Source organism: Delphinapterus leucas, chromosome 16 (assembly GCF_059928025.1).
Source record: "Delphinapterus leucas isolate spDelLeu-1000000601 "Yukka" chromosome 16, BTC_Dleu_Yukka2, whole genome shotgun sequence".
Classification (NCBI taxonomy): domain Eukaryota; kingdom Metazoa; phylum Chordata; class Mammalia; order Artiodactyla; family Monodontidae; genus Delphinapterus; species Delphinapterus leucas.
In genome coordinates this window covers 58,450,911-58,595,089 of record NC_143144.1, presented here as the reverse complement: position 1 = coordinate 58,595,089, position 144,179 = coordinate 58,450,911, and the positions used below count along the sequence as shown (strand labels likewise).

Genomic DNA, 144,179 nt, shown 5'->3' with positions numbered 1-144,179 from the left:
TTGTTGAGTTTCTGCTTCCCTATTATAGGACACTTGTGATTACATTTAGGACCCACCTGGATAATCCAGAGTAATCTCCCCTTTTCAGGACCCTGCAAAGTCTCTTTTCCCATACATGGTAACATTCATATGCTTCAGAGATTAGGACCTGGATATTTTTGAGAGCTGTAATCCTATAGTTATAAAAATCTATCGTGCCCTTTAATAATCACAGGAATGTATCAAGCATTTACTGTGTGCTAAGTACTGTGCTAGATGACTTGATGAAGGTACCTTTCTAATTCTTCCACCCTGTGAAGTAGGGACTGCCCCCTACTTGCCGATGATAATAGCTAACACTCACTGAATTCATAGTATGTGCCAAGCTCTCTTCTTGGACCTTAGAGGTATTAACTCTTTTCACTCTTACAGCAACCTATGAGGTAGGTACTATTATTATCTCTGTCTAGAGATGGAGAAACTGAGGCATAGACAGGTTAAGCAATTCGTCTCAGATCTTCTAGTAAGAAGCAAAACTGGAATGTGAACCTAAGCAAATAGCTACTAAACTTTCTGCCAATTCAGCTTTGTTCTTCATAGCAGGAGGTTTACCTAGCTTTGTATTATCTTTATTCCACCGAAATAAAGTGGAATAAAGTACTGTGGTCTGAGGGTCACCTTGGTCAAACTAATTGGCCAAATAGTTTTTTTCATCACCTGGGTATATTCCTTTGCATTCAGTATTGTGTTTATATCCACTTTGAAACTAAACATTCTTAGAGGAACAACATATTATCATTAATACTTTTGTGTAAATAGGTTTACTAGGTAGTTTTTATAATAGAAAGAAAAGCATGAGCTTGGAGGTTAAGAAAGAGAAAGCTGGGATTCTACAGTCAAAAATCATGAAGGGGATGGAGGAATAATGGGGAATAAAAGGACCCAGCTTCTGTCCTGAGAGGATAATGTCATGGTGAGGAGAGAGGGAGGGAGAGAGACAGAGATGACAAATGAACTGGAGCATTTTGAGCCCACTGAAGTCAAGGTTGCTCCAAGGTGACCAAGCTGAAAGTGTGGGAATGAGTGAACAGCCAGGCACTGGAGCAGGCACTTTACTGGGAAGCAAGGTAGAGAGAAGAGACGATAAAAGGGATTCACTCCATCAGATTTTTCAGCCCAATAAAATCCCAGTCCATCACTACAATCTACTGATTCAAAAGTATTCATTAAGCTCCTACTGTGTGCTCAGGGCTTTTCTAAGAGCAGCCACTGGAGAGGCTCCAGCCATCATGAATACAAATATAAAGTAATGCCTGGATTGCAAACTGACAACCCCGGGGCCTAATTTTGGAAGTAGTATTTTTGCCAGCAAACCATTTAAAAAATTGAATTAGGATTTAAAACTTTTTTTTTAAAGTTTAACCATTCCCTGTACAGTTCACCACACTTCTCACATTCTGTATTGGCAAATTCTCAACCCTCTTCATTCACTGCTAATCCAGACACTGAAGGCAGCCTTTGGGAGAAGGCCTTTTGCCACGTGATAGAGGCTGCCAAACTTCCGGAATGAAAGCCGTTAAGCCAAGGAAAACCTTGCTCACAACCATCTAAGTAACTCTAGATGAGCACACGCCTGACCCTTTAGCCTCATTTGTCCACAAGTGTTACAGATTTTACTGCCACAACTTATAGGGTCAGATCATTTCCCATTTTGTCCTCCACCCTTAGCTCTCCTGGAAGGCTGGAGGCTGTTCTGCCTTTTGAGTAAATGGAAATATTTGTCTCAATGGCTTTTAGTGGGTGGGTAAGATTAACCTTTAGCCTCCACATGGACACAGGTTGTGTGGCAAAGAAGGCAGTTTGGGCCAAGACTCACCGGGGGCTGGCAGGGGCTGAGGAACGAACATTATATTAGATGATTCTGCCAAAAAGTGATAGGATGTCAAGGCTAGAAGAAAGCTTAGATCATTCACTCATTCATTCAACAAATATTTATTGAGTGCTAGCATTTTGGGGGGTCACAGCAGTAAAAGACAAAGTCCCTGCCCTCAAGAAACTTATGTCTAGTGATGCAGCTACTTGGAAACCATGTCTATAGTCCAATGCCTTTATTATATAGACAATGAAACCAGGATCAGAGCACGAAAATAAATTGCCTAAGGTCAGATGGCTTGTTAGTGACAAAGCCATGACTGAAAACAAGGTTTGACAGTCATTCCCAGGCTTTTTCTACTTCCTATTTCCCTGTCCTTCTTAAAGGTTTTTATCTGCCTTCATCTTCCACAATGATCCATCCTAAACCATCCTCTCCTGCAGTCAACCTTACTGAGGTCGCTTGAGCTTGACTATCAATTGAGTGTCCTATCTTAAAGGATTGAGCAATTTGTCTCATATTTATAGAGCAACTTCCCTCCTTTATTTCCACTTTACATTCCTTCTTCCCTATAAGTTACGTTCAAAGGCAATCGTTCTGTTCTATAAATGGGTTAAACTCTTGTTTAAATGGGTCATTTTCACAGAAGAGTACATACTGTATGATTTCATTTATATGAAATTCTAAAAAAGAAATTCTATTTATATTAAATTCTAGAAGACTGCAGAAAAGAGAAGCATACCAATAGCTACCTAGTGTCAGTTGTGGGAATTTACTGCAAAGAGGCACAACAGAACTTTTGGGGTGATGGAAATGTTCTATCAACTCTTTAATGTAGTCATGGTCACACAGGTGTATACATTTGTCAAACTTATCAAACTATAAGTTTAAGATAGATTGTTTTATTGTTTGTAGATTATACATCAATTTTTGGAAAAGGGGACTTTCTGAAGCAGGCTTGTCTCTCTGCAAAGAGGCAGATAGGATCTGCCAGAGTAGAGACTCAGGACTTAAAATGCAGTGACTTAACTAGTATGAGTGATTCTACCCACAGAAAAAGTGAGACTGGAAGGTGACTCTGCTCTTTGCTCATTTGGTCTCATTTGCTATGTGCCTGTCATAGCGTAAGCGTTTTGCTGCAGTGGGTGTTTCAAGATACTTTAACTTGCTAGGCTGACTTACGGAGATATAAAGACTTGAGGCATGTTAAGTATGGGCATATCTACTCTATTTTATGACTGATTTCCAGGGCTTTCCAAAGCCAAATTTTTATTATACATACAAGATTTTCACCACGTGCGCTGAGTTGAAAACTTAAATTTTTTTTTTGGCCAGAAGTGCCATCTTCTAGTAATTTGCCAAATGACCAACACAAAGGGAAAGGGAAGAAGCACCCATTATACACTCTCAGGGCCATTTAGAAAACATGGAGCTACTCCTTTGGCTACATACATGCAGATCTACAAGAGAGGTGGTATGGTTGACATCAAGGGAATGGGCACTGTTCAAAAAGGAATGCCCCATAAGTGTCCCCATGGCAAATCTGGAATAGTTTACAGTGTTAGCCAGAATGCTGTTGGCATTGCTGTAAACAAACAAGTTAAGGACAAGATTCTTTCCAAGAGAATTAATGTACATATTGAACATATTAAGCACTTTAAGAGGCAAGGCAGCTTCCTGAAACGTGTGAAAGAAAATGATCAAAAAAGAAGGGAGCCAAAGAGAGAGGTACCTGGGTTCAACTAAAGCTCCACCCAGAGAAGCACACTTGTGAGGGGTCTGAGCTGCTGGAACCTGTTCTCTATGAATTCATTGCTTAATAGGACTTAAAAAAAAAACAGACAAAAAACCCCACAAATCTATTCCATGAAAAAAAATCAACTCCACTATTTGTTCTCAGCTTGCTTGGGGGTAGAGGACAGAAACTGAATTCTAGGTTCATCATGGTTTAATCCCCCTCCCCTTGGGGTATTTGACAGGAGATTTTCCTGGGATCTTGAACCAGTTTGTTAACCTGCAAATAAGCCTGGCCCTTTCCGTGTCTCCAAATATGACGTCTGTGTGCACATGCAAGCATACGCTTACGGTTGGCGGCCTTGTCTCTCCTATGAACTTGGAATCACTTCCAAGCTCCTGGAAGTGAGAATTTACGTTCATTTTTACAATAACATGAATATGTACAATGGTCTCTGTGCTTACCTGATAAATACTTGTGGACCATTTGATTTCCTCTGCTCAAATTGTAAATGCAATTTAATGTTTAAGGGGCTCAGTGGAAAACACTTGATGTGCAAATCTCCCCACAGAAGCACCACAGAGCCAGTGAAAGCATCCCAGGGGGTCTGTGCAATATTTAGTTCACTGAAGTTACCCAGTCCTTCTCCAGCCTCACACCAGCCTCTGAGTGATAAACATACTATTTAGGGGACTGATACATATAGGGCTCAATCCTAACTAACAGTACCTTAGATTTGCTGACACTTGACTCAACTCATTGTACTTTCACATGCATTATCCTCATAACCAGACTGGGAGGTGTATTGGATGGATATTATTATCCCCATTTCATTGATGAAAAGCCAAGTCTCAGAGAGGATATGAGATTTGCTGAACGTCATATGGCGAATCAGCAGAAGAGGTGGAACAAGGACCAAGAGCCATGGACAATCAACGAGATGAGGGACAGAATAGAAAACTTGTAGCACTGTTATAAGAAGATGCATCAGACAAATGTATGAGGAAGGCAGCTACAATTTATGAGTACTTACTATGTGCCAGACAGTGTGAGAGGTGCTTTATATATATCACCACATGCAAGGTCATAGAAAACATGTGGGGTTGTGATTATGTGGGGGGATGACTCTTTATTGTCTCATTTTACAGAAAAGGAAATTAGGGGTCTAAAAAGATGAGGAATTTGCTCGAAGTACTGGAAGGAAATCCATTCTCCACCCGTTTACAAGAATATCCCAGAATGTATAGATGACCAAGCCCTAGTCATTCCTGAACCTCAGCTTCAGTCTCTACTTCTCCTCAGCCTCCGCCCTCACTACCAATCTTCATTTTCACTTCATCTTCATTCTCAATTTCAACCTCATCCTTAACTTCATCTTCCCCTCCGCATGATCAGGGAGAATCAGTCTCAACAAATGGTCGTTGAGGATAAGGAATTTCATGTTGCCTGAGTAACCCCACCTAGTCTCCAACTTGCCAGCACAATTGCTGACACACCATCTTTCTCATGCCAGTCTGTAGATAATTGTTTTCAAATATTTATGTGGAATACGTTTGTGTATTGTTTCCTCCATTAATTTGTAAGCTCCCTCTGGATAGGAGTTATGGCTATATTTTGCTCTCTAGACTAAGAAGCTGGTATAGTTATTTTTGCATTGTGGGAAGTTAATATATATTTGTCCTCAGTAATGACGATTTCTCTCACATTGCGTACACAGGTTTTCTTCACTGATCATTCTCATTTGCTTTTTGTGTGGGACCCAGAGGTTTATCATTTTTTCTTATTTTCATGATACATTTTTCACTATTACCATTAGATCGCACTCACTGTATTCATTTATTCATTCAACAAACACTTATTGTGCTAAGTAACAGGAATACAAAAAGAACAAGATAAAATAATAGACTTCGAGTCTTGGGGCATCAACTAAGTTTTTCTCACTTTGAAATCATTTTATTTATTTTGGCTCTGTAGTTTGCAAGTAGTAATTTGAATACAAAGACTAGCCATAATTTTGTAAAAAAAAAAAATTGTTGGATTATTCTTGCAAGGACAGGAGAGACAGCATTTTTTGTTTGTTTGTTTGTTTGTTTTTTAAAGAATATGTTGGGGGTAGGAGTTTATTAATTTATTTTTGCTGTGTTGGGTCTTCGTTTCTGTGCAAGGGCTTTCTCTAGTTGTGGCAAGCGGGGGCCACTCGTCATCGCGATGCGTGGGCCTCTCACTATCGCGGCCTCTCGTTACGGAGCACAGGCTCCAGACGTGCAGGCTCAGTAATTGTGGCTCACGGGCCTAGTTACTCCGCGGCATATGGGATCCTCCCAGACCAGGACTCGAACCCGTGTCCCCTGCATTAGCAGGCAGACTCTCAACCACTGTGCCACCAGGGAAGCCTCAAGACAGCAGCTTTTGAGGTCTTAACATGATTCTTTTGAAATGGTCTTTAGCCACAATATGTCTGAATTTCCTCTTACATTTGTCATACCTTGCATTTCTCTAGCATTCAACCAGATTCTTCAGGTTATTTCCTTTTTATGAGAAAGAAGCTTAGGTTAAATAAAAGGGGCCCCCCAAGAGTAATAAGATGCCAAAGAAACATTAGGAACCACTTTACAAAAAAATGAGATCCTTTCATGATTCATGGTCTTTACCCTGTAAGGAGATTTATTTACTGTCTTGGAATAACCCATCCAAAAATAGTTGCAAGATGTCCACGGTCAGAGAATATCACAGACTGGAGCTGTGGAGATGCTAGCCGGATGGAATCTTGGTGAAGGGCTGTGTAGGGACACATGCTGCCCTTTCTTCTTAGTGTGCTGATTTAGTCCTGGGGTAGATCAGTGTGTGAAAGAAAAGAAAGGTACAGGGTTCCCTTTCCTAGAAACTTCTGAGTAGGAAGACACTTTGTTACATTTTTTAGAAGACATCCAACTGGATAAACATCACTTTGTTTCTGAGATTATAAAGAATAAATTTCAGAACCTCGTCCCTACACATTGCATCCATCAATCTGTTTGATTATGTCGTTACTGTCATAATTTCGACTCTCCAACGTGGTTCACTATGGTGGTTTTGCAGTATAGACGAGAGCAATAAATATTTCAGAAGAATGGGATATACTCTGTGGTACAGTGCAGGTAAGAAGTTGGTGAGCATCCTTCATCCAGTACCTTTCCCCTTTCCTACATCTTTATTTTTCTAGGTACTTCACAATCTGAGGAACTTTTATCTCCCTAAACTTATTTTTCATATGGTTTCTCAATCAAAACCATTCTCACAGGTTAGGTCAAGTTTCCTTACTTTCATCCCTCCCCCACAGGATATAATCCCTTCCTCAGTTCCTCTTGGGAGGAATGCCTTTTCTGCCTTTCCCAATCCTTTCCTTCCTCCAAGGTCCACTTTAGACCCATGTCCTCCATCAAGTCCTCCCTGACAGCTCCTGCCCAGTTCCCTCTTCCTTCTCTGACCTCCAGCTACACAATGGTATGTGATAATAATAGCCTTCACTGGCCCACTGGTTGACAAAGCACTGCACTCACTTGAGATTTTCACAAGTCCCTGAGGTTTGTAAGGAGACCTTTCTTGTCCCGTCAGAGAGAATGAAAAACTATCCCAAGGCCGTATTGCAAATGGCAAAACTGAGATGTCAGCCCAGGTCCTTAAAGTCCAAAGCTTTCCCACTATAGTCTTTTGTCTCTCACACTTCCATATGCCAACAGTGCCTAGTTCAGAGTGGAGAAAAATTAGACTCTGTGAGGGGCATGGTCTCCCTGAGAGCTAGAGAAGGGGGGATATCACCAAAGCACTGCAGAATGAAGACATGAATTCACTTGTTTGTTATGAGATTTTTTTTTTGAACCAAAGAAAAGAGGTATTTAAAAAAAAAAAAACGCCAGCAGAGAAAATCTCTCTCCTTTGGCTGGGTGACATTTCATGCCTGTTCATATCGTTATGTCAGACTTTGAAAAACGAAGAGCTAACGCAGTCTCCTTCCTCACTAGACAGAAGGAAGAGCTGGGTGTTTCCCCAGTAGGAGACACGAATGTAATGATTGAAACATTAGGATTGAGGCTGAGTCACTGGCATTGGGAGGGTGGTGGGTCAGAGCCTTCCCCAGAGCTTTCAAAGCTGGCAAATGTACTTAGGGCTGTAGTTACACACACCTGTTGGCTGCAGCCAGTGCTGGCATTGTCAGCATCTGGAACATGGCTCTGGGAAAATCTCCAGCTGTCTTTAGTTCTTTCAAAATAGATCTTCTCCAGATCAAGGCACTAGTATTTTATGTTTTAATAACTTAAAAACTAATTTAGGATTCATAAGTAGTTGCAAAATGCTACAGAGATTTCCTATGTACACTTCACCCAGCTTCCCCCAATGATAATAACTTACCTAGACAGAGTTGTTTGTTTTTGATGTAGTATATAAGAACAAATACTCAATCATTATCTATGATGTTTCTAGGGGTTGATAAGCTCAGTTGGGTGGTTCTCACGTGGGGTCCTTCATTCAGTGACTATCAGATGACAGCTGAGTCTAGAGTCATCTGAAGGTTTCTTCACTCATGTAAAGCTGGGCTGGTAAAGTATCTCTCTCCATATGCCCTTTCCCAGCTCCAGCTTCCTAACAGCAGGGTGGTGTCAGGGTAATCAGATTTCTTGTATAGTGGCTGGTTTACTCCAGAGCAGTTGTTCCAGGAGGTCTGGGTGGAAGCTGCAAGGCTTCTTATAATGTAGTCTTGAAAGTCCCAGAACTTCCTTCACTTCCATCACACTCTATTGGTCAAGCAAGTCACTCAGGCCAGCCAGATTCAAGGAAAGAGGACTCAGACTCCACATAACAATGGGAGAAGCAGCAAAAAATTGACAGCTATCTTTAATCCATAGCTGCCCTGCAGTTTGGTTATTCCCGAGTGGACAAGCATGCTAAGGAACAGCTCATTAGAAGCGTTGTTTATGTCATTAGTAGGTTAATTCCTCAGGTCTGATTGGCCCTATGAGAATTCTCATCCAGTCACAGGGTCACAGCACCAGTAGGCAGCGTATGCTCAATAAACGTCGTCTGATAGAGCAATTGAAACACCTTCTCAACCCATACATAGTAAGTGGAAATTAATAGGGAAGTAGTGACTATCTCTGTGGACTTTAGGGTAAACCCTGGAATTGGCCTTGTACTGCTGCAGCTTCCATTCTCCAAATAGGCTGGAATCCATCACGTAATTTTTGCTCTATTTGTGTCTGTTACAGAGTAATCCGCCTGGACTAGATAAGGCACTGTGCTAGGTACTATGTGAGTTACCAAGATTACTTGCGCCTGGCTTTTGCTCTCAGGAATGTTGATAACAATTCCTCACTACCTTTCTGTTGGGGTCTTATTTTCCTGCCTCAGTGTTAGTAAGCATGGCTAGAAAAATGGTGGGGAGGGGAAACGGTCAGGGGAAGCAATCGCCACGATTGTCGTGATCGTTAAAACAGGTTACTCTGTGAGGAGATCAGCAGCTTGCTGTTTTCTTCGGCCGCGCTACACGGCTTGCGTGATCTTAGTTCCCCGAACCTGGGCCCTCAGCAGTGAAAGCGCGGAGTCCTAACCACTGGACCGCCAGGGAATTCTCAGCAGCTTGCTTCTTGACAGCAGCGTCTATGGGAGGGAAACATCCTTCCGGTTCTCTCTTAGGCGAAGAGCAGGGGGTAGGGATTGGCATGTTGGATCTCGATTCTTTTTTTTTTTTCCACCTTAAAAATGTACCCTCGGGCTTCCCTGGTGGCGCAGTGGTTGAGAGTCCGCCTGCCGATGCAGGGGACAAGGGTTCGTGCCCCGGTCCGGGAAGATCCCACATGCCGCAGAGCGGCGGGGCCCGTGAGCCATGGCCGCTGAGCCTGTGTGTCCGGAGCCTGTGCTCCGCAACGGGAGAGGCCACAACAATGAGAGGCCCGCGTACAGCAAAAAAACAAAACAAAACAAAAACGTACCCTCATCCGTGCCCAGATGCCAAATCATCCGGGGAACAATTCTTTGAGAACGCATTGTCTGTGTGAAAAGAAAAACTTCACCGAGGAGTGGGGACCATCCAACTTACGGTGGGTGGAGTTGGGGAAGTCTTGGGTAGGAGCACAATGTGCTGCAACGGAAGCTGAAGCGAGGAGAGAGCTAAGAATGAACCCTGCTGCTTGAACTAAGGGAGAGGCGCAAACTGAACAACTTAACTGGCTTGTGTATTGAATATGCTTCCTGTGATCCTCTTCCTCAGATTAAGGTTCCAGCCCTGGGATTTGCAGGGAGGAAATTCAGTGGAGAGGAAATTAGGTGGGAAAATGGGTGTGCCTGACAATAGCAGAACTGAGTGAAAGGGCGCCACCTGGAGACCTTTTCTAGTGGTGGGAGCAGAAAAGAGGAAACGGGGTGCATCTGGGAAGCGGTCTCAGTCTGAAGAGAGGAAGAAGGTTTTCGCCTGAAACTGCCGTATAAACAGTGTCAGAATAGTGGTGTTCTGGGTTTGTAGAATGAGCTGGAAGACAACTGTGCATGTCTGAACCCTGAAGAGTGTTATTAAGTGGAAGGGGAAAGGCGGCCTTAAGCATGAGGATGGAGGAAGGGGAGAAGCCATTAGACAAATCCCAAGAGTTGGGCTCTTGGGAAGCCCCCTTGGCTGTGGTGGTATTGCCAGTTCTCTGAATGTGCCATGCTTTGCCCATGCTGTCTTTTCTGCCAGGAGTACTCTCCTCTCTTCTTGGGCCTGGATGATATGAGATGCAGTGGAGGGGCTTCCCTGGTGGCGCAGTGGTTAAGAATATGCCTGCCAATGCAGGGGACACGGGTTCGAGCCCTGGTCCGGGAAGATCCCACATGCCGTGGAGCAACTAAGCCCGTGCACCACAACTACTGAGCCTGCGCTCTAGAGCCCATGAGCCACAACTACTGAAGCCTGCACGCCTAGAGCCCATGCTCCACAATGAGAAACCACAACAATGAGAAGCCCGCGCACTGCAACAAAGAGTAGCCCCCGCTCACCGCCACCTAGAGAAAGCTCATGCACAGCAACGAAGACCCAACACAGACAAAAAAAAAAAAAAAAGATTCAGTGGAAGCTTCAGAACCTTCGGGAGTCCTTTACTGATGATTCTCAGTTTGAATTAGGGCCCGCTCTTCTGTGTCCCTTGTAACTTGGGGCTCCCATTGGACATGAGCTCCATTAAGGTAGAGATTGTGTCTGTCTAGCTCACTGTAACACTCCTAGTGCCTAAAACTTGTAAATTGTTAATAAATATCTACCGAATGAGATATCTCTGTTGCAGCAGTTATCATAGGTATGAAAATTGTATAGACTTCTCTGTCTCTCCCACCAGACTTTAACTTCCTGAAGGCAGGGACCATGGCCTACTCATCTTGGTATCCCCAGCACAGTAGCTCAGAGCCTGGGAGGGAAAATAGAGGATGGTTTATCAATACTTGTTGAATGAATATAAAAGGGGGCAGTCTGGGGGTACATGTAAGCTAGTCAGCTAGTTAGTGATTCTAAGTTCTGGCTCACAGTAAGATCACCAGGGGAGCATTAAAAATACTGCTGCCTAGGCTCCACACCAGACCAATCCAAACAGAATCTCCTGGGTCCAGGCATCGGTATTTTTAAAAAGCTTCATAGGTGAATTAATATTGGGAACCTCTGGTCTAGGCTCTAAGGGAATGTCAGAATCTAAGGCAGCCAAGAGAACATTCCAGAAGAGAGCCCCTTTCTGCTGGAAAGGGAAGGGTTTTAGTTCTCTTCCAAAACTGGGTAGGTACTAGAGCAGAAAAGAATAAAGAAGCCTAGATTCTATACTAACACTCAGCGGGTTCTCTATAGGAGAAGAACTGAGGTAGCCAAATGAGCTCTGCTTTTAAGAAATTAGGGCATTTCCAAGGATAATCTTTACCAGAATTCCCAGGGCCAGCAGAATCAGTATTACCTGGGAGCTTATTAGAAATGCAGATTCTCTAGACCCCACCCTCCCAGACCTATGAATCAGAATTGGTATTTGCACAAGATCTCCAGGGGATTTATATGCACACTGAAGTTTAAGAAGCATTGTGCTGAAGTAGTTGTTCCCAAAGTGTGGTTGGGGTACCAGCATCATCTGGGGTAAGGGATGGGGTGGAGTCGGGGGGCTTGTAGTTATCATGCTTTAGTTTGCATCAGAATGACCTAAAGGGTTTGATAATCTCATATTGCTGGGACAATTTCCAGTCCAAATGGAAAATAGTAAACCCATAAACCCCCTCATTCAGTAGGTCTGGGGTGCGGTATGAGAATTTGCATTTCTAACAATCAACATCATCCCAGGTGATGTTGATAGTGCTGGTCTGGGGACCACACCTTTGGTTATTACAAATAAGCCTGCTATGACCACTCACGTACAAGTCTTTGTATGGACATATGCTTTCATTTATTTGGGGTAAATATCTAGGGGCAAAATTGCTGGATCATGCGAGAGTTATGTTTTAATTTTAAAGAAATTACCAAACTGTTTTCCAAAGTGGTTGGACCATTTTACATTCCCACCAACAGTGGACAAAAGTTCTAGTTCCTCCACATTTTCACCAACCCTTGGTATCATCTGTGCTTGAATTTTAACTATTCTAATAGATACATGGTAGTATTTCATTGTGGTTTTAATTTGTATTTCCTTAATGTCTAATGAAGTTGAGCATCTTTTCATGTGCTTATTTGTCATCTACATGTCCTTGTGGTGAAGTGTCCAGATCTTTTGCCATTTTCTTATTGGATGGGTTAATTGTTTATTATTGGGTTTTTTCTTATTACTAAGTTTTGAGAGTTCTTTATTTTGGATATAAGACTTTTATTATATACATGATTTGCAAATATTTCCTTTCAATTATCATTGTCTTTTCATTCTCTTAGCAGCGTCTTTCAAAGAGCAGAAGTTTTAAATTTTGATAAAGTCCAATTTACCAATTTGGTTTTTTATAGAATGTGCTTTTGGGGTTGTATCTAAGAAAACTTTACCTAACCCAGGGTCACAAAGGTTTTCTCCTATGTTTTCTTCTATAAATTTTATAGTTTTAGGTCTTACATTTAAAGCTATGGTCCATTTTTCGTATACAGATCTCCAATTTTTTCATCATCATTTGTTGAAAACACAATCTATGTCTTTAATATCTCTCAACATCGCTTTGTAGTTTGCAGAGTATAGTTTTTTCATACCTGTTGTCAGATTTATACCTAAGCATTTTATATCTTTTAATACTCTTGTAAATAGTATTATTTAAATTTTAATTTCTGATTGCTCATTGCCAGTATGTGGAAATACCATTAATTTTTGCGTATTGATCTGGTATCATGCAACCTTGCTAAACTCATTAGTCCTAGTAGTCCAGACCACATTGTCCTTTCCATATTTCTATAAATATTCTGGAGCTTTGTTCTAGGATTTGGTTAAATCACTTGGGAAGAGCTTAATGCTTTAGGGTCTTGTTTTTAAGATTTGTTATATAGGACTGGGGCAGTGTTCAGCCTAGGACTAATTAGTCTTTACTACAGAGCGGTATCCTTCTGTGTACTCTTATCCCCCCACCCATGAATCTTGAAGTTTTCAAGTCTGGCTGGTGAGAACAGACACTCTTCTTAGCCCTATGTGAGTGCCAGTCCATTACCTCTAACCTTTTTAGATGATTCTCTGGCCTCAGAGAGTTTATTTATATGTATGTGCTGATCAGTCCTCAGCTGAATACTCAAATGAGAACCTTCTGCAAACCTCTAGAACTTCCTGTTTCTGTGCAGTTCTCTCCTAAGAACTCCAGCAGTCTTAGTCTCCTCAGACTCTCAGCTTTGTTTTCTCAACTCATCGAGTTTGCCTGGCTCTGCCTGGGCACCCTCTCTGTGCTATGGCCTGGAAACTCTCTCAAGGCAGTAACCTGGGGCAATTATAGTGCTTTACTTCATTTGTTTCACATCTCTCAGGGATCACTATCCTTCTTTGCCTGATATTCAGTGCCTTTCAAACCACTGTTTCAGATATTCTGTCAATTTTGGGGGTTGTTTCATGTGGGAGAGTAAATCAGCCCTTAATCATGGCCAATAGTTTGCATTTAAAATGTAAAGCATGCTTTTATCCTGAAAAGTATTTATATATTTTATAGAATTAAAAATAATTGGCTTATGTATTTCTCAACTATAACTATAGTTTTCTTCACCTGAAAACTGTTCCTAAGTGAATTGCCCTTTGCTTTAAAAGCAACCTCATTGCTCACTCCAAGATGTTAGAACAGAGCTGCATCTGAATATAAACCAAGCTGTATTAAATCACCGTGTGTGTATTTCACAATGATTGGCAAAACACAACTGTAGTTCTAGGTACAGCCACTTGAACTAGAGCAGCAGCATTAAATCTTCGCCTCACTCAAGTATGGACATTCTGTGGTTTGCTTTACAGCTGACATGTCAAAGACATTATGAGGAAGAAGATGAAACTCAAAGGTAACATTTATAAACATACGCTCCCTGCTCTTAGATTAAGTGTCCCTGAAGACTTCAACCTAAAGTGAACCTCTGTAAGTCAAAATCCTGATCATGCACACGCTGATGTCTTCTATTTGGATAGCAGTGGGAATTGTTAAGTGACTATGTGACGATAGTTGAAGCACAAGCATTTACTTGAGAGTGCTGAATTGGGGGAGGTGCAAAATGTGAAGCAGTAACAAATGAAAACTGCCTGTAGACATAGAGGAATGACAGGAATATATTCAGTCATGTACTGAAGTATTAAAATGTAAGTACACTCTAGAAATAATACAGATTCTGAGGCCTGGATTCAAATCCTATTGGTGACAATTATAGCCATGTAACCTTGGGGAAGTCGCTTTACCCTTCCTTAGTTCCCACAGTACTACCTTACAGGGCTGTTGCAAGAATTAAATGAAATAATATGTGCAAAGCACTTATAATAGTGCCTGGACACAATGAGCTCAATCTAATTATTAGTCGTTGGTTCCACCAACATCATTTTTTTTTTTTTTCCATATTTTGGGCACCATGCAGCTTGTGGGATTTCAGTTCCCTGACCAGGGATTTAACCCGGGCCATGCCAGTGACAGCGCCTAATCCTAACCACTAGATCACCAGGGAACTCCCATCATTATTATTACTGTTGTTTTGGAAAATTGCATGCGCAAGGGCAGGAAGGAATGTAGAATGTGTAAAGCGCCAACAGGGAAGGTCTCCTTGAGAAGGTGGAATCTGAGCTGGGTTTTGAAATATAGAAAGAACTTATGATGGATATAGGCAGTGATTCTGGGTGTAGGAAACAGAATGAGCCAAAGTTCAAAGAAAGAAAAAAGTTGGAGGTGTGAGGAAGTCGAGCTGGCATGTATGGTGTTGTTGGGCAGTAGTGATAAGGCAGGAAGGGAAAAAAATTACAGGGTTTGGCAACTGTTTAGATGTGGCAAATTAGGAAGGAGGTATCATGTACAACCCAGATATAAGCTGGACATCACAAGGCTCAGTCTCAAAGCAATGCTGAACTGAAAAACAGTCTAGCAACCAGGACTATTTTAAAACAAATTCAAATTTTTCTTGCCATTTTCTAAGAACACTAAAAAGCATAAATTTTAGGAACAATTCTTAAACTTCACTTTCCTCACCTGATTCTTACATTTCATCAGCTCTGGAGCTCCTCACTGTCTTAACCCCTCACTTTCCATTTCTTCTGTTCTGTCTTTTGTTCATCTCCTCCTTTCCTTCTGCCTCTTCAGTCTTGTCTCTGTTTATCCATTCTCCTTATTTTGAATCACAAAGCCTAGGGACCATCCTGGAAAAGGCAGAACTCTACTTAGAGGGCAGGCTTAGCAAAGCTATCAAAGACAATATTCTCTTCATGGTGGGTGGTAGAGAAGTTTATGTTGTGGCAGAGAGGTTATGTACCAATACTCATGTTAATACATTTTTTAAATCAACAAAGATAACACTAACACTTCAAGTCTTGGTGATAGGCTAATGGGGGTATGTATCATTACACAAATAGGGAAACCAAAGAACAGAACTCAAGATGTTGAGTTTGGAACAGAGCATGTGTTGGAGACACAGCATCATTCCAGAAGTAGGTAGGCAAAAGAAAGCTGGATAAATAGATCAGGAATTACATGGATTTGGACATGATCCTCGAAGAAATGATAGTTCAAGATGTGGGAATGAACGAGAACAGAAATATAGAGAAAAAATAGAGAAAGATGAGAGTTAAGGACAGGACTTTAGAAAATACCTACATTTCAGGATAAGAGTTGACAAGAGGATTCAAGAAAGGAGAGAGTGGTCCTGGTGTCCAGGCCTTACCCAGATGAATTCCATCAGAATCTCTGGAGGTGGAATTCATGCATTAATATTGTCGACACCTTCTCCAGCAATTCCATGTGCAACCAAGGTTGAAAACCATTGTTCTAGTGGTTTATGTGATGATACTTAATGGTTTTTATGGTGGTGGGAGAAAGCAGTTGTTAAGGAATAAAGTCCTAGTTTATTGGATTTAAAAACCAGAAACTCTAACATGAGGAACCTGGGGCTCAAAGAGATTAATTGTGTGACCTTAAACGAGAAATTTAATGAATTTCCAACCTTGTACTTACCTCTCACGGTCTTAGACACAGACTCCTCCCCCTCGTCCTCTCTCACCCACTCCTCCCCACCCCAGCCCAAGTCCTCCACTACCCTTGCCCTGAGACTCCCAAGGCTGTTCAGTCCTTCCAAAGGCTCTCCATTCAGATTTTAGAACACATTTCTGAAAGGCTGAAGTCTCACCTGAGGTCTCTTCGGCAGCAGCAGACTAAACCACAGTCAGAGGAAAACCCCTTAAAGGCTGTCTCATAACTTTGTGAGCCTGGGGAGAAGGTTAACCTCTAGAAGAAAATGGGGTGGTGGGGAGCCTGTATTTTGAGGTGCTGGAGGCGGAGAAGCTCTGACTTCTTCTAGCGCAGCCCACTCTGTGCTGTTCATGCATTGGCGTCGAAGTCGGGGCTGTGGCGGCGAGCCTGCCAGAGCTGATGAGGACACAGCACTTGTGGGAATTCTGTGGCTCCAGAAGGCGAAAGGTCAGTTTCTTTTCATTGACAGTGTTCTTGCTGCCCGAGGGTTTATCTTTGGGAATCTTGACTGGTTTCCAGGGTTAGGCCTCACCTCTATTGTTATCTGGAAACACAGGAACAGCCCTGTTGTCGTGCCAGACTGGGTTAGACATTGGACCCCATTCCCCACGGCACTGTAATCACGCCCTCCCCCAACGAATGAAGTCCTACAGTCTTCCAGAACAGCTGGAAGAGGATTTTTAAAGATACACAAACCTGCTCATGTTCCTCTCATACATAAACATTCGGGCTTGATTTGTCCTACCCCTGTCTTTCATTTTTTCTCTGGGCTCCACAAGCCCATACCCATGAATATGATCCAACATTGGAATGCACTCTGAAGCTTGAGGACACGCCTGAAATCCCCTGCAAACACTTGTCTTTCACTCATCCTGATACATTGAAAAGATGTGCACATGTAACCCCTGAACTCACACATAACTCCACCAGCTCACAGTCACACTAAAAGTGGGTTCGAGTTACACATGTGCTTGCTTACACCTCGGCTCACACACTCCCACCTGAACGTTCGTGTACACAGGACCTGTTCATTCCTAGCAGAGCCAACATCTGTGTTCATGGCCACATTGAAAACACACCTTCAGGTTCCTAAGAAACAAATGGCAAGAGAGAAGGGAAACAGGGCAGCTGAAAGAACGGCCCTGCTCCTTCTGCTTCTGTCCTGAAGCAAAGCAACCAGCATCTTTTGGGCTAACTTGGTGCGTGGGGCCCCACTGTAGACTTTTACAACAGGCCCTGATATGACTCCAAGGATGAAAGTAGCAATCTCCTCCCCAGCCACGTCTGCTGGGTTCTTCCAGCTGTCTCCAGGGCAGTTCTCCCTAAATGCAAACTATTAGTATTTCCTGTTAAAACATTTCTAATAAATAAATGAATACATCATCTTCTCAACCCGAAGCAGGTCTGAAAGCAGCCTAGGAGCTACTCTGAGCTAAGGATGGACATGGACCACCCAGCACCAGCCCACTGGCCCAGGGCCAGTGCTGCTTTTGTTTGAATTCCTGTATGAGTAACTGCTCGAGTTGACGCCAGCCAAACTCAGTGAAATATTATTTTTAATATTAAATAAATAGATGGTGGGGTGTGTTGATCTTTTTTTTTCCCCCCAGTAAATTGCAGCATCACAACATTAGAAACTGGCTCTTGTATCCAGATTTCCTCAGATAGCAGAAGGAAGGTTGACATTCTCTTTGACCTTCCTCATGGAGTACTTACCCCCAGGAGACAGAAAAGTCCCAGTTGGTGATGACAGGACCCTATTTGGAGTAAGCTGGGAGTTCAAATGCTAACTTGTATGGGATCATCAACCACTCTTGCTAATTTTTCTAACTTATCTATTCTTTTCACTGTACAAAAGGCACATGCTCTTTATATAAAAGTCAGAAAGCAGAGATGAACAAGAAGCTGCTGAAATCCTACTACCCAGTAAGAGACAATTACTGCTAAATTTTGGTGACTGTTCTTGCTTTTACATATTTATATGTATGTATAACAGTCAATGAATGTTGATTTTATAAAAATGTACATTGTACATATGTATTTTTTTTACACAGAATTGATCTTGGGCATCTACTTTATGTCAGTAAAATACTCTCCTAAAACTCTACTTGTAAGGACTACATAATACCCCATCACATGAACATGCCACAGTATGCTCAACCAGCCTCCCACTGTTGGATATTAAGGTTGTTTCCAAGTTTTTTCTATTATAAACAACACTCCAGGGGGAAAAAAAATCCTTGTAGCTAAATCTTTGCATACATCCTTAATTATTTTCTTAGGATAAAGTCCCAAAAGTAGAATTCTAAGACTTTGGCTACATATTGTCAAATAGCCCTCTAGAATGATTATACCAATTTACATTGCCACCAGCAGGGAATCAAAATGTTCCCCTGCTTGAACCTCTGCCATGCTGCATATTATTCTTCAAAAACAATCTTTGACAATTTGTTAGGCAAATAAAAGAAAGAAAGAAAAGAAAAGAAAAAAGAACCACCAACCAACCTTAAACATTTAACATGAGAGGTGAGCAATATAGAAGTTTTGCATGTCTGAATCTTTCTAGCAGCATGTCTTTTGCCATGTTGGGCAGTGAAGGGAAGAGACAGAAGAGGAGCCCCTGGCTGTGGTGGCCTTCAGAAAGGCTCAGACAAGCGAGAAGATGCCTTGACATCAGGTACAACTGGAGGAAGTCAATGCTCTGAAGCTCCAAGGTGAGTCAAGAGGAGAGGATCTCCCACAGGGGTTCCCCAAATGTATTCTCAATGAGATTCATTTATTTGAAGGGAAAAGACACTGAGGTCAAGGAGGTTTGGGGAGCAGTGGGATAAGCCAGGTTAGACCAGTTTCTTCACAGCAGGATTTCTCAGAACGTATAAAATGCTAAGGGGGGTGCTGAAGCTCCAAGGGGGAGACATGGTATGCAATGTAACCACAGATCCAGCTTTACCTCCTACCCCCCACCTCATCTTTTTTTATATTCCACAAAGCATCTCATGGACCTGGAGCTTGGTGGAATACACTTTAGGAAATGAAGTCTGATGCCGCAGACTTCTTCACAGAAAGCAGAGGATGGCAGTTAGGACAAAAATGAAGGGATGGGCAAGAGAGAAAGAAGGAAACGAGAAAAAGCAGGAGAACAGAGGGAAATTAGAAAAACAGGGGGATAGTAAAGAAACGTAAAGGGGAAAGAAAAGGAGAAAGGGAGGCAAAGAGGGAGGAAACATTTAAGAGAATGAGGATAAGGAAGTGTGGAGCAGGAAAGTACTACCAGAAAGACCCCTTCTTACTAAAACCACCTCCCCATTGCTTTGAGGAGAGACACAGGAGGGGCTGTGTCATCTCTGTGCTCATCTCCCCTACAGACACCCAACGCCAGCATGTCACTCTCCACGCCTGGTTTTCTCTGAAGTGTGACCCATCCCACAGTCCCTTCCTCAATGGCTAATTACTTAAAATGCAAAAATTCATTTGCAAAGCAAGCTGAAAACAGTGGGCCCCAAAGTAACCCAGAAAAATAAAATAAGAAATTCCAAAAATATTTAATTACTGCATCTCTTATTATTGTGTGTAGCTTCTTGCAGTATAAGACATGACCAAAACTAACCAAACATTCTCTACTCAGCCAGGAAGTCTAGTTGCCTGAAGAGCAGATAAAGGCAAATTGACAGCTTTTAAAGCCCAACAGGGCCTTTTACCCAAAAGGGCCTGCTTTCAAGCAAACTGAAAGCACCAAAGTGGTAAAATAAATTCCTAAAAGCTTAAATGCTGTGCATGTACACAGTGCTAAACCCCTTAGAATTCTACAACAAAAAAGATACTTTACTTAATGGAAGCTGTTTGTTATTTTTTAAAAGTCTCAAGTAACACATGCTAAAGTAGAAACAGTATTTTGAAATAAACTCTTGGAGTGTTCATCCAAATCTGAAACCCCTAGAGTTCTCAGAAATATGGGGTAGGATTTGAAGCAGTTGCATTAAGATTGACACCAGATTTCATTAGAACAGTGATTCCCGACACCCTTAATCACCATGACTCTGTTTTTGTTTTTTGTTTTGGGGTATTTTTTAGTATTATTCCCTGCAGTCAGTCACTTATCTCGGTTTTCCGTCTGTATTTATGTCCACAATTACTCATGGGTTCAATGCTGGACTGTCAGGTTGACCAATAACATCCCCAAATTTTCTGTGATTTCAACAAATGTAGTGACTAGCATAATACACCCTGGGTTAGAGAATGGAGTTGATACTATTCTATCCAAAAGGAAACTTGCCATTTAGTTAACCTATTTAATCCTATCACAGATAAGGAGTTGGCCCTTCATATTATTAAAAATAAGACATAAGCCAATATTACTGACTTTGTAAATGTCCCAGAGGATGAAAATCCTCACATTTGAGATTTTTCTGAAAACCTGCCAGCTTTTAATATTTGCTGCATTTTTTAGAGCTGACTCATCTTAAGCCTCTAAACCAGGGGTGGCCAGTGATGGCACATGTGCTGCTGTTCTCATTTTCTGTGCCTGTGGCAGACATCTCTAATTGACCTCTGCAACCATTCCCACTGAGTGCTTTTCTTAACACAGTGTTCCAAGCAACCGATGGGTCAGAGCTGGTGCTGAAGATGAAACCAGCTTGTCTTTCCTGCTCTACCCTGAATCTTAGGTGATTTGTTCATAAGGCAAGGATAGGGGATACAGGTTCAGTATTCTTCTGAGTAAGAAAGCTTGAGATTCCATATTAAAGATGGAAGATGTAGAAATGAGGGGAACCAAGAGATGTAGAGTCACATGAAAATAAGATCCGACTTCTCCCCCATCCCCTTGACAGCTGATTATAAATAACCACTCCTCATCCTTTTTGCCTGTGTTCCTCTTCCTAGCACAAGTGCAAGGATCGGACAAAAAGGTATCGGAAAGGTTTGTCCATGAATGGATTAGTCTGGGCTGGGGAAAGTTCCAAAATGGTCTTGAAATAATACTGATACCACCCTACAGGGCGATAGGGTCAGAGTTTCCTGGTCTCCCAAGTCTCTCTCTCTCACATTATCTCCTTGGAGCTTGACAGCCCTGTGAGAAAGGCCGAAGAGATGTCGTCTTCCCTTTTACTCATGAGGAAAGAGAAGCTTAAAGAAGGTGAGTGATTTTGCAAGGTCATATGGCTGTGAAGGGATGGAATCGGAAAAGGAACTCAGATTTTAAAACTGAATCCAGCGCTTTTTTTGATGCACTTGTGCTACTCACATTGGGGTGTAAGCATGCCTGGATAGGTAGGGCAGGGCCAAGAGATCATTTCAAAGACTTGCTATAGGGGCTTCCCTGGTGGCGCAGTGGTTGAGAGTTCGCCTGCCGATGCAGGGGACAGAGGTTCGTGCCCCGGTCCGGGAAGATCCCACATGCCGCGGAGCGGCTGGGCCCGTGAGCCATGGCCGCTGAGCCTGCGTGTCTGGAGCCTGTGCTCCGCAACGGGAAAGGCCACAACAGTGAGAGGCCCACGTACCGCAAAAAAAAAAAAAAAAAAGACTTGCTATAGGGAATTCCCTGGCGGTCCAGTGGCTACTCCGTGCTTCCACTGCAGGGGGCAAGGGTTCGATCCCTAGTTGGGGAACTAAGATCCCGCAAGCCTCGCGTCATGGCCAAAAAAAAAAAAAAAATTGGTATAAAATGGCACTTTTAGGAAAACATTTTTATATAAAAGAGTAAAGGCACATTATGAAGTAGAATGCAGAATTTGCATGACTTTTTACAATAAAATATAAGTTTTCAAAGATATTGGCACACTTTTTCTGGCCATGCCCCCAGGCCTTCGGATGGTGTGCTCTCATTGTTCTCTGCTGTTCTGGTGGAGATGAGTGAGAAGTACTGCTCTTCACCATGTTGCCTCTCACCTTTTCTTTCCTTCCCCTTCTCCTCCTTGTTCTTCTTTGTAATCTTCATTTATTTAGGTGACGATGCCACCCTCAGAGCCCCCCAAAGGCAGCTTGCCTGTGAATCATTTCAGAGGCATGGAGCTGCCATGGTTAGGTTCTGGTGAGGCTCTCTTCCTGGCTACAAACAGCTGCCTTATCACATATGTCCTCACATGGTAGAGAGAGCAAGAGAGACTTTCTGCCATCTTTTCTTATAAGGGCACTAATCCCATCATGGTGCTCCATCCTCATGACCTCTCTGGATGGGTTGATCCAGAGCCTGAACCCTGTCATCAAGGACTCTGATGTCCATAGCACTGCCTTCATACTGAGACTGATATAGTATGTCTGAGACTTTGTGCTTCCTAGTTCACCTCCAGTGAACATGTCTCGTTAGTTGGAATTATGGCATGGACTCATTCCCAAACCAATCACGATGGCCAGTGTGATGGGCTTTACTGATTCACTCAAACCAAAGTTCATTCCAAGAGCTGAAGGGTCAACCCATCCAAATTCCACAGCTGCTTCATAATCTGGGAAAGAAAGGAGTAGAGATGATGGGATGTGACTATGTTGCCCACTACAATTTCCTCTTTAAAACTATCCACTTTAAACTATTGACTGTGTCTGCTACACGGAAAGTTGTAAGTAAAATGAACTGTCTAGCTGACCATCTGCCTGCTTATTATGAGCTATAGTGAACATCGTGGGAGAGGGTAATAATGGAATAGACCCTTCAGAAAACACAAAGGGAAATGCTGTGAATACTAAGGCCAACACCCCTCTGAACTCTTATGTTGCGGCAACACAAAAGCATTCAAAAAAGGGACAGATGGACTTCCTTGGTGGCACAGTGGTTAAGAATCCGCCTGCCAATGCAGGGGACACGGGTTCGAGCCCTGGTCCGAGAAGATTCCACATGCTGCGGAGCAACGAAGCCCGTGCACCACAACTACTGAGCCTGTGCTCTAGAGCCCATGAGCCACAACTACTGAGCCCGTGTGCCACAACTACTGAAGCCCGCATGCCTAGAGCCCGTGCTCTGAAACAAGAGAAGCCACTACAGTGAGAAGCCCGCGCACCACAACGAAGACCCAGCGCAGCCAAATAAATTAATTTATTAAAAAAAAAAAAGGAAGAAAGGAACAGAAGTCCCTAATCTGCAAAACTGCATTTGGGGTTCCACTGGGTCCACATTCTACCTGCATCATCCACTCCCTCCTCCAGGTCTGGGAAGAGCCATCTTCATTCTTCTTCCATATGGAAATTTACATCACTTTGCAAAAGACTTTGGAATATATATAGTTTAAAAGTTGAGAATCTGTTATGCTAAGTGAAATAAGTCAGTCACAAGAGGAAATATATGGTGTAATTACACTTACATGAGGTACCTAAAGTAGTCAAATTCATAGAGACAGAAAGTAGAACAGTGGTTGCCAGGGCTGGAGGTGGGGCAAATGGGGAGTACTGTTTAATGGGTACAGAGTTTCAGTTTTGCAAGATGAAGAGTTCTGGAGATGGATGGTGGTGATGGTTGCACAACAGTGTCAGTGTACTTAATAGGACTGAACTGTATACTTAAAAATGATTACAGTGGTTTATGTGTATTTTACTACAATTAAAAAAATGTTGAGAATCATTTGTGGGATTTCCTTTTCTTAACCTTACTTTCAGCATAATTTTTTTTTAATTTGTATTTTTATTATAAACATCTTACTTGAATAGTCAGCAAAATATTTTTTTTCCCACCTCAGGTACCTGGACTTTTTTTTTTTTTTTTACAGTTAAATTTAGACCTTCTATTGAGCTACTCTAGATTCACAATGTTTGTGTTTTTTTTCATCTAAAATGTTCCTGGGACTTTCCTGGTGGCACAGAGGTTAAGAATCCGCCTGCCAATGCAGGGTACATGGGTTCAAGCCCTGGTCTGGGAAGATCCCACATGCCGCGGAGCAACTAAGCCCATGCACCACAACTACTGAGCCTGCGCTCTAGAGCCCGTGAGCCACATCTACTGAGCCCGCGTGCCACAACTACTGAAGCCCACGCGCCTAGAGCCCATGCTCCACAACAAGAGAAGCCACTGCAATGAGAAGCCCCCACACCACAATGAAGAGTAGCCCCCGCTCGCTGCAGCTAAAGAAAGCCTGTGAGCAGCAATAAAGACCCAACGCAGCCAAAGATAAATAAATAAATCTATTAAAAAAAAACTTTCTTTAAAATGTTGCTTTTCATTTTTACCCTCCTGATAATGGAGCTCTTTTGCAGCTCCTTTTTCCTTTCCCAAATGGAGTAACTTTAGTTAACTTTAGTGGTCATTAGAGTTACCATAATCACACATTTTCTTGGGAGGATGACCATAGCCCAGTTGTGTTTTGGGTAGGATTCAGCAAAAGCCAAATTCTGTCACTAACTGGGGCTGCAGTCTGAGTGTCGCATCTTCCCCCAGGTGCTCAACAGTGACCTCCTCTGCCTGGTCCTTTATGAACAAGATTTCACTGGGTTGTCCCAGCTTCCCTGAGGTCTGTATATCACCACCATTATACACAGGGATACCCAGAGATGTTAAGTAACTTGTTCAAAGCTCATAGTTAGTGTCCTTGGCTCTAAGCTTTGTAATGTCATTCTTTCTATACTACACTGCTTCCCCCCCAGTCTTTTCCCTCTACTCCAGGCATTAGGATATTTCCACACCTGAAATGGGGATTGAAAAAGCCGGCTGGGAAGAACTGGTGGTGGAATCCCTGCAGTGAGAGATGAGTCATCACAGCTTTCTGACTTGCCTCCCACTGTCTCCCTTTCCATCTGTCCAGTTCCTCCCGGTTCCCCCACTTCTCCAGCAGCCATCACCACACCTAACCCAAAGGGCACATCGATCCTCTCCTTGAGCCAACCTGGGTAAAGGCAAATCTCCTGCTTCCCTTTTTTTTTTTTTTTTTTTTTTTTTGTGGTACACGGGCCTCTCACTGCTGTGGCCTCTCCCATTGCGGAGCACAGGCTCCGGACGTGCAGGCTCAGCGGCCATGGCTCATGGGCCCAGCCGCTCCGTGGCATGTGGGATCTTCCCAGGCCGGGGCACGAACCGGCGTCCCCTGCATCAGCAGGCTGACTCTCAACCACTGCGCCACCAGGGAAGCCCCCCTGCTTCCCTTTTTTGAGCAGAAACAAGGATAGCACTTTTCAAAAGTAAAGGAACATTTACTACGAATGTAAGATAAATTGTAATACATTAGCATATGATAAATGACATGCCCACAGGCTCCGTGACTGTTCTGAGGCTGACCATAAAAGGCCAAAAGGGGGCAGTGACCCAATTCCTGGAAATCCGCGACCCCTCTCCAAAATAGTTGGAATAATCTTCTCACTCATTAGCCTATGAAATTACCCAGTCCATAAAAACTAACCACCCCAAATTTTGGGGCCACTCTCAAGCCTTTTGAGACGGACCAAATTCTGTCTATGGAGCGTGTCGTGCATCTCTCTCAATAAATCTCCCTATCACTTTGCCTCTTGCTGAATTCCTTCTGTGCTGAGACATAAAGAACCTGAGCTTCAGTAAGTCCTGAGACCAGGTGTTCAATTTCGATTAAAAGACAGTGAGTGGGTTCGAGTCTCAGCTCACGGGTTAAAGTCCCAATCTGAATTTTGGCTGGGTTCGAATCCCATCTGTGTTGTGTGGTTTCAGAGTTAAGAATGTGTTCAAATTCCAGCAATGCGCATCACTAACTAGCTGGGAGACCTCAGGCTGGGCAAATCTTTCCACCCCACCAAGTCCAATTTCCCTCCTATGTAGGGTTTCAGGGAAGATTGAAGAGGTAAATGCACACAGCATTCAACAACCCCTTCCAAAGTGTTCTGTTATCAATGACACTATGAGCTGGGTGTGGATACTCCAATTTCACAGATAAGGCAGCCTTTGAACCCAGGTCTGCTGTGGTCAAGGCCCAGGTTCTTTCCATCTCCCCACTGCTGTGACCCTCATGTGAGCACTTGTTCTCATACTGTCTTGCACCGTTACCATACTGTGCATTTGTGGAGGCCAGAACAGCCCTAAGTAAACAACTGTTTGAACTGAATGCATGAATGCCCATGTTAGTAAAAGGAGAGGAAATGATTTGAATTTGAGAGACAGAAAAAGCACTTGTACCAGAGGCTAACAGATTAATTCATGTAGACAGTCAGCCCTATTCATATAGATTGTACCATTTTGGATGCCTGGAGGGAGTGGGGAAGGCAGGGTGGTGGGATTGGAGGAATGGGAAAGTTGATCTAAAAAAACTCTGAATTATAAATTTTAACATTATTATTTTCAGGTAATTGGAAACCTCAAACTGGGTTAAAAAGTATTATTAGAGACAGTGAAAACTGATAATACGATTTTTAATAACTATATTAGTAACCATTATGTGAAAACATTCCTGTCCTATTCTATTCCAAAATCCTGGTTGCATGCATACTTTGCATTATCTCTCAAAACTAGTCACTTTAAATTCCAAATTAGCACCGAGTCCAAGTGAAGGTTTTTATTGGACTGTTGCTATGGGCAGAAAGTACTTGAAAAGAAGACACTACACCTTGGATAGGAGGTGCAGAGAGCCTTCCAGAGAGCAGGACTTCATGTCTTGAAGGAGGTTTATGCTTCTTCACTCAGTCATTCACTTGATTTAGGAAGTAGACAATCAGCACGTGTAGGAACCCCAAAGGTCCCAGGTATGTGCAGTTAGTTGGGGGTAACACCACCATTGCTGGGAAGGCTTGATGTGGTTAGGGTTCTGGATGAATGGTGGAAAGCGGGGAAGAGAAGGAAGAACCCAGGGCCAAGGATTCCTCAGTGTGGGCATCTGCAGGTTCAGGTGGGTAGAAGAACAGACAGGTTAAAGCAGGTTGGATCACAGGTGACACAGTGAGGAAGGGCTCACGGGAGCGGCTCCCAAGCATGAATCCTCAAAATGAGTGTTGAAATGGGAATGAGATGAATCTGGGGACTTCACTCCTCCTGCAGTCAGTCTTGAGCCATTAAATGGACTCTGGCTGATGTAGAAAGGGGATGGGTGAAGGCAGTCTAATAAGGTGCCTCCAAGCATGTTTGAATCCCAGTCTGTCTCAGGCTGAGTGATCTTGGTAAATTATTTAAACTTTAGGCTTCCATGTCCTCATCTGTAAAGTGGGGATGACAACAACAGTTGACAACCTGCCTCCTGGGATGTTATGAGGATTAAATAACTTGATGCCTGTCACATGCTCAGCATTGTACCCAGTACCTAAGCATCTCAGTGCTCAGTATCAGGCAGTGATGATTATTATTGAACTGCAGGGGTCTAGGGCTACCACTTTTGGTTTATTAGCCCCTCAAGGGAGGGATCTATGGTTTTATCTTTAGTACTCATTAAACTATTTAGTTCACTATCACGACTGTTTATAAAATAACATTCAGCCATTTTGTAACATGGCTTCTGCTTCCAATGATGACTAATACCTGATAGCAAGCAACCTCTCTGTGGACCTAGAACCAACTCTTCCAGGTTTTTTTTTGCACCAGAAAAAGAGACAGCTGAGCCACAGCAACACAGTTGAGCTGTCATGTGAGTCATCCCTGCTCCCATTGCATATCCTTAGATTACTCCCCGAACCTCAGATCCCAATAAAAGAGCCATCATAGAAAGAAAGAAGAAAGGAATATGAAAGCAGAAGTAGAGAGCTGTCTGCCTGGAGGGTTGGAAGGCATTTCTGAAGGCTCTCCAGACCAAGCACCCCACAGTCAATTAAGTAACAGTGAAGTCAAGAAGGGGACAGAGAGAAGTGATGGGAGGAAGGAAGGGAGCCCTCCAAGGAAAGGTAGGTTACAGGTTCTAAGGGGGTTCAACAGAAGCTTTGCTTCTAATTCCAGTGTTAACAACTGATCTATGCTATGTTAGACAGGCTGAAATTCTTGGGGAGTTGACAGGTCTCTTCCCAGATCCTGAGGCCTCTGGCTGAGACTGTCTTTTGCAAAGAGGCACCTGTAGATATTCTCATCAGATAACTAGGTTAAATTATAATAGACTTTTTTTCAACCCTAATTACTCTTTTCTACCTAGCTTTTGTAGTACTCATGTACAATATGTTACCACTTTCTTTCTCTGCCATCCCTTTTCTTTTTAAATGTTGTTTCTCTACTTCTGTCTTTCATTCAAAGTATAAACTTTTTTTTTAGAAAAGTCCCTTCGTTTCCTTATTTTCCCTCCCTCTGCCTCTCCAACTCTCTATCTGCTGTCCTTTGCCCTTCTGTTTTCTGATTATTTATTTCGTTTTCTGTTTTACTTGCCATTTATCTTGCTCTAACACTGCATATGAGCCTCTACTCATATTCAGGTCTACATCTTCAGCCCAAGAGAATACCATCTCTTCACAGGGAGGAAAAACTAGAAAAAACCCAGAGCTCTGGTTCTGACCCTTCTCTTATTGTGTGGCTCTGTTATTCCTTACTTCTTTTAATTCTTACTCTCAGCACTGAAAAGAGAGAATGACCCAGGATACTACTCAGTAATGCACTCTACCAATCACCTTTCAACTAAAGGCTTAGAAGGCACAGCTTCACTATTTAAGGTGCAAGATGTTCCAGGCTGATATTATGGCACTGATATTATGCTCTTATTACAGGACTAAGTAATCTGGCTGAAGTCCAGCCTCTGCCACCCTCTACTGCCCACAGGCATTGAGACACTTTGTGATTCTGGGATTCACTTTGGAATTATAGAGATTTTGGCAGAAAGTTTCTTCAAAGTCAGTGCAGTCCATCTGGCCACCTGACATCTACGTCCCTGAATCCAGTGAAGGGAAACTCACTACTTCCCAAGTCAGCCTAATCCATTCCACGACCAAATAAGAAAGCTAGATTTTCAAAGAAAACATTCGTATATTTTGTCATGGTGGTTGTTTGCTTTGCAAATTCTCCTTCCATGAATTATAGTTATTCATAACTTTCAACAGCCATAGGTCATTGCACTCCTATCAAGGTTTTTGCAAGACATTTGAATTACAGATGTGGAGGTAGAAATGTGTTTGTAGTGCATGGATCCATCCTCATCAGCCTTATCATCTAGTATAATAATAATTGCTAATACTTCTATAGAATTACTGGGTGCCAGGCATTTTCTTAGCATTTTGCATATATTAAATTGAGTAAATGTAATTTCTCTAAACACCGTTTCCTATTTGCTTCCCTACAGGGGCCCAGGATTTGATGGCATATCCACAAAAGAAGGAATCTAGATGTCATCTAGTCCAATCCTCAACTTTCCCCACAAGTCCCAGAGAGGGTGTGTGCCTTACCTTAGGTCACACAGCTATTAGTGGTAGAGTGGGATCTCAAGCATCTGAATAACAACAAGCTCACTGTTCATAGCCAGGATCAAGAAAGGTATTGTAGGAACCTGAGACTCTCTTTCATAAGAATCTGCCTTGTTTTGTTCTACATATGGCTAATACTCTGCTGCAAGGTGCCAAAATCACCTTTCCTACCTTGTGATCTTTTAAAGTAAGTCCTTCTTTGAATTTACTTTAAGGCACTTGTATCATCTCTCCTTCCATTTCCCAGTGTTTTAAAAAACTTTTCTAATATAGCCAAGTGAATTTCTTTCCACGTCAGTGAGATTTCTGGATCAGGAACAAAATCATTTCAACCTGTCTGCCATTAACTTTCCCATCAGAACAACTGACAAACACAGTTCAGTTGACCTATTCAAGATCTGTAGGATCTTTCTCCTATGTGGCTTATGGTGAAGGGTGAGCAGGTGTCAGGAGAGAAGAACCCTGGGTAGAACATGGAGATGTGTGGCATCTTAGCTGGCTGCATGTTGAACAGAGCACCTCTCTGGCAGCAGAGAAGGGAGCTGGATCCCTGGCTGTTTGCTTCCATGGACATTCACCTGAATTCTGCTCTTGGGACAGAACTGAAAACTCCTGCCCAAATCTGGTTGTGTACATTTCTTTCCAAGAACCCTATCTACATTTGCAACCAGGTCTGGCAACATCAGTAGAGAGGAAGGACTTTTGTCCTCTCAGAACACAGGAATATTCTATGTCAGCAGCCACTTTTTTCAATGTTGGGTGCATCAGTGTCTGGGTTGCATAGAATATTTTAAAATCATATTTGCTTTCAAGCAATGACAGCTTTATAAACAGAATGGACATGAACAGATGAGTCTAATTCAGTTATAACTAAAGCTAAGGCAATTCCAAAACTACTTTATTGTACAAAATATTGTTCAGAATTTGTGTATTGGGTTTGAGCTTCTTTTATTTTTAATACAGATTTTATTATAGTTATATTCGTTGGGGAAAAAATACCAAAGAGAGACTGGTTGATTTTTAGTCAGGGTTCTGATAAAAGTGTGTTTTCCCTAATTGTCTGAACTTTTCTCCACTTCCATAACTAGAAAGATGGGATCTGTATGGATTTTAGGGCCACGGACATCTGCGGCTCAATCTTCATTCTACCACTTAAAATTGTGGGAGCTTGTGTATGTGACAACTCTCTGAGTCTCCACTTCCTTCTATGTGACTGATAGCACTTATCTCAGAAGCCATTATGGGTTTCAAACAAGGTATTTGAAAAGCACATGGAATAAGTTTGCATAATGTTAGGTATATAGACACTCAGTAAATGTTAGCTTCCAGTTTCCTTCTCTCACTCTTCACTCTGTGTGTGTGTGTGTGTTTGGTGACAAAAGGAGGAAGATTTGATGAGTATGAATTGGACGACTGGTCCAGAAATAAAGGATCAGTATACAATCAAACAAACACACAAAAAATCAAACACAAAACAGAAAGGAACAGAGGTGAGAAATGGAAAAAAGAAGTTTAGAAAAACGCTATCAACAATAAATATTTACTAAGAACTTCCTATTTATATGTTTAGGTCCTCCAATGTATGGGACTCAAGGATATTCTTGTCCTCAAAGAGCCTAGACACTTTTTTTTTGTTGCGGTACGCGGACCTCTCACTGCTGTGGCCTCTCCTGTTGCGGGGCACAGGCTTCCGGACGCGCAGGCTCAGCGGCCATGGCTCACGGGCCTAGACGCTCCGTGGCATGTGGGATCTTCCCAGATCGGGGCACGAACCCGTGTCCCCTGCATCGGCAGGCGGACTCTCAACCACTGCGCCACCAGGGAAGCCCAGAGCCTAGACACTTTTGAGGAGACAAGATTTATTCATTTGTAAAAGAGATAATTAAAATGCAAAGGAGTTGCTACTCTTGGAGTTGAGAGGAGAAAGCAACCTCTGTATTTATGGTATCTTTCAGTCGTGCTATGGGAGACAAGGGAAGACGAGAAAATCTTGAAATGCCCAGCCATTTGAGTCTGATGACAAAAGCTGGGAATATTCTTACAAAGGGAGACCATTGGTTTTGTGAAAACTGCAGTGGTGAAAATGATCGTGGTATTCTTTGTAACAACAGAAAATCCCCAAACAAACCTAAATGGGGCCTGGTAGTCTCACAGCCTTTATGCTAAGGGGCAGGGGGTGGGTGGACAGGCTGAAGACGTCCAGTGCATACTCCTGGTTTCCTTATTCAGCCTGAGAGACGCTGATACCCCTTGTTGAGTTACTTATCTAGATTCTCTTTAAGCTCCGTCTCTTTCTTTCCCCAGCAGATCCCTGGAGAGATGCCCTTTCAACCTCCATCTCTACTAAATGCCTTTTGGATCCCAGCAGTGGAGCCCATTGGGTGGCTGGATTGACTCAGAGCAAACTATTACTGAGGCCTGTTAGCGTTGGTGAAAAGAATTCTAGCCAAATCCTCCAGGTTAGAAGAGAAATGACAGCTCCTCCCAGGAGTATTCCCGTGACAAAACACAGCAACCACCCTACAAAGGGTTAATCCTCCCCCCTCCCCTGCCCCCCAACTTGCTGCCAGAGATCAGCTAATCTGATAATTATGGCAACAAACACAGTTTAGACAAACAAGACCTGACCCTGAGGGTTTGGAATGAAAACATTTACTCTCTCCCTCCCCAGAGAGACTGTGCCTGGAGCATACACACAGAGAGACACTGGGAAAATACCCTTGTGCGGGAGCTACAGGGTGAAAACATCTGTGTTCCTGAGCTGCTTAAGAAGATAAAGTTAATGGGGAGAAGGAAGGGGGTGGGGGAGGTGGGAGGAGTGGGGAATGGTACAGTCGGAGGGTGTGCATGTTTGGAGCAGATGGAAAATGTACCCAGAACTGGAGATGTAAGCCAATTGTAATTGATTTTACAACAGAGGCAGAGTGAGAGGAGAGGTACAGAGGAGTCTCAATGAGGCAGAATTCCAGTGAAGAACCTGGACTGTGGCTAGAGGAGGAGAAACATCTTAAACCCCCAAAGTAGGACTTATTCCTGAGAGCTGGAAGGGAAGATTATTCCAAGTAGTCCACGATTCTAAGTGAATTTTAATATCTGCCTGCCTGGCAATGAGGCTCACAATCTAACTTGGCTGGTCATCCTTCTCTCACCCCTAGTTTTGCTTCTAAACTGAGCAACACGGGACTTCCCTGGTGGCGCAGTGGTTAAGAATCTGCCTGCCAATGCAAGGGATACGGGTTTGAACCCTGGTCAGGGAAGATCCCACATACCGTTGAGCAACTAAGCCCGTGCACCACTACTGAGCCTGCGCTCTAGAGCCCGCGTGCCACAACTACTGAAGCTCACGAGCCTAGAGCCCGTGCTCCGCAACAAGAGAAGCCACCACAATGAGAAGCCCGCGCACCGCAACGAAGAGTAGCCCCCGCTCGCAGCAACTAGAGAAAGCCCGCATACAGCAACAAAGACCCAACGCAGCCAAAAATCAATCAATCAATCAATCAAATCAACTAACTAAAGCAACATGCCCTTTCCCCCTTGCTGTCTGCCTCAAAACTTGTCAAGCTACTTTTCCCCTTTCTGCATCTAAAATGCTGCTTCCTAGAAGAAAACTTTCTGGGTTGCTTAAACTGGAGATTCTGCCCTTGGCTTGCTTTAACTTGGAATTCCAACAGTTTCTCCTTTCCAACTACCTTCAAGTTTTGCCCCACGTAGCCATGAGCCTAATGTCATCCTAGAGCCAAATGTCATTTCTTTTTTGCACATGGCTGGTGGTATATCAGCTGGTAAACACTCCTTGCCCCTTAAAACTCTCCAAAGGGTCTCTAGGCATCCAAATCCTTGGGCATTTGCAGACCATATATATGGATTACCCCAAGCTAAGAGGAGCAACTACTATGATTGATGATAGGATCGAGGTTTAAAATGAATTCCATAAGGTGAAAGATGGTCTAAAATCAATAAGAGAGGATGTGCCAGGAATGTGAAGCACTGCATTTAGGTCCAATAATCAATTTACGAGCATAGGACGGAAAGACCTACAAAACAAGTTTACGTAAAAACAAAATAAAAAACCATTATTTTGGACAACAACTGGTTCAATATGAGATAAAAATGAACCTATCTGCTTAAAGAGTGAATACAATCATGGTAGGTGTTAATAAAAGTATTGTGATCACATCAACATTTTACTGTATTCTTAGCAAGGGAAGGGTAGAACTGAACAAATCTTTTTTTTTTTTTTTAAGTCTAACTGTCAGCTGACCAAGCAGAGTCCAGGAGGCTATGCAGATCAATTTTCCTTTGTTTGTGCTTTAATTTAATTTCAGATTCAAGTGCCCTATTGCAATCTACACAGGGTCCACCTTGGCAATCATCATACCTTGTTCAGCTGGTTCCACTTGCCCCTGTGTTTTGAATCCCATGCAGGCCCATTTACTTGTTCCTCTGCCAGTCTGTTGGAGAATCGGAGATTCCTCTACTCCTCAAGGAAAGACACTTCTTTCCAAATAGTCCAGACTTCTCACTGCTCTTCACACACCCCATGGTCGTTTGTTAATTTGTTCATTCATTCATAAATCCATTGACCATCCACTATGTGCCAGGCACTGTACCAGGAACTGGGATTCAACAGTGATAAGAAACGGTCCTTGCTTTCATCAAGCTTATGTTCTCAGGGGGGTAAGCAGATCCTAAACAAAAACTAAGAAAATTTCAGATAATAAAAAGGTATGAAAATTTACCCTGTACTTGAAACGCCTTCCAACTTCTGCCTAAAATTCTCCGAAAGTTACCTCCTGCTTTCTAACTCAGCTCAAGTTCCACCTTCCCCTTGGAGGGGCAGAGAACTCCTCCAGCTTTCTCCTCCCTGAACTTTTGGTGCCCAAGGGCTTGTAACACATAATTAATACTCAACTGCTCTCCAATTGTTTCCCTTACACTAATTTTGCCTCCCAGTAGACTGTAGGAGCCAGTGAACTCTTTGAAGTTATAGGCTATGCCTTCAGTTTAAACATATTCAGTCAATCTTTATCTATGATACTGTTAAAAAGGAAATGAGAAGCACAGTTTAAACATAACTTGAGGCTTTTAAGCTGATTCCCAGATAACAAGAGAACTTCTTCCAGCGTCTCCGAAATCCTCTAGAATAAGAATGTAAAGTCAGGATGGTAGTTTGTTTATTTGCTGAACACACCTCCTCCAAAGAGTCCTAGATTTTGTAAGGAGATCTTTAAAGCAACAAACATACCTTGAACTGAGTATTAGTGAGATTAGAGGGAACAGCAGGAGGGAAACAGCCAACAAGCTCAAAAAGGGAAGAAAGTTAAGGACAAACAATGGCAAATTCAGAAAAATGTTCGGTCCAAAATTGAGCCCAAACAACATTTTTTTGGGCCCCTCACACTCTGCAGAAGCAAAGCATCCTGAAAACAAAACAAAACAAACCTAGAAACAATACAAATGGCCATCAATAGAGGTTTGATTAAAGCAATAATGGCACCTTCATAATGTGGACTGGTATGTGGTAAGAATGAAGTAGTAAATCTACATACACTGATGTGAAGAGATGGCCACTTTGTAGTTTAAACAGCAAGTCTCAGAACAATACAGATAATATGATCCCTTTCATTAAAAAACTTACTTATATATGTGTAGAAAATGCATTTAAGGATATATACTAAATTGTTAACAATGGTATTTCTGGGAATGGGTTATAGGCAATGGGGTTGGGGAGACAGGGGTATTTAATAATTTATTTTTACTTTATAACTTCTGAACTGTTGTATATCCTGCACTTAATTACGGATACCCAGAGTGGTTCCTGGATTTGTACGTGCCCCTTGTGCCACATGGAAGGACTTCTGAAGAGAAATCCTAAGCGTCTGCCAATGAACTGTGCATGGCTATGTCCTAGGGGGCATTCTTAGGTAGAAGGAGAGTATGTCCCAGCCAAAGATTTGCCAGGGCACACAAGGAGAGCCATAAGGAGGCCGCTACAAGCATGTTTCATGAGTTTGCTTCCTTAATGCAACTCAAGGATGCACTGAACAAATTCCATGACAAGTTTGTTGTTATATAAATGAACCTCTGGAAAAACGTATAAATAAAACTTTTACATCACCAGGCAGTAAGGGAAAACAATATTTAAGACGTTGAGGTCAAGAATGTGGCTTTGGGATGATAGAGACATTTTGAATTCTAAGTTTGCCACTTACTAGCTTTGTGAACATGGGCAAATTATATTACCTCTCATTGTTTTCCTCCTCCTTCCTGTGAATCTTTTTTGGGGGAGTCTCCTCCTTCTCTTTCCAGCCCTGAAATGCTGGTGTTCCTAAAGCTGCTGTCCGAGGCCCTCTTCTCCTTTCCTTGGGTGATATTATCTTCCTGTGGCTTTAGTGGCCACTGCGTGCCTGTGACATACAAGTCAACAGATCAGGCCAAATCTCTCTTCTTAGCTCCATGCTCTGCCTGATACCTTCTAAGGGAATCCCATTTCCTGCATGCTAAAACCCTTTAACATGCTTTACATGGTCCTTCAAAATCTGGGGCTAGGTTACCTTTCTAATCTCATTGCTCACACATTCTCTCTTCCCTCTCTGCTCCAATCAGACCAAGCCATTTTTCATTTCTTCCACTAACCGTGTCCTGTGGTCCTTAAACTCTGGGCTTTTACAACTCTTTGGTCCTCCTGCTCTAGCCTACGTGTCTAGCACCCACCCCGGCAGTTTCCCAGTATTGCACTCCTCACACTGCATTGAATGACTTGTTTACACATTTGGATCATCCACCAGATCATAAGCCCCAGAAAGCCAGGGTATTTATCTTGTTTGTCACTGTATACTTAGAACATAACCCCCAGTACTGGCACTTGACAATCTAATTATAGACATTTGTTAAATAAAGCCATTATAACATTGTTAAATAAAGCCAATATATCATTATAACATGAGCGAGGTGATATAATCTTTAAGAATTGGGCTCTGGGTTCAAACTTTAGGTCTACTGCTTAACAGCTGTGCAACTTTTGGCAAGTAATTAACTTATCTGTTCCTCAGTTTCCTCATCTGTTACCCCATCTACTAGAATGCTTCGAGGAAATGAAGCACTAAATGAAATAACCGTTTTCATTACAAAGCAAGTGCTTAATAAATATCAGATAGTTTAACGTTTAGAAAGTGCTTAGAACGGTGCCTGGCACATAGTAAGAACATAATAAATATTAGTTATTATTATCACTATAATTTTTTGTAATGATAAAAATAATCTCTAATTAGTTTTAAAAGTTTAGATTTCTGTGTATAGATTTTCTTAAACCACAGCATATTTGTGCTTAGTAAGTCAGGTAGTCTAGTAGCTTTTCCCCTCTAGGAAAGTATTTAAATACTTGAGTGGAAAGTTATTAGGGACAGTAAGAGAGCAAGGAAGGAGAACCAACTGTGTTTAGTGTTAATAGTGTTCTAGACTTCAGTTGTTGCAAAACAGTGGTTGGACTTTAATGTTTCTATGATTGTTGCTTTTCTTCCAATGGCAGTTCTCAAACTTGGGTGTGCATCAGCATCATCTGATAGCTTGTTAAACTACTGATCAACTGCCTCTATTTCTAGGTGGTTCTGGGATGGGGCCTGGGTTCGTGGACTTTTACCAAGATCCCCTGGTGATTCTGATGCAAAATGAGGTTTAAGAACCTGTGAGCCAATAAAAAGCAATTGGTTAAAACCAACAACCACTGTGTCCAGGTGGCAGCATCGGGCTCAGCAGGACTTTGTTGGAGTTGCCTTCTGGAAAGGGCTCTGAGAGATTGGTGTCTGGGAGATGCCTCTGTTGTGAGGGACTATTGTTATGGCCAGGAGAATCCTAAAGACAAAAGGCTTCACCTCCAACAGGAACAGCTGCTGAGGACCCACTCTGGGCTTGCTGGGGGAGGCGAAGAGGAGCTCCGCCAAGAGGTGTGCTGGAAGCACCATTAGAAGCCCTTGCTGGAGGCGCTACCCTGTAGCAGCAGTGAGAATCATCTAGATAGTTTGTTAAAATGCAGATTCCTTGGTCCTACTCCAGACCTACTGAATTGGGATATGCATTTTAAACAAGCTTCACAGATTTGTCTGAGGCATGTTAAAGTCAGAGAACCATTGACAGAAGCTTGGGCTGATTCCAGTGCGTCGCAGCCTCTGCCAGCTGGTGTGGAGAGATGTTTTTGTTTTGTTTTGTCATACTCCCCTTCCCAGCAGTCTGCATGGAACCTAGACTGACTTCTCAGATCTTAGATGGTCACCAGCCCTCAAAGACCAGGGAGGGTGTAACCCGGAAAAGACTTTTGTAAATCAAAGCATAACTTTCTTTGAGTTATTAGATGTTATGCCCTTTTCTGAGGACAACTAGAGTGGGCATTTGGTTTTCAGGAGCTGTCTGGTTAAAATGATTTTCTTTAGAGAAAAATCTCAATTGTGGTAGGTGGGCGTTGTCTGGATTCCTCCTGTAGGGTCCTGCGAGGGAGAAAGGGCTGTCCTGGTACACTTGGCTCCAGTGAGTGAGGTGTTTTGAAGGTGACATCTATTCTCCTTATCTGTCAAAGATAGATGAGCAGGGACTTGGTTGCCGCGGGGGATGTTACCGCCTTGGTTTTCCCATCAAACTCTGTCAGGCTTTGTAACTTGAAGGAATGAAAGAGGGAGTGGGAGAGGGACAGTTTCTAACGAGCTGTCAGCAGGGTCCCACCAGCCTGCCTTAGCCCAGACTTTGTTCCAATGCTATTAGGGTAAAAATCCTTGAGTTTCTCTCAGACAAAAAGAAGTGGCCTGGGGCTGAGAGGCACAGATTCATAAGCAATTTCCCTCATTATACACTTCCAGTTCTTAATCACCATTTCAGAGAGGATGAGCTATCAGAGCAGACTCTGAGAATTTTGCCCTAGACAAGATGCACAGCCCTCATACTGTAGCTTAATCAGTGTGCTTTTCTCAGCTGCTAAAAATGGGGGAGACCTGGCTCTCAGCATGGCTGAGCTGTAGGAGACCTTTTGTCCCTAGTGATTTTTAGGCCTGGGACAAGGGAGAATTTACAAAGTGCTAATGTAGAGATCTTTCCAGAAGTGGGATCTGCTCGCACGAATGAGATACCCAAGGAACCAGAGAGGTTATTAGCGACAATGCCAAGTGTAACATCGGGGGTGTGGGGGGAATGTATCTGGAAAAGTCAGACTAACACAATTCCAGTAATCCCAGAATCGAAAAGCTACAGGTTTAATAACAAAAACCTTGGTGCCCTAGCAGTTTTTGTTTGGTGCAGGAATTATAGATTTATTTTTTGTTAGCCACTCTGCTATTTATTATAAAATTATGCATTTAAGACTATAATATTAAAATAATAATTAGCTTAAATAGTCTGTAATCCAGGATTACAGATGGTATGACAAACAATAGCCCTGGAATGCACTTGGAATAGTTACACGAGTAGTGCATGGATACATTCTTGTAAAATATTTAGAAGTTTACACAGCAAAAAGTCCCTTTCCCTCCCATTCCTCTTCCCAGAGGTAACCACTGTCAACAGTTCAGTAAGTATATTTCAGTCATCTTTCTGAACATTTACATACACATGTATGTATATATGCACACTCATCTTTTCGCATGAGATCATATATATTGCTATGTAACTTAAAAAAAACCTGAATAGTACATATATCTTGGAGATATTTTCATAGCAGTACATATGAGTCTTCCTCATTCATTTCCACATTAGCACAGTACTGCGTTATCGGGATGTGCCCTACTTAGGGAATCACTCACTAACTGGTAGACATTAAAATTGTTTCCAATATGTTTGCTATTACTAACTTTTAAAAATGATGTATACCCATGCTGCACTGCTGACCCACTGATTCAGAATCTTTGCGAGTAGGGCTTAGGCTTTGGATTTTTTCAGAAAGAAACTGGAAAATTCTAATGTGAGGCAAGGATTGAGAATCATGATCTACACATTAAACAAAATAAAACAGAACTCTAGAGCATTTTAAGATAGTACAATCAATTATTATGGAAGCAATCAGAGACAGTCAAATAGTCACTGATTAATTTTTAATCATTTACTCTGAAAACACCTTGAGTAAATCAAGTTATCCAAGTGAAAATAAATATGATATTTAATAGCTGCATGGCATTTTTATCTTTGGGAAGGCTTTCCTTTTTTAATCTCAGCATCTTCAATTCAAAGCTGTGAGCAAGGTGGGCCAGGAATGACCTTGTCTATTTTACAGTCCTGGAAGCTGATGGGGGTAAAATGATGCTTCTCAATTTTAATATGCTTAGGAAAAATCTGGGAATCTTCTTAAAATGCAGATTCCAACTTAGTAGGTCAGGGGTGGGCCTGAGATTTTGTATTTCTAACAAGCATGAAGGTGACTCTGATGCTGTTGATCTGAGGACCACACTCATTAGTAAGCACCTGGATTAAAGGTAGTGAGCTAAATACAATGGAGAACTCAATTCAATAGAAGAAACTGGGTGTCACTGAAATGATGGACACTTAGCATGACGAAGAAAGGAGTTAAAGGAGAAGGGAATATAGGGTGGAGAAGGATGGACGGCAAAGAAGCTCTTCCTCTACATCAGCTAAACAAGGATGCCTTTCATCTTGGAATCCCATGCCCTAAACAGGGGCACATCCTGAATATGGCACTAAAAGCATCCCAAGCCTATTGGCTGTCACACCATCTGTAATCCTGGAGCTTGCCCAATACTATTTCTTGTCTCTGTAACTTTCCCTTCTGGGGGATCCTGATGGTAGCCCATGGGTCCTGTAGTGCTCATCCCACCGCCTTTCACCTTGTTTACAACCCATTCCTTCCTGGGGGAACCAGAGGCTCCAATTCTGAACTTGACTTGTCTCTGCACACCATTTACTCTCTTGGTTCAGTGGTCTTCCAGAGGAGACTTTGCAGCCCAGCGCTGGCTGTTATCTCCGTCAGACATGGAGGAGACACCATAAGTCTCTTGGCGATATCCACTCACCAACTATGACAGTTCCATCTTCTTTGGGCAGTCCCTGTCATCAGTTTTCCTCTCACTCTTTAGAGATTCCTGTCCTGTGTAGGATAAGAATAATAAACATATAAGTACACGTTTCTGATTCTCCCTTCTCTTGATATCTGTTTTTATTTAATTAATAAAGATCTATGTGATTCAGAATAAATTTTTTACTAGTTTTACATTTCTCAACTGAGTCATAAAGATAAAGATACTTGTACCTTACTAATAGAAGCTAGATTTTTTTAAATGCTGTTTTTGCGTTTTTATCATTTGGAACAAAAGAGCTAGAAGCACTAATAAGATAATAAAGGTATTATTTTAATGGGCCATTTTCTCTTGAAAACATTGGCTTCCAAAACAGATTCCAGAAATTTAAGATTAATATGTGCAAGCTGTAGGGTCTAAGAGGTGCTGCTGGGGTGGGAATTAGAAGGGGAATGCTATCCACGCTGGAGGGAACATTCTGAGGGGAAAGAACTGGCCTCAACTAGATGAATTCCCCTTATTAATATGCTTTCACGTTCCTTTTCCATGAAAGGACAAACAGCACTCACCATGGCTGTAATTTTAGCAATTTTATTTGTGCACTGCTTTTATTGTCTGTCTCCCCCATTAGATTAGAGAATTCGTGAGGACAGGGACTTTGTCTTTTTGTTCACCATGTTATCTTTTTCTTTTTTGGCCACACCGTGCGGCTGTGGATCTTAGTTCCCTGACCAGGGATTGAACCCAGGCCATGTCAGTGAAAGTTCCGAGTCCTAACAACTGGACCACCAGGGAAGTCCCTCACCATGTTATCTTTAGCACCCAGTGCTATGCCTGACACATAGTAGATGGTCAATAAATATTGATAAAATGAATGAATGGAAAAAATCATGAAGAAAATTATGAAGAAAAAGAAACAGTGGTATTATGTTACGAGATGGAGTTTTAATGTAACTAAGGTTAAAACTATAATTAAAAGTAAAAAATAAAAGGCTCTCAAGACTACAAAGCTGATAAATGGAATATTGCCTGCCATATCAGTAAAGAAAAGATGTCACAGTCATCAGCAATTGCAGCCACAGCCAGTGGTGAGCTGGTGAGCCCTGAGGGAACTCAGGAAGGAAAAGTGTACCTGCCATCTAGCAGCCATCAGGCTGCAGCTGCTCCCTAGGGTGAGCCCTGAGGAAACTCAGGATGAGAAAACACAGGATACTGGCCCCAGTTAGCTGAAGTACATATCAAAGGAATGATTTCAGTGAGCCCAGACTCTTGCATCTTCCCATACATAGAAAAGCAATTAATTCCTTAACTTGAGATTTCTAGTTTTCTTTAATTAACAGTAATCATTTGTTCCTACTACCTGCCCTTTGTCGCAAAACTCCTATATATCCTAGCTCCCCCCTCACCTCCTCAGAGCAGTTCTCTCAGGGTTATTTGACATGCTGCCTCCTGGGCTTGAAGCCCTAAAAATTCCCACCAAATAAAACATTACTCTCAACTTTTAGGTTGTGAATATTTTTTCAGTCGACAAAGCTTAGCTACGGAAGAAGGATTCCTGATTGGAAAAGTTGGAGACCCATTGCTTTAGTCATGTGGAAGATTAAAACTCACACCTTATCCCTTTAAATAATTTTGACATTGTTAGGTCATTTTTCTTTGTAAGCCCTATGCCTCTTCCATTTCTAGAGCAGGATGTTTCTCTGTTCCGAACTTGGAACTTTTGTATGGAAATTAATATGATGTCAGAAAGCAAATACAGTGACTTCACCACAGAACAAGGACCTCCTTTGGTCTTTTTAAACTCAAGTAATGAACCAGTAATACATTTTAAATGTTTTTTAAAATATGCTCTACCTTAAGGAGAAGTTGTGGGATTAAATTTTGGTATGCATTAATATAAAATATTCTGAAGTCCTTGGAATAAAAGCACAATATAATATCTAAAACCAGAACATCTCATGCATTCTTTCACTCAATAAACTTTTATGACACCAGAGGCCATATGGCACAGTGGAGCAGGGACCCTGAAGATAGGCTGTCTAAATTCATATCCCAACCATTTTATGGTTGTGCCATTTTGGGCAAATTGTTCCAGTGCTTTTTGCCTCAATTGCCTCATCTGTTAAATGGAACAATAAGACAACCTACTTCCATTGTTATTGTAATTTGAGTTAGTTTTTATTGAGCACTTAGAACAGTACCTGCCATATAGTGAGCACTATGTACATGGTTTTAAATAAACAAACTCCTGTAATGTGCCAAGCAGGTACTAAGCACCAACAGGCTTCCAGGAAATTAGTGAGCTAGTATCTACTGAACACTTGCTATGTATCAAGCACTAATCTGTAGGCAGTTTTGTATCCATTTTTATGACAACTCTGCTGGAGATATCATCCTCCTTCATTCCTTCAGCCAATATTTACTGAGTGTTCACTAGATGTCAGGAGCTGTTTTTGGTCCTGAGACACAATGTCTTGGGATTTATGTTTTAAAAAATTACTATTTTACTAACAAGTGATTTTCAAGAGCTCCCTTGATTTCCAGATCAGCTCAAAACTGTAGTGTGTCACATTAATCTTTATTAAAACATATTCTCATAACCTCTGAAGTTTTAAATTACTACATTTCTAGAGCTTTGTAGAACTATTTTCCTCCCTCTGTCCATTCTACTTAATTACCATTATTAGAGACTATCTTAATTTTGTAATCTTGTTGTCTCTTTCAAATGTTATTTTTTCAATAAAAACTTGATTTTTTAGGTTATAAAATAACACCTTTGTTGGAAAGTATGTCATTGTTTATTTCTCTATTAAAGCAATGCTGCAATGCATAGTTGTATATGACTGTCTCTCTTTGTAAACTTGTATAAATGTCTTTAGGATAGATTCCTAAGAGGAGAAATTGCTTGATGAAATGGTATACACATTTTGACTGATATTGCCAAAATGCATTCTAAGAAAAGGGTTTATCGAGTGACACTCTCACCAATAGTGCATGAAAGTGCCTACCTTACCCTGCCCTCTCAACGACACTATTTTATCCATATTTATAAATATTTTTGTCAGTCTGATGGGCAAAAATGGATTAATTGGTGCGGTTTCAATTTTATAATGAGTATGATTTTTGGTCCATTTATTGGCCATTTGTATTTATTCTTTCCTGATTGATTTCTCTATATCCTTAATTCATTTTTGTATCAATACAATTAAGCGCTGAGTATCTACTAGATGTGACTGATAAGCAGGCTGCAAATATTTTTTCCAAGTCATCATATTTTAATTTATGGTGTCTATCGTCAATGTTTTTCTTTACGGCTTCTGAGATTGTGTCGTGATTGGGAAAGTCTATTCCACCCCAGTACTGTTTCAAAAATCTCCACTATCTTCCCTATTTTGTTTGTAGTTTAAATATTTAAATTTCAAAAAATTGCTACAGTGATAGCAATAATGATTAAAAATAGTACTTAATTTTCAGTAATTAACAGAAGTCACATATTCTGGAAATCAAATAATAACAGAGTTTCTTTTAACGTGATAGTTTTCTTCATGTAAATGTTTAATTATATGCTAGACATAAATGACCTGTGAAAGCATTTTATAGAGGCGCCTCTCTTTTCTGGCATATATTCCCATGTTTATAGAAAATGGCTGAGAAAATGGTTAGAGAGACCAGGACAGAACCTCTCTGAGGGGAGTGAGAATTTAAAACAAAGTAGAAGTCTTTCGATTACCTTGTTCTACACATCCCTATCCGCAGAGTGAAAGTCCTGTATTTTTTTCCTGTTTTTGCCCAATCAACAAAGATGTGCTTTGGAAAGCAGGTGATTTGGAAGATAGTTATTAAGAATTAATTCTGGATGAAAAAGTTACAGAGATCTGTTGTATACAATGTGCATGTAGCTAAATCTACTGTACTATACACTTTAAAATGGTTAAGATGGTAAATTTTATGTTATGTTTTTTACCATAATTAAATAAAAAGAGTTAATTCTGCATTAGAGTGTATTTTTTAATCAATCAACAAATATTTGAGTGTCTATTATGTACCAAATATCTTGTTGCGGTGCAGGATACCAGGAAATATAATTGGTGGTTTCAGTTCTCAAGGAACTAAGAAGCTATCAAGTTGGAGAAAAAAGTTAAGTATGCATGAAAATGTACAATCTCAGGCAATGTAATGATACCAAATGAGGAGAAGAGACACAAATTCTTATAGGAGTTTAGAAAAAGCAGGAATCTGACTACAGTGATAGAAATATTTGTTAGGTACTTAAAGGGCTTTCAAAGCACTTTAACATATATTTTCCAAATTGACCCTTTTACCAGATCTAGGAGACATTATCTCCGTTTAACAGATGAGGAAACAAAGGCTCAGAGGTCGTAATTTTTCCAAGTTCACACGGCAGAACTGGGAACTAGACTCAGGTCTTCCAGTTCTTACTCCTAGTGGGATTTATTTAAGTTGGCACTGAAGTTTTGCTGCCAGAAAGTTTTGAGGGTTACAGCAGAATCCAAATGTGCCAGGGACACTATGGTTATGTATTAGCTAGAATTATGATTATTCTCTCCTCGCTGTCATCCTGCCAAAGAGCATCAAGTAACTTTTAATACAAAATAAGGGATTATTTTTTTCTTGCTAGTTACTGCATAGAGAAACTCAAGTCAAACTGCAATTGAATGAGGACTAACATGCAAGACTTTAATTTCACCACTGTATACACACAGCCATTTAGCCAACTGCAGTCCCATGACAGACATTCCTTACCCATCATGTCTGACATCATTCTTTAAAGTCATAATACATATGGTACAGGTCTGATCTGACCCAGGTGTGACAGAAAGGAAAACTAACACAGACAGCAGAATAAAGTCAGTGAATTCAAATTTAAAAGCAGTTATCAGGGCTAAGACCATATGACTTACACACATTTTTAAAACCACATCCTGCTAGTTCAGTGGACTGACTTCTCCCCAGAAAGTGCTTAGGTCTGTTCATACAATAACCCTATCTGATTGCCTAGGGTCAAGCTACTGTTTATCTCTGTCAGACACAACCCATATCCTGAACAGAGCCCATATCCTAAAACCTGCGTTTTTCACCAATTACTTCAGGGCAATACAGGATCTGACGTTCTTTCTACATAATCACCTAAACAAGAAAAATACTCTAATTTTTTGTTTTTTTAATATTAGGTAAAAGTAAACGCACAGGCACAGTGGTCAAGAGCTTTGCTTTTCATTTTCCTTCTCGTTGAGTGCTCAACGTTTTGCAAAAGAAGGGCAGTGCTGCCCTCTACTGCAGGATGCTGCAATGTTCACAGTACACTTCTACATCCACGCATCACCCCGCACTCCACCCCAGACATGTCGGGTAGAGGAAGACAATCTATTACAAGGTTTTACACTACCCCTTTAGGAGCTGTTTAAAAGAAATGTGTTCTTGGAAAATACATTGAATTTGTTTCCTTCATTATCTCTTCATCTACCTTCCTCTTGTATCAAAGCATAGGACTTTTAGGACATGACCTAACAACAAAAAAAAGGATATTACAATTTGGGGGAAAAATGCTTAAGACATTGCTCTAGAGGTAAGAGGTTGTGTTTTGATGCATTTAGGGAGAAACGGGGCAAGGGGAGGAAACTTTCTTCTGACTTTAAGGTCTGTAGCCTTCTGGTCTTCTGTCATTTGGTGCGCTTTCATCAGCTTTTAGCTAGGCTGATCTATTTCCTTCTCTGTATTTCTCTGACTGGAGATGACAGTCACCTGGGCATGTTAAGAGAGTAGTGGAATAGGGTGTCTAAAACACTCTCTACTCTTCAGAAAAAGATCATATAGAAATACTAAGGGCTATTATTAATATAGCTACATTTTAATTAATTATTAAATGTCTTGTTACCTTTAAATTGCTTTGAGATTTTACAGATCTCTACAAAGATTTCTTGAAGGGTTGAAGATATTAAGAATTATGTTCTGTTTTCTTTTCCATTAAAAAAAATTTCAGAGTACATGCCCTCAAGAGGCCACGGCAGACAGACTTTAAAGATAGTCTAACCATTACCTTATAGCTACCCAGGAACTAAATTGTAATTTTCATGATAATAATTTCTACAACTGTGTTAAATGCATGTGTGTGTGTGTGTGTGTGTGTGTGTGTGTATCAACACCAAGAAAAAAATCTTTTTCCCCCCAATTGACAGATAAGAATACTAAAACTCAGACATATTAATTTACTCAAACTTTCAAAACTAGTAAGAGGCAAAACCAGAATTTGATTTCAGAATTTGATTGAAAGCCTAGGTATTGTTCTACTATGCAGCTGATCAACGAACAAACTAAACAAATCTCAAAGGCACATGCTTGTAAACAACATCTGTGATGATGACAATGATAGTTAACATACTGAGTACTTACTAAGTGTCCAGTACAATTCAAAGCATTTTAGAGTCAATCATTTAATAACATTAAATCATTTAATCCTCACAGCAACACCATGAGGTAGAAATATTATCTCCATGTTATAAGTAAGGAAACTGAGGTATACAGACGAAATCTAGTCCCAGAGGCCACGCTTTTAACCATTATGCTACACTGCTTCTTAAGTAAAGTGCAAAAATTATATAGCACAACAATTTCTAAATGGTGCCCTGGAACTTAGTTCTATTAATAAGTAGATAAAACCCATCCATAGTTGTCAGTCCTGTTGATATCTGTTATACAAAGGCCTCAGCAGCTTTAAAAAATGTTCTGCCCATGTAGGTGCCTAGTTTAGAACTAACATTAGACCTTGTCCACCGCAGGCCTCACTAGACATGCCCTTCTATGAAATAGGAAACAGCAAGAGACCTTCACTTGGTCCAGTCCATGTGTGCAGGTGGGGAGACAAGTCATACATAAGGGAGGGAGGAGAGAAGTGAGGGAAGAGATGCAAGGGGAGATGGTTCCACCAAGGCACAGCCAGGAAACAAGCCAGTTAAGCTGAAGGGAGTGGTTGATAAGCGATCACTTTCCTTAGCAAGAGTAAACTCAATCCAATCAGAAGCCAGCACCAGCTTAGGGGCTCTACTCTTACTTTCTTGCCCACGATTTGGTCACACGGTGACTATCAAACAGATCTCCTCTAACAGCTTTGGTTTTTTTAAATTTTTATTGGAGTATAGTTGATTTACAATGTTGTGTTAGTTTCAGTTGTACAGCAGTGACAGCTTTGGTTTTTAAAGAAACTTTTGTTCAATGCATAACTCAGCTTCTAAATAATATCCTACCCTTAGTGACAACATATACCCAAATATAACCATTCCAAAGCGCTTTGTGCTTAAGTACAAAGTGTGATAAACTCCTCCCTCTCTTGTTGCTAAGCATAGACCTTCTGGGTATCAGCGGCAAGATTAAGTACAATAAGCAGGTGTGGATTTGCTTAGGGGTCCATGCAGTGCCCGCTACTGCCCTGGCCTGCCTCTTATGCTATGTGGCAGTGCTGCCTAGCCCCAAAGGCTTCAGATTTCCAAGCGAGTATATTCTAAAGGAATTCATTCCCGATCAAGCTGTTGCTATGTGGTTCCTACTTCCTCCCTTCCAATTCTTTTGGAAGAAAAAAAAAAGGCAGAAGGGAGATGGTAGGGACAGATAGTCATAATGAAGTCAGGAGCCAGGGGAATACCTGCCCCTTTTCCTTCTGATCCTTACTGCCCTTTCCCTGGACACTCACTTTACCTGGCTGCCTACTAGTCTGGGCAATGTTTGCCTCTCAAGAATCTTTTGCTTGAATTATCCATTCAGCAGGGAGGCTGTCTTGCATCCATTCTAAGTCAAAGTGTTAAAATTAGTGATGGCCTGGAAAGCATTTTGTTTACTTCAATACAGGCATTTTGCTTAGAGGGGCAGGCTGCAGGGCTCAAGATAGAAGGCTACTGAACTTAAAGTAATCTCCAAGAAACACATTCCCGAGGAAAAAAGTTTGAGACTTGCATCCCACATAATATGCAATCCCTTCCCCCAACACCCAGTAACTGTTTGCCCCTTTCTAAAATTCAGAACAGATAATTATGGGGACATGAAGAAAAACTGCATATGGTACTTTCTATGCCCCTGTCAGCACTGACTTGGTTATGGGGCTGCTTAGGTTGCCAATAAATATTTATTTGGACTTAGCTAAGTTGATAATGTTTAGGTAATTTAGGGTTGTTTTTCCCCCAGGGAATGACGTAAGGCATGACCATGACATTGTTGGCCAACGCTGTGAAGATCATACTTTTAAATCAAACTTTGGTAAGGCTGGGCTATATAACATCTCACTCAGCAGCTGCCCTTTGCCTCTGCTTATGGAAGCACCGCAAGTTCATTGTCATTTCACCTTCAGTGTTGAACTCACAATCTTAGAGGAAAGTGTTGTTAATGAAACACTGTTGACAGTTATCTTTAAAACCAGAGGCTGTTTCTGAAAAGAAGCAAATGATACAAAGGTTGGCAGGTGTTGCACAAAGTACTTTTGGCTTATGTTTGTTACTCTGAATGAGATTCATTTTGAGATTTGTCATATTATCCAATGAACAGAGGGTAAGGTATTGCTTTTTTCTGAACCAACAGAACTGACTCCTCCTGCCACCATTTATTGAATACTTACTAAGTGCAAGAAACTAAGGGAGACTAATACAGGGTTAATATCTCTAGCCAAAGGAAGTTTACCATCTACAAGGGGTGTGCATCTGTGCAATGATGACAATAGCTAACATTTAGGGAGTGCTTACTATATGCAACTAAACACTTCATATGTATTAACTCACATAATCCCCACAACGAACCTACGAAAAGTACTATTATCTCCACTTTATGGAGCAGGAACAGAGAGGTTAAGTAACTTGCCTAGCCCTGACCAAGTTAGTAAGTGGTAGCATTAGAATCTAAACCTAGGTAGTCTGGCTCCAGAACTAGGTTCTTAACTGGGCATTTTGGTCATTTTCCACAATTGTAATATTGCCAAGAAGGGACAGAAGCACAGGAAAGAGAGAGGGATTTTAACCAGAGTGAGGGTTAAGGCAAAGCTTTAGGGAGGAGGCATTTGCTCTGGATCTTGAAGGTCAACAGATGGAGAGAGGGGCTGGGGAGGAAGGAATAGCCTGACTAAAAGAAGAGACAGTCTGAATACCAGCCAGCTGACGACAGCAAGATCTGGTTGAGTGCCTGCGTGGGAGAAAAGCTGGAGGGGGAGGCCGCGCCCAGATCCGTAAGGTCCGTGAGGACCAAGCTCTCTCGGTAAGGAAAGGGGAGCAAAAGCTTCAAACTGTATGAGCGGCAGAAAGGAATTCCTGGACACTTTCTCTTTTAGTAGGATGGCCCCCTGTCTGAAACCAACGCAGGTGGCCCACCCACATTTCTCTCAGGGGGAAACAGCCGGCCGAGATGGTCAAGGTCGTCCGCGCGCGCTCCGGAGCTGCGCGTCCTGGCCGAGGACTCACTACCCGTGCGCAGAGGCGGATTTGGCTGCCAGCCCGAGCCGGGCCACACTGGGTCAGGAACGTGCGCACCCCCGGGCCTGGCAGGGAGAACACCAGCTCCACGGGTACCGGAAGGGCGGTCCTCCAGCTACCTGCCACCAGCCACCTCCCGCCAGCTTCCTCCAGCTTGTCTCCGGGCGCCTGAAGGTCGACGAAGCTGCCTCCCGCGTACGCCGCTCGTCTCCTCCCCTCAGCGACCCAAGGAACAACGGCTTCAGCGATAGGAGCACGCTCTGCCAATCAACTCTATCCCCGCCCCGTCCCAGCCGGCGTACGTTGCATTGGTTGCATCAATACCGGCCTCCGATAAGATTCTCTTCTTGGATTGGCTAATACCATCCTGTTCCTTTTGCGTCAGAAACTCGCGATTGGTTAACCGCGTTGCCAAGTTCCGGACGCGGCTCGACCATTGGAGGCCGCGGGCCCGCCCCTGCCGGCTAGGTGAAGGTGAGAGTCTCCTCCAGTCGCCGCGGTTGGACCGGACCGAGCGGCTTCAAGCGCAGAGTGGAAGCTTTCGGCCGACTCCAGCTTTCTAGCTATGGCGCCTCCATCAATCTTTGCCGAGGTTCCTCAGGCCCAGCCGGTCCTTGTCTTTAAGCTCACTGCTGACTTCCGGGAGGATCCGGACCCTCGCAAGGTCAACCTGGGAGTGGGAGGTAAGGATGCAGTGCCCAGGAGTGTGAGCAGCCTGGGAGTGGAGCGGGCCTAACCCCCCTGGCTGTGGGGACCGTAGGAGATAACCAGGTCCAGCTTAGCTCCGTCGGAGAGGAGGAAAGATCCATGAGGCTTAGTTCAACCTGCCCATTTTACAGATGGGCATATGGAGTCCCTGGAAAAGGGAGATGTATCAGTGTACACACAGAAAAGGTGTAGCAGTCAGGGCACAAACTCAGTTTTTCCGATTCCGCATTGTGTGTTCTTTATACTGCATCCTTTCGCCTCTTAAGAAATGGGGCGGCCAGGGATTGAAAGGAGAGGGATAAAAATAGGAAGTCTTATAGGCTTGGAGTCCTGGCTGCTGGGGAATGGAAAAAGGAGAACTCTTAGCCCTAGGGAGCTCTGGTCTGGGTCGGTAAATGTTTGAGCTATCAATCAGGTAGTTTACCAAGCCTTGTGCGGGGAAGACTGAGTCTTGGTTTTGGCCCCAAGGAGATTAAAATCAGCAGGTGTTAAGTGATGTAATAGAGATCTAAAACGCTTCTGAGACAGGTTAATGCTCCCTGGGGATCTGGGAAGAATGTTCTGGCTCTCACAGATGTGGTGGGAATGGTAGAAATGGTGGTAGAGATGGTAGAAAAGAGAGGAAAGAGTGTGGACAGTAGAAGCTCACTTTCCACACATCCTTGTCATCATTTCTTGCTTGTATTTCTTGGACAGCTCAGAGCATGGGCCTCAGTTTTTCCTACTGCCAAGAAAAAGATTTGGACTGAAATGCCTCTGAAATTCCTTTAACTCTTATCTTAATCTTATCTGGTGAATTTGTTATTTCTGTCACTGTCATTTGGATGTTTGAAGCCACACCAACACTTACTCAACCACATAGAAAGATGAGCCAGGGAGAAGAGAATGAATAGGACAATGTTCTGTGCTAGGGAACAGACTTAGAGCAGAAAGACTAGAAATTTCTGAAAGAGAAAATTGAACTGTTTTGTAGCAGAGAAGCAGTGGCGAGAAGGAGGTGCAGAATCAGGTGTCCCACAGTGACAGTGTCTGTACATAGAACCTGTTAAAGTCTTCACCAAGGAATATGCAGGAGGGGTGAGGAAAAAGCCATTAAAAAGTGATGGTTTGGGCTTCCCTGGTGGCGCAGTGGTTGAGAGTCCGCCTGCCGATGCAGGGGACACAGGTTCGTGTCCCGGTCCGGGAAGATCCCACATGCCGCGGAGCGGCTGGGCCCTTGAGCCATGGCCGCTGAGCCTGTGCGTCCGGAGCCTGTGCTCCACAACGGGAGGGGCCACAACAGTGAGAGGCCCGCGTACCGCAAAAAAAAAAAAAAAAAAAAGTGATGGTTTGTTGAACCTGGGTAATGGGTACATGGGCATCCATTATATTATTCTCACAACTTTTGTGTATGTTTGAAATTTTCCATAATAAAGCATAAAAAAGTCAATTCAGAATACATAGTTTCACCCACAGAGGGAAAGTGATGTTTTTAGCAGGCAGCAAAGTGGAAGTAATATTGAAAGATTGCCTTGAATTGAATTGGAATGAGCACTATTCAAGCTCTTAATTTAAAACCAATCCAAAACCTCCAAGTATTCCTTTAGGGCCGGATGTATCGTGAAGAACTAGTATTGATATTAATCCAAATACATGTTTTTAAAACCTTAGGTTTCATTGGCTCAATTACCCTTGAACTATCTTACAGGATTTTGGTGAGGATTAAATGCATTTAAAGTGCTTAGAACAGTCTCTGGCACATAAGTAGGAGTTATGTAAGTATTAGCTGTTACTGTAGTTGTTTTCGCATTTCTTTGCATAAAAGATATTGAATAAAAATTTTCAGCTCAAGAACTGCAAAATGAAATAATTTCTGACATTGGTTCAGAAATAAATTGCTAATGCATAGAAAAAGCACCCTGCCAGCCAAGGCCAGAAGTGATTGGCTCAGAAGCATATTCTGCAGCCCGGATAGTGGTCAATTCAACTGTGAAAGTGCCTTTGTCATGTTTTCCTGGAACCGAGGAATTCTTTCTCTTTATTACAAGCAAATGCTTTATGCAGTTAATTGCATTTAGTGCTTAGGATGACTCTGGAGGGTTGTTTATTACTATTACTGTTTTAGAGGTAAGAAAGCTGAAGCCCAGATTGATGAAGCATTTTGGTCGAGATCACATGGCTGTAGTTGGTAGAGCTGGGATTCTAGGCCACATTTCTCAGATCCCTAGGTCTCTGCCCCCTTCTCTATTGGGCACCTTCAGGTGGTCCAGAGGGAGCCAGTGTATGGTAGTGGAACAGCCAGGACACCTGGGTACAGGCCCAGGCCTGCGGTCCAGTGATGTGACCTTGGGAGTATTATTTACATCCCCGGACCCAGTCTGTTAAATGAGGAGCCAGAACGGAATGACCTCTCTCTAAAATTATACTCTAAGATTCACTAGCATGTTACATGACTGTAGTATAGAATAATAATGTTACTGGCTTCATCAGATGACTGAGAATTAAATGAATAATTATGTGTGTGAAATATAAATGAAAAGTGTTGTATAAATGTTATTTTTGATGATCACTGTGACCCGTCTTTTTTGTGGATGGCAGGTGCTCAGATAAAGGTCTCATTGAAGTATAGTAGAATAAGAAGTCTCTTTACGGCTTTTGTATGTCCTAGCTCTATTTATACACATCCCGAAGTATATCCTTTGTGAAGGAAATGTATTGATAATTAATCTCTGACTTTGGTGAAGATGCCCTTTTTTTTTTCTAAGTTAAGATAAAGCTTAATGGAAGTTAACCAGCTCAAGTTCTAATGATGTTGGACATTTAGAACAAACTGCAACTATAATCTCATTAGCTCATTCCTACTTGCAGATAGCTTCCCCAGAGATTTTCTTCTTGCTGTGACTATTTGCATAATTTCCATATACTTAAACAGAGCAGAGCATCACATTTTTCACTGTTAAATATGATGCTCTTCGAGTTGGCTGTTTTAGCGCTTCGTAAAGTTTCAGACAAGTGACTTTAGGGGCAGGGGAGATATGAGTTCATTCAGCCTGATGCAGCCTGAAGCAGGACATTTCTACATAGACTCCAGTCTGTTCATCATGTAAACTTGGCTTTCTTTTGTTCCAGGTAGACTGTGCTTGCTTTCATATTTGTTGTTGTTTTTAATATGGGTTCTTAGCATCTTCAAATAAAGTTGTGGGAGAGACATGCTGTATCAGGTGTTTCTGAGTACCCCCGGTCCTCTCCGCAGGACCCTAGTTGGAGAAGGGCCTTAAAGAGGCATATGTGCATGGGCTGTTGGGTAGGGATGGATGGGGGAAGTGGAGATCTTAGGAGGAGGAGGAGGGTGATGGTTTGATCATCTAATTCTCCGTGTTCTTCTGGAAATCGAGACTCAACTGCAACCTGTGTGACTCCTCTAAAAGAGCTGGTCCTCAGGGAGAAGGGTGTGGTGTGTGGAGCTGAGGGGCATGCTGGCAGGTAGAAAGGCCCCTTGCACAGTCAGTCCTCTGGGACCTGCTGGCTTCAGGCTTTCCCTAGACATCTCTTGCTCTTTAGAAAAAGCACAGGGATCCATGAACTTAATATTAATAGTATGACAGCCTAACTCTTACAGTTCTTGTGATCTTGGGCGAACTTTTCCGGCCTCAGTTTGCAGATCCCGAAAATAGAGATCATAATATCTATTTTGTGAGTTGTTATAAGAATTAAATGAAAGTAAAAAAAATGTGAAGTATTTAGCACAGTGCCCTGCATGTAGTAAGTATTCAGTAACTCCTTGTTATTACCATGGCTTCAGCCACCGTCCATGTCTATAATTATGAAATCTTTCTTTCCATCCTGGACTTCTTCCCTGGATGCCAGACCCATATTCGCTACAGTTTGCTGGACACGTTGTACAACCACTTCAAATTCAACGTGTTTAAAACAATGCATGGATTCCACCCTCCCCTCAATCTTTTCTTTTTTCTTCTGCTTTGCTCTATATCTTGGTTGCCCTCTCCCCTGCCCCACCCCCACTAGTCTTTATCCAGACCAGAGAGAGACTTTGGAGGTTGTCGGTGACCCTTTCATCAGTCCCATGTATATTTATTTGGTCACTAGGTTCTGTCTTTTTTACCTCATAAATTTATTTTGAATGTCTCCCCTTTTGTTTATCCCCGCGGCCGCTGCCGCTGCTGTGATTCAAGATTTCACTATTTCCTTCGTGGATTATTGCAGCAGCCTCCTGACTTCACTGTCTGCTTCTGTCCTCCTTCCAGTTTATTTTCCATCATGTCACTCAAATGATTCTGTTAAAATGTACAGCTGTCCATGTCACTCTCTTGCTTAAATGCTTTCAATGGTTTCCCCATTGAGACAAAGTTCCTTAGAAGAGACCCCAAGACTCCCTGAGCCATTCCTTGCTGTTTCTCCATGGATCTTACATCCGAGCCATGAAAATGCAGATCCTCAAGAGCCTCATCTCTTCAAGCCTCTGGGGCCTTGCACAAGTGTTCCCTCTGTCTGGAAAGTCCTTTTTCCTGTCTTTTAAACTCTTATTCATCTTTTATACTTCATCTTCCCTGCTCACTTACAGGAGAACTAAGGACTCTATGCTCTATGTTTCCTGGAGGGAGGCCAAGACAGTATCTTGTTTTATCTTACCCATCTCTGTGTAGCTACTTCTAGCCAGTACCTGGTTCATGGTGGATTCAATAAGTAGCCGTCAAATGAGTGAGATAATGAAAGAATGAATGAGAAACTCATGGGTCCAACAAAACAGGAATAAAACCCCTCTGGGAGAGCAGGAATAGTGGTTGTTGGTAATGCTTAACCTCATTGCTCCAAACGCCCAAGAGTAACTGCAGGTCTCCTTCAGTAGGGCAGTGAGACAAGGCATTGGGAATAAATCTAGAACTGAATCTGGGGGAAACTGGGCAGTGAAGAAGGAAGCAGAGGTGTGAATTGGCCATTTTCTCTTTTGTCACAATATGGACACAATGCCTCCCTGCCTCCAGTCCTATCACAGGATTTTTTAGAGTTGCACAGAGTATACATTACTGGTAAGAACAGTGGTACTATGGCTTTATCTTTCATATTTTATTTATTTATAATACATGATTTACAAATGACATATCATAAATATATGTAGCATAATTATATATTAACCATCCAAACACAGATGGGAAGCATAATAGAACTAGTTTTTCACAAACACCCATATTCTTGTACATCTAAACAGTATCCCCTCTGTGTAGTGTAGTCCATATATACTGCTATTGCTCAAAGTTTTCCGAAAACCCCCTTTTGGAATGGCCTTCAAACCATGTTAGACCCATGTAGGAGGCCATCTTTTTATAGCTGTTCTCCATTAATATTATTCAGTCCATTCACCCACCTACTTTGCTGGACATAATACAAGTACCATTTTCAAAAATTAAATTTACTTTCAAAGGACAAAGATTTGGCATCATTAAGGATATTCAGAATAATGAGATGTCTCCTCTAAAAACAATTCCAAGAGAAGAATTCCAAGAATATTTTGAACAATGGTAGCATTGTGATCATAGATGGGGTGATCTACTTCAGGGAAAACAATTACTTGGGAGTCATTATTTTGGTATCTCTTTGAAAAACCAGACCAAATCTCAACTGATAAAGTAGACTTTTTGAACTTGTTGAGAGGGAGGGAATTTGGTGGGCCAGGGGGTCTAATGTGAGTGATATGACAGTATTGTGAGTCAGATTCATCTACCCAGAGACTGGTTGTTGGTTAGTGGCTGTCAGTCTGGAACTCTCTCCACATTTTCATTACTAGCTTGATGTGCTTTTCAAATTTGCAGATGACACATTCCTGGAAGGTAGGGTTAGTTGATGGAGTAGAAGACAGATGCAAAATCAGAATATCTTATAAAGTCTTATTTGTTGTCTGACTTTTGATCTAGTAATTTTACATCTAGAAAAAGTTTTCCTAAGGAAGCACTCATGAATGTGTAAAGTATAAGAACATTAATTACAATGTTTATATTAGCAAATAGTCAAAAGCAACACAAATAGTTAATAAATTATACATAGAAAGGAATATTGTCTAGCCACTAAAATTGTGTTGTAAATGGCTCATATATGTGAAAAATGCCCAGTTGCCTCCACGATAAGAGAAATGCAAATTTAAACTACGCTGAGATAGCATTTGGACTCTTAAATTGGCAAAAATTCACTCAGTGGCTGTGGCTGTGGGGAAGCAGACACTCTTGTACATTGATGGCAGTGATGTACACTGATAACACACCTGCCCTATGGCAGCGATGTACACTGATAACAGCCCTATAAAAAAGGCAATGTGGATATATCTGTCAAAACTACAAATACACAAAGTATGCTTAAAAGTAATATATTTGCATTTAAACTTTTCATTGATTGCCACCAGTATTCTTCCAATCAGTTGTTTTAACCATATTTGTCCTACAACCATGTGTTGTAAAATGAAAATCAGTTGAAAGTAGTAAACTAATGTATACCCTCAAAAACAACAACAAAATTACACATACACGTACTTCTCAACCTACTCTTCCATTTTCAATCCTGCCTCTTACAGCTATGTTTACATACATGTAAGATGACATATGTACAAGGTTCACTGAAGTATTATTTTCTAATAGCCAAAGATTAGAAATGACTCAAATGTCCATCGACAGGAGACTCACAAAACAAATTATAGTACATTTATCAGTTATGCAGCTCTAAAAAGAACAAAGACAGTCTGTGTGCACAGACTTAAAGAGTTAATGATGATGAAAGATATTCATAATATATGTTTAATAAGTGGAAAAAAGCATGTTGAAAATTCTATATAAAAAATGACACAATTGATAAAAGAATATACTCATGTAAAATAAAGTTTAAAAGGCTGTACACCAAAATTTTCATACTCCTTATCTCTGAGTGCTGGAATTACATGTTAATCCTAATGTTTATTATTTTCTTTCTGGACTTTTCTAAATTTTCTACAGTCAACATGTGTTGTTCAGTAAACAGTATCAGCCACCCTAAAAAAGTGATTTAAAAAAAAAAGTCAGGGATTAATGTTGAGCAGAAATCAACAAGATAAAGAAGAATTACTCAAAAAATTTGTTTCACTGTTACTTGCCAAAGTATAGGCTTATTGGAGACCTAAACAGTCCAGCAGAAGCAAATCCCTGTCAGGAATCCTGCTCAGACTCTGTCATTGGCTTGGATGCAAGCCAAAGCAGCTGCCCTCTCAAGCTATAATCTCAAAATGATTATAGGGTAGTATAGGGGAAAAAAATCAGTGATAGGATAACTCAAAGTAGACTAAAAATACTTTTAGCATAGAAGAAATGCTTAGAAATTTGCTGTAATCAAGATTAAAAATTATGAAACAGGTAAACTTAGATCCATAAAAGTGTGAAGCAGAGGAAGTGACTGGTGAGTGGTAGGAACAGTCAAAATGGTAAACACTGACTGATGTCAAAAAACAGCAAGAGGACAAAGATGCGTTTAAACTTGTTGTTCGATGATTGTGTAACCAGTTGTGAGAAACTTGAGTCACAGGTGTTTCCTCGCCATTTGTCTCATTTCTGTTCTTACAGGACAAGAGGAGGAGGTGGGCCTCCCTCCACCCTCCTCTCTCTCCATGTTTATGTTTGAAGGTGCAGCGTTCATGTGAAGTAGCACCGAACCCTTTTCTTGGGGAGATGCAGAAGGAAGGCGATTACTGGGCCAGTGGTCGTAGAGACCTCAGTGCCCTAGTGATATTGACATAGCATTTGTAAGGTATTTTTAATTTGTGGAGTGCTTTTGCGTGCACTCTCTCACTCGATCAGGCTCTTTGATGTCCCAGTTTTATTTCAGCATTCTACTTTTTGGAGGTCACATATTTAAGAACTATAATTTCCATAAGGATAGGAAACTGTGCTTCTGCCTTCCCAGCACCTAGCCCGGTGCCTGGCCCAAAGCAGGCAGTCAGTAAGTGAATGAACTTTAATTTCCCTCACAGTTCTGTTTGGATTGGAAGGTGGTAGAACTCTCCCTGTTCACAGCTCTGAATTCTTCCTTGGACGAAGCCTAAGACTCCTCCATTGTATGTCTCTTTCCCGTGTCCCAGCTTATCGCACGGATGATAGCCAGCCCTGGGTTTTGCCAGTCGTGAGGAAGGTGGAGCAGAGGATTGCTAATGACAGCAGTGTGAACCACGAGTACCTGCCCATCCTGGGCCTGGCAGAGTTCCGGACCCGTGCTTCCCGCCTGGCCCTTGGGGATGACAGCCCAGCTCTGCAGGAGAAGCGGGTGAGTTTTGGGTGAGGATCTATTTTTTTCCAGAAACTGTGAGGGTAAAAAGTGGTTAAAAATTAGGTGTTATGTCTATTGAACTGTCAGTGAATAAGGGTTTAAATAGTGTGACCTCAGGGACTTGATAGCACAAATAACATGCTTTTGTAAAGCACCGCTTCTTTCTTCAGTCGTTCACTTTTGCCCAAGAGATGATTGGATTTCAGCTGCTGGGTTTGAAGCAGTCAGTGGAAATGCCAGCCAAGGGAATTTAATGGAATGATCAAGAGATTAGGGTCTGGACCCAGCTCTGCCACTACTTTTGACCAAAGGCAAGTCATTTGCCCCTCCAGCCCCTATGTCTCATCTATATGTTAGGAAAAGACTAGTTTATGGTTCATGGTCCCATAAGGAGCATTTGCATAGGGGATCATTCAAGGGGCCTCTGAACTCCCTGAAATTTTAGGCAGAATTCTGTGTGTATGTGTATTTCTGGAGAGAAAGTTCATAACTTTTATCAGATTTTCTGAAGGAACCTATGGCCCCCGAAAGTCCAAGAGCCACTAGTCTAGATGCTCTCTGAAGATCCTGCCAGTTCTAATATTTGATTCTTCTAGCCTTGATCTCAGCTTCTCTTCATTTAAGTGCTTCCTGGTATGTAGTCTATGTATAACTAGAGATACATGGAAGAGAAATGCATTTGGGGAGAGTCTGTATGTGGCAGAAAGTGGTGTGATAGAGATTATCAGTGTTGTAGGAATTCAGAGAGCCTGACAAAGGCTGGAAATGGGACTTGAGCTGAACCTTGGGGAATGAGGCCAGGACACTGGTTCTCAACTGTGACTGTATCACCTGGGAGGTTTTAAAAACATTCTGATGGCTGGATCCCATACCAGACCTGTTAAATCAGAATCTTGGAGGGTACCACCTTTCTCTGCCCTTTTATTACCTTTCCCTACAATTCCCTTCCCTTCATGGGTATTTTTTAAAAGCTCCCCATGTGACTGCAAAGTACAGCCAAGGTTGAGAACCACAAAGTACAGAGGAAGAAAAAGGAGGGGTATTTGTTTGGAGCAATAGGAGTCCAGGGACAGAGGTTGGAGGTGAGCAGGTCTAGGTTGTAAAGAGACCTACCTGATATGGGCTGGGAACATGCTGGATAGATCAGGGAGGCTGATTTTGACAGCTAGGGCAGGGGAAGCCCCTTGAAGTTTTGCGCAGAGAAGTTACCCAATAAGAGTGTTTGAAGAAGATAAACCTGGCTGGATGAGGAGGAAAGGGAAGAGCTCAGGTTTTTGCAATAGTCCAATTAGGTATTGTGCAATTTAAACCAACTTCCCTTATTGCTCTGCTAGGCAGTGTCAGCCCCGCTGAGCAGCCTTCATGCAGATACAGCCTTCATGCATGAAAGAGACCACATCTTGGAGTCACTGATTTATTTCCATGCTGTTACCCAGATGCCCTGATAAGCAGAATGGGCAGGGTAAAATGAAGGCTGCACACAGGCACATTCTTATGTATATCAGGAGACCTGGAGGCTCTGCGTGAAGGTCTTGGAACTAATATCAATGGTTAGATAAGTAATTAACTTGATGAGGGTTTTGTCTGGATTGGTATAAGAGACTGTAACTGACTTGCCTCTAGGAACAGAAGGAATATGGGTAGAAATGGTAGACTTTAGAGATTATGAGTGGCATTGGGAAGTTGCTCTGAAAATCTAGGGTTTCCACTGAGGGAGAGAGTCCTGATGAAGTTTGAAAATGGGGAACTTTGGCAACTGGAGGTGATCTTCTGAGACGTTGTTGATAAATTAGTTGGAATTCCATTGCTGACAAATGAAAACAGAGGTTCTGTGTTGGGGAGCTTCTTCCTCTAAGACTATACATTTCTGATATGATGCTTATTAACTATGTTGGCAGATAGATGCTTGTTCCTCTGCCCAGGAACAAAATGCTCTGTTCTCCATTTTGATCGCTTAATACTGAGGCTTGGGGCTATTGCTTGTGGCATAGAGCCCTTCCTCTTAGTCTAGTTCATCCTGTGTTATGTTTTTGATCATAGAACAAATTTAAATGGCAGTCTGTAAATATTTGAAGATTTTTACTTTTTACTTTTTGTGTGTGTGTGTGTAATGGTTTAGGATACCCTCTTGGCATCTACAACACCCTGGGTACCAGTTGATACTGAGCTCTGAGCACTTGCTCTTTCCCTGGACCATCCCCAGGTGACTATCTTAGCTCAGCCTACCATCATCTCATTTGGATTCTTGTAATAGCCTCTTGCCTCTAGTCTCTTCCGCATTCTAGTACATTCTGCACAGTACAGCTAGAATGATCTTCCTCAGCAAAAAAAAAAAAGAGCTAATTGTGTCACCTGCTTCCCCTCTCACAGACACACAGTAGCTCCTCCATTATCTACAGGGTAAAATGCAGACTCTGACCTGGGCATGCAGCATGTTTTGTAGCCAGGTGTCATCCTGTTCTTGCAGTTACTCTTGCTCCCATCCTCTCAGGGGCCTGCCATCCTAAGAGCCTGCTGTTTTCTAGACCTTCCGAGCCTTGCCATGACTTGGCACCTTTGCCTCAGCTGTTCCTTCTGCTAGGAATGCCCCCTTCACTTCTCTGACTCCCCAGTCCCCACCTCCAAGTCCTTCAAGGCCTGAGCAAGGGTCACTTCCATGCTGAATCCTGAGCTCTCTCAGGCAGAGCTAGTTGTTAGAGTGCTCTGAGTCATCACAGGACTGTGCATCGCTTGGGAAAAGCAGTACTTACTGTGTTTAATGTACAATTTTGTAAGCCTGTCCCTCCCGCAAGACCCTAGGTTCCTCCAGGACAGGGGTGATGGCTTATTTACTTACTTAAAAAAAATTTTGTGTGTGTGTGTGTGTATGGTGTGAAGTATGGTTCTTTTATTTATTTATTTATTTGGTTGCGCTGGGTCTTCGTTGCGGCCCATGGGCTCCTTAGTTGTGGCACGTGAACTCTTAGCTGCGGCATGCATGTGAGATCTAGTTCCCTGACCAGGGATCAAACCTGGCCCCCCTGTACCGGGAGCATGGGGTCCTATCCACTGTGCCACCAGGGAAGTCCCAATGGTTTACTTATTTACCTCATGAATCTTCAGCATTTAGCTCCTAGCCTGGCACCTCAGAGATCTCAGATGTTTTAATTCACTCATTCGTTCAGTCAGCAGATGTGTGCTCACCACTAGGCACTGTTCTAGATGCTGGAGCACAGTGGTGACCAAAACCACTGCCCAGCTTACAGTTTTGTGGGGAGAAACCGACAGTAAACATAATAAATAGGAACATTATATAGTGTTTTGAAAGATGATAAATGCTACAAAAACAGAGCAGAGGAAGGCATATTAGGAGTGCTGAGGGTGGGAGTGAGAGTGGATTCAGTTTTAACTGGGGTGGTCATGGTAGAAACAGAAATGACATTTGAGCCAAAACTTGAAGAAAGTGAGGCATGAATGAAAGAATGAACCAGAAAACAAACAGTAATCATGTCCTCTCTTAGATTTTTCTTCTCAAGATTTTACATTACCAGGTCCATCAACCATTTTGAGGAGACCTGTTTTCTAGACTCGTCACTGCCGCCTTCTGCTTTTCCATCTTCGGATCTTAGAATCCAGACCAAATGTCCAATTGTCATCTCCTGTCTGGTAACATTTCAGCTTCTGAAATTACTGAGCCACTGCAGGTAGGAGGGCTTGTGGCTCATGAGATGGCGTCCCAGTTTCCTGCTCAGACCGTTGCCTCTGGGAGACTTGGGGCTTTCTCTGTGGCTCTCACCTTGTCAATACTCTCTTCTTCTTCATCTAGTTCAGCCCATGTTTCTTTAGTACCACATGCCAGATACCACATGAATTGCTAGGAGCACCCAGATCAATGCGTCATAGCCTTGGCCACAAGCAGCTCCTAAACAGCTCTCCTGCTCCTCACAGGGAAGTCATTGCATCAGCAAATTGTGATCTCGGACAAGTGTTCTAGAGCCCAGCAGGGATTCCTTCAGGCAATTCATGGCTAAATTGGGAATACAGATTGCTGGCATAGCTTTCTGCCAAGTCTTACTGGATTTCTCTTGTTCTGGATACTCCTGTTTAGCCACCCAGGTCCAGTTGCCTGGCTCCCTTTGAAGTTTGTATTTATTTCCTTTGCTATTATGATTTTTTCCCTTCATCCCAAATACAGAATTTTCTTGAGCTTTACAGCTATTTGCCAAAAATCGGTTCAGAGAATGACCAAATTGACATATTATTGATTCACCAAAAATTCATTTCCGCTAGTTGCTGATATAGTTTAGAGCCACCTGTGTTTCACTGAAGCTATCTAGTGTACAATATATTTTTAGAGGGAATGATAATTTCTTGGGAATTTAATATGTCAAGTGTCATATACATCATGAATATCAAGAATTAGTTACAGGGGCTTCCCTGGTGGCACAGTGGTTGAAAGTCCGCTTGCTGATGCAGGGGACACGGGTTCGTGCCCCGCTCTGGGAAGATCCCACATGCCACGGAGCGGCTAGGCCTGTGAGCATGGCCACTGAGCCTGCGCGTTCCGGAGCCTGTGCTCCGCGACGGGAGAGCCCACAACAGTGAGAGGCCCGCGTACCGCAAAAAATAAAAATAAAAAAATAAAGAATTAGTTACTGTTAGTGAAGTGGGTTTATCTCTTCCAAACATATTTCCAATCTAGTCTACTGACTTTGTGACTTCTTTTAGTTAATGACTTTGCTTTTTGGAGTGGGAGAGAAAGGGTGGAGTTAAAAGCTGAGCACAGGAGAGGGCAGACAACAGAAGCAAGAAGAACTACAATCCTGCAGCCTGTGGAACAAAAACCACATTCACAGAAAGAGAGACAAGATGAAAAGGCAGAGGGCTATGTACCAGATGAAGGGACAAGATAAAACCCCAGAAAAACAACTAAATGAAATGGAGATAGGCAACCTTCCAGAAAAAGAATTCAGAATAATAATAGTGAAGATGATCCAGGGCCTCGGAAAAAGAATGGAGGCAAAGATCAAGAAGATGCAAGAAATGTTTAACAAAGACCTAGAAGAATTAAAGAACAAATAAACAGAGATGAACAATACAATAACTGAAATGAAAACTGCACTAGAAGGAATCCATAGCAGAGTAACTGAGGCAGAAGAATGGGTAAGTGACCTGGAAGACAGAATGGTGGAATTCACTGCTCATAACAAAATAAAGTAAAAAGAATGAAAAGAAATGAAGACAGCCTAAGAGACCTCTGGGACAACATTAAACGCAACAACATTCGCATTATAGGGGTTCCAGAAGGAGAAGAGAGAGAGAGAAAGGACCAGAGGAAATATTTGAAGAGATTATAGTCGAAAACTTCCCTAACATGGGAAAGGAAATAGCCACCGGAGTCCAGGAAGTGCAGAGTCCCATACAGGATACACCCAAGTAGAAACATGCTGAGACACATAGTAATCCAATTGGCAAAAAGTAAAGAGAAAGAAAAATTAATAAAAGCAGTAAGGGAAAAACGACAAATAACATACAAGGGAACTCCCATAAGGTTAACAGCTGATTTCTCAGCAGAAACTCTACAAGCCAGAAGGGAGTGGCATGATATACTTAAAGTGATGAAAGGGAAGAACCTACAACCAAGATTACTTTACCCAGCAAGGATCTCATTCAGATTCGATGGAGAAATCAAAAGCTTTACAGACAAGCAAAAGCTAAGAAAATTCAGTACCACCAAAACAGTACTACAACAAATGCTAAAGGAACTTCTCTAAGTGGGAAACACAAGAGAAGAAAAGGACCTACAAAAACAAACCCAAAACAATTAAGAAAATGGTCATAGGAACACACATATTGATAATTACCCTAAATGTGAATGGATTAAATGCTCCAACCAAAAGACACAGGCTGGCTGAATGGATACAAACACAAGACCCATATATATGCTGTCTACAAGAGACCCACTTCAGACCTAGGGACACATACAGACTGAAAGTGAGGGGATGGAAAAAGATATTCCATGGAAATGGAAATAAAAGAAAGCTGGAGTAGCAATACTCATATCAGATAAAATAGACTTTAAAATAAAGAATGTTACAAGAGACAAGGAAGGATACTACATATTGATCAGGGGATCCAAGAAGAAGAAATAACAATTATTAATATATATGCACCCAACATAGGAGCACCTCAGTACATAAGGCAAATGCTAACAACTATACAAGAGGAAATCGACAGTAACACAGTAATAGTGGGGGGCTTTAACACCTCACTTACACCAATGGACAGATCATCCAAAATGAAAATAAATAAGGAAACAGAAGCTTTAAATGAAACAATAGACCATAGATATTTATAGGACATTCCATCCAAAAAGAGCAGACTACACTTTCTATTCAAGTGTGCACGGAACATTCTCCAGGATAGATCACATTTGGGTCACAAATCAAGCCAAGTAAATTTAAGAAAATTGAAATCATATCAAGTATCTTTTCTGACCACAGCGCTATGAGATTAGAAATGAATTGCAAGGAAAAAAAACACAAACAAACGGAGGCTAAACAATATACTACTAACTAACCAAGATATCACTGAAGAAATCAAAAAATACCTAGAGACAAATGACAATGAAAACATGACGATCCAAAACCTATGCGATGCAGCAAAAGCAGTTCTAAGAGGGAATTTTATAGCTATACAAGCTTACCTCAAGAAACAAGAAAAATCTCAAATAAACAATCTAACCTTACACCTAAAGGAACTAGAGAAAGAAGAACAAACAAAACGCAAAGTTAGCAGAAGGAAAGAAATCATAAAGATCAGAGCAGAAATAAATTTAATAGAAACAAGGAAAACAATAGCAAAGATCAATAAAACTAAAAGCTGGTTCTTTGAGAAGATAAACAAAATTGATAAACCCTTAGCCAGACTCATCAAGAAAAAGAGGGCTGGACTCAAATCAATAAAATTAGAAATAAAAGAGAAGTTACAACAGACACTGCAGAAATACAAAGCATCCTAAGAGATTACTACGAGCAACTGTATGCCAATAAAATGGACAACCTGGAAGAAATGGACAAATTCTTAGAAAGGTATAATCTCCCAAGACTGAACCAGGAAGAAATAGATAAAATGAACAGACCAGTCACAATGAAATTGAAACTGTGATTAAAAATCTTGCAACAGGGCTTCCTTGGTGGCACAGTGGTTGAGAGTCCGCCTGCTGATGCAGGGGACATGGGTTTGTGCCCCGGTCTGGGAAGATCCCACGTGCCACGGAGCGGCTGGGCCCGTGAGCCATGGCCGCTGAGCCTGCGTGTCCGGAGCCTGTACTCCGCAACGGGAGAGGCCAGAGCAGTGAGAGGCCCGCGTATCACAAAAAAAAAAAAAAAAAATCTTGCAACAAACAAAAGTACAGGACCAGATGGCTTCACCGGTGAATTCTATCAAACATTTAGAGAAGAGCTAACACCCATCCTTCTCAAACTCTTGCAAAAATTTTCGGAGGAAGGAACACTCCCGAAATCATTGTATGAGGCCACCATCACCCTGATACCAAAGCCAGACAAAGATATTCCAAGAAAAGAAAATTACAGACCAATATCACTGATGAATATAGATGCAAAAATCCTCAACAAAATACTAGCAAACAGAATCCAACAACACATTAAAAGAATCATACACACCATGACCAAGTGGGATTTATCCCAGGGATGCAAGGATTCTTCAATATATGCAAATCAATCAATGTGATACACCATATTAACAAATTGAAGAAGAAAAACCATACAATCACCTCAATAGATGCAGAAAAAGCTTTTGACAAAATTCAACACCCATTTATGATAAAAACTCTCCAGAAAGTGGGCATAGAGGGAACCTACCTCAACATAATAAAGGCCATATACGACAAACCCATGGCAAACATCATTCTCAATGGTGAAAAACTGAAAGCATTTCCTCTAAGATCAGGAACAAGACAAGGATGTCCACTCTTGCCGCTATTATTCAACATAGTTTTGGAAGTCCTAGCCACAGCAATCAGAGAAGAAAAAGAAATAAAAGGAATACAGATTGGAAAAGAAGTAAAACTGTCACTGTTTGCAGATGACATGATACTATACATAGAGAATCCTAAAGATGCCATCAGAAAACTACTAGAGCTAATCAATGAATTTGGTAAAGTTGCAGGATACAAAATTAATCCACAGAAATCTCTTGCATTCCTATACACTAATGATGAAAAATCTGAAAAGGAAATTAAGGAAACACTCCCATTTACCATTGCAACAAAAAGAATAAAATACCTAGGAATAAACCTACCTAAGGAGACAAAAGACCTGTATGCAGAAAACTATAAGACACTGATGAAAGAAATTAACGATGATACCAACAGATGGAGAGATATACCATGTTCTTGGATTGGAAGAATCAATATTGTGAAAATGACTATACTCCCCAAAGAAATCTACAGATTCAGTGCAATCCCTATCAAATTACCAATGGCGTTTTCTACAGAACTAGAACAAAAAATCTTAAAATTTGTATGGAGATACAAAAGACCCTGAATAGCCAAAGCAGTCTTGAGGGAAAAAAATGCAGCTGGAGGAATCAGACTCCCTGACTTCCGACTATACTACAAAGCTATACTACAGTAATCAATACAAAAGACGCCGAATAGCCAAAGCAGTCTCGAGGGAAAAAAATGCAGCTGGAGGAGTCAGACTCCCTGACTTCCGACTATACTACAAAGCTATACTATAGTAATCAAGACAATATGGAACTGGTACAAAAACAGAAATATAGATCAATGGAACAGGATAGAAAGCCCAGAGATAAACCCATGCACCTATGGTCAAGTAATCTATGACAAAGGAGGCAAGGATATACAATGGAGAAAAGACAGTCTCTTCAATAAGTGGTGCTGGGAAAACTGGACAGGTATATGTAAAAGAATGAAATTAGAACACTCCCTAACACCATACACAAAAATAAACTCAAAATGGATTAGAGACCTAATTGTAAGACTGGACACTATAAAACTCTTAGAGGAGAACATAGGAAGAACACTCTTTGACATAAATCACAGATCTTTTTTGATCCACCTCCTAGAGTAATGGAAATAAAAACAAAAATAAACAAGTGGGACCTAATGAAACTTAAAAGCTTTTGCACAGCAAAGTAAACCATAAACAAGACAAAAAGACAACCCTCAGAATGGGAGAAAGTATATGCAAATGAATCATCGGACAGAGGATTAATCTCCAAAATATATAAACAGCTCATGCAGCTCAATAGTAAAAAAAACAAACAACCCAACCCGGAAATGGGCAGAAGATCTAAATAGACATTTCTCCAAAGAAGACATACAGATGGCCAAAAAGCATGAAAAGCTGCTCAACATCACTAATTATTAGAGCAATGCAAATCTAAACTACAATGAGGTATCACCTCACACCAGTTAGAATGGGCATCATCAGAAAATCTACAAACAACAAATGCTGGAGAGGGTGTGGAGGAAAGGGAACCCTCTTGCACTGTTGGTGGGAATGTAAATTGATACAGCCACTATGGAGAACAGTGTGGAGGTTCCTTAAAGAACTAAAATTAGAATTACCATATGACCCAGCAATCCCACTACTGGGCATATACCCTGAGAAAACCATAATTCAAAAAGACACATGCACCCCAATGTTCATTGCAGCACTATTTACAATAGCCAGGCCATGGAAGCAAGCTAAATGCCCATCGACAGATGAATGGATAAAGAAGATGTGGTACATATATACAATGGAGTATTACTCAGCCATAAAAAGGAACGAAATTGGGTCATTTGTAGAGATGTGGATGGATCTAGAGACTGTCATACAGAGTGAAGTAAGTCAGAAAGAGAAAAACGTATATCGTGTATTAACGCATATATGTGGAACCTAGAAAATGGTACAGATGAACCGGTTTGCAGGGCAGAAATAGAGACACAGATGTAGAGAACATACGTATGGATACCAAGGGGGGAAAGTGGTGGGGGCGGAGGTGGTGGTGGGATGCATCAGGAGATTGGGATTGACATGTATACACTGATGTGTATAAAATGGATGACTAATAAGAAAAAAGAATAAATTAATTAAAACAAAACAAAAAAACCCCCCCAAAACAAAAAAAAAGCTGAGCACAGGAAATATAAAACTATGCTTGGGAATGTCTTTACTGATATCCACATGCACCTGTCACATATCCATGATAACTTTAAATCCCTGCTTTAAGGGAGACCTTGCTCATTTGTATAGGAAGTATCAACATTCCTATACAAAGTGCTGAGGTATTTGAAATGTGAAATAATGAATAAAGTTGACATTCAGCTTAGCTGATGACAAATCCATAAAAAATGAATGTACATTTAGGTTACATCACCTTGGTCGAGATTTGCGTAAGGAATCCAGGTAGGTCACAATGTAAAGCCCAAACCTTTAAGGTAATGGGAAGCAACAGGTACACACTGCTATATTTAAAATAGATAACCAACAAGGACCTACTGTAATAAATGAATGAATGAAATTATTAAAATAAAAAGAAAATAAAGTAATGGGAAGGGACCAGTGCTCAGGGGGGGACCACTTTGAAGAACCACATCTGATGCACAGTGACCTTTTCCATCCCAGTCCACTGCCTTTGCTCCTCTCTGCAGTGGATGCCGTGCTCAGTTCCTCGTTTTCCTGAACGTCAACTTCGCTTCTGTTTCACGTTTCAGGCGATGTTCTTTCACGGATGCTCAGATCTCTGAATGTAAATAGAGCAGTGGGGAATAATAGTGATAATTGGTATTATTGCCTAGTTCCTAGCTTAAAGGGAACTTCTGCTCGTGATTCAGTGTTCTTCATGAAGCTGACTTACTCATCATGGCTGGATCTTATTTTTTTTTCTTTTTAGTTATTTTTAGGAAGTCTCATTGCTTCTTTTTTTACCAAGCATTTATATCAGAAATAGCTATATTGTTTTCTCCTGTTATGATGATCATTTGAGTGATCATTTTCTCTATCTAGCAGCATGACAAATTTTATATTTCTTCTCTCTTTTTTTTAAAATAGGAGAAAATCAAAGTTTAATAACACATATACATGGGAGAGGTCCAGGAAAACTGACTCACTCCTATATTTGTTAATAATCATGCATTCATGGGATGACTAACTTGACCAAGGGAGTATTTTTATATGCACTGTTGGATTAATACTGTTCATCAATATTTAGGAAGTTAGTATCAATATTCATGAAAGAGGTCTCTTTTTTTCTCTTTTTTTTCCCTTTGTCATCTTTCAGCATTGGTGTTGACATTAGTTTTTTTTTTTAAAGATTTTGGAAGCTTTTCTTCTTTAGGAAGATTTTTTTTTTTACTTTATTGTGGGAAATTTCAAATATATACAAAAGTAGTTAAAACTGTAATGAACAAACCCCCATGGATCCATCAGCTAGCTTCAACAATGATCTGTATTTGGTCAGTCTTGTATATTCCCCCACCCTCCCTGCCAAAACTGAATTATTTTATAGCAAATTACAGACATCTAAATATATTTTTTAAATTATTAAAAAATTTTCCAAATAATACATGAATACATTCTCCTTATTTTTTAAAAAAACAACTTGTAGATTAGGCCAAAGTCCCTTTGACCACTATTCCCACATCCTAGGTCCCTCCCCAGAGGTTGCTGCTGTTATCACATTGGTGTGTGTCCTTCCTTTTCAGTAGACATTCTTATGTGATCTTTCTCTTTCTTTCTCCTTTAGACATATTAAGCAACACGTAATTAATGACATTTCTCTACTGAAAGAGTTATGCTAAAACCTAATTAGAAGTGTGAAGGGGCAAAAGCAAAGATGTTAAGGCAGAACAACAGAAGTAGGGCCTAGTGACTAGATGTAGAGTGAGAAGGCCTGGATTTATACCCAGCTCTGCCGCTCACCAGCTGCGAATCCCTTGGCGAACCACTTCTCTGAATCAATTTCCTCATGTATAAATTGGGGATCTAGAACTTACTTGAAGGGCTGTGTGAGGGTCAAACAAGAATGTGTGTGAAGGTATTTTGTAAATGGTAAAACGTAGGACTTTTATTATTGCCTAGGTGAGGCCATTTTAAGATAAGAGGAAGCTTCAGGAGAGGAGAGTAGTATTTGCATATAACCTTTGTTCTGTGAGAACATTTCTAAGGATTAATAAGCCTTTGTCATAGCGATGAGAAAGGGCATTGCAGACTGATGATAGCAAGCTCAGAACATTATTTTACCGGCTTCTGTTGGAGGGCAGTTTTGATCTTGTGATGGGTGCAAAGGGATGAGTTTGCTTTGCAGGGCACACTCTAATGTGCCCGAGGTATGTCCTAGGGCCTAGGTATGTCCTCCACCTCTGTGTTCAGAGGGACACTCCTTTGGGGGTCAGACTTCCAGACTTCCTGGGTGAAGACCTGACCTTTCTGCTGAGTAGCTTGTAACTTTGAGCAAGGTGCTTCACTTCTTAGCCTTAGTTTCCTCGTTTGTAAACATGGGCAAATAATACTTTTTCATGTAGTTATGACATTTTATAGACATAACACATTTAAGGAAGTGCTCATCATTACCATATTTTCCCTAATATTATCTGACCTCACCATTAAATAACCAGTGATCCTGCTTCTTCTCTTTCAGGTAGGAGGTGTGCAGTGTTTGGGGGGAACAGGTGCACTTCGAATTGGAGCTGAGTTCTTAGCGCGATGGTACAATGGAACAAACAACAAGGACACGCCCGTCTATGTATCCTCACCAACCTGGGGTGAGTCCTGTAGCTGTAGTGAGAGGAGAAACAGAGAAGCCAGAGGCATTCTCACATACTGTGAGACAGCTATATTGATGGGGTCCTATGGAGGCACATAGCCCAGACTCTGGGGAGTGTGTGTGTTTTGGGAGGGCTGGTGGTAGCAGAGGAAGCCTTCCTGGAAGAAGTGGTTTCCGTGTTTAGACATGAAGGATGAGGAAGGGTCGGGGCCGGCAGGGAAGGAATTATCCTCATGAGTCTCACTGCTTACACTGAAAATGTAACCCAGCCCTGGATCAACTAACATGAGAATGGCTTGAGCAGTGGATTATGGTAGTACATGGGTAACCTGATGCTTAAATTCAGATTGGGACTACTTTATCCCAAGACTCTTGGTGAACTTGTGTTTTAGTGTATATTGAGCCTTCCCAGAGGAGGGAGGTCCCACTGTAGTAGGATGTAAGTCAGCATGACTAGACTGGTCAAACTTGTTCTTGGTCACAGTCATTCCTCTCAATCTTAACCCCTCACCTCCATGTCACCCAGTGGATGTTGAGCCTGTGAGGGCCCTGGAAGCTGCCTTGAGTCCCTTCTGTTCATGCCTCCTTGTGTTTGTAAAACATTTAACATTTTACCCCTTTGCTTGCAGAGAATCATAATGGTGTCTTTATTGCCGCTGGATTTAAAGAAATTCGGTCTTATCACTATTGGGATGCAGCGAAGAGAGGACTAGACCTCCAGGGTTTTCTGAATGATCTGGAGGTGGGTTATTAGAAGAAAAAGTAGACAGAATGCTATGACGTCAAGAAGAGCAGGGAAAAGTCTTTGGATCAGTTGATAAGTGAGAGAGTCTGAGACACCCTACTCAGGCCGGATGGTGGTTTCTGAAATGGCACGTAAGGAGGGAGTACCTGCCCTCTGTGCCCCTGACTCTGCCCCCCATGTCCCTGCTGGTGTCAGAACTTACATAGCTTCCTTCTCCCCAGAAAGCTCCCGAGTTCTCCATCTTTGTCCTCCACGCCTGTGCACACAACCCGACTGGGACTGACCCAACTCCGGAGCAGTGGAAGCAGATTGCCTCTGTCATGAAGGTAACTGTCTTTTCAGAGCATCTCTTAAAATAGTGTGTATTAATATTTGATGTATTCAACAGCAGTACCTATTTACGGAAGAATTTGGAAAAATGGAGAAAAGCCCAAAGAAAAAAATAAGTACTAACTATAAATTCTATTACCCAAAGAAAGCCACTGTTAACATTTTGATATACAGAATGTCAGGCTCTTTTCTTTTTTAATTTTTTTTTAGTGTAGTTATACATGACATGCATGGCTATGTCACAGTACAGATTGATTAAATCAGTTGATGGCCATTTCGTGCCCAGGTTTCTTACTCTTGTGAACAATATATGTAATAAATCTCCTTTTTTTTTTTTTTTTTTTTTTTTTGCGGTACGCGGGCCTCTCACTGTTGTGGCCTCTCCCGTTGTGGAGCACAGACTACGGACGCACAGGCCCAGCGGCCATGGCCCACAGGCCCAGCCGCTCCGCAGCATGTGGGATCCTCCTGGACCGGGGCACGAACCCGTGTCCCCTGCATCGGCAGGCGGACTCCCAACCACTGCGCCACCAGGGAAGCCCCTAAACCTCCTTTTTATTATTTCTTTGGGATAACTTTCTACACTGGAATTTCTAGCTCAAGGTGTACATATTCTTCATTAACAAGTTTAAAGAATACTTCTTGATAAACTATTATGTACCAGGTGCCATAGGGGGACAATAGTGAACAAAGCAGAGGTGGTCCCGCCCTCAGAGCATACAGCCGGTTTGGGGAGACAGCCACGTACTGTGAGACAGCTGTGTTGATGGGGTCCTATGGAGGCACATAGCCCAGACTCTGGGGAGTGCGTGCATTTTGGGAGGGCTGGTGGTAGCAGAGGAAGCCTTCCTGGAAGAAGTGGTTTCCGTGTTTAGACTTGAAGGATGAGGATGGGTCAGGGCTGGCAGGGAAGGAATGTTTCCTGCAGAGGGAAGAGCACCATCAAAAGCCCAAGGCAGAGGTCATGGTCCATATGAGGAAGTAAAAGTAATTCGTGGTACGGGCTGGAGTTCCAGGGGAGGGGGCGAGTGAGTGATGAGGCTAGAGAGGCAAATGGGGGCCAGGTCCTGTGCTGAAGCCTCGGACTTTATTCTGAGGGCAGTGGGGAGCCCCTGGAAATCTTTGATGTCACGGAGTGACATGATCAGATGTGCCCTTGTTGGCAAAGCAGCATCGTGACACTCTAGGACAATATACTTAAAAAAATAAGGTTTACCGAAGTTAGATTTGTTGGTTTGTATTTAGGTGAACAGAGAAACAGATGTAAAGTGGAGTTGGATGCAGAAAGGAAAGAGGTAGGAGAAACGGACAGGGTGAGACATTCCTTCCAGGCACCAGTTGGGGAAGGAAGGCCGGTGTCTGAGGTTGGTTCCAGGAGGATTTCCTGCCCTGACTCACTTTCCTTCCTCACAGCGCCGGTTTCTGTTCCCCTTCTTTGACTCAGCCTATCAGGGCTTCGCATCTGGCAACCTGGAAAAAGACGCCTGGGCCATTCGCTATTTTGTGTCTGAAGGGTTCGAGCTCTTCTGTGCCCAGTCCTTCTCCAAGAACTTCGGGCTCTACAGTGAGTGCTCTCATGAGTTACAGCCCAGCTGCCCCAGCCTCGCCGCCCCCGGAGCCCCAAGGCTGATTTTCCTCCTTCCTTTTAGATGAGCGAGTGGGGAATCTGACCGTGGTTGCGAAAGAACCTGATAGCATCCTCCGGGTCCTTTCCCAGATGGAGAAGATAGTGCGAATTACGTGGTCCAATCCCCCTGCTCAGGGAGCACGAATCGTGGCCCATACCCTCTCTGACCCTGAGCTTTTTAATGAATGGTAAGGGGCTCAACGCCGATGGGCGAAGCGTGGGGATGCAGAACAGCGATTGTCCCATTACATTTAACTGCCTCTTCCTTTTATGCTGGCAGAGGCAGGACAAAAATACTTGAACCTCTTTTGAGTGTCAGTTATTATTTCTGTAAAATAGGGCTGACACTTACACATGTGTGTAACAGAGCACTGGGAACATAGGAAGGAGGCCCTCAGTGAATGGGAGTTTCCCCCACTCTCCCACCACCCAGGCTTCTTCCCCTTAAAGTTGGGAAACACAGGGAGGAATTTCTGATAGAATAGAATATCTAACTTCAAGTTAGTGCAACAATTTTGGGGCTCTTCATTCTTATCTAATTTATATATTTTTCGTCTTATTTTGAAACAGTAATTTTTTTGTAGTAGCTAAATCTGTAATCTCTACTTAATTACACCTGATAAAATATATTATCCTGTCTCAAGCAGCACCTAGCTGAAGTCTGAGTTAAAACATAAGTGGTATTACAGCCAGTATACCTAAGACTAGCCATAAACTCCATCAGTAAATAAAGTCCTTTCCTTCTGCCTAGTAAGTCTATCTCTCTGGTCTCCTTATCCACCCATCCAGGCATCCACATACCATAATAGGCAGGTTGTGATCATGTTTTCAGCTTACAGATTAAATTACATTAAAAAAATTTTTCTGTTTTCGTGTACCATCTCTCCTGTGTGGATTGGTATTCATATTGCTGTCCACTCAGGACAGGTAATGTGAAGACAATGGCTGACCGCATTCTGACCATGAGATCTGAGCTCAGGGCACGATTAGAAGCCCTCAAGACCCCTGGAACCTGGAACCATATCACGGAGCAGATTGGAATGTTCAGTTTCACCGGGTTGAACTGTAAGTGGCCCCACCGCCTCGAATGCTCACTGTTGGACACAGCACTCCTCACAGCCAGTGTTCTTGGGCTTGGCTCCCTTAGCTGTTGCCCATTTGGTCAGCTATTACTTTGGACCAGAACAAGTTAGATTTTCTCAGTGTGCCCCGCCCATCTCCTGGACTGCTTGGGTCTCAGAAGAGCATTGTTGTGGTCTACCCTCCAGAACATAACTCAAATATTTTCATTTTTATGGGCTTGGGAAGTGGCTCAGAGCCAGCTGGGAAGTAACAGGATTTGTACCTTGGAGCCTTGATTTATGAAACATCTTTTATAAATGCTTAGGCACCTTTTGGGTTTTCCTTAACCTTAAGTATAAATATTACATATGATTATCGAAGGACCTAATTTCTTAACAGGTCTTTCCTAGTCTCCAAGCATTGCCTAGGTTACAACATTCTCTTTTCACTTCATAAATAAGAATTTAGATTGGTAGTTGGAATTAAAAGTCAGTTGACAGTCTAACAGGCAGCCATGCACGATCTTGGTCAGCCGTCAGTAGGGTGTATCAGTGATTGGCCATCCCTTCTGATGATAGAGGACTCATTCATTTAATAAGTAATTCCAGAGCACCTCAAGCCAAGCCACTGGTTGCGTGGTGCAGATATGACCTCCCTGTGGAGCTTGTGTCTGAGTGGCTCAGGGGACAGATGTGTGCCTTTGGGTAGTCAGTAGAACCTCAGGTACTGGGAGGTACTATAAACCAGGGCCATCAGAGTGCCTGTTTGAAATGGGCTCAGAAAAAAGCCAAAAGAAAGGTAGTAAAGATTGTATATTGCAGACTCACCGAAACACTTTGGGGTAAAATGAGGCTAACCAAGAAAGTAAACGGATAGCTCAGTTAGCCTTTGGTGTTCTCACAGTTCTGGAATGGGAAATTAGTTCACTTAATTAAGGAAAATCATCCTTATACAATTTTTAAGATATTAAGTATAATGGAAATGGTGTTTAGTAGTAATATTCTTTTTTTTTCCCCTAGCCACATTTCTTTTATTTTTTTAAATAAATTTATTTATTTATTCATTTATTTAATTTTTGGCTGCATTGGGTCTTCCCTGCTGCACGTGGGTTTTCTCTAGTTGCTGAGAGCAGGGGCTACTCTTTGTTGCGGTGCATGGGCTTTTTGTTGTGGTGGCTTCTCTTATTGCAGAGCAGGGGCTCTAGGCATGCGGGCTTCAGCAGTTGTGGCTCACGGGCTCTAGAGCGCAGGCTTAGTAGTTGTGGCACACGGGCTTAGCTGCTTGTGGCATGTGGGATCTTGCCAGACCAGGGCTCGAACCCATGTCCAGTGCATTGGCAGGTGGATTCTTAACCACTGCGCCACCAGGGAAGCCCTTTTTTTTTTTAATTTATTTTTTTATGCAGCAGGTTCTTATTATCTGTTTTATACATATTAGTGTATACATGTCAATCCCAATCTCCCAATTCATCCCACCACCACCACCCCGCCACTTTCCCCCTTGGTGTCCATACGTTTGTTCTCTGCATCTGTGTCTCTATTTCTGCCTTGCAAACCGGTTAATCTGTACCATTTTTCTAAATTCCACATATATGTGTTAATATACGATATTTGTTTTTCTCTTTCTGACTTACTTCACTCTGTATGACAGTCTCTAGGTCCACCCACATCTCTACAAATGACCCAATTTCGTTCCTTTCTATGGCTGAGTAATAGTCCTTTGTATATATGTGCCACATCTTTATCCATTTGTCCGTCGATGGGCATTTAGGTTGCTTCCATGGCCTGGCTATCGTAGAGTGCTGCAGTGAACACTGGGGTGCGTGTGAGTAGTAATATTCTAAAAGCTCACAAGGTGGGGATGTCTTCCCATGAAGTATCCGTATTGTCCCACTCTCCAGAGTAGGAAATTAGTTTTATTATGAATTGAAAAGTGGTGAGAATAGACCTGGGCTTATAACATAAAGTTATACTTTTAGAACTTGGCATTATTTACCCTTTTTAAAAACAGGGTTTGTTTTTTTTCCTTCCGACATTTTATTAGGAAAAATTTTAAACATACAGAAAAGTTAGAGGACTTGAACCCCATGTGCCCGCCACATAGTTTCTACAATTCTCATGTTGTGGTACTTCCTTTTCTACATTTTATCTATCAGAACAGGGGCTTTCATCCTGAAATATTTTTAAAATTGGGTATGCCTATATTGGCCTTTTTCTAGGGAAAGAGTCCCTAACTTTTACTAGCTTCTCAACTGTGATACTCCCTTTCCCCATAAAAGTAGAGGAGTTTCATTTCTATTTAAGAAAACGGGGCGGGAGCCCTGTAACCACAACATCTACCTCTGGGGCATAGGCTTTACAAGGTGCTGTGCCCGTGGCTCTGTTGATGTCTGAGGTTAGGCGCTCTCTCCTTGGATGGCTGTAATTCACATAGTTAAAGCTGATCAGGGCTACTGTGAAGGTGGCTTTGTTTGGAGGGGCCCAAAGGTAGCACTGAGTACAGGGTCTAGGTTTTTCACTTCCATACGGAGGCAGTATAGTATCCTGGCTAAGAGCTGAGAGCCGGGAGTTATACTGCCTACCTTAAAATTCCAGATTCACAGCTGACTAGCTGTGTGACCTTGGGAAGGTCATTTAACTGCCATCTATGCCATCTGTAATATGGGGGCGATAAGGTTATTATCAAGATTAACTGAGCTAATATAAAGTGCTTAGAACACTGCCTGGCACCTAATGTTTGCTCCTGTGATGATTATGATTTTATTACTGTCTTAGTCTGCTTGGGCTGCTATAACAAAATGTCATAGACTGGGTGGCTTAAACAACAGAAATTTATTCCTCACAGTTCTGGAGGCTAGGAAGTCTGAGATCAGGGTGCCAGCATCAACAGGTTCTGGTCGGGTTTCTCTTCCTAGCTTGCAAGTGGCTGTCTTCTTGCTGCATCCTCACATGAAGGGAGGAGGTGAGGGGGAGAGAGAGAGAGAGCGAGCTCGTGCATGAGCAAGCTCTCTGGTCTCCTCTTATAAAGGTCACTATTCCCATCATGCATGCTTACCCTCATGACCTCATCTAAACCTAATTACCAGCCAAAGGCTCCACCTCCTAATACCATCGCAATGGGGCTTAGGGTTTCAAAGTATGAATTTTGGAGGGACACAAACATTCAGTCCATGACAATTATTATTATCCTGATCCCTCAAATTGATGGTGCCTTAAGGGTGCTAATTACTTAGGGGAAAAAAATCAGCTAAAATTCTCTCATGGCTTTGCAATAAAGCAAAAAAAGCTCTAGAGATTGTGGCAGAAGGGAAGTACAGGCAGTCCCTTCCCATTTCATACAGCAGCGTTTCTGCAAACTCATGGGAAAACCCTCCTGTGCGTGTGTGCGTGTGAATGAGAGCTGAGATGCGCCAGGCCCGAGAGGTCTCTGCAGTGTTCAGCCTGCGTGTTCACACACACAGCATTTATCCAGCAACGCTCATCTCAGGGCCTTGTCCAATGTACTGTGAAAATGAAATGTCAAAGGGAAGTTGCTCTGGGTGCTCAGGCTTAAACAAATACAGGTGAAGGAAGAGATAAACAAAGCACTTCTTAACCAGTTTTTCATATCAATGGATTGTTCTTAAGTCTATGGGTTTGGTTGAGTGGATAGGGTGTCCCGGTGAATGTAACCTCCAAGGTTTGGTTGGGAGGTAGTCCCAGATTAAAATTCCCATCAGGAAGAACCATGTTAAACTTGCTGGGGATTAGGAAGTTAGCTCATAAGAGTAGTTTCCAGAATCTGCTGAGCGTATTTCTCACTGTGTCAGGTGGACAAAATAACTCCTATTGTTTTGCTTCTCTGTGTTAGGGGAAAGAAAGGAAATTGTCATTGTAATGGACTCTCTGGACCTCCATTACTTAAAGGATTCCTACTGCTCTGATTATGTATCTCTTTTGGTTTTCAACAGCCAAGCAGGTTGAGTATCTGGTCAATGAAAAGCACATCTATCTGCTGCCAAGTGGTCGGATCAACATGTGTGGCTTAACCACCAAAAACCTAGATTATGTGGCCAGCTCCATCCATGAAGCAGTCACCAAAATCCAGTGAAGAAACACCACCCAAACAAGCACCACCAAAGCGGTCCTCTGTCTCGTGTATTCCCTGCCTGCACAAACCTGGTTGTATACATCACAACTAGATTAGAGACTACTGAGGGACAGAAAAGCTGTTCTGGTGAGGTGATTTCTGTTTAAGCTGGCCCCACGGGAAGAGAACATCTCTTGAAAGGAAATGGGGATCTGGGATTAGAGCCCGTTTGGAGGCCAGAGCAAATTAAGGCTTTTATTTGAGAAGAATAAAAAGGTACTTTGATGATTAAATGTAGATGTCTTGCCCCCTCGCTGGAAGCAGGAGTATTGCCCATGTCACTCGTGTGCTCCTGTGTGTTGCTTTACTCTGTACAAGTTCGAGTCCCAAAGATCAAGTTGTCTGAAGAGCCAAGTGTGATTGTGGGTGTCATTTGTGTCATTAAAACTCGTCATCTCGATCCAGAGTGTCTGTCTCCCTGCTCTTTCTGCATGGTTGTGTCCCTGTCCCTAAGCTTGAGTTCTTTAGAGTGACCAAGGTAAGAAATATATTTATATCTCACCCACACATTTAACTGACATGAAAGTTTCACAAAACAATATTTACCCTTGCTATGTGTAATGCGTTCTGCTATTTTCTATTCTATTCTATTCTATTCTATTTCACTAAAGTAATAAAGTGAAAGTGCTGATTGAGGCCCATGGACTTGATTTTGTCATCCGCTAATGGGTTGTAACCCATGATTTAAAGTGAATGCTGGGGCATACAGAATGGACTTGAGGACATGGGGAGGGGGAAGGGTAAGCTGGGATGAAGTGAGAGAGTGGCATGGACATATATACACTACCAAATGTAAAATAGATAGCTAGTGGGATGCAGCCGCATAGCACAGGGAGATCAGCTCGGTGCTTTGCGACCACCTAGAGGGGTGGGATAGGGAGAGTGGGAGGGAGATGCAAGAGGGAGGGGATATGGGGATATATGTATGCATATAGCTGATTCACTTTGTTATACAGCAGAAACTAACACCATTGTAAAACAATTATACTCCAATAAAGATGTTAAAAAAAAAAGTGAATGCTAGAGTGGGATTTACCAGTTGCCAAAGAAAAAACTAAAATGTATTCCTGCAATCTGCCTCCCTTTAGTGAACTCACCATAACACAGCCCTTTGACAGTTTTGTCCTTCAGAGGCCAGCCATCTTCATACGTTACTTAAGAAACTGAACTTCATGGATTCATAGAAGGGTTGACATCACTCAGGGTGATTCTAGAACCCAGTCCCTCCCACTGTAGTTGGAGTACCTCTTAGTCTATTGAAACGATTAGAGCCACTTAAACATAGATCACATTTTCCAAGGAGTCCAAGGGACTCTCCAAATGATGATTTAGTAGAACTTGAGTCTTACTTAAAACAAGAGGGTCTACTAATTGGTGTCTTAAAATACTGAAAAATAATTCTTGTTAAGTTAACAGGATCTGCCCCTTTTTAGGATGCCTTTGAGTTGTTATAAAATCCTACAGTCTTTTTTTTTTCCAGACTGGAAGAATATATTTGCCATGCATATAATAGACAAAGGATTACTATTCAGAATTATAAAGAATTACTGTTATACAGGATTACTATCTGGGATTTTTAATTTTAATTTTTAAAATCCTACAAATTAAAAGAAAAATACAGATAACCCAGTAGAAAAATGAACAAAGGATATGAACAGGTAATTCAGAGGGAAAACAATCAATTATAAACAATGAAAATGTTCTGAACATCGCTAGAAAAAATGGAAATGTAATGAAAGTAACAGGATACTATTTTACACTTAGATTGGGGAAATGGGAAATATGGGACAAATATGTTGGAGAGCAATTTGGCAACATTTTGAAAAGCTGAGGATGCATGTACTTTACAATCAAGGAATCATATGCACTTTATGTATGCACGTTAGAGAAACTCACTTGTGCACCTGGAGAGAGCCATGAGAGTGACCAGGGCACAGTGAAGAGATGAAAACACAAGTGTGCATCAGTAGGGGGTACATCAGCACCCCACATCCAGTACAGTCACAGGACTGGACATGGCACCAGAGCTGTGTGTGTCAATGAGGGTAAAGCTCACACATAATTTTGAGTGGGTGAAAGGTGAGATGAGATGCCGTTTATGACACCATTTCTTAAAATGGGCTGCATATTGCAGTTGCTTATGAATACATACATATGTAATAAAAATTTTAAATATAGGTAGGAAAGGTACACATCAATCTCAGGAAAGTGGTTACCAGTGAGGAGAAAGGGAGTGAGACGGTGAGGCGCTTAACCTGTAACTGTGATATTTTCTTTAAAAATTATGTATCTAAAAGAAATACGAGGAGAGGACTTATTAATAAAATTAACATTTACTGAATACAATTTGCCATTGTCAGGCACTATTGTAAGCCCTTCTATGTATCGGTTCACTTAATCCTCAACAATAAATCAGTGTGGTAGGTACTAATGTTATCATCACCCTTTGCAGAGGAGAAAAGAAGCATAGTAAATCAAGTAACTTGCCTAATATTAATATTAGTCACATGACTAGTAGGTGCTAGGATTTGAACCTAAGAAGTCTGGGTCCAGAGTCCATAAGTTTAAGCTATTACTCTACCCTGTTGCTGTGCCTTATTCTCTCTGAATCTCCTAAAGCAGGAAGGGCGAGTACGGAGCAGTTCTCAGGGGCTCAGAGCGTAGCCTGTGATTCGCTCAGCGTCGAGGGCAGAGTAGCCTACATGGCTTTCTCTGTCAGAATTCAGTCTTTCTGAAGCCTAATCTGGAACTCTGTGATTCCAAAAGGTACAGGGTGGCCACGTTCATCCGAGGCTGCCTCCTACACCTGCCTCTCCCTTCCTCAAAGTACCTGTCTGTTCAGTCTTCCACTCTTCCCTGTCAGGAAGAGGGAAGAGACTCCTCACCAATTCCTTCTTCAGGATCTGCCAGGAATGGGACACCATATATCTCCTCATGGCTCCTGAGTTAGCAAATGGCACAACAGCCCCTTTGCCTTTCAAGGGTAGAACCACAAATCTTTCCCCAAGAATCCAGTTGTACTAGAAATAAAGTTTCCTTAGTGGCAAGGTAAGAGCTCCTCTCCATTCCTCATATCTGACCAACAGTGGCTGGAAGCCTTGTTTGGACAGATCTCATGTCACAATGGAGGATTCTGGAAGGAACAGGGGGCAGTGGGAAATAATTGGAATCTGGGAATCTAATGTTTACTGAGAACTCATAGGCATTATCTTAGTTAATCCTCACAACTACTACAAATAACCCAGAGGGACTTCACACCCAGTCCTTACATGAGGCTGAGGCTCAAAGTAGCTAAATGACTATGAGTCATGGGGCCATCTTAAAGTGGGAGGCTTCTGGGCTGGAGGTGGGGGCACCCAACACCTCAGCCTGGGGACCACTCTGAGGCTTAGAAACGAACCCCTGGAGTGTAGGTACAAGGCACTATCCTGTAAATCTTGTTAAGTCAGCAAATCAGGAACACTCCGTGTTGGGCTGCACACCACAGGCCTGCAAGCCCTGTACTTACCCAGCCTCAAGACCGAAGAAATAAAATCCTACAGTCTTGAAGGACGATCAGGGTCTTAGAAATCATTAACTCCAGCCTCTCTCCCAGTGCAAGAGTCTCTTCTATATTGTCCCTGACTCATCAGTTTTAACTGGGGTGGGTTGGGTTCTTTCTTTTTTTTCTTTTCCCACAGCACGTTTTACATGCTTACATTAAATTATATGTTCATTTATTTATTTTTAATTTTATTTATTTTTTATACAGCAGGTTCTTATTAGTTATCTATTTTATACATATTAGTGTATATATGTCAATCCCAATCTCCCAATTCATCCCACCACCATCCCCCCCCCCCCCCACTTTCCCCCTTGGTGTCCTTATGTTTGTTCTCTACATCTGTGTCTCTATTTCTGCCCTGCAAACCAGTTCATCTGTACCATTTTTCTAGGTTCCACATATATGCATTAATATACGATATTTGTTTTTCTCTTTCTGACTTACTTCACTCTGTATGACAGTCTCTAGATCCATCCATGTCGCTACAAATGACCCAATTGCGTTCCTTTTTATGGCTGAGTAATATTCCATTGTATATATGTACCACATCTTCTTTATCCATTCGTCTGTCGATGGGCATTTAGCTTACTTCCATGACCTGGCTATTGTAAATAGTGCTGCAGTGAACATTGGGGTGCATGTATCTTTTTGAATTATGGTTTTCTCTGGGTATATGCCAGGTAGTGGGACTGCTGGATCATATGGTAATTCTATTTTTAGTTTTTTGAGGAACCTCCATACTGTTCTCTATAGTGGCTATATCAATTTACATTCCCACCAACAGTGCAAGAGGGTTCCCTTTCCTCCACACCCTCTCCAGCATTTGTTGTTTGTAGATTTTCTGATGATGCCCATTCTAACTGGTGTGAGGTGATACCTCATTGTAGTTTTGATTTGCATTTCTCTAATAATTAGTGATGTTGAGCAGCTTTTCATGCTTTTTGGCCATCTGTATATCTTCTTTGGAGAAATGTCTATTTAGGCCTTCTTCCCATTTTTGGATTGGGTTGTTTGTTTTTTTACTATTGAGCTGCATGAGCTGTTTATATATTTTGGAGATTAATCCTCTGTCCGATGATTCATTTGCAAATATATTCTGAGGGTTGTCTTTTCGTCTTGTTGTAGTTTCCTTTGCTTTGCAAAAGCTTTTAAGTTTCATTAGGTTCCATTTGTTTATTTTTGTTTTTATTTCCATTACTCTAGGAGGTGGGTCAAACAAGATCTTGCTGTGATTTATGTCCAAGAGTGTTCTTCCTATGTTTTCCTCTAAGAGTTTTATAGTGTCCGGTCTTACATTTAGATCTTTAATCCGTTTTGAGTTTATCTTTGTGTATGGTGTTAGGGAGTGTTCTAATTTCATTCTTTTACATGTAGCTGTCCAGTTTTCCCAGCACCATTTATTGAAGAGACTTTTTTCCGTTGTATATCCTTGCCTTTGTCATAGATTAGTTGACATAGGTGTGTGGGTTTATCTCTGGGCTTTCTATCCTGTTTCATTGATCTATATTTCAGTTTTTGTGCCAGTACCTTATTGTCTTGATTACTGTAGCTTTGTAGTATGGTCTGAAGTCAGGGAGTCTGATTCCTCCAGCTCCTTTTTTTTCCCTCAAGACTGCTTTGGCTATTCAGGGTCTTTTGTGTCTCCATACAAATTTTAAGATTTTTTGTACTAGTTCTGAAAAAATGCCACTGGTAATTTGATAGGGATTGCATTGAATCTGTAGATTGCTTTGGGTAGTATAGTCATCTTCACAATATTGATTCTTCCAATCCAAGAACATGATATATCTCTCCATCTGTTGGTGTCATCTTTGATTTCTTTCATCAGTGTCTTAATATTTTTCTGCATACAGGTCTTTTGTCTCCTTAGGTAGGTTTATTCCTAGGTATTTTATTCTTTTTGTTGCAATGGTGAATGGGATTGTTTCCTTAATTTCTCTTTCTGATCTTTTGTTGTTAGTGTATAGGAATGTAAGAGATTTCTGTGCATTAATTTTGTATCCTACAACTTTACCAAATTCACTGATTAGCTCTAGTAGTTTTCTGGTGGCATCTTAGGTTTCTCTATGTATAGTATCATGTCATCTGCAAACAGTGAGTTTTACTTCTTCTTTTCCAATTTGTATTCCTTTTATTTCTTTTTCTTCTCTGATTGCCGTGGCCAGGACTTCCAAAACTATGTTGAATAATAGTGGCAAGAGTGGACATCCTTGTCTTGTTCCTGATCTTAGAGGAAATGCTTTCAGTGTTTCACCATTGAGAATGAAGTTTGCTGTGGGTTTGTCATATATGGCCTTTATTATGTTGAGGTAGGTTCCCTCTATGCCCACTTTCTGGAGAGTTTTTATCATAAATGGGTGTTGAATTTTGTCAGAAGCTTTTTCTGCATGTATTGAGAAGATCATATGGTTCTTCTTCAATTTGTTAATATGGTGTATCACATTGATTGATTTGCGTATATTGAAGAATCCTTGCATCCCTGGAATAAATCCCACTTGATCATGGTGTATGATCCTTTTAATGTGTTGTTGGATTCTGTCTGCTAGTATTTAGTTGAGGATTTTTGCATCTATATTCATCAGTGATATTGGTCTGTAATTTTGTTTTTTTGTAGTATCTTTGTCTGGTTTTGGTATCAGGGTGATGGTGGCCTCGTAGAGTGAGTATGGGAGTGTTCCTCCTCTGCAATTTTTCAGAAGAGTTTGAGAAGGATGGGTGTTAGCTCTTCTCTAAATGTTTGATAGAATTCACCTGTGAAGCCATCTGGTCCTGTACTTTTGTTTGTTGGAAGACTTTTAATCACAGTTTCAATTTCATTACTTGTGATTGGTCTGTTCATATTTTCTTTTTCTTCCTGGTTCAGTCTTGGGAGGTTATACCTTTTTAAGAATTTGTCCATTTTTTCCAGGTTGTCCATTTTATTGGCATAGAGTTGCTTGTAGTAGTCTCTTATGATGCTTTCTATTTCTGCAGTGTCTGTTGTAACTTCTCCTTTTTCATTTCTAATTTTATTGATTTGAGTCCTCTTCCTTTTTTTCATGATGAATCTGGCTAAGGGTTTATCAATTTTGTTTATCTTCTCAGAGAACCAGCTTTTAGTTTTATTGATCTTTGCTATTGTTTTCTTTGTTTTTATTTCATTTATGTCTGCTCTGATCTTTATGATTTCTTTCCTTCTGTTAACTTTGGGTTTTGTTTGTTCTTCTTTCTCTAGTTCCTTTAGGTGTAAGGTTAGATTGTTTATTTGAGATTTTTCTTGTTTCTTGAGGTAGGCTTGTATTGCTCTAAACCTCCCTCTTAGAACTGCTTTTGCTGCATCCCATAGGTTTTGGATCATCGTGTTTTCATTGTAATTTGTCTCTAGGTATTTTTTGATATCCTCCTTGATTTCTTCAGTGATCTCTTGGTTATTTAGTAACGTATTGTTTAGCCTCCATGTGTTTGTGTTTTTTATGTTTTTTCCCCCCTGTAATTGATTTCTAATCTCATAGCATTGTGGTCAGAAAAGATGCTTGATATGATTTCAATTTTCTTAAATTTACCGAGGCTTGATTTGTGACCCAAGATGTGATCTATCCTGGAGAATGTTCCGTGCACACTTGAGAAGAAAGTGTAATCTGCTGTTTTTGGATGGAATGTCCTGTAAATATCACTTCAATCTATCTGGTCTATTGTTTCATTTAAAGCTTCTGTTTCCTTATTTATTTTCATTTTGGATGATCTGTCCATTGGTGTAAGTGAGGTGTTAAAGTCCCCCACTATTACTGTGTTACCGTCGATTTCCTCTTTTATAACTGTTAGCAGTTGCCTTATGTATTGAAGTGCTCCTGTGTTGGGTGCATATATATTTATAATTGTTATATCTTCTTCTTGGATCGATCCCTTGATCATTATGTAGTGTCCTTCTTTGTCTCTTGTAATAGTCTTTATTTTAAAGTCTCTTCTGTCTGATATGAGAATAGCTACTCCAGCTTTCTTTTGACTTCCATTTGCATGGAATATCTTTTTCCATCCCCTCACTTTCAGTCTGTATGTGTCCCTAGGTCTGAAGTGGGTCTGCTTTAGACAGCATATATATGGGTGTTGTTTTTGTATCCATTCAGGAAGCCTGTGTCTTTTGGTTGGAGCATTTAATTCATTCACATTTAGGGTAATTATCAATATGTGTGTTCCTATGACCATTTTCTTAATTGTTACGGGTTTTTTTTTGTAGGTCCTTTTCTTCTCTTGTGTTTCCCACTTAGAGAAGTTCCTTTGGCATTTGTTGTAGAGCTGGTTTGGTGGTGCTGAATTCTCTTAGCTTTTGCTTGTCTGTAAAGGTTTTGATTTCTCCGTTGAATCTGAATGAGATCCTTGCTGGGTAAAGTAATCTTGGTTGTAGGTTCTTCCCTTTCATTACTTTAAATATATCATGCCACTCCCTTCTGGCTTGTAGAGTTTCTGCTGAGAAATCAGCTGTTAACCTTATGGGAGTTCCCTTGTCTGTTATTTGTCATTTTTTTCATGTTGCTTTCAATAATTTTTCTTTGTCTTTAATTTTTGTCAATTTGATTACTATGTGTCTCAGCATGTTTCTACTTGGTTTTATCCTGCCTGGGACTGTCTGTGCTTCCTGGACTTGCGTGGTTATTTCCTTTCCCATGTTAGAGAAGTTTTTGACTATAATCTCTTCAAATATTTTCTCGGGTCCTTTCTCTCTCTCTTCTCCTTCTGGGACCCCTATAATGCGAATGTTGTTGTGTTTAATGTTGTCCTAAAGGTCTCTTAGGCTGTCTTCATTTCTTTTCATTCTTTTTTCTTTATTCTGTTCTGCAGCAGTGAATCCACCATTCTGTCTTCCAGGTCACTTACCCATTCTTCTGCCTCAGTTATTCTGCTATTGATTCCTTCTAATGTATTTTTCATTTCAGTTATTGTATTGTTCATCTCTGTTTGTTTGTTCTTTAATTCTTCTAGGTGTTTGTTCTTTAATTCTTCTAAGTCTTTGTTAAACATTTCTTGCATCTTCTCAATCTTTGCCTCCATTGTTTTTCCGAGGTCCTGGATCATCTTCACTATCATTATTTTGAATTCTTTTCCTGGGAGGTTGCCTATCTCCACTTCATTTAATTGTTTTTCTGGGGTTTTATATTGTTCCTCCATCTGGTACAAAGTCCTCTGCCTTTTCATTTTGTCTGTCTTTCTGTGAATGTGGTTTTCCTTTCACAGGCTGCAGAATTGTAGTTCTTCTTGCTTCTGCTGTCTGCCCTCTGTGGGTTGGGTTCTTTCAATGCTTGGTGAAACATCCCATTCTACTGATGGAGTAATTTCATTACAAAGATCTTTTACCTTGATCCAGAATTTGATCTCCAACTGTCCTACTCACCCAGTCCCCCTCTTCTCTTCCTTTAAACCACAGACACTAATTGTACTGGCACTTCTAATTGATGACTTTTCAAATATTTGAGAATAGCGGTTGTTATCCCTTGTTTTTGCTTCTCCCTGTGAAAATCCTCCCTCCAAGATTCTGCAGTGTTTGAGCACAGATTATGGTTTCCAGATCCTTCACCACCCAGCTGGCTCCCTAGCAGTCCTTCAGAAAACATGTGCAGGTGCATGATTGGGTCTAGTGGATGGGAACAGATTTCAAGTGATGAGATGACCTTGCACTCAACTCTTCATTACTTTCATTCTATTTTTCTTTCTGTCAATATTTGTTCTTCCTATTTAAAGATGCTTGCCCTTCATAAGGGAAGAATAACAAAACTGGAGTCGAATGATTCTACATTTTGTCAGTCTTCTATCATTCTTCTGAAACACAGCTTTAAACCATGAATTCTCAACAAGGGTGATAGTACCCCTTAGATAGGGGCTAAAAATTGGTTCATGGGGACAAAGAAAGTCCGAGATATTAAAGTGGTTTTGTAGTCCTGCAAAGCACAATCTTACTTGACAAAATCTTATTTCTGGGTATTTAATTTCTCTTGTTGGGGAGAATTTGAACTTAATTTTTGCCTTTAGGGGCATTGCTAAAGAAAAACCGGTTGAAAACACTTCTTTAAGTCAAAGTATACCTACCAAAGTTCTCAAATGTTTTTAGTATTTAAAAAAGCCCCAATATCAGGAGTTCCCTGGTGGTCCAGTGGTTAAGAATCTGCCTTCCAATGCAGGGGATGGGGGTTTGATCCCTCGTTGGGGAACTAAGATCCCACATACCATGGGGCAACTAAGCCTGCCTGCTACAACTAGAGAGAAGCCCATGTGCCACAACTAAGAGCCAACTAAGCCAAAAATAAATAAAAGCCCCAGTCTCAATAGGAATCTGCCTTTCTTCATTCTCTTCTTACATATATTCCCAACAGCGTGTTCTTTTTCCCCACGAGCGGGGGCTCTGAGCAAGTCTGGGAAAAGCCAGGCTAAGTGAGTTACACAGGTTTCTTACTGCAGGGCTTCTCGGCGCCTCTCACATGCAGCAACGCTCATTTCTTTCTCAAAATCACCCTGGAAAGGAAGTTTCACAGCCTGCCCTCTTTTACAGTCTATGAAATAGGCTGGGAACAGTTAGGTGAATTGCTCAAGTTTCCATGGCCAGGAAGTTGCGGAGCCTAGGGGTGTGAGTGCTTCCTCGCAAGCGTGGACCAGTCCTACCTCTGAGGTTCACAGTGCACACCTGCTTAGCACAAGACCTGGCACATAAAACCCTCAGCAAAATAGTTGTATCATTTATTTACTGTTAATGAACTTAACAGCCTATGGAGGCTCCTGGGAAGAATCATGGGTCGTACTGGTGCAGGTCACTCGCTAATTGTCCTGTGTGGTGGTTGAAGACTTTGGTAGTAGGTGTCAGATTCCAACCCTCTGCAAAGACCTTAAAAGCCCCAACACCTGTGCCCACCTGTCTGGCTGTCCCCTCGCTCCTGCCTTGGTTTAAAACTAATCAATAAGCCCTGCCCACTCCCTCGTTCCTTTTCCCAGCCTTTGGTTGGAAAGTGCTGAAATTAGGCCACTTTTGCTCCTCTCCAAAGGGCCTACAGAAGTGAGCCAGTGTGACCAGCACATTGTCTCAAGTGCTAGACTGGGTTTTGGCCTCCAAGACCTTGAACTTAGAAGGCACCCAGCCCAGTGCCTTGCACATCACGGGGCTCTGGCAAACGCTAGCCCTTCTCATTATCATCCTTGTGCTTCTTCCTTGTCCAGAAGTCACACTCTGGCTTCTCATTTGGCTTTTACTTTCCATTTCTGGCATTCGTTCTTGCAACATCTTACCCATCTGATATCCCAAAGCAGAGCGCGAGGGCTTTTCTGTAACCTTACCTGCAACCTCACACCTGGTCTCAAGAGGGGTGCCTCTTTAGGCAGGTGGGCCTCAGGTAAGATAATTATGTGTGCACCACCCACCCTGCACCTCAAATGAAACCATGTCAGAACACTGAGATGCCGGGGCAAGGGAAACAGCCACATTCCAGTAAAAGCATTTTTATTTTATTTAAAAATTATTTACAGTTTATTGAGCCTTCACAAATGCTTTATTTTAAAATCCTCTTTTTTTTTTTTTAAATCTGAAGAAAATCTTGGGTTGGGGTGGGGAATAGGGAGGGGAGTGGTGACAGGGCTCCTTAGGGATTTTGCAAAGGGATGGATTAATGCAACAGCAGTGGGTGTAAGGGGTAATGAAAGGAAGACTAGACAGGCAGGCCCCCTCGGGCCAGTGGCCAGCTGGGCAAGATGACTGCATGATGGCAGTCGTTGTTTGAAACTCACTGTTTACTGGTTTGGGTCGGAGCACCCAGCACCAAGGGCTGACACTTTGCCTATTTCTACCAGGCAAGAGTAGGTACTGGGGGTGGGTGGTAGCTGTGAGTTATCTACAAGAAGTCATGCACTGCTGAGCCTCAGGCAGAGCCAGGCAAGGGATGTGAAGTCAATAATACATTGATGAAAGAGGCATCTCCAGCTGGAAAGTCTACTTCCACATGCTGTGTCCCTCCTGTTGGCAACACCTGCTCTGGTTTGGTGGGGGAGGGGGACCAAGTTATGTCGGGTGTAGGCTGTACAGCACCACAGGGTGTGTCAGGGGTTTCTGACGACTTCCACGTGGTGGGTGCCAGCTTTCCCTATCGATTTGATGGACACTTGAGAAGAATCTGTCTCAAACTAACCAGTATTCACTTCACTCTGCACTGCAGAAACTCTGGGCTGAAAGTTCCACTAGTTAAAATAGTGGGTTTTAACACTTTGTGGGTCTGAGACCTTTGAAAATCGTATGAAAGCTTTAGCCCTCTGGAAAACACACATAAGAACACAGACACTAAATTCTGACAGAGTCAGGGGTTTCACCGACCCTCTGAAGTCCAACAATGGACCCCCTGGAGCAATGGACCCCAAGTTAAGGACCCCCTGAGTTAAAGGTTCCTCTGGGTATTTTCTTTTGAGATGCAAATAACCCAGAGGAATTATCAGCCTCCCTGCTCCCCATATTGATTGAATGGGTGGGGGGAGGTGAGAGTAATGGTTTTGGAGGAAGGGAAGGGAAGCCCGAATAGTATACCCCAGAGAAAAGTTAGGGAAGGGTTTGGAGATCAGCAGGTAGCACTGGATCACTGGATCCCTGATCTAGGGGTGGGATATACATCAGAAAGGGGAGCAGGTGTCCCAAAGACAACCTTCACTTACTTCCACATTTTCCCTAAGGCTGGCTGTGTGGTTCCGGATCAGAACGAGTTTGTTCTTCAAGTAGGTCTGTGCAGTCATCCTGCCATCTGGTGGTGATGCTTGGAATTGCACCTGCCCCAACATCAGGTGCAAAACCAGAGATCTAAGATCAGTACGTTCTTAGAATAAAGTACACTCAGCTGACTTGCTGGAGTGGAGTAATGGGTGGGGGTGGGGGGAATGGATGAAAAAAGAAGAGTGATTCTTCAGTGTTCCAGTGTAATATACACTGAAGTCCCATGAGAGCTTGCATCCTTCTTGGCCGACCTGGGCACTCTTTGGTTTGTCATGGCTATAAACTTTCCACATATATATATTTTTTGAACTTAAAACCTGAAGTTCCATCTCTGGCTCCCAAATGGGGTTCTCTGCTCCCTGCTCCTCCTCTTCCAGAGCAGATTTATTGTTGGATTGATGAGTACTGATCAGGAGCCAAAACAGATGTGTCCCTGGGAAATAACAGTGACTTGAGGTTCCATCTCACATTCTTTCCATTCCAGCTGAGACACACCTCCCAGGCTGCTGGAACACTTATCTAACAGGAAACTGGTCACTGACAGTTTTCTGTCCTGTAACTTCACATGCCAACGTGACTGTCCCGCTGCTCTAATGTTCTGGAGGAATTCTTGGTGCATCTCCTGAACTAATCTTCCTATCTGCTGCTCCAGCCTCCTTTGTGCCCGTCTGCCAGTGGCACCTTTTGACCTAAGCTAAGTATGAAATATGGTGCCAGGGGACACCAAAGAACAAAAAAGGGCATCAGGGATCCTCGAGTGGCACTGTCAGCCTGGGGTCATTTCTTCTCCAGTCCCAGACTGTGCTGTGGATAAAACCATTTCTAGCATGTTCCACTGAGGCACCTCCTTCCGTTATGGCTACCGCAAGGCTCTGAGTCAAACTGGAGGGACGAGGGAAAATCTGCCAAACTGACAGCTCGGGGTGAAGAGGTGGTGAGGAAAGCGGAACGCGCTGTCGCCTGTGGGAGGCCTTGGGGAGAAGCAGATGACGGGAGGGCGGGTTCTCCCCAAAGCTCTGGAATCTCACGCACCCAGCGAACGCTGACTGCCCTGTCATGTGATGAGAGGGGTTAAGTTGGAGTTCTCCTCAGAGGTTCTCTCTCCATCTGGTGACCTCTTCCTTTTTTGACCACCTGAAAAACACAGCTTGTAAGGATCAATCTTTAAGACTGGGAGGACATTGATACTCTCTCGGTGGTCTAAGCTTTCTTCAAAATAGAAGCAGGAATGGAGACAAAGCCCTTGATAGTTTGTCAGAAGTAACCTGCATTGTCTCCTGGTGCTGACATCAGCATATTTACATCTTGAAGGATTAGGATGCACCTTCCACCTGAGATGACATCTCCAAAAAGCCGCACACCCAGGCTAGTGCCAGTGGAATGGAGATTTCCTGGAGGGGACTGAGTGAAGCCCACACAATGCCTCAGGATCACGCCCCACCATCCCCAGCTCAGATGACTGCCAGACACCCTCTGAGAGAGGGCTGGTCTCACGGACTTTGATGTCCCTGAGCCAGGGGTGGTGGGTGTAGCTGGGAGCCACCCCCGCCACCGGGGACCTACATTCTCTAGATCAGAGGCAACCTTCCTTTTGCACTGGGGTAGGTGGGGGTAATTATATAACTGCCCTCAAGGATGGAAGGGCACTCTGTTCCCAGCTCCACTGTTTTTAGGAAGGAGTATTTTTCACCTTGTTCTCTCTGCCATGGACTTCTTTCCACGGAGGATATTGCTTTCCTTCTTATTGAGTGTCCCAAACACAAATTCTTTCCTTAAAGGACCAGATTGTAAATGTTTTAGGTTTTGCAGGTCATTTGGTCCCTGTTGCAGCTACTGAACTCTGCCATTGTGGCCATCAATAACAAGGGGGTTCTACGATCCAGTAAGTCTTTATGTTTTACAGGAATGGGCGGGGGAGGGAGCTCAGGATTTGATCTGTGGCCATGGTTTGCAGACTCCTGTCCTAGACGACCACCAACTGAGTGGGACAGCTCCCCAAAGTATCAAAGGTGCAGCACTGCCTGAGCCCTATTATGGGTTTCCACAATTGTACCTCATTAGGGTTCCCAACAGGAGTCAATGGTTCCTCCTCCAGGAATAAGATCCTAACATGTTTTTTGTACTAACCAGCTGGCGGGCCGTTTTCATCTGGGTGAAGAGCTACTCACTCAAGGTTCTCAGCAACTTCTGGCCCATGGTTTCCTCAAAGCCGCTGCTGCAGCGGCTGGTCTCTGTGTCCAGGTTGATATGACAACATTCACTATCTGATGCTGAGAGAAAGGGAAGAAGGAAGAACACAAGCCTTTCCCACCTACACACCCAGGGACCCAGGTAGGGTGTTTTGGTTGAGGTTCCTCAGCAAGTGAAAGTTCAAAACCATCTTACTAGCTAGTCTCTGGGGCCCAAAGGAAGGGACGAACCTTGTCAGTAAGAGTGATGGCTGACCTCAGTTTCCTAATGTGTAAATTAGGCCTAATAATAACTATCGATACCTAACATTTAGGGAGCATGGTACCAAGTACTATGATGTGCCCTCCTGTAAACATTGTCTCATTTATGCTCAAAGCTACTTCATGAGCTAGCCACTGTGATTTATATCTACTAATATAAGGAAACATATCTATTAAGATAAGGAAACCTAGTGTTAGGTTAAAGTAACTTGCCTGAAGTTGCAGAGCTCCTAAGTGCAGAAGCCAGGATCCGAATCCAGGTGGAAACCTAGCTAACAGTGTCCTACACACTGTTTTCCTAGGAGAATGGATTAAGATGGGTCTGACGCATGGTAGGTGCATAGTAAGCCTTAGTTTCCCTGCCCTGGTGGAATAAGGAGGTGGGAAGTTTTACATGGGGACAGGGGTCCCAGACTTCCCTCACATGGCTCACCCTGGGCCATCCCAGCACCTGGTGGCCTTGACACCACCCCCATCTGTTCCTGCAGGGCCCAGTTTCCCTCCCTGACCTGCTCTCATGGGAACAGCTGCAGGAGACAGTGAGAGTTGCTGCGTGCTCTGCCCCTCGAAGTCTGTCATCTCCTCCTGGGTGAAGGCCATCTCCTCCATCCTCAGGTACATGACCTCACTGGGGCTTCTCAGCCCATCTGAACGGCTGCCTGGGGAGGACAGTGAGTGCGTCACCTCCCTGCTTTGTAGAAGACCTGGGGCCCCATGAGGACAAGATGGCAGCTCTGGGCAGGACTGAGGAGGAAGGTAGGGCCGTCCCTACCCCACGGTAGCCCGGCCCATCATCCTCCCAGCTGACTTACACGGCAGGCTGTTCCTGTTGCTCAGGAGGGTGACGGCAGGGTCATCCTTGGGGGTCTGGGGTGTGCCCCGGGTCATGGGGGCCTTGGTGGAGTCTCCGTCAGTGAAGGCCTCCACGTCGGGGGACTGAGGTGAGCTGTCCATGCGGCAGGCGGTGAGCGCATTCTGGTACTGCTGCCGTGTGATCTGGAAGGAAAGGGCAGAAGCTCAGGAGGAGCTGGGCAGAGCCCTCCCTGGATGTAGTCTGCCTCCCTGAGCTCAGAAGCAGCCCCATTAAGGTGCTTGGGAACGCCTGGCCTTGGTGGCCCGGGATCTATGATCTGGGGGCTTTACCCAAGTTGTACCAGCCCAGCAGTTAAGGGACAATGAGGGGACCCTTTTGCTTGTTTGCCACCAGAGCTCCCTCTGTTCATTTTTATCGGCTCTGGACTCTAGCACCTGGCGGAGCCAAGCCTTCTCCTGAGACCCAGGAGAGGATGGAGGGCATCTTCAGTTAGCAGGGTGGTTGCCCACTGAGAGGTTTAAAACACAGGCTTATACTGTTGCCAAGGACCCTCTTCCTAAAGGGCAGTCAGTGGGGACTCGGCAAGAGCAACACCCCCAGCTTGTGTCAAGGGCTGAAATAAGAAACCTCCAAATGAAGAACATAAACTGGCAAAACCACCGATGAAGCCAATTTATTACTATTATTTTTTTCTGATGCCTTCCATAGTCATATAGGAATCTATCTGATAAATCCTTCATGAAATTAGTGCCAGGAATAAGCTCCTTTCTCTAGATGAATTATATACTTTCTTATATTGGATGAGAACTCAAATATCCACTAGGTTTCTCCTTTTTCCTTTTATGACCAGGAAGCTCACAAATAAATTTATTTACTTGCAGTAACAAACTCATTCCTGATAGCGTTTTTACAAAATTGCTTTGCAATTTCTTTTCAATTTTTTATTTAAAACATCGTTGGGTTATTTCTTTTGGGAAACCCTACATATTACTGAAAGTTCTACAAATATCCTAAAGAGATGGAACTGGTGATTAGATTTTCAGACGCTGGTGAAAGCTCTAGTGCTAATGTTACCCAAGAGAGCTTGCTTTTGCAGACAGATGTTGGGATATGAGGATGGAAACTTCCAGCCATACAGTGCATTATGGCTCACAGAGCACTTAGGAATGTGTTGTCTCCTTTGGTCACAATGACTGCATGGGGTAGGCATGCGAGGTCTCGTGATGCCCATTTTACAAATAAGAAAATGAGGTCCAGAAAGATGGGGGACTTGCCTAAGGTTTGACAGTTAGCAAGCCTTCAGAGTCCCAGCCATGTGATGTGTGTTCTGCCTGGGAAAGTGCTATTCATTCTTTGGGGCCAGGGAGATGGAAGATGGAAGTGGGAATGTGGAACTCCAAGTTCTCAGAGGGGAAACTCCAGGGTCTGATAATGGCACCCCTTGCAATCTGGGCATTTCACTTTAAAGGGCCTTTACTCTTGCTCTCCAGGGGAAATCATCTGAGCTCAGCTCTGTACACTGCAAACACAACTGGCTGCATTAGGCTGCCTTTCACATGCCCACGGAGGCTGCCTTTCACAAAACTTTAGGGGAGGTCCCCCCAAAACTGCTGTTTTTTTGGGGTCCATAGGCATCAGACGACTGAAGAGAAGCTGGCACATGGTCTGAGCCAAGGCTATCATCAAAACTCAATTTTCTAATGTGCCCATGGGTTTCTAAAGGTGAAGCTTTCTTTGGAGTCTTGCAGGTTCTCCTGGCTTGAACAGGAAGATTTCCTAAATGACACTTCATAAGCCCAACAAAGCACTTGATATCATTGTTTGGGTTCTTTTAACTAGTTAGTTTAGATTTGGCTTCCAGTTTAGTTAAAGAAGACCCTTCGCCTAGAAAATGTGGTGTGAAACACACTGCCTGTTCAAGACAAAGGCACTGCCCATTGGTTACCTGCTCTAGGCATCTCACAGCCTTGCTTTGACATTGCTTCCTCTTTTTAAGCTAAAAAAAATATCACAAATACCATGTCAATGTGTCACCTTGAAAGAAATTTGAGAAGGGACCTCTCTGGAAATGTATTCAGGGAATCTCCCCAGCTGCACTTCTAGATTCAAGCATCACTTTTTGTCAGTTCCCTCCCCTTGTTCACCTATGAAGCCTTTTCTACTACTACAGTACTGTCCAAGAGAAAAATAATGTGAGTCACACAGGTAGATTAAAATTCTCTAGTTGTCACATTTTTAAAAGGTAAAAACAAACATGTGAAATTAATTTTAATAATACATATATTTCATTTGACCCAATGTATCCAAAATCACTTCAACATGTCAGCAATATAAAATAATTAATAAGGAATCTTACGTTCATCTTTGTACCAAGTCTTTGGAATTCGATATGTATTGGGTTGGCCAAAAAGTTTGTTTGGTTTTAAGTGAGACTAAAAGACACACTTTTCATTTTCACGGAGAACTTTACTGAACAACGTATTCACTAAACGAATGAACTTTTTGGCCAAACCATTATCTTACATTTTACCAAACATCAATTTGGATGAGCCACATTTCATGCGCTCAGCAGTCACATGTGGCAACTGGCTACTGTATCAGACAGTGATGGTCCAGCAGATCAACTAAACGGCTCTGCCCAGTTTTGATAATACAGGCTTGCATGGCCATAGTGTCCCACTGCTTGCCAGTCAGAACCACTGGTCCAGCTCAGCTCCTCTTTCATATTCCTTGAATGCGCCATGTTCACTTGCCTTCCATACCCCTATTTATCAGTGTTCCCCACTCCTCGCTCTTGGCATTGCCTTCACTCTCCTCTTATTCTTTCCTAATTCTTAAAGGTCCAGTATATTCTCTAGACAAATTAGTGCTTAAAATAAAGTGCCATACGATTTTGTAATCAATTAGATACTACCCTGCATTGGTTACTGTCATTTGACTTACGTTTCTTCTCCCCAACTGTATTTCTTGAGTATTGGTCATGTTGCCTAGAACCAGCCTTAGTGCTCAACAAATACTTACTGATTGGCATTGAGGGAATCTAACCACTGTTCCAAAGACAATATGTTCTTATTCTTTTTTCATTGCTGTAGCTACAACCATTTCTTAACAACAGCTTGAGTTAAAGTTGCCTTATACTCTGGCCAGTTAAGAACTCAAGCATCCTCTAAATTACATAGGAAATGGAGACCTGTTTATCTTGAAACTAATAGGAGTTAAGAGTACCCTTTGGGACATTTTGACTTAGCAGTCAATGTGTCCAGAAGTTAACCTTTCAGCCAGTGTGATGTTTCCAATCATTTTATGATGTTCCGTTTACATTTTCAACTTTCAGGTGGTTTCTTCATCCCTCAAAACACGATTCTGCAATTTAGAGATTCTGCCACCAGATGGTGATGGGGCATCTTGGCCATGGTTACACAATTCTGTCTATACGACATCTGCCAAATATTTTTTTTTTTTTTAATTTATTTTTTGCGGTACGCGGTCCTCTCACTGTTGTGGCCTCTCCCGCTGCGGAGCACAGGCTCCGGACGCGCAGGCCCAGCGGCCATGGCTCACGGGCCCAGCCGCTCCGCGGCATGTGGGATCCTCCCGGACCGGGGCACGAACCCTCGTCCCCTGCATCAGCAGGCGGGCGCTCAACCACTGCGCCACCAGGGAAGCCCTGCCAAATATTCTTAATTTAAAAATGATACTTACAGAATACATTTAAAAAATTCATAAGGATTCTTTGGTACCTTCATAACTTATTAACTACTATTAGTCATGGCTTTAATACCTTTCCCAGATACTCACTGGATACACCTTTCTTTCTAATTTTATCTTGAACTCAAATTACTACTGGACTTAATGAACAGTTCTAGAACTTAGTCTGTTGGACAGGAAAAGCCCTTGCAGACAGTCACAGGGGCTTTGGCCAGTGAAATCACCCCTTGAGCTTCCGCAAAAACTCTCTAAATGTTAAAAAAAGGCGGGTTTGAGGAGGCGAGTAAAAGAGCAGCCTGAACATGGCCCTAAAAGTCCATTCAGTCAGGAGGAAAAGAATCTCAGTGTCAGTTTACTGTATCATCTTATTGATAACTTACATTAAAAAACAAAAAAGGGCTTCCCTGGTGGCGCAGTGGTTGAGAATCTGCCTGCTAATGCAGGGGACACGGGTTCGAGCCCTGGTCTGGGAAGATCCCACATGCCGCGGAGCAACTAGGCCTGTGAGCCACAACTACTGAGCCTGTGCGTCTGGAGCCTGTGCTCCGCAACAAGAGAGGCCACGACAGTGAGAGGCCCGCACACCACAATGAAGAGTGGCCCCCGCTTGCCACAACTAGAGAAAGCCCTTGCACAGAAACGAAGACCCAACACAGTCAAAAATAAAAATAAATAAATTAAAAGAAGGCTCAACATTTAAAAAGAAAAACAAAAGAGAAAATCAAACCCTTGTGTTAAACAAGAGCTTGAACTCACAATGTCCCCTTCTGTAGAACAAGCCATTGCAACTGAAGTTTTTAAGAGACTAGAGCCACAAGTTGAAAGAGGTTTCTGAATTATGCTTTAACTGTTTCTGTCCTCCCCTCAACTTCCACTTTTGACATGTAGTCTTCTCAATTTCAAAATATCTAGGTAGAAAAACGGACCATGTGCTATGATGCTCAGCTGCCCTAGTCACAGCAAGGTCCTCTGGCCTGAGAAAAAGGATGACACCTGCACCTGAGAATTGACCTCAGATTTGGAGTTCTCAACACCTCACTGGCTCATGTCAGGAAAGAGACTTCCCTTTTATGCTCCTTGTTATTTATAGAATGTTCCCTTTCCTTATGTTTTAGGGGTGGATATATGAGATCAACTGTAAGTTTTAGGAAAATCCTTACAGTCTTAGTGTCAGGTATTCATCCTAACACATTCCTCTTGGAGGAGTTGCCAGATCCATCTCCTGAAAGCGCTCCCCAATCGATGCCCAGAGGTGTTTCAAAAAACTCTGGGCTCATCACAGTTGCTCATTAAACACCACTCCTCAAAATCTCATTCACTTTTCTCCCCAAAGCCTCATATGGATTTTCTCAACTTAAGATATAAATGGTGTTATGGACTGAATGTTTGTGTCCCCTCCAAAATTCATATGCTGAAACCCTAACCCCCAAGGTGATGGCATTAGGAGGTGGGGGTAATTAGGTCATGAGGAGGGGGAGACTTCATGAATGGGATTAGTGTCCTTATAAGAAGAGAGCCTTCGGGCTTCCCTGGTGGCGCAGTGGTTGGGAGTCCGCCTGCCGATGCAGGGGATGCGGGTTCGTGCCCCGGTCCGGGAGGATCCCGCGTGCCGCGGGGCGGCTGGGCCCGTGGGCCATGGCCGCTGAGCCTGCGCGTCCGGAGCCTGTGCTCTGTGACGGGAGGGGCCACAGCGGTGGGAGGCCCGCATACCGCAAAAAAAAAAAAAAAAAAAAGAAGAGAGCCTTCTTCTTCTCTCTCTCCTCCCCGCCATATGAGGATACAAAGAGAAGACAACCATTTTCAAACCAAGAAGTGGGCTCTCACTAGACGAGACACCGCCTGGATCTGCCAGCACCTTGAACTTGGAGATCCAACCTCCAGAACTGCGAGAAATAAATGTTTGTGGTTTAAGCCACCCAGTCGATGGTAATTGTGGTAGCAGCCCAAATGGGCTAAGACAAATGGAAAGACCCGAGAAACAAGCTTAACAAAAATTCCCAATGCACTTAAAACAGAATCCAGACACCATACTCTGGCCTAAAGATGCCAGGCAACATTGCTGCCAGCGCTCCATCCCCAACTCACATCGGCCTCATCTTTGCACATTACGCACCAGAACAAAGATCCTCCTTGGACCACCAAGCTCTTTCCTGCCTCTGTTGTTTCTATCTTGAACATTCTCTCCACATCCCCTTCCAGGTCTCAACAAAAGAGACCTGCTCTCTCAGGCTGCTCTGACAACCATTTCTAAAGCAGCTTCCTTGCCAACTCTGCCCAATCACTGTTTATCCCATGATTCAGTTTATTTCCTTCATAGCCTTCATCACTCCCCTAGATTACCTAGTTTATTTATGTAGTTACTTGTTTATCATCTTTCTCCCCCTAGGAGCATGGAAGCTCTAGAAAGGTAGGAGCTTGCTGTCTTGTTCACCATGGTATCTCGCTTATACCTATACAGTGCCAATCACGAGCAGGTAGTCAGTAAATACCTGTTGAACCACTGACTCATATAGCGACATTCAGTTTCTTTTCCCACAAACCATATGCCCAGTACTACAAACCACTAAGAGTTAGTTATAGCAGCATTTCTCTTCTCCCATTTTTTCCTACCTCCACTTCTGAGGAAGGTCTGCAATGAGAGGGCTTCAGGGCTGGAAGCAAGAGGGAGGAGAATCGTGGGCTGCGGTTTTCTGAGGTTCATTCTCACTGTCACGATAGACTAGTAAGTGTCCACAGTCATACACACCGTGCATGTTGTTGGGTTAGTGCCTAAAGCACTTCTCCCGGGCTCTGTCAGCTCTGATTTCTCTAAACTCTCCCCAAAGCCCAAGGACTCGAAGGCTTGGACTCTGGAGACAGAGAGACTCAATCTGAAGTTTGGCTGTGCCACGTCCCAGTCACGAGACCTTATACTCCTCAAGCTCCCACGTCGTCTATAAAGTGGGGATGACACAGTACCTACCTGTTAAGGTGGTTGTAGGACTCAGTGGGAAATTCGTTCAAGGACTTAAAGTGCGTGGCACACAGCACCCCACCAACAGCCCCCCCCAGGAGTGACCCCTCTTCTCCACGGTTACTTTTCTCAAGGCTCTTGAGTTTTAGTTCAGGGTGTTTGCAGAGTTCTGGAACATAGAAAGCCAGCCAGCACACACTACCCTCAAATAATCAGGGTCAGTGTTCTGAACAGAAGGAAAGGACCTCCTCCCACCTTTGTGATTTCCATACACCTCTCACCCGGCCTGCAACTGGGATGACTGTTACCAAGTGAGTGCGTTGGGTGTTTAGTTGGACTCGGGTAAATGGGTTCCCTTCTGATCTCAGGCCAAGTGTGTAATGGTTTGTGGAATGCTAGCAAACAAAACAAACAAAACCTATCGAAGCAAGAGAAAGGAGGGAATCTTAGAATGTTTCTGTCCAAAACCAATCTCAATGAGGGGTATGAAGAAACAGCTCTCCTCCTTAATTACAAGGCGATAAGCATTGCTGCCTCTCTCTACTGCACTTGCAAAGCGGCTCTCTTCAAATAGCTCAGTGACAGCAAGGGGGTATAATAATATTTACAGGCTGAATTGTGTTTTAGACTTTAAATATTAATACGTAAAATCTTATCCACATGTAAAATCATAGCAGGGTTTCTTCTATACCCTTGGTTTATTAATCACCTGCAGAGTTATCTTGAATAAATAAAATCAACCTGGTGCCAATGGCGGGGCATCCAAAGGAAACAGTTCTGCCGGCAGCTTGTCTCGGGCAAGCTAATTCCCTATCGCTTCGTGCCTCAGTTTCTCCACAATGAAAAATGGGGATCAGGAGATCTTAATGAACAATCATGGTTCAAACGAACAAAGGGACAATAACGGTGACAAATAATGAACAGAATAAAGCTAACCGAAACCAGGGCCTTTAGAAAGCCAGGGAGCAATTGCCACGCAGCATTATCTTGGAACGGGGGAACAGGATGCTGCTGGCTGGGAGTGAGGGGACAGCCCTCCCTGCGGAGCTACCTTCACAAACTGCACGTCGCTGAGGATGTGGACTGAGTAGTCGGGTGTGTAGAGGTTGTTGCTGCTACTGCACAGCTGGGTGTTGCTTCCCCCAAAGTCGCTGCGCTCACGGCTCGGAGACTCGGAGCGGTTCAACCCGCTGCAGCGGGAAGGGGACCGGTTTACTGCAGAGGGTGAGAGAGCCGAGAGGGAGGAAAGGCAAGGAGGGAGGGGTGGGGAGGAAGGAGAGGGGAACAGAAAGAGGGAGAGAGAGAAAGGGGTGTCGTTTACCGAGGTCTCGCAGTATGTTTAGGTGATGGCAACACCGGGTGGCAGACTGGGCCCTCTCCCCTCCCGTCAGAGCCCAGGAAAATGCCTGGCTGCTCCATTTATGAGGAGCAAATGCCTAAGGCCTCGTGGCCCCACTCAGCTCAGGTTCCTGCTCCCCACGACCTCTAGCAGCGGGAAGCTGGGTGCGCCGCTGCCTTTCTCGGTTCTGGGGTACGTGCAGGAGATGAGGACCCTTCTATGAGTGTGGGTTGCTACCCCAGACCATGAGACCCTCTACTGGGGTGAGTTCTTTTATATAAACTCCATTCACAAACCTTCTTTTAGGAAGGCTGAGGCCTTAGGTTTGCCCTAAAAAACACCTGTTGCAGCACAGGTAAGCAGCCCTCACCACGGTGAGGCATTTCAGAGGGGATGACGCAGGCCCCAACACTGGCAGGGCCGGGGACAAGCGGAGGCCCATAAACCATGTGGATAGACATTTAAATCACGTCAATAAACTGTTAAAATACGTTCTATCCTTGTCTTTGACAAATATAACTTCTGAAAAACCTAGCAGGCCAGATGAGGCTCCTTAAGAGTTTTGTGCTGGAAAATGGGCTGTAGAGGGAGAACCAGCTCTGCCCTAGGGCTTTCTGGCCCAGTCTCCCAGAGCTGTTTGGGTGGGGAATTCCATACCTGAAACGTGGTCTAGAAGGAAGAACACAGCTCTGGGTGGTACATCCCTTTGGCTCTGTTAACTACTCACCCCACAGAGAGGTGTGGAGCTGAGGAGGGCCAAAGAGAGGCCCCCTAAAGGGTGGGTCTAGGGCAGGGCTCTTTCTAGGCTCAAAGGCCGGAGGCTGGAATAACCCTCCAGGCCTTCTGTCAAAGGCCTCTTAAATGTTCAGAGCCGGCTTCTTTTTCCATTTTCAAGAACCACTTCTTGGGAAAGTTCAATTAAGACCACATCACTTGGTTTCAAAATGGACTGTGTGAACTACCCTCCCAGGATCAACAGAAGAGAAGAGAGGTTCTTAAGGTGACCCTAGCATTATCTCCACCACAGAATAACCCTGAATGAGAGACCGCAAAGCCCCTCCCACCCCTCTGCTTCCCAACTGTCGCCACTCTTCATTTCTTCCCCAAAAAAGAGAAATGGGAGGCTGTCAGCCTCTCCTCACACAGAGTCAGTTCAGGGGCTCCAATGAAGAGTCTGATTCCTCAGAGATTCTGCTCCTTGGTTCTTTCAGGGAAGAACCTTGGGAATTTAATTCTGTCTCTTAAGATAATGCTGCCATCCATCAAAATGATTAGCATCTATTTGGAGTGACTTCTGAAGGTCTGTCGATGCGTTTAGCTGCCAGGCTGTTATTGTTGTCTGGCAAACCATGTAGTAGTGGAAAGACTAAAATGACCATAGGTTGAATCATTTTCTCATTAGAGCCAGAATAATCACTGCCTTGATCAGATTATAGAATTAAGGGTTCCACCTCCAGTTTTCTCCTTCTCAGTAAGTGTCATTCACATACATGCTGTTACTTAAACCAGAAACCTGGGAGTCTCCCGTGACTCCTGCCAATCTGTCAGCCCCACATCAAGTCTCCACTTCCCCAACATAATAAACTCATCTGCCCCTACCTCTGTCTCCACTCAAGTCCCAGTTACCATCACCCTCGCCTGGACCACAGTCTGGTCTCCCCAGTTATAATCTCATAATCTGTTCTCACCTCAGCTGTCAAAAGCACATTTTAAAAACACAAATCAGCTTCCTGTTGAATCTCAATAAAATCCATACTCCTTGCTGTGACCCCTAAACCCCCTATGACTTGAGCCCTGCTTTCCTGTCTGATCTCATCTTGGGGCTCCCTCTTCTCGCCTGCTTGTTCTACTCTAGCTTACTGGCCACCTTGGGGATCCTCAACCATGTATGCATACCCACCTCAGCAGATGCCATTTCCCCTGCTCCCCCTCCCCCCATTTTAGCACCATTCCCACCCCTGCTCTCACTTCTCAGTCATTAGGTCTCAGCTGAAACACCGCCTTCTCTGAAGACCTGGTCTGGCCACCCTAAGAAGATTACCCCTATTTTCCTCTATCACTGTCCCCTGTTCATCTCTTTAAAGCACTTTTCACAAGTTTTACTTAATTACATGTTTGTATTTATTTGTAATGTCTACTCAGTTCAATGATAAATTCTATGAGGGCAAAGACCTTGTCTTTTCTGGTCATTGTTGTACATCCGGTACCTAGCACAGTGCCTGGCCCAGAGTAGGCACTCAATAAAAATGTACAGAATGAACAAATCAGCACCTAAGAATCCCTGAAGGAGTTTTTATTTAGAATCTAAATTTTGTTTTAAAAAGGTTTCAGGGCTCTCAATCACCCTGGAATCAGAAGGCTTTCCCCCTGCAACCTAAGTCATTTTAGGGAAGCTGACTTCTTGAAGTGAGGGGTGGGTAGAAGAACACTCCAGAAATGCACTGGAGTGTTAAATAGTGTGCAGTGAGAATCCAGGGGCACCAAGAAGCCTCAGGCCTTGGCCCATAACTTGAGGAAGAGGCCGCAGCGAGCATCAAGACCTTCTGTCTGTCTGTCTGTCTGTTTAATAAGAGCATGTGAAACGGGGGGTCCTGGAGTCAGGTCTCCTACTTATCCGCCGGGTGACACCAGAGTGACCAGGGACCAAGAGGGACAGTGATGGTGCCATGGAGAACAGAGTGAAGCACCAAGGTGACTGTAAACAGCAGTAACACTGGGCAGAGAAATACCCATTTCACGTCTGGTCCTGATCCCTTGAAAACAAACCTATGAGGTCTGGCTTGCCTAGGCCCACTGTGGCTGTTCTGAGGCGGTGACTGACTAAGTAAGTCGGTGGTATTTCCTCAGGGCTGTTGGTTGTGGAAAAGGGGGGCAGGCAGTCCTGCAGGAGTGCAGCTTCTTTGATGTGAGCAGAGTCTGGAAATCACACCTTGATCTGGTGGGTTTTATCTTCAACTCAGTTTGGAATGAAAAGAGAGTGTGGGCAGGCGTTTGTGGTTTCATTTACCCTGAGGAATGACCATTGCTCCTTGATAATCCTCCACCTTGCCTGGTGGGACATGTGCTTCACATACCCCACATCTGCTGTTCTACATCCTCATCCCTTATGTCATAATTCAAGATAGGGTCAGGGAGGCTGATAGGGAACCACAACCCTATTGTATCTACTAAACAACTTCTGCCTGAATCACTTCTACTCCCTGTTGGAAACAGAGGAAACAGCTTCATCCCTGATCTCCCCAAAGCTCTCATCTTCACTGGCACCCAGCACAAGCATGTCACCCTGCTGTCACTCACAAGGACCCACATGTCAAACACAAGCGACATCACTGTTGTGCTGGGAGGAAAAACATGTCTTTTTTAAAGTAAAAACAATGCTATTGAAGCTTTATTCATAAAATCCCAAAGGATTCCCAACACCAGAAGATACAGCTGTCTTACAAAGGTCGGGTATATAAAAGCAATTTTTAAATGACAAAGGAATCCTCATTTCATGACAAAGAAAGTCCCAGCTCATCTGAGTGTTGTGCAAGATCAATGCTTTTGTGTCCCAGAGCCTTACATTCCTCAACAGGTAGGATGCTGATGACTCGGCATTCTGGTAACTGTGCACAGACACTCAAGAGGTTCCTGAGCAAGGGAAATGGAAATACTCTTAATAAAAAAAAAAGAGAAGAAATCAGTAACAGACGAGTGTCCCAGCAGCATGGCAAACTACTTCAAGTTGTATAATTCCCCCTGGCATTTCCTAAGAGCACAGAGGCACAGCTTGGGGGAGTGAAGAGAGAAGGAGAACCCTAAGCACAGTGCAAAGAGGTCTAAGAGGCGACAGATGAGCATGAAACTGACCACAGGACCCCTCAACAGGGCCCAGGCCAAGCTTCCGACATATCCCTTGCCCACTCGTGCTCTTACATCATACCCTCAAGCTGGCCCTGGAGAGACTGGCAGGAGGGCAACCCTGGCGGAGGGCAGGGTTTCCTGCTCTAGACCCCCAAGTGCTGTGGAGAAGTGTGGCAGACCTCATTCCTGCAGACTTCACATGGTCAGTCTGCAAGAGATATCTGTCCTGGATGGCAAGTTGGAGTTACTGAGGTTGGGTGGAGAAGACACCGGGGTAAAATTGGGTTGGGGTGGGAGAAGGGGAGGAAGAGGATTTTAAACTGCAATTAGGACTGGATGGAATCTCCCCTCGTTCTGCACTGATGGGCAGGGGCCCTGAAAACCTATGCACAGTTCTGCTTTACTCATGACACCTGTGTCTGGAGAGCTTTCGCAACTCTATCACAGGGGCAGGACCCACGACACAGAAGAACATCCCACTCCCCTTTTCAGTCTGGGGATCTGAGAGGAGGTAGGGCTCACCAGCTGCTCGCTTACATCTTTCAAAGCATCAGTGAGGGATGGGGAGGAATAGCTCACTCTGGTCATTGTCACTGTGCCACGGGGCATCTGTGTTCTCTAAACTGGATGGGGGAATTTAATTACATAGGCTTACAGGATTACAAACTAGGATTATTAAAATTCATCATTCTGGGGTAATATTCAACATCAGACAACCAAATGCCAAAAGCTCTCTGTCAAAGCTACAATGTGAACCCTGCAAATCAGACCAAGTTAGGAGTCCAGATGAACTCACTCACGTTACATGGAGCTTTAATGGTTCCCAAATGTTTACTATGCAAGAGCCGACCCAAAGGAATACTTCCACTTACCACATTTCACAAAGTAAAAAGATTATTTTTAGGTACTCCCTTTATATTCTGGGGAAGATCTAACCTCACTGATCTCAGAGTACATCACAGATGGACAACTGGGCATTGTAAAAGGACCCTTGCTTGGGACCTCTCTCCTGCCTTTGTGCTTTTGTGGAAGGACTGCCATGGGGAACTTGGAATCATCTCCACCACTGGGAGAAGAAAAAAGGGATGCATCTGGGGAGATCTGCAGTGGGGCCGTGTACTCTCAGCAGCTTTGTTTTTAAATGAAAGCACCTGCAAATCTGGCTACACCACACTCTGGAGGTAATCCACACACCACTCTGCTCTCCTTATTTCAAATAAGGCTCAAATAGAAGGAAACTGCCTATGGGTAATGGTGGCAATATTTGGTGTAGGGACCACCGGCCTCAACCCAGAGGGAGCACCTTAGTTCATTAGCACAGCTGTTTTCAAAATGCAAACAAGTCACAGCCCTCTAGAGGGCACAACACGCCCACGTTCAGAAGGGCAGCAAGGTCCCGACCTAGAACAGGACCTCAGAGACTTGGACACCAGTCCGCATCCCTCTACCTTCTTACTACACCTTTGACAGTGACCCAACGGCTTAATTTCTCAGAGCTGCTTCCTTACCTATTGTTGCCCAGCAATAATTCCTAACTTCCAGGGTTTATCTAAGATGGGGGTAAGACATAATATACGTAAATTAATGTATCTGGATCATAAATCAAGTATGGGACCAGAGTGTGCCCAGAACTGCTTTCCATAAAAATCCAATGACTAAGGCTTCTTCTGCTGATATGGAACAGAAGCAAGAGCTACTGGGAAATACCAAATTATAGGTCCTGGGGATGTCACCCGGTCGATATGAAAGCTTGGCTGTTGGCTACAGAAAGAGGTGAGACAGAAGATGGTGGGAAGAAAAGAGCCGAAGGAGAAGCAGAACGTTCCCATCTCTCATTTTCTCCTGCTGTGCCCATCACTGCCCCACTCTGCAGAGTTAAACCAAGGGTGGGAATAAGCTGGCCTTGCCCTCCCCTGCTTCCTATTGGGTTGAACACACACAGTCATGGAAAAGTGGGGGGAAGGTTAAAAGAGCTCTCAGGAGCACATGGCACCAGCCAGAGTTGGATCGGAAGACTCAGTACCTCCTATAGGGGGACTGCACAGCAGAAATGAGTCACCTTAATTTTCATAATAAATACCGATGAACTAGAGCTAACCTTCATAAGTAGGAAGTTATAATTAACTAGGTTGTCTGGTTAACTAAGGGTTAATTAAAAAAAAAAAAACTCCTGCTCTCATGCTGTCATTCTTTTTTTTTTTTAATGCTTTGATCCTTTTCGTTGAAAATCTTTTAAAAATGTCCATCTTTCCTTTCTGCTGAAGCTTCCTAGCACGTTCTTCATTCACCAAGATTCCTCACATTGGAAGGATCTTGAAGGTCCTTGATGTGGTCATTTCTAATTTTATGGGCATGTGGGGGTGACCACTTAGCTGGGGAGGGTACCAGACTGGCATCTCCCATTGACAGTACTCCTGTAGTCATCATGAAGGCATGAGCTCTCACAAAGCAAGAAAAAAATTTATTTCTTGGTGGAAAACCTCTACTAAGTAAGAGAGAAAACTTTGGTGAAATTTGAGAAGGTGATTAAGTCGTCTCGTCCACATAAACATGGGAACCAGATGGTTTTTGATGGGAAAATGTGATTTGTGAGAAAGTAGAAATCAACATAAGTAGTTCTGAAGTTGCAAATTTGGGGGTTTGAGGTCCCAGAACAGAGCCTTTTGAATGTTGAGGGTCTACAATACAGACAGTGAAACATAACTGGATTCTTGATGCCTGAGGCTACGGTGGGGCCTCAGAATCATCGCCAAAGCATTGGGATAAGGGAGACAGATGTAGAGGGTATGGGAAATTGGGCTGTGCTTTAACTTCAAGGTAACTTAACAAACAAATTCTTAGTTTGGTCATTACTTGCTCCATGACCCTAAGAGATCAACGTCTAGGGATGAAAACAATATAAACACTTAACTGATTGTTCAGATTTATTACATTCTACTCAATCCTTGAGTTACTGTGTGGCTCTGTGAGGAGCTACTTTACCTGATTAAAAAAAAAATCCAGTAACTTTTATTTAATTAACAAGAGAGGTTAAGCCTGATGAAAAGTTGTTTTGAAAATTTTACATATAGCATCCTTTGTATGAGCAGAGCTAGAGGGAATACGGTCACTACACAGTAACATTACTAGAAAGATAAGGAGGGGTTAGTGGGTTAGCTAAAGGCAGAGACCACACAGAAGAAAAGATGGAGGAAAAATAGGAATAAAGCAGAGTCTTTCATTGTTTCTTCCTATTTTTCTTCTGCTGCACCCCTTATCCCTCCATTCTGCAGTCAGACAAATGATAAGGAAAAATTCACACCATTCCTCACCCCACCATTTCTCCATCTACGTACACAGATATATCCTTCGGGGCTAAGTTCACACGTGACACCATTGAACCAGCAATGCCTGGTCAGTGAGTACAAGTGAGTGTTAGCCGTGCAACGTGCTGTGCCTTGGTCCTGGGAGAGACTAGCTGGGAGAGACTAGTTTTCATGTGGGACAGTGACAGAGACCAAAGGCCTCTTGCAAACCCCATGGATCTATGGAGATCGAGACCCCATGCATGTTTACCTGGGGAGCCTGCCAGAGAGTCCCCTCTGCTGAAGACGAAGGTACGAGACACAGAGACGGGCACTAAAGAGTCAAGGATTTGTGAGTTGCGTAAGGGAAGATAAACATAAAAGGAGAGAGACAAAGAGCAAAGCGTGTGAGACAGTCTGTTCCCAGATCTTCACAACATCACATTTCTCTGCCAAAGTGAATCTTGCCTCTGGAAACATGAAAATTGCATCCTCTCACAAAGTCACTCTCCAGAAAGAAGAAAATAAAATAGACTTTGCTGAAGGTCTTCCAAAAAGATGCACAATAATTTCTGAGGGGATCAGACCCGCCAATGACAAGAACAGGCAGTGCCCCAGCAGGGAGTGTGTGTGGGCAGTGTTCTGTCTGAGGCGCCTTTTGGAGCCAGCAAATGTGCTGGGAGCCCAGCACTGTATTCCCACCGGGCTCTCCCAGCTGCCTCAGGTCTCCAGCTCACCTGTGGGAGGGGTGAAAGCAAGTGCATGCTCCTACTAGGGGCATCCTCGAGGAAGCTGTCTCCTGCCTCAGACTCCTAGGAGCTCCCTCTGTGGTCACAGTGCTGGGGGAGAAACTGTGCGTGGCTAGAGCCTTGGGACACAGGAAGGGCAGCATTTCTCGCAATCTTAATGTAAATCGACTTGATAAACTAAATCAGTCATTTCTTTGCAAGTACAAGTGCTCCAAACCACCTCTCTTCCTATCCCCTTTTCCTTCTCTCTCTTTCCCCACAGAGTCTGAAATGGTGCTGGCTATCGCTTGGGGCCTGGGTGGGGTGGAGGGTGTAGCAATACTCCAGTCCTTTCCCGACCTTGACCCTGATCAAGTAGTGTTTCTGCATAGGAACCTGTTTTCATCTCTCTTATCTGGTCATTCCCAGAGTCTCTTCCAAGGAGCTAAATGAAGTCAGAGTGCAGGTGACAGCACAATGAAATAGGTGGCTTCCATAGTCTTAGCAGCTGAGCCCGATGACTTGCCTGAAATCATCCAATAGTACAAAGGAGTGGGGAGGGGAAAGCCTTATACCTACTTGATAATCATTTGCTTTGTCAAATAATCATATTCTTTGTCAAAGAATATTTTAACAGGCCCCTAGTGTCACGAGACACACTGGAATAAGAAACCCCATTGTCTCAAGAAGAATCCTAGCACTTCTGGGCCACAAATTACATGTATACCCAGCCAAGCAGATAGGAGACTTGTTCTCTCTCCAATTGCACACCACCGTGGGCATCTGTTCTGGTCACGCTGAGCTCAGGCCCCGTTCCTCCAGAGTGCCAGGCTCACCACGGTCCTCCTGGGTTCCCTGGCAATCAGAACCAAGACAAAGGAGATAGTGCTGACTGCGTTCCCTTTGCCCTGCACAGGAAAACCAGAGGGACTTACTTGTGACCTCGAGTTCAACTGTGAGGCATTGGTCACAGGGCCAGTGTTCTGGCAAACTCATTGTCTCCTTTATTACCCTCAAGGCTGACAAAGCTCTAGGCTGGCATCAAGGACAGGGGTAGTTTGGTAGACTGAGACCCTACAAGAGTTTACTGCCTTGTGGCTCAGCTTAAGCTCTTCCTCAACCTACACGTGAGGTCCTTGGCTAGTGAAAGATGCTGGGTGGCTGGACCTGGGCTGAGAGTGGACCTGGAACAAGGGGGGGCAGGTGGTGGGGTGGTGGTCTTTGGAGTTCTTCACGCTTTGCTGTATTAGGTAAGGAGGGCTTGAGGGGGAGGATGGAAAATGTCTCCATACCCCTACAGGCTAATTTAATTTCTTTTTCCTCCTGAAGATTGATAAAGATGCTCAGAAGTGTGGGGAGGGAAAGAGAGGTTAATATTTCTTTTTAGTTAACCAGTTTTGAAGGAGAGATTAATGTTGCAAATTTACTGTGTCTCACATATAAAATGGAAGGATTTTGATAGAAAGAACTAGAGACAGGAAGGAAGGAAAGGAGGAAACCAGATGACATCTTCTTACTACTTAAAAAACTTTTTTTAAAAGAAAGAAAGTCATCTAAATCAGATGGGCTTGCGAGCTTTAGGTAGCTCTTTTCCCCTAGAGTTCCCACATCTTTTGGTCTTATGGAAGAGCCAGAATAAGGCCAACATGTCTAGGTAACATTTCATATCCCAGGAGTTACTCTACCATGAGCAATCCCCAGTGTGATGGATGGTGGAAATCTCCTTTAGAGAACCAAGGTTTACCAGGTCCTGTAGACCATCCCTCTCCCATCTAGATTTCTTGTTCTGAGAACTGACACTTCCTTCATCAACCTTAATTGAGATTTGTTGGTTTATATAAGTATAATAATGTACGAGGATGTTTTATTTTACAGCTCTCCTTCAACTCATCTTGGACCACCCCTTGGGTGTGGGCAGCTACTTCAACTTCATTTCAGACATCTGCTGGGCTAGGATGTGAAGTTACACTGCAAATTGTTCCAATATTTCCACATAGAAATTACATTCTGGAACATGATGGATTTAAAATCTCTATTTCATTGTGCTGTGTGAACTAGTCAGGACACCGGAATGCATCTAGGTAAATCACCAACCTGCTGGGTGATTTGGAGCAAGTCATTTCTTTAGTTTCTCTGTGTTAAAATGGTATCTACTTTTCATGTGCCACGGATTGTGATATCAAGCTTTGGGTCCCTCTGATAAATCCCAGTAAAAAGCACTATGTAAAATCTTTCTTATGATGAGAAAAAACACCCCTTTGGCATTAAAATGGCCACCATAAACACTAAGAGCTGAAAGCAATGCAAAATTCAGACCGGTGAATCAAAGAGAAATCTAGAGAAATAATGCTTTCTGGATCACACTTATATCACAATAAATGCCATGCTCTCTAAGCACAAGTGCAATAACTTATGCAGGAAACAGAGAGAAGGTAGAGCACAGAAGGCGCAGAAGACACCCGCCAGCAGCCCCGTGCCAGCCCCCACCAGCATGCACGGCCAGCTGCAGACACTTCTCCACCAGCTGAGATGTGGTAAACGAGGAAAGAGAAGCAGATAAGCAACATACGCACCAGCCTGGGACTTACATCCTAAGATCTTGCAGTCACTTCTTACTAACCGCCACAGACACAATAATAGCGTATTAGGGTTTGCAAGTAAAGGACAGTGGGTGAATTATCACAGCAGCGAAGGAAAGGCTGAACCTCCAGCAGAGCACACAAACCACCTGCCTGCATTCCCTGGCAGGTGACAATAAAAGGTGCCTCCCCTCACAACCTCCCTCCCCCGTCATTCGTCATTTGCACTTGAGCAGAGAAGCAGCAGAAAACATTCCAGACACGCAGAAACTAAGCCCCCTGTGGTCCGTGGGTACCTGGCAGAAAGCAGTGTTCCTGGCAGAGCATACAAAGAGGCTGCCAGCATTTGTGTTAGCCCTAGCCCAGGCTGAGAGTGCTCGGTCCAGGTCCCCAGAGTGGGCTGAGGCGGGACCACAGCAGGGAGGATGAGGGAGGGGTTTGAGAGATACATACGAAGGACAGAGGATCCAGCCAGACTTCCAACCTTCCGCACATCGTTATCTAAGGACAGAAGGATGCAGTGTGTTTCAGAGGCAATTCAGAAAACACACCTTCTTAAAGGAATTCTCCCTCTTCCACCCCACCCACAGCACCAATCAACCCTGTAAAAACAGGGCAATCAGGTGGAAGTGTAAAAAGTAAAATAAACTTGTCTTGTCATATTGAAAATTACCACTATCCATCCCTAACACTGGGTAATGTTACAGTCTACCATGTACTTCCACATCTAAAGCCTGGGAAGGTAAAAGGCTTGTTCAGGGTCCATAACGGGAGTCACAACTTGAACCCAGATGCATTTTCTCCACTGTCCCACTGCTTCCCCAATAAGCTATGGCTTGGAAACTGGAATACCTGAGCAAGCAGTGGTCATGATGGCTGGGACACCATAGTAGGTGAAGGCTCCGTTCTCGAAGCGAAGGCCTTCCTTACCAACCTCCACCTCCACTTTACCCTGGAGAAAGAAGGAAGTGTACTAAGGGTGTGGACAGCACTTCCAGATCTACTAGTGATTACGACCCTAAGCACTTCTGCTTGGATAGTAAGTGGACTTAAAATCTTATCACAGGGAAATGTGAATTCTGTCTGGATACGTTTCAGAAACAGCAACTCCAACTTCAGAAGGCCTTGGCAGTAAATTACTTGCTTAGTTCATAAAGCAGCATCCTGTCATGTACATCCAAGCTTTCCTTGCAGACTGTAATGGCTCTTCCATGATGCGGGTCCGGGCACCAGCTAGCCCAGAACCCTGTAAACTGCCCCACAGGTGTAGTCTGAGACTAAACCATCTCTAAGTCTGGCTGAGATAAAGCCTGATTCTGTGAGAAGCTTGTGCATATAGTGTGCGTCTATGGGCCTGAAATCCACTGCATGGATCCGCCCACACCCTATGAAGCCTGTACTATTTTTATCCCCAGTTTATAGATGAATCATTTCTGAGGCTCAGAGAGGTTAAATAGCTCGGTCATGGTTAGTTAGACTTTAAAGCTAGATCTTTCCAATTTCTGAACCTACACTCTTGCCACTACATTTTACGCCTCCAAGATTTATTTGAAAATGGTTAAGTTTATATTAGGCATAAGACTCTATGTGTTCCTTGTGTTATATAAACGATGTAACAGGACACTTCTCCATTTCCAACAGTAAAGAGTGTAACTCCATTTCTGGAGAAGAGAGGGCATTTTACTGAGGCTATCTGGAAGGATGGGTGTGAGGCACACTACCGAGTCCGAGCAGACAGGCTGCAGGGGAACTGTAACAGAGAGGCCCTTTCTAAGTCCATGTGAGTTTAATGAAGATTTTAAGACAATCACTGTATTTAGGGTTCACCAGATTCTGTTGGAAAGAGACAGGGAATAGGGACGGAGTTAATGGTGGAGCCAGGCCAGGACAGCAGTACTACCTAGTGCTGGAACCATGCCTGACGCTTATTTACAGGCCTTTCCAGGCACCCAGGGCAAAGGGTGACTGTACTCCTGTGAGTACCGGGAAGATGCTGCCCCTCTTTCATTTGCTCGTTTGCTCCCTTCCCAGTCTTCTGAAGGAGAAGATTAAGGGACTGCAAAGGCTGAAGTGTGCTAGAGAGAGCGGATGTGTTCTGTGCGCTTTCAGAGAGCAGAGCAAGGACCAGTGGGTGGAAATCAGAGATGGTGAGATTTCAGCTCAACAGAGAGAAGGGCCTGAAACAAGAAGTGCCTGAAGTTTGGGAGGCAGTGCACAGTTGCATTCCCGGGCATGGCCAAGCAGAGACAAGGAGGTGTTAGGGATTCTGTAGGGCAGCAGGTTCGGAAATTCAGCGGCAGAACCCCTCTGCTGGGAGGTACCCACTGCATCCCACCACAAACATCGCTGATGTCAGATTAAATGCCATCAAGATCCCAGCACTCCAGGACGCCAGCCAGTCACACCTGTCCCCTCTGAGCGTCGCGGACAAACACCCACACCAACTGGCCTTGCTCCCAGGGCAGCCAGCCGAGCCTTGGAACCTGGCACAGAGGAGGCATGGCCGTTCCTCTCCAGTCTAGAGAGGTCCTGTCTTGCCCTTGGGGGGGGGTCCATGGCTTTCCCACTCACCTGCAGAAGTAGCACAAAGTAGTCCACAGGGCGGTTGCGCTGGTACAGGTAGTGTTCCGGGGCCTTCTTGTTCTTCTCATCACACTTCAGCTCCTGGATCACGTTGGGATGTTTCAGGAGCCGCAGCAGGATCTTCTCCGAGAGGTACAGAGACTTAAACGGCTCCACTTCTAGGGGAGACCGGGAGGCAGAAGGATTGGCAGCTGGGAGGAGTCAGGATGGGCACAGCCAGGGCCATTCATGCTCTCAGGCACCAAGCTAGCAGGATTCCTGCAGTTCCCTTGGGTGGGTGGGGGTCTTAAGCCCACGTGTGTGTCTCAGGCCCTCTGGGGATGTGTGTCCCTGCAACTGGCACCTCAGGAGAAACAGGTCACCATTTTGGCAATGTCAGTTTTGTTATTATTTTTCTCCTTGACTTTATTTAAAGCTGCACATAAACTTAAAAAAGAAGAGAATCCTGCCATTTGTGACAACATGGAGGAACCTGGAGGATGTTATGCTAAGTGACATAAGCCAGGCACAGGCACAAATACTACTTGATACCATTTATATGATGAATCAAAAATAGTAAAATTCATAGAAGCAGAGAGAATGGGCTGGGGGAAGGAGGTAATGGGGAGGTATTAGTCAAAGGGTACAGAGTTCTGGTTATGCCAGATGAATAAATCCTAGAGATCTACTGCTCAGCCTAGAGAGCCTAAGAGCAATACTATCCTGTATACTTAAAAATTTGCTAAGACAGTAGATCTTGTTTTTTTTTTTTTTTTTGCGGTACGCGGGCCTCTCACTGTTGTGGCCTCTCCCGTTGCGGAGCACAGGCTCCGGATGTGCAGGCTCAGCGGCCATGGCTCACGGGCCCAGCCGCTCCGCGGCATGTGGGATCTTCCCGGACCAGGGCACGAGCCCGTGTCTCCTGCATCGGCAGGGGGACTCTCAACCACTGCGCCACCAGGGAAGCCCGGACAGTAGGTCTTATGTTAACACACACATGCAAAAATAATAATAACAAATAAAGAGGGTGGGAGGAAGCTCTTGGAAGTGATGGATATGTTTATGGCATAGATTACGATGATGGTTTCCTGGTGTATGCTTATCTCCAAGCTCATCAAGTTGTATACATTAAATATGTACCGTTTTTTTGTATATCAATTATACCTCAATAAAGTTGTTCAAAAAGCAACAAGAGGGACTTCCCTAGTGGCACAGTGGCTAAGAATCCGCCTGCCAATGAAGGGGACACGGGCTCGAGCCCTGGTCCGGGAAGATACCACATGCCATGAGCAACTAAGCCTGTGTGCCACAACTACTGAGCCTGTGCTCTAGAGCCCATGTGCGACAACTACTGAGCCCACATGCCGCAACTACTGAGTTGGACGTGGATAAGTAAGCCATGTAAACATGGCTAAAAAAGTTTTAATGCTACAATCAAATGAAATACAGAGAATTTAATCTGACTTATTTGTATGACGTGTATCTGTTGAATGAAATGAAATTTCAAGTTAACAGGAACAGTTAATTATTTAAGTGGGAAGTTCTCAATAATGAGAAGCATCACTATCATATTTACATATTAATAGATATTATTATTCATATTGCTATGTTATACTACACTATATGGTATATCATTATACTAACAGATACAGCTGTTTTGTTCTAGGAAATCAGACAGCCAGTAATTAAAAGAAATCTGTATTTAGAACTAGATAACATGTTGAAAACCCTAAAGAAGCTCCAATTTATTTATGTATTGATTTATTGATTTATTGATTTTCTTTATGACCTGAACTTTTAAAAAATTTTTAGTGGAGTATATTGATTTACAATGTTGTGTTACTTTCTGCAGTACAGCAAAGCGAATCTGTTATACATATACATCTATCTACCCTGTTTTGGATTCTTTTCCCATGTAGGCCATTACAGAGTATTGAGTAGAGTTCCCTGTGCTGTACAGCAGGTCCTTATTAGTTATCTATTTCATATATAGTAGTGTGTATGTGTCAATCTCAATCTTCCAATTTATCCCTCCCCACTCTTACCTCCTGGTAATCAGGTTTATTTTCTACATCTATAACTCTCTTAGAAGCTCCAATTTAAAATTTTCTACTTTTTAGTAACTGGAACAGTACTAGCACTCATTATATACTCAATAAATACATGTTAGATTAATTACATATTGAACTTAGTAATGTGTGTGATCATTCTAGGTCAGCACATTAATTAGGCATGGGTGAGAATGTTAGACGGTTCAAAGACAAACTTTACTTTCTTCACAAGAAGAAGTTTATCTTTGGATCCTCTCTTTTTTTTTTTCTTTCTAAAGATTCCAGTATTCACAATCCACATCTGTATTTGAAGAACTCGTAGCTCACAGGCCTACATGGCCCCTGGAGGGTCTGGGCCCCAGGGCCTTTGTGGCTGCACAGGACATCGCCTGTCCCTCCCTGATGAACCCTCTGGGGCCCACCAACTCCTGCCTTGAAGCAGGTGGAGGAAGGGAAAGTGCAGCGGTGAATTCCTCAGCCTTTTTTTCGAGTAGAAGAGAGAAAAGCAGAGTAGCATTATGCTCACTTCCCCACCTAGAAGATCAGGCCTGAGGCTGAAAATGACAGTATGCGGAGTCCTGTCACCCCACCTAAGAAGACCTCCTCTCCTGGAACAGTGGTTCTCAGTCCCAGAATTGGAATTAGGTCGTAAGGTATTAAAAGTGATTGGTGCCTGGGTCCCACCCTCCAGAGCTGCCTTGCCTGCCTGCGGTGGAGATGCGGGCGGGCAGAGTCATCATACCTGTGGCCATGAAGCGGTGCGTGGCCAGCAGAAGCTGTGGAGAGATCTTCACCCTCATCTCCGAGTCAGAAAGCTTAAACAAGGAGAAGTCGTGCCGCTTCCTCTCCCTGTGTGGGACCCTCTGCTTTTTCCGATTGTCGGCTGTCGGGACAGGGGACACATTGCAGCTATCTCAGAATCGCTAATGGTTTTTGGAGGTTTCACCATAGCCACCTGAGACAGAGAGCTCCTTTGGGACCACAGGGATTTCTGGAAAGTGTCAACTGTAGGTGGCATCGCAACATCTCTTTCCCAGAGACTGGAAGGATGTGGATAAGGGATAGAAGGTGGGAGCTGCTGCCATGTCTCAGTGTTACTTGCACTGAAGTGGTGAACAGTGGAAAAGGGGAAGGCCAGCCTGGGGCTCCCAAGTTCAGGCTTCTAGGGCTGGCCTCCCTGTTTACGAGCTGTGCAAGCTCTCTAAGCATCAGAGTGTTCGTGTGTTTTAATCTATACAATAAGGTTAGTGATTAATCATAATTTTTCTGCTTATCTCAGGAGTCTCTTATTATGAGACTCCAATCTGAACCTATCTGTGAAATGCTTACAAAAAGGCGTTCAAACGCGAGGAACTTGCACGCTTAGCCTCAAGGACTTTGGCAGGGCCCAGGGGGTTTCTGCCTCTGCCTTTCTCCTGTCCCCAGAGCTGAGCTCACCTGGTCTCTTCCTGCTGATTTAAACCACACTCTGAGTGGTACCTGAGGCATGCCACCCAAGGGAGGAGGGCAGTCACCCCCTCTCCCCACTGACAATTCTCTTGCTTCAACCCTGGCCCCTCCACGGGGAGAGAACTGGGGGAAATAAAGGAAAGAAGGAAAAAAAATGGAAATAGCTCTGTAATCCATAAAGGTGTGGCCTCTGGGTGGCGGCCTCAGGCAGGACTATTGTGATTACTAATTGAGAAAATCTCTGCTTTTTCCAGTTTAATTTTTTCTTCCTGCTTTTTAAAAGCTTGTCTTAAAAAACATGTTTAGGAGGTAAGGGGAATGTTTTCTTTGGTCATGTCTCTTTTGCTTTCCCTTAGTATTGAGTAAAATTTTGAAACTTTAGTCTATCTTAACCTGTGCTAAGGGGAGCAAAGAAACAGATTTGGGTTTTCTCCAAAGTTGGCCTAGAGAAAAACAGGGCTGCAGGGAACTTTCAGTGCAGGCTGAGAGGACACAGTGGAAATGAAAGGGAATGAACTCCAGGGACAGGGTTTCCTTTGGACTCTCCCCCTCCCTTTGGAGCTCACCCCACCACACGATTGGGGCTCCCTTCTAGAGGGAGAAAGTGCCTTCCACCGCACTGCTCTCTTATGGGCCTGCCTTGGACTCTGGGCCCTGGCTTTAACACTCCTTGTGTCTGGCTGCCACAGTGGTGAGATCCAGGCCCAGCTGCCCTGGGGGGTCAGGGTCCAGGGAGAAGCAACACTGTATTCCTGGCTCCTTGGCCTTCTCAAAACTCTTAAGAATTCATGCCAGAGTGGGAAAACCCTCTCCTTTAGAGAGAGGACGGTTAGGCAAGACAGCAGCAAATATATGTATCAGACCAGTCCTTTTGTGTGACTAACGTTCCGATTTGCATGACACGTTTGTCTAAATATCCCCTCTCCCTCCTCCATCAGAATGCCACCGAACAGTTCATCATTGGAGAATCAGTCTTCTGATCTCCCTCTTCATTCCTTCAATTTTATTAGTGTGCATTCGAGTATTAGGTCGTTCAAACAAAGGCCCTCAGAAGAGCTTATTCATTTAGACCCCTGTCACTACTATCAGCCACTAACACTTTAGTGTGAATGTTTTCACCACTGTATCGGAATTCTAAATCATGAGCCATGGGCAGAGGTGGAGAAGGGAGAAAGGAATGGGGGAGGGAGAAATTAACCCCTAACTCAAGAAGATGAGCCCCCCCAGGGCTCCACAGCAATAGCAGACACTGGGACACTCCTGCTATGTTTCGTTAAGGCCTGACCCACCTTTTAGGTCTCACCCCAAAGTGAAGCACTCTCTCTGTACCACTCACTGCCTTAGAGTCTCAAAACCTTTTCTACAGGGAGCTAGTCTCTGAACAGCTGCCTCTAGCAAACTAAGGATAGGGGTCCGGAATGGGTTATCTGAGGGGAGGAAAAGGGACTGCTGTCCCAGGTGATGAAATTCATTCGGGAGGAGGAAACACTTCCTGGCCTAGGGACTCCCATGGATTTAGATAACACTCCCATCCCTGAGGAAAGCAGGCCTTTGTAATGTTTGCAAGCAAAGCTGTGATAAGGCTCAGTAACCGAAAGCAGTCACTACCTGCAAGAAGGAGTCCGTGTTGTTCCTGAGGGGGAGTGGGGAGGGGGGCGAGGAGGCCAGAAAGGAGGGAGCAGGGACCAGAGCCAGGGGTGGGACGGGGGGAGAGGGAGAAACCAGGCGGCAGGGCTGAAAACGCACAAGGGACAAGAGCGACTAAAAGGGCGACTTCAGGTTTAGCTTAGGTTGTGGTGGGCAGTCTCGTGAGCCTCTACGGCTCACAGATGTTTTGAATGAGCGGATCCTGAGTGGAACCCCAGGGGGTGCTGGGGTCTGTGTCTAGGTGGACGAAGAGACAAACCAGGAACAGCACAGGGGACAGAAACAAGGGCAGAGGGGTCATCCGAGGTGCACTTTATTTCCTTTGGTTCCTTTTCCATCCAAAGGCCAGGAGGTCTCCTTTTCATAGTCTTGGCTGTGTTCCTGAAGGTTCCCTCTGGATAAACATTTAGCTAGCACACTCTCAGTGACTCAGGGATGGTTCAAGTCAGGGCATCTTGCCGTGCCGGCTCCTGGCAGGAGGGGGCTGACACACAGCAATGCCTGGGGCTTGTCCTGACCCCGTTTTACACTGTTCACCAAACTAAGCCAGCTCTGAGAATCTCAGAGAAAAATATGATGGCCTTGGACAAGAGCCAAGGCTGTGCACTTACTGTAGAGGTCAGTTTCATCCAGGATCTCCGACTTGATGATCTCCTCTATGATGTCCTCCAGTGTGACAATGCCCATCACCTCATAGAAGGGGTCCCCTTCTCCCTCATTATTCACCCGCTGGACAATGGCCAGGTGAGACTTTCCTAGAGACGAAGGAAGTCACAGTTAAGCATCTGGAACATTTTCAGAGAACTTTCCTTGTGAGAAAATTATACTAAGTTTACCTCTGACCAGTCTTGGGACTCAACCCATCCCAGGACCTCTTTAAAATATGAAGTTTGTGTACAAGTTCTTATAAATGCAAACTTTATACTTTTACATCACCGTCTATTCTTAAGAAAGTTACCTAATATACACAATGTATTTTAAATGTTTTTTTCTGTAACTTTCCTATGTTAGCAAGTATATCTAAGCTGAAGGACAATGAATAATCTAATTGAGAGAACAAGAATTTGGCGTCAGAAGAATTAGGTTAGAAGCCTTTTTCCTCCAGCAAACTTCCCTGCCCCCACCCCCTACTATCCCAGTGACTATCTGTGCAACTGATCCTGGATAAATCATTAAACCTGTACTGAGCCTCAATCTTCTCATCTAGAATTAGGGGATAATACCAGTATGGTGATTTTCAAACACGGCCCCCAAATTCTTTGATATGCCTTCTACTGAGAGGTGTGGTCTAATCCCTTCCCTTGAGTCTGGGCAGGCTTGTGACTGCTTCAACCAATAGAGAACAGGGAAGTGTCGGCTATGAGGCTTCTGAGGCTGCGTCATAAAAGGCATGTATCTTCTGCTGTAGAAACACTCTAAGAAGTCCGACAACTATCGTGAGGCCACCATGGTGCAGAGGTCACATGCAGGTGCTAAGGTGACAGTCCCAGCTGAGCCTGGCCTTTCCGCCATCCCACCAAAGCGCCAGACAGGTTAGAGAAGAAGCCATCTTGGCAGTGGATCCAGCCCCACTGCTGGTGTCCTCCCCAGCCATCCAAGATGTCTCCAGCTGGGGGCACAGTCACAGAGAAGCAGAGATAAGCAACTCCCACTGTACCTTGTCTGAATTCCTGACTCAGGAATCTGTGAGCATAATAAAATGATTGTTGTTTTATGCTTCCAAGTTTTGGGGTGGCTTGTTAGCAGCAGTGGTAACTAGGACAACCAATATCCATAAGGTAATTGTGGAGCTCAAATGACTTGGTGGATGTGTGAAAACGCTGTGTAAACTATGATGTGTCATAGGCAGTTAGTTAACTGACTGCCCAACCACTGAATAATAGTTAACATTTATTGAGCTCTAACTACGAGCCAGGTACTATTCGGAGCACTTTACATGTATTAGTTCATTTAATCCTCTTAACAACCCCTGAGACAAGTACCATTATTATCCCTATTTTACAAGTGAAAGAACTGAGGCACAGATTGGTTAAGTACTAAGCCTAAAGTTACACAGCCTGTAAGTGGCAGAGCTGGATTGTGAACCCAGGTAACAGGGTTCGGTCCTAACCGAACGACTGAGTCTTACCTAACAGTCCTGCTTCACCTTGATTTGTTTTCATTTGCTGATAGATGCATTTCCTGGATCTGTTTCTAAAATGTCAATCTGGGTGGTTCTTTTCCTTGGCTAAGAGAACATCTCTTTAAATTAGGAGAATATCTAGGGTACTGACTCAGATGTTATTCTTGCCAGAAAAAAAAAAAAAAAGGAAGTTCATGCCTTATCATTACTACCCTTTATAAACTTTTGCTTGGCCATTGCTAAAAATATCAGATAAGAGGAGTAGTCAGTTTGCCAGAGGCATAATTAACCATTAACATTTAAACAAATGAATTTCTGTATCAAATACCTCAAATCACAAGATAGCTACTTAGTGGGATTTTTAATAATGGGAAAGATGGTATCCATATCACTCAAGAATGGTCTCTAATTTCCTCTCTACCTTCAACCCATCTCTCAACTTACTCCCAAACTGATCTGATCAGGCCACTGCCCTGCTCAAACACCCGCCAAGGCTCCCTAGTGTGCACAAAATCAAATCTAGGCTCCTTAGTTCGCTATTATCAAGACTGTAAAATGTAGCTCTTCCCCATCTTTCTGACTGTGTGCCTGCTGCATCCTCTAATCATTCTGGACTCCAGGTGCACCAGGTTACCTGCAGCTCCTCAACTTCCTCCACGTCCACTCTCCAAGTCCTCACTCACACTGCTTCCTTCTCCTACTCTGTCTCCACTGACCCTTTGAGTTCCAGCTCAGGTGCCAGCTCCTCAAGAAAGCTCTCCCAGATTTGCCCCATTTTGTATCTGAATCAACCTCTCCTTGCCTGTGTTTCTAAGCCCTTGATAACTCCATTAGAGCATTGATCACAATTTGCCACTTCTCGTATCTTGCAATGTGTGTGTCCTCTACTGGACCACGTTTCCTCCTCAGATCATAAGCTTCTTCAGGACAAAGGCTCATACACTGAGACAGGGTTCTCTCCATATAACAGGCAGCCAATAAGTGCCTGAGGAACTGAAGTAAGACTGAATAAAAATCCATAGTTGATGTAATAGATGGTATTAAACTCAGACACTAAAACCTTTTTAAAAAATAAACTACAGGGGCTTCCCTGGTGGCGCAGTGGTCGAGAGTCCGTCTGCCGATGCAGGAGACACGGGTTCGTGCCCCGGTCCGGGAAGATCCCACATGCCGCGGAGCAGCTGGGCCCGTGAGCCATGGCCGCTGAGCCTGCGCGTCCGGAGCCTGTGCTCCGCAGTGGGAGAGGCCACAATGGTGAGAGGCCCACGTACCGCGAAAAAAAAAAAAAACAACCAATGTGTTTAAATTAACATTTAAAATGCATCAGTGGTTCTAAAATTATCCTTTGAAACAACTACATCCTGCCCAATTGGACTGAAGTGTTTTGTAGCTTAAATAAGATTATGTTAACTGTTAGTATGTGCTCAATTTAAAGTTGTTTTTTTAACACCTGTTCTTAAACTTCTGGCACCTGTTCTCACTTTTCTGCTAACATGTGCTAGCAGATGACAAAACAAATGACTACCATAACGGAAAAAACTGGAAAAGTGATTTCTTTTTTTTTTTTTTGAGGTATGCGGGCCTCTCACTGTTGTGGCCTCTCCCGTTGCGGAGCACAGGCTCTGGACGCGCAGGCTCAGCAGCCATGGCTCACGGGCCCAGCCGCTCCACGGCATGTGGGATCCTCCCGGACCGGGGCATGAACCCGCGTCCCCTGCATCGGCAGGCAGACTCTCAACCACTGCGCCACCAGGGAAGCCCTGGAAAAGTGATTTCTTAAAATTATTTTCTTTTTCTTTTAATTGGGGTAGCATTGTTTTACAGTGTTGTGTTAGTTTCTACTGTACAGCAAAGTGGAGTTCCCTGTGCTGTACAGCAGGTTCTCATTAGTTATCTATTTTATACATATTAGTGTATATATGTCAATCCCAATCTCCCAATTCATTCAAAATTATTTTCTATAATTGGATAATTTTTGTTACGTGGAGCCCAGAACATATATAATATAGCCATACTTCCTGCCACTAAGAGATTAGTTCATATAATGGGATTAAATAAATTAACATCTTATGTTGTTTCACAAAGAGTGCCATAACTTCCATGTGAAAATCCACCATTTGTGTACACCTTATAAGGTCAATTTGAGGACAAGCTATGTGATCACCAGGCAGTAGAGATTTTAAGTCCTAATTGTAATATTCAAGACAATGTACTTATGTAACCTATTTAGAAACATTTTAAATTCACAATCAGCCTTTATGATTCCCTCAAATGCCTGCAGGGATCTACAAACAAATGAAGGAAGTCATTGTTTCTTGGGGACAGACTGGAACAGGAATCAGCAATCACATAACCCTGTTCTGAGCTGACACCGGGACAAGAAAACCAGCTGTTCCCATGACACACATACCCGAGGTCCTTCCCTCAAAAAGGCTGGCCTTTAAGAGACTACCTCCTGGTACTCCTTCTCTTCCTGGGCCCCAGAAGTGTTGGGGAGCTGTGGGCCTGAGGCATAATAGGTTCACAGCTTTATCAAAGATCTTATCAACCCTGAGGGATGACTCACAAGTATTTAAAACTGGGGCAGCGGGGGCTCAAATTTCCCAAGTGTTTTCACCTTTTTCTGGGCAAAAGCTGGTTTCCAATATGCATTATTTCTCCTCCCACGGATGAGTGTTGTGTTTACTTCCTAATGGCATACTTGAGGGAGTGGCTTAAATCTTGGCTAATCCCCTCTTCTGCCCTTCTATGAGGTTCTGTGAATGGGAACTGTGGCCTTTTCTGCTGAGCTGTCCCTCTACAGACCAGCAGAATTTTTCAAGTTCCTTCTCACGACTACTAGTCTATTGATTTCAGTTTCCTTCCAACTTACTAGAAAAGCGGGATGTCTGTGAAATAATTTAGGCTGACAATGATGATCATTAACATTTATATAGAACTTAACAATTTGTTGAGAGGTTCCACACAGGGTACAGGAGAGTCATGGAGATTGTGAGCAGATGTTCCTGAGAATTGTGAGAAGCCCTCATTTTGTGAATTAGAAATGTTTGGCCAGGTCCCCAGCTTTCTCCAGAATCTATTGAAAGACAATAAGAACTGATGTCTTATGCATGTTTCTTGGGTAGGTCCTGTTCCAAGTGCTGATGATATATCAGTGAGTATGACGTAGGAGGAACAGTAAAGGAGACTGAGAAGGAGTTCCAGAAGGTAATGAAGTCTCATATTTCCCTCCTTCCAATTTTGGGTGTATAGTTCTTAATTTCCATGCCCTCATTGTATCCTGGATGACTGTACTAATATCCTAACCAGTCCTCCTTTTGTTTTTTTTTTCTGTTCTAAGGCGTACTATCCACTAAAACCAGATTGACTGCTCCCAAACACTGCACTTATGAAGTTATTCCCCATCTCAATAACATGGACCAATAACCACGGAGGGTCATTTCTGAGCTCTTTTTCCTGTCATTAGAGGCCTCCATGGTTTAGGGTATATACCTTGCCTTCTTTCCCACTACTCTATCAAAATATAGAGTATTCTGAATGCTTTTGAAAATATTTCTGAATGCTTTTTCCCCATTCAGAAAATAACTGATCTAAGGATACTCAGCCAATAAATGGTGGAGTCAAAATGTGAACTCAGGGAACTGAAGAGGACCTACCCAGCTAGGATTTGTGGAAATCTCTGAGGCGAACTAAACAAGACTGGATATTTTAACCTCAGGCCTTTTAGGCACAGAACTGGCCTAGGAGGCTGCCCATGGGGTCGATTTGACTCTCTCCAGGTTCAGGCTAAACATAACCAGGATCCTCTGCTTAACAATCACCACTGGCTAAGCTTTGGCAGATGGTATCATTCTCAGGCCACAGAGCAATCTCAGATATGAGGAGGATACACGGAAGGGCCTTTGTTGTCCAGCAGATCTATTAGTTCTGAGCCAGCCCAGGGGCTATGGCCAAACTTGGCTAGTCTCTGGGAAAAGAGAGAGATGTGGCTCTGGGGGCCCTATCTGAAGGAAGCCAGACGCCTGAGGTGGCCTGAAAACCCGCTATTCTGAAGGTGCTCATTCCAGGTGAAGACCGCCTACAGCTACTCCGACGTTCTCCAGACTGTTTCTGATCTAAACCAAGCTGACTCCTGAGAGCACAGGTCAACATCCACTCGATTTTCCAGTTTTTGCCATGGTGGTGATTACCACACCTACTGTAAACTGGGGTCATATGTCACCTCTGGTCTTCACCATCTCTTTGCAAAATGGGGATTGTTATTACTAATATGAAGATGAGGAAAATGACACTCAGAAAAATAAGTGACTCACTCAAGGCCGAGAATTGGTACGCCATAAAGCCAGGAAACAACTCAGGTCCGTCTGCCTCCATAGCCTGTGCTTCTCCCAGTACACCTTGCTGACTCCACATTTCAGGCCAGATCTCTGGTTTCCTGTCCCAGATGTGTTAAGAGAAATGGGAACTTATTTTGTAAATGGCTGAAAGTACGCAGAACTAATGCCCAGCACCTCACAAAGGCAGAGGAGGGCTTTAGACTGTGAAGGGGAAAGGAGGAGTCACTGTCCCCCCACTCCTCGGCACAATACGTCTGCCTTCCGGCTCAACCCTTCCCACGTCCAGCCTGATATTTCATTTTGTGGACTGCTTGCAGCTTTAAGGGGTTTCATTGATCCGGCTGTGATATTTGTTTGTAGGTTAGTTTTTTTTTTTTATTTGCCTGGGATGTCTGAGGAAGGGCAGAGTGATACAGGAGGAAACTGAACTGATGACAGGATAAAAGAAATATAAGGAAATTTCCACAATCAATTTTGCTCTCCTGGGCCCTATCCAAAGTAAACAGCTCTCACTTTTATTTTCTTATTATATACAATGACTTCTACATGGGCTGAATCAGAGAAAGCACTTGTTATACAAAACAACTAACTAGACAGAATTCATTTAACTAGATCAGTGAGGAGAGAGGCAAATGGTGGAATGTCTTAAATGCTGTACAAGCATTATCTTTAGCCTTTGCGTTAAGCTTACAACGTAGGATCAATATTGCCATTTTAAGAAGAAGGAAGGTAAGCCTCATTCAGAGTGGTAGAGTGACCTGCCCCAGTCACACAGCTAGTAAACAGATGAACTGGGCCCGGACTATCTCTGTCTGTGGCTCCACAGTCTGAGACAGCAAGTCACAGATGTGGCTTCCTGTTCTGCCTCAGTCACTAACACTGAGCAGGACACTTGTGTCTCCAGATTCCATGTGCCTTGTACAAAATGGGGATAAATTCTACTGACTTCACATGCATGGTGAGCACAAAATGAGTTACTGTTTGGAAAGATCTTTGCAGAGGTAAATGCTTTGCAACTATAAGGGATTATCATTGCTATTTTATAATTTGTCTTTTCTGGGCCTCAGTTTTCTCCGCCTTAAAATTAAAGGATGGGATCAGGTGATCTCCAGCGTGCTTTTTTCTGGCTCTAAAATTCTATGCTTTTATAAGGCTAAACAGTCCTGGGCTACAAAAACAGTTTGGCTTAACAGAACGTTTCTTTGTGATGATGTATGACATACCAGAATTTTAACAGTGCCAATAGTTACAGCCTCTTGAGTTTACAAAGGAGCTTGAACTCCTAGTGTTTGTATTTTAATTTTAAGAATAAAATGAGAAAAATTACCTTGACACATGCTAGACTTTAAAAAAAATTTATACAATCAAATCAAATCACTTTCTATGAAATCAGGAAGAGAAACACAAAAAACGTTATCCTACCAGTCCTGCAGCAATCACCTAAATTTAGAAAAACAAAACAGTCCCTTTCTCTAGCTTAAAAAAAAGGCTGTACTTTGTAGTAATCCTGCTCTACTTCACCAGAAATAGAGTAATCAATGCATTTATCACCAAAAATTTCTCGAGCCACTAGAAGGCAATTATAAAAAAAGCCAGGCATGTCACCCAGAACACCATGGTAACCAACATCACCAGGGCATGAAAAAATAGTTGTTAGTCACTAGACTCTAAGCTGGTTGGCAGTTTGGCTTGCTAAGCAACACTGCAAAAATAGCAGAGTAACGACCCATTATCTGGAGGTCTGACTTTGCATGGTCTTGAATCTGGCCCCAGAAGGAACTATCCCAGGTCTATATATCAACCCCATACCTGAGGCTCCCAGTCAAAGCCTAATTAATAATTTATTCAACAAATATTTATTGAAGCCTATCGTACACCAGGCACACAATTCTCAACATATGTATTTACTTGGTTTCTCAGTTAAATAGAATTGACACAGAGTGGTTTTGTGATGAGTGAGGTGAGGGTAGGGATTTGCTTGAGGCCGACTCAAAGAGAACTAGAAGCTGACAGCCAGAGGACAGAGAAAAATGTAAAAGTAGACGGAGAACTGCTTTATAATACAGCATAAAATAACTACACTCTCATGACCATGATCATGTGTCATCAAGAAAAGATTGTTATATTTAGGATCCTTTGTTAAGGAAGGCAGGAATGGGTATAAAACATTTTAGAAACATCATCACCAAAAATAGTTAAAATATACAGTTTCGGCACTTGGAGGGAATGTAAATTATGTTTGACAAATGCCTCAATCTGCCTAGCTCCCCATTTAGCTGGAAGAAAAGCAACATTATAATCACGGTTTTACCAGCTTTTGAACGTTGTCTCGGTTCCCTGTCTGCCTTTATTTTTCTAGCTCAAGCTCCCGCCTCAGCTAAAATGCCCTTTCCCTTCCTAACTGCTTATCAGAGTCCCTCTTCAGTTACTTCCTCAGAGAAGTTTTCCCAGGTCCTTCCAGGGAATTATTTCTCCCTTGCCCCCTCACCCATAGATGTTGTCTGGATGCCCTTCCCTGTACCCCAGGTTGCTTTGTATCATTTTCATCCCTCTTTTCAGCTCCTGGATATTTATATCCATGTCCATCTCCCAGAGCCCTGGTAGCCCAGCACTCAGATAATGTTGGCAGAGGGAATGTTGGTGGCAGAGGTGGCGCTTTCCCTAATGGGTGTTAAATGGCCTAGGAACCCTGCCTGGCATGCACACAGCCCTCTTTCCTCAGAGCCTTTGGATGTCTGTTCCCTTCTCCCGGAAAGCTCTGGCGAACTCCTTTCCACACTTTAGGATTCAGCACAAATATCTCTGAGGGGAGAGGGGGGAGTTTATCCTAACCTATAATACCAGGTCAGGCCCCCCTATTATAAGCTCTCATAGTTCCCTATACTTTTTATTCAAATCACCTGTCTTCACTTGTAACTGTTTATTGATTCGTGTATATCTCTCTATTTGACTGTAAGCACCAGGAGGGCTGGAGGCCTCACACAAGATAACGTCACATGGAAGGAAGGAAAGGAGGGAGGGAAGGAGGGAAGGAGGAATTGAGAAGAATCTCAGTTTGGAAAGGAATAGACAACAGAAAATAGAGGATTGAGAGTTGTTATTGAAGGTCCAGGGGTGGCTAAACGTGGGCCTAGAGGTAAACCAATTGAAGAGAGTACTAGGAAAATCCACAGGCCCCCTGCCCTGAGACACCAAATGCTTTAAGGGAGCCAGAAACACAACCAAATGTATTTGGTTGTTAAAAAATGGAATTGAGGTGAGCTACTATATTCTCCAAATAAAAGAGGACTCACAAAGCATGATAAAAAGAGGAAATGGAATTTGACTGCAGCCTGTGGGATTTAGATTAGATAAAAAGAGAGTCTGATAATAAAGGCTGTTATGTCCTGGAAAGGATAACTAAATGTAAAAAAAAAAAAAAAAAAAGTGTGAATTAGATTCTCTCTCAGGTTTCTCAGTGCCCCTTCCAGCTCAGATTCTCTTGTTACCTGGTATTTCTATTGCCAGGCTAAGAAAAAACCAAATATTGCATAACAATATTACAACAATCATAATGAAAAATTGTAAAGAAAGAAATATAAACCAGCAATGTTAGAACCTTGTATAATTTATTGTTTTTCACTTTTCCTTGTTTCCTTTTGTTCTTCCTCCCTGTAGGGGAGCATGATGGACTGTGCTTTGCTTACTGTCTATTCTAATTATTGTTTAGAAGGTAAACATCTCATTCTAAATTTTACTAATTATTATTTAGCAATGTTTAACACATTTTAAAGCATATTACATCTAATTATACCAGTGAAATGTAACTTTGAGTGAAATAACTTTTTATTTTCTTTTGTAGAAGACAAAGAATGGAGCACTAATGTTTTGGCAGCTTTTTATAGAATTAAGCAGTGGGATGACTTTCTGCTAAAATAGCTCACACTGGAATTTGGAGTGATAAAGCAACACACTGACTGAAAAAGTGGTCCACATCAAAAACATCTTTAAAAAAAAAAATCCCTCTGAGGATTAGAATGGGATATTTGATCTGTGCAAGAAGGCAAGACCATAGGGTTTTTCTTTTTTTTTTTTCTGTTTAAGAATTTGATTAAGGTTGTTATTGCATGCAATATATTTTTAACATGACAGAGTATTAAAAGTCATTATTTCAGGACAGTGGGATGATTATCTTCAGGTGATTTTCATACTTTGTTCTATATTTTTCAATTTTCTATAATGAATAAATATAGAAATTTATAAACTTTAGTATAAATTTTATAAAAGCAAAATAACCCTATCATAATTTCTCTCTTCTCCATGTTCTCATTGCATGTTAGTATTTCTATTATTGCATGTTTGCTTTAATGATTTAGGTACCAGTCTGTCTTATCCACATTCTTATATGCTGAGCTATGACTTGCGAAATGTAACATTGTTGGAAGTTGGGGGGAAAGGTGAGTCCAGCCTGCCTTCTAGCTTTATAAAGGGGAAAGCTATTCTCCCATTAGGCTGAAGGCTCTTTGGGAGCAGGGACTGTATCTCGTACACCCAACTCTTAGCACAGTGCTTTGAAAAGGGCTAAATAATTGTTTCCTAAAGAAGTAAAGAAAGATAATACATAACACTTTTCTTCTAACATTTAAAATTTGACTTTGGCCTTCTGCATGGTCCAAAATGATTGGGCTGGAGATAATGAATGACTCATTTACTAGAGCTCTGCAGATCCCTTCCATTATATTAAAGTTTAACCCCTTCCAGTCATTCATTCAGTCATTCAATAAAGATTTATTGAAAACTTACTGTGTTATATCCATCGTTACGGGCTACAGCTACAAAGGTAGATAAGACAGTCTCTGTCCTCCAGGTGCTCATTATATGGATGGGCAGCACTTTCCATCACATACTAATAATACAGCCTGTTAGTTCAATAATATAGAGATATTGAACAATTAAGTTGGCCAAACTGGGGTTTATAGGAGAAGTTTCGCAGAGGAGGTGGCCCCTGTGCTGATGTTAAAGGAGGGGCTAGACTAGGGATTAGTCGGGTAATGTATATTCCTGACAAAGAGGACAGCATGAGTAAAGGGACAAAGCCAAGAAATAACACAGTGTGGCTACGGAGTTCGGCGTTGCTGGAGCGTAAAGCTGTGGTAGTGATGAGTGATGAATCTGCAGGGGAGGGCGGGGAGCAGGTCATGACCGCACAGTTTAGACTTTATCCTGCAGGCAGAAGTGTTTGAAGCAGGGGATGATGACACCAGGGATTACTTATTGGCACTGGAGGGGATGGATTTGAGGGTGAAAATAACTGGAGGAAGTAGAACTTCTCAGGAGGCATTTGCACAAATGAGTATGTAACAGATTTGTGTTTATATTTAAAAATGAAAGCTAACATTTATTTAGCATTTATTATGTGACAGTTACTAAATAAGCAGTATTATGTAATATTGTCTTAATATTTCAAACAACCCTATGAGTAAATACTATTATTACCCTTATTTTACAGCTAATGAAGCAAAGAGTTAAATAACTTGCCCAAGGCCAGGATGCAACCAGAGCAGTCTGGTACCAAAGCTTATGCTCTTAATTTCTATCTCATTTGTTTAATTTCTGTCTCCTGTATTAGAATGAAAGCTCCATTCAGACAGGGGCCCTATTGGTGGTGTTCTCCACTGTGCCTACACAATAGGTGTATAGTAACGATTTGCTGAATAAAATTAATGAATAACCTAAGTGGAAGAAATAGCAGCCTAAGTTATGTAACGGTACAAGAAATATGCAGTATTGGCATATTTTTTGCAGACTTTGTTCCAAATATTTGGCTGACTTTGGAGATTATTATGGACTGAAAATTTGTGTCCCTTCCCCTCTCCAAATTGATATGTTGAAGCCCTAATCCCCAGTGGCCCTCTAAGATTAAATGAGATAACAAGGGTGGGGCCATAATCCAAAAGGATTGGTAGTTTTATAAGAAGAGAGACTGGAGCTGTTTCTCTCTCTCTCTGTGCTTGTGCACTAAGGAAAGGCCACGTGAGGACACAGTGAGAAGGTAGCTAGCTGTCTGCAAGCCAGTAAGAGAGGTCTCATCAGAAACCAAATCAGCTGGAATCTTGATCTTGGACTTCTAGCCTCCAGAACAGTGAGAAAATAAATTTCTGTTGTTTAAGCCATTCAGTCTGATATTTTGTTGTGGCAGCCGGAAAAGACTAAGACAGTGAGTAGTAGGATGAGGGTGGGGAGTGAAGGAGAGGTTTCTCCCTTGGTAGACTGGGGGCACAGGTGTGCCACTAATTGGGGTAGATAAACTGGGAAGAGGAAGATTGATTATGGTCAATGGAACAACACTAATTATCCTGTACTTAAGGTTCACCTCACTCAAACATAGAAATACAACTGAAATTAGCTATTTAAGATCACTTGTTCAATAAATATTTATTCATCTTCTAGCCACCAAGGTCACTGTGTTTGTCCTGAGTATACAAAGTAAGTAAGATTCATTCTCTGCCTCAAGGAACTCACAGTCAGCTGGGGAGAAATATTGTTCCTTTTTGTAAAGCTAGCATGCTTGCTTTCCTTTTCCCTTACTTCTAAAGACCTGGAGCTCATAAGAAATATATATGTATAAAATCCCATATGGATAAGAGCTTTGGAATCACAAGACCGGGACTTGAATCTGGGCCTTGGAATAGACCAGGTGAGTGATGATCTTAGGCAGTACAAGTAACGCTTCTTATGTTCTTATGGTCCTCACCTATACCTGCAGAGTTGTTTTAAGAATAAGAGAGGTAGGTAGAACTGTTTTGTAAAATGCAATATGCATGTTAGCAATTATTGTAATTATAAAAAGCTACATTCCCAACCTGCAGAAACTCAAGGGTAGCAAGTCATAGGCAGCAAGTCAGAGGTGAAAGGACAGCTTTGAACCGTTTGGGTGGCAGGAGTTTTGGGATGGGAGATGGAATAAGAACAGGCTTTGGGGTCCTGTGATCTGGTTCAAATCACAGTTCAGTCAGTTATTGGCTGTGGAAAGTTGAGCAAGTCATGTAATCAATCTGAGCGTTAGTTTCTTCATCTGTAAAATGGAGGTAATAATACCTCCCCAGGTGGGTTGTTCTGAGTATGTCAAGGGCTTGGCATTGGGCCTGGCAGGGCTGTTGCTCAATTAATGGTAACCGTTGTTCCTATTAAAATTACTATTTTCCTCTCCTACTTCCTAAGGGGTTTGTTTAGGTGGTTAAGTTACTTGAAGTGCAAGGAAGTGAGGGAAATGGAAGGGCTATTACGACTTGTTTAAAACGTTATTTTTAAAGGTAAAGAAAAGTAATTCAACTCAGCTTTCCTCTCCTAACCTATGATGCAAACGTAACTCTTATAGAAAATGACCACCGTATTATATGGCTTGGAGCCAGAGAACACCTACCTTGATAATTATACCTTGTATTTATTCTATTCTAAGTTAATCTACGAATCATTGTTAATAAGGTTCTCTGAAGACAATGCTTCTGAAAATTTAATGTACACATGAGTCACTTGAGGGCTTGCTAAAATGCAGAATTTTATTCAGTGGATTTAGAGTGAGGCATGAAAATATGCATTTCTAAAAAGGTCCCAAGTGAGGCCCATGCTGCTGGCTCGTGGACCACACTCTGAGGAAAGAGCAAGGCTCTACAGGGGCATGGAAATCTCTTGGGGTGGTGTAATGGCCTGCTTCTCTTTAGGGATCTACCTAATTGCAAACTAACCACTTACTGACAGAACATTACCGTTCCTTTTTTTTTTTTCTTTTTTTTTTGCGGTACGCGGGCCTCTCACTGTTGTGGCCTCTCCCATTGCGGAGCACAGGCTCCGGACGCGCAGGCCCAGCGGCCATGGCTCATGGGCCCAGCCGCTCCGCGGCATGTGGGATCTTCCCAGACCGGGGCACGAACCCGTGTCCCCTGCATCGGCAGGCGGACTCTCAACCACTGCGCCACCAGGGAAGCCCTACTGTGCCTTTTTTTAGACCAGATTTAGAAATTCTGCAACAGGACTCATTTCTGATCAATAGTGACTTTTTCCAGCAGCCTACTACATGGGAGGCACAGTGCAAGATGCTGGAGATACAGAGGTTAGTAAGACACAATTTCTGCTTCAGAAGACTGCCTTTATTCTAACACTGTCCACCCTTGTAGACTGTTAATTTTCTCAGGGCAGTCTTATTGTTTCCCCTGTTGCTTAGCACTATATAGATGCCTGTAAGTACTAAATGAATGAGTTCCCAGGAATTTCATTAAAAATGTTGTCTGGCAGAGAAAAACAAATGCTGTATATCACTTATATGTGGAATCTAAAAAATAAAACAAACTAGTGAATATAACAAAAAGAAACAGACTCACAGATATGGAGAACAAACTGGTGGTTACCAGTGGGGAGAGGGAAGGGGGAGGGGGCCCAATAGGGGTAGGGGACTAAGAGGTACAAACTACTATGTATAAAATAAGCTACAAGGATATATAGTACAACACAAGAAATATAGCCAATATTTTACAATAACTATAAATGGAACATAACCCTTAAAAACTGTGAATCACTAGGTTGTACACCTAAAACTTATATAATATTGTACATCAACTATACCTCAATAAAAAAAAATCTTGTCTGGCAGCACGTGACAGTGAACTCTATCTTAGCTATCACGCGTAAGAGGTGGTTAAATTAAAAAGGGGCTGATAGGGTGAGCCTTAATCCAATCTGACTGGTGTCCTTATAAGAAGAGATTCAAATACAGAGAGACTCCAGGGCTGAGCACACACACACTGAGGGGCAACCATGTAAGGACACAGCAAGAAGGCAGAGCCATCTGCAAGCCAAGGAGAGTGGTTTCAGAAGAAACCAAACCGGCCAACACCTTGGTCTTGGACTTTCAGCCTCCAGAACTGTGAGAAAAGAAATTTCTGTTGTTTAAGCCACTCAGTCTATGGTATTTTGTTATGGCAACTCTAGCAAACTAATATAGATTTTCATAGCTTTTATGCCCAGAACCAAGACTCCCTTCTGTAGGGTACACAAAATGTTAAGAAAAATGCTAAAAGTATATGGATGAACCTCTGAATGCAATGGGAATGAGTCATGGAAGGACTGGGGGGAGACAGACAGAAGAGGGTGAGACAGTAGCCAGACTGGGCTAAAACAGCTGCAGTATATATACATTTCCTTCCCCTTCTCATGATATCAGTACAAAGCATAGGGCTGTTCTCTCTCCAAATCTGAGAGACTGAAAGTAGCTTTTTGACTTTTTCCCCTTTCTCAGGTTACTTTTTGATATTTAACACAATTTCACTTGTCTTAAAATATTGTGGCAGGAGGAAGACCCCAGATTTCTCTCTGTATGCAAAGTCTTTATATACAAAGAGTACCTGTGCTGATAATGAAATGAGATTGAATTTTTGACAAACAAAGAAATGTATCAAAAACACATAGTCAAATGAGAGTCCTGCTAGCCACAGGGAAGAAGCTACATTTGAAACCTGATTCTAAAGTCAGGGGATTAATTATTTGCTTTGTTTTGCTTTCAATAAACATGCCAACTCATAAGTACAGATGAATGCCTCTTTCAAAATAGTTATTCTGGGAGGTTCTACACTTATTCTAACCATGTCACTGTTCTCAAATCATTTCTGGAATTGCTTTCAGGGTCTGTGAGATAGTTTTCTGAACGCTCTCAACTGTGACTCTGGAAGGTAGATTTGATTTTCAAAAACAACCAAGGGTCGGTCCTTCTGGGTCAACTCTGGTTACTAGGGGGACCAGTCAAACTGTGTAATGTCAAGAGGATCAACCCTAAAGTATTCAGGCTGATTTTTCTGGAGTGAATTGTTCTCAACCTCAGAAGACAGTTTCCAAAGGCAAACCCCAGAAATGGAGTAAACATGTTATAGGCATGACGTCAAGGGCAGAGGATGTGACCGCTCTGAAGGAAGCCCCTTCATTTGGATATGCAGGTTTTTTAGTGATTCCCTTTACCAGAATATTTCCTCAGGTCTAGATCTACCTTACTTCATGGGACCAGAGTTCCCAGAAGTACAAGGACCTCGCTGCCTTAGTCAATTTTTAATCTCCAACCTGGGTACTTGATGTGTGTCCAAGGCATAGTTGATGGAAAGATGAATATGGGGGAAGAATGGCTAAGGTGTCTGGGGCTTACTCTATGTGATTCAAAGGGCAGAACTAGGGCCCACAGAGAAGCTCTGGAGACATAAATTTCTGCTCCTTGTAGGAAATACATTTTCAGCAGCTGGAGCTGTCCAGCAATGGAGTTTGCCCTGGTATTGGAAATGGTGAGCTTCCCACCCAGAGAGGAAGCAAAGACTGCTTGTTATGGGAACCCTTAGAGGTACCTCCTGCAATGGGGAGCTACGCAGTGCCCTCCAAGGGCTATCTCCTGAGTCCTATCCGCACAATACCCGGCAACTGGTAGGCCCTGAAAAAATACTGGAATGCAATGAATGAGGAATGCAGTGCATCCTGTGAGCCAAGTAAACGGGAAGAGGCAGGGACTCAATCAGCCTCCAGGAAGGTAGGGAGAAGTGAAATGAAAGACCCAGGGAGCCATGAGGTAGGGCCTTCCTTGAGTTTTTGGTACCATAGGAGAGAAGCTGCTTTGGGTACCTGAAGCCTCACGTGTTTATGAGAGGGTAATACTTTTTAAGGGGGTAGGAGTTGAGGGAGGAGATTAGACCACATGCTCACCCTTCTTAAACTCCTCCAGCACCGTGTCCAGCCGGGTATCATTGAAGACGCAGTGCAGGGGCCGGTTGTAGAAGCGGGTGACCGTGAGAAGCGGCGTGCAGTCGTCGGGGTCCACGAAGGCCAAGTCCTTGACAAACAGAATGTCCACAATGTTGTGCCGCTGGTCGCCCTCGTACACGGGGATGCGAGTGTAGCCGCTGCGCAGGATCTCGGAGACAGTGGCGAAATCCAGCACAGCGTCGGAGCGCAGCATGAAGCAGTCCCCAAGAGGGGTCAGCACCTCTTCCACCACCTTGGTGCGCAGCTCCAGGGCGCCCTGGATAATGTTGAGCTCCTCTTTCACCAGGTCGCTGTAAGGATCCGCGGCCCGCAGCGTCTCCAGCAGCTTCTCCCGCGTGTAGAAGGTGCTGATCTCCTGGCGCAGCGCCCAGTCCAGCAGGCGGCTCAGCGGGTAGCACACGGGGAAAGCGGCCGCCATCAGGAGCCGGGTCAGGCACACGCTGTGGGAGGCGATGGCCAGCCCGTGCCGCGAACACACCGAGTAGGGGCAGATCTCTGCGCCCAGGAACACGGCGCCGGTGCACACGAGCGCCGGCAGCCAGGGGAAGTGAGTCCCCGCGTCGCCGTAGTCTTCCCCGGTGTCCCCGACTCCCGGCGGCAGCGAGGCGCACAGCCAGCCTGCCAGGGCCGCGTTGGCTCCGGCTTGGCCCAGGAGCAGGGTGCAGAGCAGATGGGTGCCCCTGCCGCGCACGGCCTGCACTCGGCGCGCCTGCTCCTGCTCGGCGGCCGAGCCGCTGTTCCGCAGCACCCGTAACTCCACCGGGTCCAGCGAGAGCAGGCTCAGGCGCAGGCCGCTAAACAGGGCAGACAGGGCGAGCAGCAGGAACGCTCCGAGCGCCCTCAGCCACGCGGGGGGCAGCAGGTCCCCGCCCGGGCCATAGAGCCGCGGGCGTACGCGCAGCAGGAAGCCGCCGGCGGCGCCGTGGTGGTGCCAGGCGCGCCCGTCCCAGGCGCACAGAGAGAAGAGCTTCCCGCCACCGCTCGTGCCGCCTCGCTCTGCCTCGCCCTTACGCAGTTCCCGCACCCGCACCTGGACTAGAGCTGAGCCCGCCACGCCTCCGGGGCGCAGGGGCCCCAGGACCTCCACGTCCGATGCCCAGTCGCTCTGCTCGCGGCAGCGCTGCGACCCCGGGGGGCGCGTGGGAACAGCGCTGGGTGCCGCGCCGCTCCCGCCCGGAGGCTCCTCGATAAACACGAGCCGTGGAGCCCAGTCGCCGGTGCTATTCTCCCCTGGGGAAAGGGTGGGTGTGGGCACCGGCTCCACGGGCGCCGCGGGCCCGGGCTGGAAATAGACGCGCAGAAGGAAGCTGGTGCCTTCGGCGGCGCGCAGGGTGCCCCCCTCCAGAGACACGCGGCCTCCAGCGGTGTCCTCGGGCCGCAGGCCCAGCAGCCAGGCGGCGGCGGTCGGGGGCCGAGGGGACAGGGAAAAGAAGAGCAGGAGCACAGCGCCCCTGCTGCAGCAGTCTCGGAGCCTGACACCCACCGCTGCTGCCGCAGCCGCCATCCTGCACCCGGCGCGGCTGCACGTGATACTGCAGAAAGCCTAACGTGAGCTGGAGGGAGGAGGAGCCGGAGCCGGGAACCCGGCCCCAGGCAGGTCACCACGTGTACGCACCCCTGCGCGCGTGAGCTGGAGGCGGTGGGGGTTCAGACCCTGCCCGGGCAGTGGGTCCCGGCGGGAGGCTGGAGATGGTCACGCATCACTGCACGGTGCGTGACCCCGACACACTTGGGTACGGCAGAGTTGCAGCCTCAGGAAGGCTTGTCTTGAAGCACGGCCTCCTATTCCAGCAGTAGGGCGCCCCTCAGCGAACTCCTACCGGGCAGAATTTCCCATCTGGTCCTGCCACTTCACCATTGGCCAGGGAAATTTCCCAGCATTTCGCCTCTCCTCCTGCCTCTTGCATTCCCCCTTCTGGTCAAAAGATATTCTGGAGACGAGTCCTGAATCTGTGTTTGGTCTCAACTCCAGCTGACCTTCCATGTTTTAAAAATTTACAAATTCTTAGGTTAAATTCCTTGTTAAGATCCAAATATCCATTAATAAGAAACTGTTGAATTAAGTTATTATACCACTGTGCGATCGAATACTATGCAGCAGAAAAAAATAATGATGTGGATCCATGTGTTTGTGATATGGAAATATCTCCAAAGTAATAGCTGCAAAATATCAAGGTGCAGAACAGTGTGTAAAATATGCTACTGTTTGTATTAAAAGTATGTAAGTATAAATGTATATGTACATATATACATATATAAAATATTAGATTTAATATGCAGAGGATACACAAGAAATTTGTAATAGTGTTCACCTCTGGGGAGCAGGCCTATATTGTACAATGCCAAAAGCAGGGAATTGGCACTGGTATAATGTGTGTGTATAGTTTTGTCTCATTTTACTACATGTATAGATTTATATAATCATTGCTGAAATCAAAATGCAGAACTATTCTATCACCATAAAGAGCTAGGAGGGAGACATTTTACTGAATTCCTTGTATTGTTTGAACTTACCATGGGCCTGTTACTTTACTTTTATGCATTTATTTAAGAAAGTTATATAGTAAAATTCACTTCCTGGCGTACTGTTCTATGAGTTTTGGCAAATATTCATGGAACGATCACAATCCAAAATAGTGCCATCATTCTCCAATATTCCCTCTTTCCGTCTCTTTGTGGCCACAGCTCTCCCCCCATTTCATCCTCTGGCAGCTATTGATTTGTTCTCTCCTACAGTTTTCCTTTTCCAGAATGTCGTATTAATGGAATAATACAATACGCAACCTTTTGTCTCTAGCTTCCCTTACTTAAGTTAGCAATATGCATTTGACAGTCATCCATGCTGTGTTTATCAATAGTTCATTCCTTTTTATGGCTGGGTAGTATTCTACTACATGGATATATCACAGTTTATCCATTTACCAGTTAAAGAATTTTTGAGTTATTTCCAGTTTTGGGCAATTATGAATAAAGCTGCTATAAATGTTTGTGTGCAGGTTTTTGTGTGAACATATATTTTCATTTCTCTTGGGTAAATTTACCACAGGTCTGTATTACTTTTTAAAATAATTTTATTTTATTTATTTATTTATTTATATTTTTTGGCCGCATCGCATGTGGGATGTGGCACGTGGGATCTTAGTTCCCCGACCAGGGACGGAACCTGCGCCGCCTGCCTTGGAAGTGCAGAGTCTTAACCACTGGACCGCCAGCGAAGTCCCTGTATTACTTTTTAAAATATAAAAATAACAATAATTAGGCATACTACCTTTGACATCTCTAATTAAAAAAAATCATATGTGAAATCTTATTTTTCATAGGACTCCAAAGATATTGACTGAGAAAGACTTGCAAAGGATAAAGCTCAATACAAATGGTCCCAGCTAAAAGTTACCTTCTTTTCATAACAAACTCTTATCATCCAGAGTGGAAATAGCCCCTTCCTAGTTTGAGACTAAACAGGCCTTAGTGGGTTGCTGCTCACATAGGCTGCCTTTCACACTTTCTGACAGGAGTGTGAAACAAACCTGCCACTGCCTTAAAATACACCAGATCTTGTGCACTACAAGTTGCCTCTTGCATGGGCTGCTTAAGAGACGGAAGGAAGGTTTAATCTAGAGAGAGAACATTGAGGCATTTATTGGAAATGTAGGGGAAAGAGCAAAGAGGTGTCAGGCATGTGATTGCTTCTGTTAAGTATTGGCAAAAAAATATTCTCACTTTTGTCCTGACACTTAGATCTCTCTCCTCTCCCAGCCTAAGCTCCTCAGCACAAAGGTACCTGTTATCGTTCTCCCACCTCTTTTTTTTTTTTTGCGGTACACGGGCCTCTCACTGCTGGGGGCTCTCCTGTTGCAGAGCACAGGCTCCGGACGCGCAGGCTTAGCGGCCATGGCCCACGGGCCCAGCCGCTCCGCGGCATGTGGAATCTTCCCGGACTGGGGCACGAACCCGTGTCCCCTGCATCAGCAGGCAGACTCTCAACCACTGCGCCACCAGGGAAGCCCTCCCACCTCTTTTTGGTCACAGGACTTAATCATCCTTTATCAAGGATGATAAAGGATCTTTATCAACCTAACACCTTTATCAAGCTTTAGAGTTACAAAGGGATTTCATATCTATTGCTTCATATACACACACAGAGCCCTGTGAAGTAGATATAATAATAACCATTTTACAGATCAGGTGAAATGACTCGTAAAACTTCTTTGGACTCTAGGTTTATGCTCCCTCACTCCACGGGGTTGATCTGTACCAAAACAGAAGCTTTCAAAAATATTCAATTAGGAATTTAAAAACCTAAATTTCTGATATAAAGTATTACATTCCTATTGAAAATAAAGTTTTAATGCAGAAAAGCTTACGTAAAAATAAACTATAACCCCACCAACCAGAGATAAACACTGTTAATATTTTGACACATTTCCTTTTTTATCTTCTACATAGATAACCGAGAAACAAACACACACACATATATAATTGAATACATATTATGCATACAAGTTTAGTCTGCTTCTGTCACTTAACATATCAAGAACATTTTCCCTAATGTAATAAAAATTCTTTCATAAACATAATTTTTAATGACTGACGCTGTTACATTATTGGATATATTATATTGACAGAGAGAGAACTGTAAGGATGATATCATTTCTAGTTATACCAGCTCTATTATTAACAATGTTAGGCTTTCAACTCACTTTTCTGGACCCACTTTCTTATCTGTGAAATGAAAGACAGTTTTAAGGTCCCTACCCTTTCATGAGACAGTGAGTAAGGACTAATGTACACCAGGTGAAGATAATCTAGAGAGACGGAATACTTTTCCTTTTCGGAACAGGAGTTAATCTGGAAGAGTACTGGGTTTCCAAAGCTCTACTGTAGCTGAAAGGATTCCTGGGGACAGGTTCAAGCAGTGTGATTCTAGTAAGGAAGAGCTGCCAAAAACAGCTCCCCAGAATCTGAATGTTGACTATCTTCCTATCTTACAAAATGAGCAACTCCTCACTTCCCAGAGAGATGAAGGAAATGACACTTGCCTTTAATCTCATGACTCTGCTATTTCAGAACGTATGTATTTAAATGCTTTTGTTTATTTCATTACCTGTTCATTCATCAATAAATACTTGTTAGTCAACAAAGGGCTAGGCCCTGTGCTAGATGTTGTACATAGACAGATACCATCCTTGCCATCACTGAGTTTAGATTCCACTGAGGACGACAGATGTGAACCAGAAACTGCTTACCTATCTAATTAATTAATTACTCCCATGAAAGAGATGTCAAAGTGCCATGCAAGTATATAACCTGAGGACAAAGAGGAAGGTCTGGGCAGACTATTCCCAAAATGAAATGAAATGAAAATGGAAGAATTTATACATTAGGAAGAACATGAAAAATATATTTTGTACCTTCTATTCTTTTTTGTAATACTTTTAAAACTATGACAATGTACTAATAATATCCCTAATAATATAACCTGTTGACATTTATCAAGTGCTTTATCATGTGCCAAGTATATTATCCCTTTTAATCCTCACAATAGATGAGAAAACTGAGGCTCACGATAGGTAACTTTGTGAAAGTCACGTTGCTGGTGGGTAGTGGAGCTCAGTTGGATACACAGTCTGAATCCAGAGACTATAGTTTAAAAAGTTAAGAAAATAATGCCAGCTAACACTTACATAAGGTTTACTATGTATTAGGCATAAATCAACTCATTTA

At 43.1% G+C, this 144,179-nt stretch overlaps 2 protein-coding genes and 1 non-coding gene across 8 annotated transcripts; 1 reads left to right on the top strand and 2 right to left on the bottom strand.

The window, feature by feature from the left end:
- Positions 1-25,070: 25,070 nt before the first annotated feature.
- Positions 25,071-50,216, bottom strand: LOC111172412 (uncharacterized). 2 transcript variants are annotated; one of them, XR_016388141.1, is made up of 4 exons: positions 49,820-50,215; positions 40,451-40,524; positions 33,826-34,146; positions 25,074-26,959 (listed from the first exon to the last, which is right to left on the bottom strand). It is a non-coding gene; the product is annotated as an uncharacterized LOC111172412 (transcript). The 2 variants fall into 2 exon arrangements; XR_016388140.1 differs by having other exon boundaries at positions 25,071-34,146; positions 49,820-50,216.
- Positions 50,217-50,372: 156 nt separating this feature from the next.
- GOT1 (glutamic-oxaloacetic transaminase 1) lies at positions 50,373-110,247 on the top strand. Of its 5 annotated transcripts, none has more exons than XR_002643923.3 (11): positions 50,374-50,600; positions 58,715-58,896; positions 71,551-71,674; positions 72,306-72,418; positions 72,643-72,747; positions 74,165-74,315; positions 74,401-74,566; positions 75,301-75,443; positions 93,950-94,150; positions 94,758-94,884; positions 99,704-110,247. XR_002643923.3 is itself a non-coding variant. In XM_022569100.3 (9 exons), exons 1-9 carry the CDS (start codon positions 50,483-50,485, stop codon positions 92,411-92,413), a joined length of 1,212 nt encoding a protein of 403 aa, XP_022424808.1. In that variant the 5' UTR covers positions 50,373-50,482; the 3' UTR covers positions 92,414-93,943. The 5 variants fall into 5 exon arrangements, 2 of the variants coding, with proteins under 2 accessions (XP_022424808.1, XP_022424807.1); XR_016388139.1 differs by having other exon boundaries at positions 98,418-110,247; XR_016388138.1 differs by having other exon boundaries at positions 94,758-110,247.
- On the bottom strand, positions 91,962-139,995 carry CNNM1 (cyclin and CBS domain divalent metal cation transport mediator 1). Its single transcript, XM_022569095.3, has 12 exons — positions 138,396-139,995; positions 121,838-121,981; positions 118,873-119,013; positions 116,089-116,258; positions 114,370-114,469; positions 113,971-114,018; positions 110,482-110,544; positions 102,796-102,959; positions 95,082-95,265; positions 94,779-94,928; positions 93,988-94,089; positions 91,962-92,953 (listed from the first exon to the last, which is right to left on the bottom strand). Exons 1-12 carry the CDS (start codon positions 139,957-139,959, stop codon positions 92,874-92,876), a joined length of 2,910 nt encoding a protein of 969 aa, XP_022424803.1. The 5' UTR covers positions 139,960-139,995; the 3' UTR covers positions 91,962-92,873.
- Between the last annotated feature and the right edge of the window lie 4,184 nt (positions 139,996-144,179).

Excerpts from the sequence above, each read along its gene's own strand:
- GOT1 (XM_022569099.2), top strand. The coding sequence starts at position 50,483 with ATGGCGCCTCCATCAATCTTTGCCGAGGTTCCTCAGGCCCAGCCGGTC. Across the intron at positions 50,601-58,714 it reads GGTCAACCTGGGAGTGGGAG|CTTATCGCACGGATGATAGC; the intron begins GTAAGGATGCAG and ends CCCGTGTCCCAG. Across the intron at positions 72,419-72,642 it reads GTTTTCTGAATGATCTGGAG|AAAGCTCCCGAGTTCTCCAT; the intron begins GTGGGTTATTAG and ends CCTTCTCCCCAG.
- CNNM1 (XM_022569095.3), bottom strand. The coding sequence starts at position 139,959 with ATGGCGGCTGCGGCAGCAGCGGTGGGTGTCAGGCTCCGAGACTGCTGC. Across the intron at positions 116,259-118,872 it reads GCACCGCTTCATGGCCACAG|AAGTGGAGCCGTTTAAGTCT; the intron begins GTATGATGACTC and ends GGTCTCCCCTAG. Across the intron at positions 95,266-102,795 it reads GCGACGTGCAGTTTGTGAAG|ATCACACGGCAGCAGTACCA; the intron begins GTAGCTCCGCAG and ends CTTTCCTTCCAG.